We start from the raw sequence: 110,580 nt of genomic DNA, 5'->3' as shown, positions 1-110,580 counted from the left end.
TAGAGTTGTATAAATATCTGGGTGGGGTAGGGTGTGTGTGTGCCTGCTACCTCTTACTACTCCTTGGAGTCATCCCTGGTGTGGATATGTGTGTGAACATTTAAATTCATATTCATCAATGCAGAGGAGAACTCATCCTTCATTGGCCTAGCAAGGTGAAGTTCTAACTTCCTTGATAGGTTCTCAGAAATCATAGGCAGGTTCCCAGACTGGTTACAGAGTTTCTTTTTCCATTGGTCAGCTATTTTTTTTTACTGGGTTTGTACCTTTCTCCCAAGGCACACAAGGTGATTTACCATTTTAAAATGCTAAAACAGATACATTAGATAAAATGTAAAGGGTCAGAGTCCTTTCAGGCCAGCTGGGAGCTGATGGGAAGAACTCCCTTGCCTGGGCTCCCTCACTCTTCCCTTCCCTTCCCTCAGGGAAGACAGAGCTCCAGGGAAGATAGGAAAAGAGATGCTTCACTGTCTCTCTCAGGATTTTTTATGGTTCCTTCATGAGCTGATGGTATATGTATAGATCTTTGTTTTTTTCTGGCATTGGGTTCCTGTTTGTTTTCCTTGCTCATTTGTTAAAGAAGTCAAAGCTGAATTTGATGGCAAGATCTTCCTATCTGTTTCTACTTTGACACCAACCCATCCAACAACTCAGAACACTCTGCTTCTTCAGCAACATTTTACAACACAAATCAGACAGCTCTCTGGGTATATCAAAATAAATGCTGGAACAAATGAATTCACTTAACAGAGATAATGATAACTCTTCCAGAAAAACAATACAGACCATCAGTTGCTGTTTCAAGGTGAAGCATAACCTTAGCAGGATTTCCATTTCAAAGGTTACACCTGGACTGGCTGCTGATTTATTAGCGAGCCATATTCACTGTGTTAGTATTCATATATGAAGCCCTTAACAGCTTGTGACCAGCTTACTTGAAGGCTCACTCACCCGCTTCAATAGTTGTCTTTGTTATGCCTAAAATTGCTAGGCACTGTAACAAAAATTAAAAATCATACATGCCCTTCCCACAGGCTTATGGTCTAAAGATTCCATGTGTGCGCTGTCTGCTTGGTAAGTGACTGTAGGACTCCAGAGGTCGAGGGTCGAGTCTGTTTTCAGCACAGAAGTTCACTGAGAAGACTTGAACTGGCAATTGTCTCTCAGCCTTATGGGGAGGATAAATTGGGCAGGTGAGAGCCATGTCCTTAAGAGTTCCTTGGGTCAAAAAATGAATGAATAAAACAAAACCCCCCTGTGATTGCTGCTCACAAGAGCCAACTCCTAGGGGCTGAGGGGGCTTTGTCCCTGCCCCAATAACATATGGGGGGGGGCTAAATTGATGGGCATTGCCCTTCAAATGGTATGTGTGCACCGCATCATGAGATCGATTATGCGGAACGGGGCTTTCCTGCCCTGCCAAATATTTTATATAAGTGTTGGTACCCTGCTGCTGCTGCTTATAGACATATCATGCAAAAATCCGCTTTCACTGTCAGGACAGCACCTGCTGCAGATCGGCTGGATGACAGGAAGGTGGTGTGGCTCTTTTGAATAGGAAACTGGATGCCGAGGAGGAAAGGCTGCTGGTAGCTGCGCATTCCAGACGCCCGCATGAGGAAATTGCAGCCTTCAGCGGAGAATTCCAAATAAACAGTCCAACACTCTCCCTTTCCGACAAGCAGCCAATCACATTTTGAATCGCTGCCGTTCCAACCAATCAGGAGTTGTCGTGGAGCTGTAACTAAGCCTGGCGCGTGACTGGAAGGGTAGAGAAAACCCTCGGCTGTGTCAGTGCGGGCCACGCAAGGGGCGGGCCGGAGAAAGCTGCACGCTGCCACCTTGCGGCGGTTTTACAACATTCGAGCAGCAGGCCTGGACCAAATTGTGCGCATGCGCAGTGCCTTTCCAGGGCTGTCGGTAAGTAGCAAAAGCGTCTGTAAAGGGGTGACGTTGCTTCCAATACTCGGAATCAGTGTGGTGTAGTGGTTAGAGTGTCGGACCGGGAAAACCACTGGGGGAGACCAGGGTTCAAAGCCCCCATTGGCCATGAAGCTCACACTGGGTGACCTTGGGCCAATCACAGCCTCGCAGCCTAACCTACCTCGCAGGGTTGTTGCGGGGATTAAATGAGCAAGGGGAGAACCATGTGCGCCCCTCGAGAAAGTGGTCGGGTATAAATGCAATAAATACCTAACAGCGGGGACTTCCCGTCCCTTTACTTTCCAGTATACATTTCTTAACCCCCGCTTCTTTTAAAGAAATATACTTGTTCATACACACTATACACACTAGCCACCCTTGCTGCGTGTCTCTTGCTGATCTTGCCCCACTCCAACATGTGTAGGAAGGAAGATCGAGGGCATACATCCCTTAGAAAACCAAGCAAGCTTACACGCCAAATCCTAGGCGTTTCCTTGCGATTTGGCAATGCGGAAGCGCGCGGAGCCCAAACTCTGGCGGTTGCGCGGATACCAGCAGGCGGAGAGCAGGAAGTATCCGGCTGACGTTTCCCAGCAGCTTCCTTGCCAAGGCAGATCCGCGCAGTAAGTATGGCAGGCCGGGCAAGCTGGGGTTGCTTAAAGGAGCTTTGGGCGGCTGGCTTGGAGAGGGGTGCGCGCAGAGAGTCGATCTGAGGGCCAAGGCGGTCATAAAAGGGCGCGATGGCGCTTCTTTGTGCAAAAAAGAAAGTTCGGTTGTTGACTTAAAGCACAGGCCGCCGCTAGAGGAACGCGGATGCTTTCGCGCAGTTTGCTGCTACGCCGTGGCTTAGGGCGCTGCGTCTTTGGGATTTCTCCAACGAGGGATGCAAGCGTTTAGGAGTTTCGGTAGCGAATGCAAGTGGGGCGCGGTTAGCAATCCACTTGCAGCAGCCGGGGATGGCGCACTATTTTCCAGTGCCAGCTCATGATGAGTCTGGAGAAATGGATTGGGATGGATGAGTCATTAGAAAGTTTCCTGCTTCGTGGATTAGCGCTCGGAATAAGTCAGAGAAGGAGAAGCCCCGCCCCCCGCAAGTTCTGTGGGGTGGGGAGCATCTGCTCTGCTTGTAGAACAGTGGTTCTCAACCTTTTTTTTGGCCATGCCCCACCTAAAATCCTGATTCCCCCCCCCCCCGGGACATATAATTTTTATTATTCAAAAAGTGAACTCCGATTCACGTGGAGGAAGCCTAAAAGGCCATTAACTTGGTCTTACAAATCAAATTGCCCCCCCTGTGGGGCGTGTGCCCCGTGTTGGGAACCATGGTTGTAAAAGCTCAATTCCCAGCATCTCTAAGTAGGGCTGGGAGAGAACCGTGTCCAAAGCCGGGGAGAGTGGCTTCCAGTCAGTGTGGGCAGTATTGAACAAGATGGACCAATGGTCTGAGCAGGTTAAAGGTAGCTTCCTAATGTTTCTTAAGGCCACCACCTCATACCCAAATAGTGTCTGTCATGATGCAGGACACAGGGAACATTTGCCTGCTTTGTTTATTTAAAAGAGTTGTACCCCACTACTCAACAGATTTGCCAGGACAGTTTTCAAAAGCAATTGCCCCAGTCTAGAAAAAAAAGTAAGAGCCAAAGCCCCATTTATTCCAAAGGGACTGGATTTATTTGAGTAGAGCCCTGCTGAGCCAACATCCTGTTCCCCACAGTGGCCAATCAGGTGCCTATGGCAAGGATGGAAACTTGGGGCCTGAATGTGGCCCCTAGGCTTCTTCAGATGGCCCTTGGAATTGTTCCCAGGCCGCTGCCACTCTTTGACATCTGACAGAAGGGCATTCCATAGAATGGGTGCAGCTACTGAGAAGGTCTTCTGTCTGATTCCCTGTAACTTCACGTCTCACAATGAGGGACCTGCCAGAAGGCCCTCGGAGCTGGACCTCAGTATCTGGGCAGAATGATGAGGGTGGCTCCTACAGCCCAAGACAAAGGAGGAGCAAGATGCAAGCAGAATAACACCCACCCACTCCCTCGCACCAGCCACTCACTGCCACAAAGAGCTTCAGGTTGCTCAATAACAGACTTCTTGATGCAAGTTAATTCCATGGGACTTATTCTCAGTGTGCATAGGCACAGCCACGCTAAAATCAATATAGCACTGACACACCGAAGCAAGAAGCTTAGTATGTAAAATCAAGTCCTCCAGTTCAGATGGTTTGAATAATCATGCTGTTAAAATCATAAGACTTTTGAATGGGTTGGGATGACCTTATCAGTCAGAGCCTTGTGAGTCTACATACACTGCAGCAAGAAGTTTACCATCAGTGCTATGATGCAATGTCTTTTGTCAAGAAACTGGCCAAAGTTCATATGTCTCGGTGTTAAGTACATAAATATGTTGGTGTTTAAGAGCTGAGATGCACAGCCTGCATTACTGGAGCCTAACAGGTATCCCACAAACGTGGCAGTTTCTCCTCCACTGGTGAAACATAATCTCCAAATCCCCAGTTATCATTTAAAATGAGCAGGTTTCTAGAATTTGTAGAACCTGAGCTAGGAGGCAAAATGTACAGGCACAATTCTGCTCAGGTGTTTGTTTTTTGTTGAGAGACTAGGCCACAGGGGCCAGCAAACTTTTTCAGCAGGGGGCCGGACCACTGTCCCTCAGACCTTTTGGGGGGGCCGGACTATATTTTTTTTGGGGGGGGAAAGAACGAATTCCTATGCCCCACAAATAACCCAGAGATACATTTTAAATAAAAACACTTTCTACTCATGTAAAAACACGCTGATTCCTGGACCATCCGCAGACCAGATTTAGAAGGCGATTTCCCCGAATCTGGCCCATGGGCCTTAGTTTGCTTACCCATGGACTAGGGTGTTCCCCCTTTCAGTGCTTTATTTTGGTTTCCCCACCCCACCCCTAAAAAATCCCATGGACATGCATACTCACAGAACCTTTCTCTCTGTATATTCCTCCCTAACAGACTCTCCCTGTAGCCCCTGAAATTTCTTCCTTTTGCACTAAGAGCTCATCCACACTTATTCTGCTTATTCTGTGCCTAGAAAACACAGGTCTGAGAGGTTTTCCATTTGCCCCATTGCTTCCTCCAGGAAAATCCACTGCTGTCAATCTATAGAAAAACCGACTGATGTTTGTTCCAATTCAGCAGTAAACAGTGGGGTTTCCCGGAGGAAAGTGGCAGGTCAAGTGGAAGTGTGGAAGAGTCCCAAGTCTAACAACCCCCTATTCCTCCATCCCTATGTTCTAGCAGACTCCCGTTTCACACTCCCCAAGGAGGTTGCGCAGACAGATTGTTCAACATAATGCAACACTGCATTCCACCCGGTACCTGTTTCAAACTGCAAAGCTGAAGAACAGCCCTTTGCTTCTCCTTAGGTCAGGCGGTTGTAGGAGGAACTAGAACTTGTGAAATCAGAGAATAAAGTAATCTTTGCTGGAGGCATTTACGAAAAGAGGAAACTGGACTTTCCTTCATAGGCAGTTGTCTTTTAAAAGGATGTCAGGAATTACTTAAGACTAATGAAGGTCACCACACTGTTGAACAGGTATGGACAGGGGAGCAGTCCAAGGCTGTGGGAGGATACACCAGGACAGAATATGGGATTCGTGAATGGCCAGAAACAAATTCAACTGGAAGAACCTTTTGGTAAAAAGCTAGGTGCTTCCAGAGGGGACAAAGTGTAGGGCACTTAATTAACTGAGGATTTCTGAAAGAGGCTTGTATGAAAAGACCTGGCAGCCTTGGGCTAGGTCTGAAATTGATTACATAGGCAGAAGGAGAAGAGAATGGAGAAGACGGATAATTATCAGTGTTCCATGGCCCACATCAGCTCTGTCTCCATCTTTTTGTAGGTTTGTGGACAAACAAGAACAGCTGATTTTTACCTACATGTATGGATGCCCATGGAGACAAGGGGTGGCAGTTGCCAGGGCCGTCTCTCCCATTTATCAGTGTGAGGCAGCCACCTCAGGTTCTAGATTTTGAATGTCATAAATGGGTAGCAAATTGTTAGTTATTTAGGTTGTTGTTGTTATATTTTTGTTGCTATGGAAGAGGAGAGATGCTTCTAGGACTTAATGCTTCAGGTATGAACATAACATTATTTGCCTCATAACATGAATTGTGCTTATCTGAGGCACTCCTGGAAATTGTCTTTGGCATTATGCCATATATTGGGTGGGAATCTTTTTTTTCTTTTTTAAAATCACCTATACACACCCTGCTATACCTCTTCTGGGCAAGAGTACACTTCTAGCTATTTTTCAGAAATGGTGAACAGCAGCAGTGCTCTCAGCATAGCAGCGCATTCCCATTTTGAAAGCCTTATTTAGTTGTATGTGTTCATTAAAATGTTTTGGCTGCCATGCTCCTCTACTTGCTATTCCTTTGTGGGAGCATCTCCAGGGCACACTTGCAGCCTGATCCTATACATGTTTACTTAGGAGTAAGGCCTGCTTAGTTCAAAGAGGCATCCTTCCAGTGTGTATACCAGGATAAGCTATCAATCACCCCTAGCCAGTTAAAGGAGATGAACAGCATGGCCCCTTCCTCCTCAATGCAGAAGGTTATCACTGGACCTATTTTGTACAGATGGGATATATTGCAGTGTTGTGGGTGAAAATTCATGCTTGGAAGTATAAGACAGTGGGCAAAAGTTTGCCTATTGCACACATTCATCTGTTTGCAGAAAAGCATAAAGACGCGCTTTCAAAAGTAACCTGTGGAGAAAATTGTGAAAAGGTCAGCCTTCCAGAATCAGGTTCTTAAAGCCTTGTTTGTTTGGACTTCTTAAAAAATAAATAAAATCTCAGGGTGTGTGTGACAAATCTATAAGTTTTGAATTTTGGCAATTTGGCAACCTGGGATAGGATTCCTGCTTTTTGCTCTGGGAGTTCTCCAGGCAGCCAACAGGCACAGCATCTTCTCCTAGAGTGGCAATGCAGACGTGGGGGAATCTGCACCTCTTGAATGTCACACTACTGGTCGAAAGCAAGGATGTGATAACCTAATCGAGAGGTAGATTTACAGACTCTGGGCAAGTCAGAGCAAAAGTGCTACCCCAGATCTTCTTAGCAAAGGCGTTCGCACCTCTGGTATTGTAAAAACAAGGAGACTCGTAGAAAACCAGCAGGACTCCCTTCCGCCTGTGGCTGCTGCGATGACTCTTCCAAAGGGGAGACTGATGCGTCACCGCACATTTGGGAAAGCCTCACGTGGCGCCCTGGGAGTCGAGCTTGCCCAAACAGAATCGGCTCCGTCTTGGTTGCGGGGAAAGCAGAGCCCATCTAATTACTACAGCCGGCTCCGTAGGCGAGCGATCCCCGTGGCCCAACCTCTCCCTTCGCCGCCCAGAAGGAGGCGCGGCTAGGCAGATTAGTTCCGGCGCTTCCCGTTAGGGGCGGGTTGGCCGAGAAGCTATTTATTGCGATTCGGGCGGCGGCGCTGGCGCTTGGCTTCGGCAGAGCTGTATTTGGGTTGGTTCTCCGCGCGGGCCGAAGATCGGGTAAGTAGGCGCAAACCTCGCTCTCTTTTCAAGATATTGGAGTTGGCCAACAAGTACTGCGTGGTCGGGTGGTTGTTTTTCGTTTTAAACCAGGTGCCGTAGGTGCCTGAGATGCGCGCAAATAATAGATTTCTAGTTTAGGCAGCGGGGTTGGAAAGCAAGGCTGGTTTTGAGTTCCTGTTTTTAATTAACCCGCTTCTGACGCGTTTGTGTCGCAAGGAAAGAGGGAGGCACTCCAGCCTCTTCCTTGTTGAGCCTGACACTGCAGAAAGTGGCCGATCGGGGCTGGGAAAATGGTTCCTAGCTAGGAATGAGTACTTGCTCTCGGGCTTCAGTGAAATAAACTCAATTCATTGTCATTTGTATGCTGTAATAGCCGCCCTCCCCGATTTAAAATAGAGTGACTTTAATTTCCCCGGAAGTTCTGCCCCTTTACTATGGCAAAAAGTGTGCTGCGGTGGCTCAGTTTCTTAATAACAACAATAATATATATATTGAAAGCTTTGTGGTGGAAGAACTCGCACTGGGTAGGTATATGGAGGATTCCCCCCTCCCATTTGGAAAGGACAGTGGTGGCATTTCAAAGTAGCAACACAGTAAGAAATGGATGGGTTTTGTTGCTTCCCCACTCTCATCCCTTGAGAGGATAAATGGCACCAGTGATCTGTGTGTTTTGTGTGTTTGGAAGTTGTCATGGAAACCTTCCGCTGCCAACTTGTGGAGCTGAAGTTGGAGGGTGTCAGATCTTGGTTAGGTGAGCTGGCTGGGGCTGAAGGGAGCTGTATTCCAGCAAGACCCAGAGGCCACCAGGTTAGCAAAGGCTGATCTGAGGGAAGGCAGAGTCTGTCTCTTTCACACAGAGGCCAGACTCCCAGGTCTGTTTAGGGATGCTCCCGCTCTGGGTTTTCTGCATAGAGCAGAGGGCTGGGCTAGGTGGCTTTGCAAGGCCCTTGCCCAAGCTCTATGAATCTGGTACTTATATGGTTCCAAAAGAATGTCGGTTTTCTCTGTGAACAGCATTTTATGTTTCATTAGCTAGCTTTGCTCAACTGCTGGCATCAGGCTGTTTTGTGACCGGAGGTTTTGTGCGTTTTGCAGTGCGCTTCAGTTTTGAAAAGCATGTGGTTGGCATTCCCCCGCGTTGCCTATTGTCAGCTGTTGCTCGTGCTCTAATACAGGAATCAAACTCGCTGAATTTCCTTTTAATTGTTCGTGGCATCTAGATAAAAAACAACTCACAACTACTAGGCAATTTACAACCAGCCTCCCAATGCTTGCTTTGGTTTCTCTCCCCACCCCACAAACTGGAGCTCTTGACTGTTCAGTTGAGAGGCATAAAGTATGAGCCGATTGCTTTCACAAGTAGGTCTGTGGCAACTCTTAATCTCAGGGTCATGGGTTCGAACCCCACACTGGGCAAAAAGATGCCTGCATTGCAGGAGATTGGACTAGATAACCCTCATGGTCCCTTCCAACTCTACAATTCTATGATAAACCTCTATGATCGTATCATATTAGATAGGACCATATAGGCCAGCTCTTTGTTGCTGTAAGTTAGAGATGAGGAACCCGTGGCTCCCTGGATGCCAATTCCCATCAGTCCCAGTCAGCATTGTCAGTGGTTAAGGGTGGTGGGAGGTAGCCAACAGCCAGAGGGAAGGACACCCACACATTTCCCATCCCTGGACCATCGTTTGTGCCATTGTAAAATAATGGCTGTCAAAAACCAGCAGCTTCCTTTGAGTGAAGCCTATCAACCTGGTACGTTTTTCCTCTTAACGACTGGGAGTTGCCAGGCATCGCATATGTTGTATTTGCATACATGATGCAAACGGGAAAGGGAATAGAGTTGCAAGGATGGAAAACCCCTAGATGCCCAATTATCCAAAAGGGTGTGTTCAGGTATAAATAGCTGATGTCTAGAAACTAGTGGTTTCTTCCAGCCATCGCAGTAGGGGGTAGAAAAGAGAACAGGCTTCAGGTGTCCTTTCTATTGTGTATTCATTACGATTTGGGCTCATGATGGTATAGGGCTGATGATACATGACCCCACTTTCAATATGGTTTGTGCCTGCTGAGATTTCGGGGTAGGCATACTGCTTCATTTCCAATTGGTGCTTCTTCCTGAAATCCTGCTACTTTCCACACTTCAAATGCTCCATGTGTGAGTGCATGCTTTCACCGTGCTATAGTGCAAGAGTGTCCCTCCAGAAGGCAATAAAACGGTAACATTGGAGAAGCATTGAATCTGTGCCCCGAGTTCTGGGAATCTGCAGATCTGGTCCCTTTCCTTTTTCTAGCTGAAGCCAGCAGAGCTTTGTACACATTGCCATGTTTTGACAGATGAAACAACAAAGTGCACAAATTGAGGTACAAAGTTACCTGGAGAGAGGCAAACGTTCAGCTGTGCAAAGTGGGAGGATATGATGTGGCTTGAAAGCTCAGTCAATAGAGCCCAAGGCTCTTAATCTCAGAGCTGTGGGTTCGAGCCCCATGTTGGGTGGAAGATTCCTGCATTGCAGGGGGTTGGACTAGATGACCCCCTTGGTCCCTTGCAACTCTATGAATGGAAGGAACTGTCAATTTCTAGTGACATTGGAATTTGCAAGGTTCTTGCAGGCAGATGGTTTAAGCCGGAAGCATTGTGTGGGCACAGTCGGTGATCTCTAGGGAACACTTCCTTCTTTGAAATGCCCAGCAACATGCTGACAATGTGGTCTGTTACTTTAAAGGTGATCAGTAGTAAACTGGTTACTCAAACTTTTCTAGTGGAACTACTTGGAAGTGAATATCATATGGCCAAATACCTCCCCAAGACTTGAGAGTCTTGAGAGTCTCTCCGTGCAATTTATCAGCCTACAAAAAGAATATGTGGCACAGGTCGATTATATATATATATATATATATATATATATATATATATGGGATGATGTCCTTTGATGGCCAAACCAGGCAGATAATTTGTGAACTATTACTTAGGAGGTTGTGTTGTTGTTTTTTTGCCCCCAGACAGTTTCAGAATCTGTGATCAGGCACAGAAAAAGTGTTGTAGGGAGGTAACCCTGTCTCCTTCTGCTATTTCCACTCAAAATCATCCCACACCCATTTGGGAGAAAGATATAGGCTCCCCACCACATATCTTTCCTAGCGCTTTTTCTATCCAAAGCTGGTGAAAGTAATTTGAGTGGACAAATGACAGGGTATGGAAAGGGTTAAGCACCATTTGGTCACCTGTCCTACTTCCCTTCCTGGCTGCAGTATCCAGTGTCTGCTTTGTACTATGAAAAGGGAGGTGAGAGGGAGTTGCACATAGGTGAGTGCTTCGTTAAAACTGTTTAATGCTTCTGAGGCACAGCAATATTAATACCAGGTGCCTGCTTGACAAGTATTCACAGAGTCTGTTTCTGTGTTGTTTCCAGGAAAAGATATTGTGAAGATCCAGTCGTTAGGTTGGGCATTTGGGTTGGGTTTTCTGGAGCTGTTGAAATGTGCTTTCTCTGCCAGCTCACTGGTGAATCAGCTTTCAGAAATGTCTCGTAACAGCACTTCAACCCAGAATAATTAAGCTCAGTGCTTTTTTTCCAGGAGGTACTGAAAGGTACATAGTACCAGCACCATTTCCCCCAAAAAGGCTAAAAGTGTGGTACTTATTGTAACAACTTCATTGCGAGTACCGGCACCTTTTTTCTATAGAAAAAAAGCACTGATTAACCTTATATAAAATTTCACTTGAAAATTTCAAAATGGGAAAAAAAAACCAAGGGTACCAAATACCTGGAGTTCAGGGGAGTGGTTTGTGATGGTACTGAGCTGATTATAACAGGCACCCCTTGGAGAGAATGATAGAATAGTTCTATCACTTTGCAAAGTGATATCAGAAATCCTGAGAGCCAGTGTGGTGTAGTGGTTAAGAGCGGTAGTCATGTAATCTGGGGAACCGGGTTCGCATCTCCGCTCCTCCACAAGCAGCTGCTGGGTGACCTTGGGCCAGTCACACTTCTTTGAAGTCTCTCAGCCCCACTCACCTCACAGAGTGTTTGTTGTGGGCGAGGAAGGGAAAGGAGATTGTTAGCCGCTTTGAGACTCCTGAAGGGGAGTGAAATCCAAAACTCTTCTCTCTCTTCTTCTCTTCTGGCCTAACCTTGGCACCAAACCAAGTGTGATGTGGGAGGTTTATGAGAAGATCTCATGAAGCTTTTTCTTTTTTAAAGCCACCCCTCCCAAGGAATATAGGGAGTCATACTTACAGCAGGCCAAGATCTTGTGGCCACCAGGTGAGAGAAAGAACATGAAGCAGAGCAAGTATCAGGAAAGAAAAGAAGAAAAAACACACTCACCCTGAAAAAAACACTTTCAGAATGAAGCAACTGACATCACAGTATGGTTCTCAATACACCTTTTATATCTATTGAGAACTGGAACAGAAGGTGGAATTTTCCATCTTTTGTATTAATTTTATTGCTCATACGGGCAGAGCTACATAAGATATAGGTCATGAATTACCAAATAAATAGCGTATCCGATTTGATCCATCGTGGCTGTTGTGCAGTGTGTGTTAAACCCAGTGCAGTTGCTGGTGCCGCAGGGTCCAGATGAACAGTACAGTGGTACCTTGGTTTAAGAACAGCTTATTTTATGAACAACATGGATTAAGAACGCTGCAAACCCGGAAGTAGGTGTTTTGGTTTTGTGAACTTTGCCTTGGAAGTAGAACATGTTCTGCTTCCTGTTGAGTGCGTTCCATTTGTAAATTGAGTCCCCCACTGCTGTGGGAAAGCATGCCTTGGTTTAAGAACGCTTTGATTTAAGAACGGACTTCCGGAACGGATTAAATTCGTAAACCAAGGTACCACTGTACCAAATACCGGAGTTGCAGAGTACACGTAGTGCCAGCTCCATTTAATAAAAGGCCCTCTCTAAACTTGCATATTCACTACAAATGTAGGCTGTGCAGATCAGGAATGTAGTCCCCTTCAGAATGGGGCTAAAGTTTACAAATGTTGAAATATTGCCCTTCAGAGGTTCACTTCTAGTAAATGTGGTTAAGACCAGCTATCGGCAGAGAGACAGAAGTTGCATGATTCATGTGTGTGCTTTTGGGCTGTTGCATCAGCTCTTGTTAAGAAGGGGGCCTCTTTGGGTTAAGTTGCAAGCGGCCACAAACAGGACCTTTCAGTAGGGAGCTAGTTCTTGAGCAAGTGCAGGAGTCTTTTGAGAAATTCTTGCTTGCAACTGAGATAGCTACAAATGCTGTAGACCAGGGATAGCCAGGAGTGAGGCCGCCAGCTGCTGTTGGGCTGCCAGCACTCATCATTTCTGGTAGCAGAGGCTGGTGGGAGTAGGAGTTCATCAACATGTGGAGGGCATCATAGTGGCTTCTGCTATACAAGCAAACAAAAACGCTGTAGTTTGAATGGGAACAATAGCCTTCCCCTTGACCCTTGTTGTAGGGAAATAACACCTCTCTCTCTCCCCCTTCTCTCCAGCTGTTGCATCAAAAATGGACCTTGACATCCAGTCCAAAGAGCTCAGTGGGTCCAGCTGGAAGGAACTTCTTCCCACCCTGAGCCAGTACAAAACCATCAGGTAAGTAAAATGTCAGCGAAACCCATGTATATTAAGGTCTCACAACTGCAAGGGCTCCATTCTGATGGAACTTGAGCTGGTGTAATTCTTGCTTGAAAACATTGTCCTGGCCCCAAAATACCTAGAGATGCTACTCACAACCATATTTCAACCAAATTTCACATTGTCATTTATCAGTTACCAAGTTTTGTTCTTGGTTAACTGGTCATGGTTTGTCTGGGAGAGACAAGCCCAAGTTCACCGTGGCGGCGGCAGCAGCAGCAGCAGCAGCAGCACACAGAGGGGAAGGAGCAAGTCAGATATGATTTTGGCTTGTTCCTGTAAGCCAGTGATGGCCAAACTTGGCCCTCCAGCTTTTTTGGGACTACAATTCCCATCATCCCTAGCTAACAGGATCAGGGATGATGGGAATTGTAGTTCCCAAACAGCTGGAGGGCCAAGTGGCCATCACTGCTGTAAGCCATTGTTTGGCATAGTGCTGCATGCGAATGAAAGGAAAGAATTAAAGAATTCGGAGAAGTGGCAGGCTTTAAGCTGAATATAACAAAAACAAAAATGCTTGTTAAAAATGTAACCACAGAAGAAAAGGACGATTTAGAAAAAACATTGGGCCTGAAAATCTCCTCAAAAGCGAAATACCTGGGTATTTGGATCACCCCCAAGAACATAAATTTATTCCAGGATAATTACACCAAAACTTGGTTAGAGATTAGAAAAAACTTTGTAACCTGGAGTAAACTAAAATTAACATTTCTGGGTAGGATTTCCATTATAAAGATGAATGTGCTTCCAAAATTAATCTTTTTATTTCAAATGATTCCAATACTGGGCGAAGCAGGCTGTCTCAAGATATGGCAAAGAGAAATTTCCAAATTCCTGTGGGAAGGGAAGAAACCTAGGATTAAACACCTGATCTTAATAGACACAAAAGAGAGAGGAGGCTTTTCCCTACCCGACCTAAAACTTTATTACGAGGCAGCCTGTTTCACCTGGATAAAAGATTGGTGCACGTTGCAGGATTCGGACCTCTTGGACCTGGAAGGTTTTGACAACCGTTGGGGATGGCACGCCTACCTAATATATGGAAAAGCGAAAATTCATAAAAACTTTACCAACCATATAATAAGAAAATCACTCTTTGCTGTTTGGGAAAAATATAAAGACCTGATGGAGCCTAAAATCCCGTGGTGGACTTCTCCAGTAGAAGCCATAGCAGTAAAACGGAAAAATACTCAGGAAAGCTGGCCAACATATAAAATACTTCTAAAAAATGAAGATAACCAAATAAAATTAAAAAACTTTGAGGAAATAAGAGACCACATTTCAGACTGGTTCCAATACCATCAGTTATTTGAAAAATTTAAATCTGACAAACAAAAGGGGTTCTCAACAGAAATTTCCCGATTTGAATCTGATCTTGTAAATTCTAAAAGAAAAACCCTTTCCAAAACTTACCGACTCCTCCTTGACTGGACGGTCAAGGAGGAGGAGGAAACAGTGGCAATGGTGAGGTGGTCCCAGGATTTTGGCCACTCAATAACCATGGCCCAATGGGAAAATTTATGGAAGATCAATTGGAAATTCACAAATTGTTACACGATTAGAGAGAACTTTCAAAAAATGCAACATCGATGGTATCTAACACCATGGAAGCTTTCAAAAATGTACAAGAATGTATCAAGTAATTGTTGGAGATGCGGAGACTCAGGAACATTCTTCCATATGTGGTGGATATGTAGGAAAATACAGGCATTCTGGGAGAGTATACATGCAGAGCTGCAAAAAATGCTAAAGATCTCTTTCAATAAAAAACCAGAGGCCTACCTCCTAGGAATAACAGATTTGGATATTCCACAAAAGAGGAAGGGTATCTTTTTATATGCCACGGCGGCAGCAAGAGTTTTGATCGCAGCAAAATGGAAGAGTAATGAAATCCCCTCTATTCAAGATTGGATCCAAAAGCTGACAGAATATGCTGAATTAGATGGTTTATCAGAAAAAATAAAGAATAAATCAAAACAGGAATTTGTTTCTAAATGGGAGGTTTTCAAAGAATATTTGAAAAATAAATATAGTAGTTTAGATTCTGTTGCAGCATTCGAGGAACTTCAGTAATGGTAGTAAGGTAGATATAAGAAATTAGATTTAATGAGAATAAGTTTAATTATAAGAAAAAATGTGTATGGGCAATAAGTAATATGAATTTGAAGTATGGAATGGACGGGAGGTCGGGTCTTTAGTGTTAAGACCAATAGATGTTTTATTGTCTGCTATGAGTATTGTGTGTCTATGGTTGTTCTTTGTGACTAGTGTATGGTTTGGTATTCGTGTTTGGTGTTTGTTTGTTTGTCTTTCTTGTTGTATAAATAAAAAACTTAAAAAAAAAAAAAAGAAAGGAATTTTCGTTTCATTTGAAAATCATATTGCTTGTTGAATTATTTTATTGTTGCAGATTTATTTTGTGAGTGCATGGGAGGCTTGAGGGCAGTGCTTTTTTTTCGGGGGGGACGGGACTCAGAGGTACACATACCTCTAAACATTTTGTGAATCTTTGTACTTTTGTTCATTTACTATATTTATTTTCCCCGATTTGAACTATAAAATGGTGACTTTCTTGAGTCAATATGAGTACCTCGAAACATTTTTTTAGAAAAAAAAGCACTGCTTATGGATATATGGGGAATCTAAGGGTTCCAATTTGCTGATAGACAATGTTGGATTTCACCTTTTGTTGTTCAAATATTCTGGAAGTCTTCCAAATCAGGTTGGAAGTGAAAAAAGAATTCTGTAGAGGAGAAATGTTTCTCTCAACTGGTTTGTTAGAGCTAATACCCGGCTCCTCTTCCCTTTCATTCTCAGGTTGGATGACTGTAGTCTATCAGCTAGTCATTGTAAAGATCTCTGCGCCTTTCTGAGCACAAAGCAAACATTGACTGAACTGAAATTGAACAACAATGAACTGGGAGATGCTGCTGTAGAGTTGCTGTGCAAAGGATTGCTGAGTCCAAGCTGTAACCTTCAGAAACTATGGTAAATCCCCTACAATCTGTCATGGCTTAAGTTTTGTTAGCCGAAGGTCTCCACAGATGGAAATGTCCACAGTAGGAAGGTTGTCAGTGATAAATTCCCTTCTGGCTAAGAAAGTGGCTCAGAATTCCTTTTGGGCTTAAACTATTTTTGCTATTGTTGAACTGTGGTCTTTGCTTCTTATATTCTTCCCATCAAGTTACCACTGTATGAGTTTTTCCTGGAGCAGCTGGACTGTGGGACCTCTGCTAACCTATAATCAAACCATTTGCTTAGGCTGGCATACAAGTGGGCGGGAAAATCAATAATAATAATAGGGATGTGAGGACAATCTGGCTGTGACACCTGTCACCCCATTGATCGCCTGGGTTTAATAATAATAATAATAATAATAATAATAATAATAATAATAATAATTTATTAATTTATTTATTACTTATACCCCGCCCATCTGGCTGGGCCTTCCCAGCCACTCTAGGCGGCTTCCAACAGGAGATTAAAAATACCTTAAAATGTATTTCCCCCCAACATTGCCCAGAAGTAGTGGTGCTGTTTTGCATGCTCTAAAAAGACTGCCGCACCTTGATTCACCTTCACAGTGATCCAATAAGTTAGATTGCAGAACTTGGGCTCCTGTCTGTCTACCTATCTGGGTTTAGATGCTGAGTTCTTCTAGCTCTTACACCTTCCAAAGCTCACATGTACTTATTGGCTTCATATGGGACAAGGAACGGATCTCTGTGACTACTCCTGAATTGGGTGAAGTGGAACTGGGCACCTGGAAATATGAAACTAGTAGCAGATCAAAGAACATCTCAAATGTCAAGAGGGCTTTGTGTTCATTAGCTCATCCTGACAACTGAAACAATGTGTTTTGGTTTTAGCGCTAGCACCCCAGAGAGCAGTCTGGAAAGTGGCTTCCAGTAAAATGTGACTGTTCTTCAAATGGCAATTACGGCCTTCCTGATCATATGGCTTTATGGCTTCATGACTTAAATGGCCCCCGTCAGTCTGGGCTGCACTAGTGCAGTGCAGTCTCTGATATTGTAGGCTGTTTTCTCGTACCACAGTTTGCAGTTGTAACACATGGCTTGAATATATAGAAAATATCGCTGTGGAGGGGATGGTGTCTCTAGTTACATGACTGAGAAGAGGAGTGCAGAGGGTTGGCTCCTCTGTTTTTCCTCTTGAAAACTCTGTTTAGTGTTATGACTTGTTAGGCAGCATTTTTTCTACATACCTGCTGGGCTGGTACTGCTTGAAACACTGTATAGGGATTCTTTTTCTGCTGTGGGATTCCTTGTGTTGCATCTAACAAAAGCCAACAAACATTTCTAAGCCAGTCCGTAAACCTATAAGGCAGGCAAAAATCAAAGGAGCTGTGGTGGGAGAAGCTTTGTGCCCTTGAGATAACTCTAAAGGGACATAAATGCCCTAGCCTACTCAGAAGACAGCAGCGTTAATATTTGGTTCCCCATGGGCATCAGTATCATCTGCAGAGAATTTATAGATGTAAGCTTAGGATATAGCCTTATTTCAAATAATATTTCAGTTACCTAGGTGTCAAGGTAAAACAATAAATGAGGAGTTTTAGGGAGGCTGACCTAACTCTGCCTTGTTCTTCCAGGCTGCAGAACTGCAACCTCACCAAAGGCTGCTGCGAGAGTCTCCGTTCTGTGCTCAGCAGCAAGCCATCCCTGACTGAGCTTCACCTGGGAGACAACAGTTTGGGCACAGCAGGAGTTAAGATATTGTGCCAGGGACTTTTGGATCCCAACTGCCAGCTGGAGAAGCTTCAGTAAGTGACTACTAGATTTGTTAGCAAAGATCTCTTGGCTGAGAAGATTTCTCAAGTTAGAAAGCATCTCTTTTCGAACGCAGATGCATCTTGCTATGGTCGTGGGTTACTCTCAAGGAGTTGGATGAAAACAGCTGAGGCTGATGGTGAACAATTCCTCCCCACCCCCCAACTGCTTATAAAAAGTCATACAAAGTGTGTATTGTACAGTGTCCTTTATCAGATTTACACACACTTTCTGATAACAATATCAGAGAGAGAGAGAGAGAGATCAGAGCTGGTACAGGTGAAAATATTTACTATTAATAATAATTAATATACTGCTTAATGCCAAAATAAGCTTCTTAAGCAACAGGTATACAAACTAACAACACAAACATTAAAGTATAAACTATGCATTAAAACAATTCCATGAACAATCATTGTGTCTAGATCAGCTTTCCCCAACCTGGGAGTCTCCAGTTGTTTTTTGGACTACAGGTCCCATCATCCCTGGTTATTGACCATGCTGGGTGGGAATGATGGACAACGGAGCTCCCCAAAACTTCTGGAGGCACCAGGTTGTGGAGGGCTGGTCCAGATGTGTGTTCAGAAGGAGGAAGCTTTGTGCTTGAAAATGCCAGACTGTTTGAGGTTTCTTCTTATCTATTGGGGGGTGTGGTCTTTCTGTTCTTCTCTTATAGGCTGGAGTACTGTGAGCTCTCAGCAGAGAACGTGGAGGCTCTCAGCTCTGCCCTGCGCACCAAGCCATCCCTGAAGGAACTCAACCTGAGCAACAACAAACTGGGAGACGCCGCAGTGAAGCAGCTTTGCCAGGGCGTGCTGGACGACAACTGTAACCTGCAATCACTGCAGTAAGGCCTCTCTTTCCAACCCCTGGCTCTCTCCCTGGGCTCAGCCCCTCTTGCTTAGGCTGCACCCGCTTCACTACACCTGCCACACATCCTTCACCAGCAGCCATGGTCTCTTCTGCAACTTCCATGGCTGCTCTGGAAGTGCTCACCTCTTTGGTTCTGTTAGTGCTTCCTGCATTTTTGCCGGCGATCAGAACCACTTGGGCAGTTACGCAAGCTCCTCGTGGCTCTCATGAGCCTTCAGAGTGAGGGGCACCGTTAAGAAGAAAAGTCTGGTTTTCTGCCGAGTGAAGGAAGCTTCAATGGGAGCTCCCCCCTCAATGCATGTGGAGGGCTTTGATGCCACAAATCGCAGAAGGAGCAGCAGCCCCCTCTCTGTAACTGCTCAGCTGGTTCCTGGGTAACTTGGGGGGAGAAATTGGTTTGGGTGGGGTGTAACAGTGCCTACTTGCTGCAACCTCTGTAATTGTGGCCCTTAAAGCAGAAGTCTTGGCAGTGTGTGTGACATGTTACAGTTGTACCTTGGTTTTCAACAGCTTAGTTCACGAACAACTTGGAACTCGAACGCCGCAAACCCGGAAGTAGGTCATCCAGTTTGCGAACTTTGCCCTGGAAGCCGAATGTCCAGCACGGCTTCCACGGCTTCTGATTGGCTGCAGGACACTCCTGCAGCTAGTTGGATGCCATGCCTTGGTTTCTGAATGTTTCGGAAGTCGAACAGACTTCTGGAATGCATTCTGTTTGAAATCCAAGATACAACTGTATATGCAATTTTACAACGCATTGGAATCTTCCTTTAAGATTAATGTGATGCCACTTCTGAATAAAACCAATTGAAGGTTTTCTTTTCTCCTAAAACCATCTCATGGCAAAGAAACACACACACTGCATATTCCACTGCATTTCTTGATGCACAATCATTTCGATAAGGGGTGTTTGGGGGGGGGGGTTGCAGTGCTCAATAAGCCTCTAAGGCCTTTCACTACTGGCCAACAAAACTGCAGTTTGGGCAAAATTGAAATAATGTGTGCGTCTGCTAGTGTGTGGCAGCAGCTGTGGGCAGGGTTGCTGAACGGAACGTAATTTGTGCTTTGGCTTCTTGCTTTCCTGCAGACTGGAGAGCTGTGACATCACACCTGCCAGCTGTCGGGACCTCAGCGCTGTGCTAAGTTCAAAGCCGTCCTTGACTGAGCTCTGCATAGGCGAGAACAAGATTGGTAACGCAGGTGTATCCCTCTTGTGCCAGGGGGCCTTGAATCCCAACTGCAAAATACGCAAGCTGTGGTAAGTGGCTTTATCTAGAGCAGGTGTAGCTTGGCAACTAGGCTGTCACAAGAGCAGACTATTTTCTAAATATATATATATATATAAAATCTTTCTTGGTTTTCAAATAATGTCAATGTGGTTGCAGTATTTTGGTGTCCCTATGTGAGTGTTAATGTGTCTTTTTACTATGCACCTTTTAAATAATTCCTATGCCATTTAAATAATTTCTGTGTAATTCAAATATCTTCCATGTACCTTTTTGATAATATCTTTATAAGCCCCTTGTAATTTTTTTACCTCCTTTTCTACTTTTTTCTAAATGTGTACCTTTTTGTAATGCAATATATAGTGGGTTGTGTTGTGCTGGTGGGTACTGAATTGTGTGTTGTAGGAGCCAGATCTGTTTAACTACATGTCTGATCCTGAAAGCTGCTCATGTTACAAAACGTGCAGAATTCAGTCTCATAAACTTCATTCCTACAAGCCTGTACATTTCTCAGCCCTGGAAAACATGCTTTATAAAACTCTTGCAGTGCCAATGGGAATCAATGGTAAAGGTTCTATCCTCCGTAAATCGTTTTTTTCACTAATGTGAATTCCCAGGACTCCAAGTAAATGTTTGCCAAACAGGTTTTGCAGATGGAACTCTAAATGTTTCATAGCCAGTGTTGCTGTTCTTGCTAGTGCAATAGACTTCTGCTTGTGCAACAGAATTTACCTCCTCTGCATCCTTCTGCAAATGCTCAAAATCTGTTCTAGAGGGTTGGAGGACAGGGATGACCTGTTGCGTCAGTGGAATTCTGATTCATTCACTGGCGAATTTTCCAGGGGAGAAAATGTGGAGGTTTATGTGAATAAGGGTCATATATCCAAATTGCACACACACTTATTGACGTAACCAAGGGCAGGGAGCCTGTGGCTTTCTAATATTGTTGGACCACATCCCTGACCAGTGCTGGCTGGGACTGATGGCCATTGAATTCCAACAGTAGCTGGACTATGGGTTAGCCATCCCTGCCCTAAGGAGTTATTGGACCTTTCAGGCTTAGACACATTGGTAAATGCACTTCGCTTCTGGTAGGTGTCTGTTTGACTGACATGGGGTTTCCATTGTAGGCCGCACACACATTTGGTTGGAGATGTCTGTTGCTCCTGCTTAATGCAGGAGGGAAACTTTGTGTATGAGGATTTGTCTTAATACAGCAAACGGTCTCGCTCATGTGGACTCCAGGGGTTACAAACAGCACACACAGCTTGAAGTTTCTATAACACACTCTTCAGATCTTGCCAGTGACTAAAGACAGTGACTTGATTATTATTTCAGGTTATGGGAATGCAATATCTCAGCTCCTGGCTGCAAGGACCTCTCCAATGTCATTGGTACCAAAGAGACTCTCAAGGAGATGAGCCTGATTGGAAATAATCTAAAAGATGCAGGGATGGAGTTCTTATGCCAAGGACTGAAGGACCCAAAATCTAAACTTGAGTCATTGTGGTAAGGAGCTGGAGGCTTATTTTTCTGTTGTGGCTTTTTTTGCAGGTGTAACAAGGAAGTCATGAGTAAATAGGATGGGTCTGTGACTATTAAGGATATTTATCAAGAGGCTCAGTCCGGCTCCAAGGACTTTCAGTATGACACAGTATTCCAGCTTCTGATCATAAGGATCCCTTTATACAGCTTTTGTCCACCAAGTCAAATTGCAGTGAACAATAACAGCTGTCTTCCATGAGAAAATCAGCAGACAAAAACCAAATAGAGAAGGGGGAGGGGGAACCTGTAAAATATTAAACCACTCCTACTAAGGGGGTGAGTGCAGCAACAACACTCTTCAAATAATTCTATGAGTCAGGTGTTTCAAGTTGGCCAAAGCTTGTTTGAGTTCTCCTGCGAGGTCAGCCAAGGCAAGCAAAGTGCCCAGGTTATCAGGGCTGCTAGGAAATGGCTGAGCAGATGGATTGGCTAGCCTTTTGCCTGCTCCTAGACTCCTCACCACTGGTCAGCAGTCTGGCAGTACAGCATCTCCCACACCACACAGTTTATGACCTCGGCCAGCCTACTCTCACTTCTGGCCCTCCCCTTCTTGGATTTGCAACTCCCCCCAGCCCCAGCCAGCAGGACCAAAGGTCAGGATGATGGGAGTTGCAGTCTGAAACAGCTGGAGGATGTCAGGTGCAAGAAGGCTTAACTTGGGCCATACGGGTATAACAAGTGAATGATACATATGAAAAGTTGGGCTATTCCTAAGAGGAGAAGAAAGTGATTTGTCATCTAGGCCCATGTGGGAGCAATTGAGTGGGGCAAAGGTTGCTGACCCTTCAGCCTTCTGTTCAGTTCAAAATATAGCCCCTGCTGAAAAACCACCATGGGGAACTGATGCATGAGTTTTTAAATATATATAAACAAATATTTTTATTAAAAGTTGGTAACCTCAAGACTTGATTATTGCAATGCTGTCTATATGGGGCTGCCCTTGTGCCTTGTCTTTTAGATCCAGGCCTGCTTGATATAATTCCCAGCTGATTTAGCTTAGTGTCCCTTCAGAGGGAGCCATAAGTCAAGGGTAGCTCTGTTGAAGAATCTGCTCCATTACCAGAGGAGAAGGAACTAAATAATTCCATTCCAAAATTGTCAGCCCATCCTCCTGCCTTCTTCAATCAGTCTATTAATTTCTCTGCTGGAGTGATTTGCCTGATGTTGATCTACCATCTGTTTATGGTTACAAGTTGTCTAACAGACACCATTTAAAGAAGTTATAATGGATGTGTATTGAGTCCGTTTCTCATATTGTTTTGGTCAGATATGATTGACTCCACAGAAAGGAAAAGTAACCCTAGATGGCCTATTGCACTGCAGAGTTGTCAGAGATATTCTTATTTGTCTACCATAGGCTAAGAGAATGTGGTTTGACTTCAGCCTGTTGCAAGAGCCTTGGCTCTGCTCTCAGCGTGAACGGGACTTTGAAAGAGCTGCATATCGGTGGAAATAATCTGTGTGATGCAGGGGTGACTGATCTCTGTGAAGGAGTTCTGAGCCCGAGCTGTAACCTGCAATCCCTCTGGTAAGTCACCTTAGACATTTGTTGCTCTCTTGAAAACAATGTGTTAAGGTTTTTCTAAAACATTATTGAGCTTAGAACTCTTGTGTTATTGCTGTAAATACGGAGGGGAGAGGGCTGCCTTGTTTGGCATTCTGGTGCCTCTTTGTTTTGCCTTAAGGCAGGCTTCCTCAACCTCGGCCCTCCAGATGTTTTTGGCCTACAACTCCCATGATCCCTAGCTAGGAGGGAGGACCAATGGTCAGGGACATCTGGAGGGCTGAGGTTGAGGAAGCCTGCCTTAAGGCTTGGCAGCAGATCTCTTCCATGGCTATGTTTCATCTATGGTGACAGCCTGCCATACTTGAAAAGAAGGGCATGTGATGTGAAATACCCAATTACAAGTTTTACAATTAATAAAAATAAATTTGCCAGTTTAGAACATGTTTTAATGCTGGAACACTTGGGTAAACTAAAGGGCGAACTACGTTTTTCCTAGGCCGAGACTTGTTCTTCTTCACATTAGCTGAATGCCTGCTTGAAAGGCAGCAGTGTGAAATTTGTTTGTGGGTTCGGCAGAGGAGACATCTTCAGGGATATTCCTCCCTTGTGGATATGTCTGGTGCTTATTCTGCCCTTCTTCTTAGGCTGGGACAATCGGAACTCACAGAGGTTTGCTGCGATAAGCTTGCCGAAGTCATCGTTGGAAAACCCTGCCTACAAGAACTGGATGTAAGCTACAGCCATATAGGAGATGAGGGTGTGCGTAAGCTCTGCGAAGCAGTGAGAAGTCCCAACTGTAACCTGAAGTACCTGATGTAAGTGACTCTTTCGTGCTGTAATAGGCTTAGGGAATGAGGTTGGGGAAGGCGTCTCAAAGATGTGGGTCTGATGACGAAGTCCATAAGTGCACCCCAATTAAAATTGCATCTGAACCCCTAAGAGCAGATAGAATGAAACCTGCATGATGACCCATTTTCAGTTGATTCCTCTGACATCCATAACTACAACCCCTTACACTGGCTGCGCTGTCTGGGACTAATGGGAGATGGAGCAGTTCAGCAACACCTGGAAGCACACAGGTTCTGTACCCCTGAACGAAAATATGAATCCTAGACTTCCTTCTTTGGAAACATGGGTCTGTTCATCAGGAACAGCCGCTGTCTAGTTTTAATATTGAAGGAAGTTTTACTTCCATTCGTGGCAGGCGTAGTAGCCAGACTACTTGTCTCTGTACAAATGGAAGTTAACAATCAGAAGCCCTTTCACCTTGGGGAAATAGAGTGTTGTGTGCGCTGCTTCTTTCTTACAGATAAGGGAGGTTACCTGCTTTGCATGACGTCTCAGTACCATTAATGTCTGAACTCTCATCTCTTGCAGTTTGTATGACACTTACTGGACTGATGCCGTGGATAATGAGCTGAAGGCCCTGGAAGAATCAAAGCCTGGATTTAAAGTTGTTACATGAGTGGTGCAACATTGCTGTGACCACTTCGACTGCCTTTTCTTCTGTCGGGATTCTTTTTGTAAACCAAGTCACCAGACCATATGATGATGGACTTTTATGATTCCAGATTTCATGGAGCAGTGATATGCCTAGAAACCACATTCAAAGCTAGGAATGTGTTGGTACCTCAGTGGTGAGGCAGCATGGGGAAAGTTCTAGAATTATCTGCTGAGTCCAAAATGCATATGCTGGTGGGTTTTCTGCCTCTTGGGAAATACTAAGATCAGCACAAAGTAGAATACGTCTCCTGCCAGCTGCCATAAAGCAATAATGGTTACTTGCAGATGACTTGAAACTCTTCCCTTGGGAAGAACTATATTGGAGACTTTTAGACAAATTGGGGAATAATGCCCATTTTTTAATTGCCAAAAATTAGGACGCAACATTGCCCCTCCCCTTAAGTATCTCTGATATTAATATTTTCTGCTGAGAATGCAAGGAGTGAACTTTTTGTATCTTGATCAACAAATCTCACCCTGTAGGAATATAAAATAAAGTTTGATTGCAAAGAGACTATCTTTCTGATTTTATGGTTTTGGTTTATGGCTTTATGGTTTTGATGTGAAGAACACCAAAAGCTCACATCTAGGTCCCTTTGGATATTCAGAAGCTCAGACCTGAGGTACCATTTCATTAGTGCCTTAAAGCCCATATACACAGCCAAGTTAAAAAGAAAATATTACCTATACAGTATGGCTCTGTGCAACACCAGTGGTATACTATTTTTCTTCTTGACTGATTGTAGTTAATCATGCTATATCATTAGTGTAGCTGGACTTGTAGTAGGGTAATACTAGGTTTACGTGAAGGTTGTTGCTCTGGGTGTTGCTCATTCTCATTGTTCAGTAACTGTCTTGAGACACTAAAGATGGCAGTTCACCTGAATAAATTGTTAATGTGCCTTAATTCCTAGGCAGCCTACAGGATTCTTCCTCATCCCAATTTTATCCTTACCATAACCTTGTGAGTGGAATAGGCTGAGGCATGGTGACAAGTCCAAGGTCACCCAGTGGACTTCATAACTGATAGGGGGATTCAAACCCTGGTCTCAGCTCAGCACTCTAACCACTTCACCTCATGCTCTTGAAAGCCTTGGGCTGGAAAAGAAGGGGGGGGGGGAGGAGTCAAGCCTGAGGCTATGGAGGAGAAGAGGGAAAATTGATCACTCACAGTGAGATTTTGCTCTCCTTTGCAGAGAGTCTATGAGTGGGGAAGGGCCTGGGAAGGCAAAGCTCCATCTAGCAAGGCGGACAAGGAGGAGAAGCATCCCAAGGCGGGGGGGGGGGGGGGAGTACAATGATGAGGAAGGAAAAGGCTGGCTCTGCTACCCCAGAGGGACTGGACCAGCTCCGTTGCTGGCAAGGAGGAACATAACACCAAGGTCCTAGATCAAAGGAATATAGGAAGCTGCCTTAAATAGTGTCAGGCCATTAGTCCATCTAGCTCAGCATTGCCTGTTCTGACTGGCAGCCCAGCTCTACAGGGTCTCAGGTGGGACATTCCCAGCCCTACTAGAGGCGGCGGAAGTTGAATCTGGGACCTTCTTGCACGCAACACAAATGCTCTAACACTGAGGTATGCATCACCGCCCAAAAAAAGTTTATTCCTGGTCTGTTGGTAGGATGTTGGAGTAGAATTGCGCTGTTCTAATAATATTAAAATATTTACTCGGGAAGTGCATCTCCCCTACATAATCTTCAGAAACGTGCATCATTTCCTTTTTGCATTATGGGTGAGCATTGTAGGTTTTCAGGAGAAGATTGTGCTCTGGAGTCAGGCAAAATGATCCTGTTTTTTCTGGATTAGGGGTTAATTTGAAAAAAAGAGGCATTGCCAGCAACTCCCCCCCCCCCCAATCAGATTTTCCCTGGAAAAGGGTAAATCTGCATTAAATGGGGAGGTGGGTGGGGTGATTTGGGCTGGCATGTGCACATTACATGCATTCATCTTCCAATGGATAATAGAATGTGAAGAGGTGCTAATGTTTGGTTTTCTGTTTGACTGAGCTGCCTTTTGTGGAACCAACCACTAGGTGTCGTATGACACCTTAAAACTTCATGCCCAGAATCAAGATGGAAACCAATGATTACATTTCCCCATGCCATTAGCTGCTTTGTTTAAAACTTCTGTATAACCTTGGGCTCCTGAAATTCTGTTTAATATTTGCTTCCAGCTGTTTTGTTTGTTTCTGCTGAATTGTTTCATATTCTGCCTGATGATTTGCTTTTCTAGTGTAAATGGGATGGCCACTTTTGGAGGGCAATCCATAAGAGTACACAGACTTCCATATGTGTGTGTGTGTGTGTGTGTGTGTGTGTGTGTGTGTGAATGTATGGCAATGAATCTCACCATAGTGGGGAACACTGGGCCTAGACAAGCAGCAACACTCTTTTCTTAGGGTCCTTTATCTTTCATGCTGATCTGGACCATACAGCTCTTCAAAGAGAGGACCCTGCTCTGTAAAGTAGAAACACAGCCACCCTAGCTGTATACTGCCCTGTTAATTTATTTTTAATGGAAGGGTGGTATATAACTAAGGCATCTGTAAACTTTTACCTGAAGCCTGTGTTACACCCAGAACATAACACAGGCTACCATACTAAAACACATAAATCCAAACAAAAACAGGTTGCTAAAAACTTACTTGGATGTCCACAAAGAATAAACAAGCAAACACAGTTCAAATATTCTTGCAACACTTCCAAACAGGCTCTTGAGCTCTGGCAAGTCTTGGGTGGTTTTAACATGGGTAGGAAGTTAGGTTGCTAAATCTGCAGACTGTCTGGGTCATTTTCCCCCCTGGTGAAAGCAAACGGGCCTGGATACACACAACCATGTTATGTCTAAGATGGGCTCCACAATATGTTTGAGACTTAGGGTTCCTCCCTGCAACCTCTTTGTTGAGCATTCATTCTGATTGGTTTGCTGGGAAGTTAGATGACGTGGTATCAAAGCTTTCAATGCTCTCATGCTGCCGTAGTCTCAACAAGGGGACAAGTGCCAGCACTCCCTCTCTCAATACAGGCTAGGCTTCCATGACAAAGGAATGTACTGGCCCCACACACCTTGTTCTCTGACCCTTGAAATGTCTTTTGGCATTCCTGGCAGGAATCTTCTTGTGCTCAGTATTTGCTCTGGGATATGGCCAGCCTGAAGGCATATGAGCTTTGTGTTCAGTGGTGCAGAATAACCTGATGGGAAGGCTGCTCCTTACTCATTTGCCTTTGTGGTTACAATTGATAATGAGGGAATAATTTCACTAAGTCCACTCCAGAATAATAGGTAGTGCTGGTTGACTTGGCTGCCTATATAGGTAAAAAACGTAAAGGTAAAGGATCCCTGGATGGTTAAGACCAGTCAAAGAAGTCTATGCGGTTGTGGCGCTCATCTTGCTTTCAAACCAAGGGAGCCAGTGTTTGTCCACAGCTTTCCGGGTCATGTGGCCAGCATGACTAAGCCATTTCTGTGCAATGGGACACCGTGAAGGAAGCCAGAGCATTTACCTTCCTGCCACAGTAGTACCTATTTATTTACTTGCACTGGCGTGCTTTCGAACTGCTAGTTTAGCAGGAGCTGGGAACAGAGCAAAGGGAGCTCACTCCATCATGGGGATTCAAACTGCCGACCTTTCAATCGGCAAGCCCAGGAGGCTCAGTGGTTTAGACCACAGCGCCACCTGCTGCCTATATAGTGACTGTCTCAAGGCAAATCTAAAAAAAAAAGTAGTATAAACACCGACAACTGGGAAACACTGGCCTGCAAGCGCTCCAGTTGGAGAACAGCCTTTACCAAAGGTGTCATGGACTTTGAAGACACTCGAACTCAGAACGCAAGGGAGAAACGTGCTAGGAGGAAGGCATGCTTGGCAAACCCTCACCGGGATCGACTCCCACTTGGGAACCAATGTCCCCACTGTGGAAGGACGTGTGGGTCCAGAACTGGCCTCCACAGTCAGGGTCTCATTGTTAAAACCGTGTTTATGGAAGACAATCTTACTCGGGTATGATTGATCACCAAAGATATAGTGCAATGCAATGTAGCACAACAAGGATTACTCTGCATCATGCTTATTCTCCAATAGGAGTCTTGTACCCGGCGTAGCTCAAAATTCCCAAATCAGTTAAGTTTTGCAATTGGGGGTTCAAATCAGTGCGGTTTTGAAAGGTTCGATGCACCATCTTGATTCAAAATGGCATCCAGTTGTATATTCAAACATAGATGAAAACCTGTTCCTTGATGTGAGGAAACATTGCGCAAAATTTGGTAATGATATCTTAAGAGGTGTCCCCAAACTCATAGCAAATGGACAAGCAAATTTCCCAAACATATAGCAGATTAAATACAGATGTGTTTGTCCCCTATTTACGTGGGGGTTGTGTTCAGGGCCCCTGTGTGCATAAGTGAAATTGTGTAAAGTGGGGAGCACCCTTTAAATGCCCTTTGTACTGCTTTCTCTTTGATCCTTACCAAAAACACTGCATCCAAAAATATTCACAACAAGAACTGAAGCTCTGCTTCTTGCTGGAGGACGCTTGGAAAATGGCTGCTACTGCTGCACTGCCAGACACAACAGCTGTTAGGCGGGGAGGCTGAGCAGCCTAAACAAAGCCCTGCCATGCCTCCAGTCTCTTCTCTGCCCTCAATGATGTCCTCTTTGGGCTCTGGGGAAGGTCTTCTCGTGAGCCACAAGGGACTCTCAAGCTCTTTCCTGCCATTTCCAGGTATGAATTGAATTATTTAGTTATTTCTCAGTGCCACGCATATATGCGGTCACGCATGAGATGATCACATGTAAGTGAGGGGAACACCTCTAATGATGTGTATTTTTCCTCTAGCAAATGCCTTAGATGGGTAAGAGTCAGTGTGGTGCAGTGGTTAAAAGTGTGGGACTACAATCAGGTTCAAATCCCTGCTCTGCCATGAAGCTTACTGGGTGACATTGGGCCAGTCAAGCTAACTTACTTCACAGGGTGGTTGTGAGGATAAACCGAGCTAAGTGGGGAACCACATATGCTTCATTGAGCATCTCAGAAGATGTGTAATTGTGATAACTAGAGGGCTGACGAAAGGCATTTTGCCTTCTGAGGCAAAGGTCAGAATGACACCCCCATTTCACATTCTGAAGATGATTGGACTAGCAATTGAAACTTATTCAAAACTGGTGACAGGGTAGCATCCTCCACTACACCTGAGGTTAGTAAGCTAGACAATGTGACATGTTTCAGAATTCAAGGGCTGCCCTCCCACATGAGCCCAGCTGTTGCACTGTTCTTGGTATGGCCAGGAAGCCCATGCACCCCTGATCCCTCTGTTGCATGAGAAATCTGGGGGTGCCCTCTTGGTTTATATGGGAATACCTTTCCCCCTGCTTAGGGCTACGAAATACTACTGTACTTTGTCAGCCCTCTTTACATGCTATTTCTATTGTTCCATTCTATTTGAATTTGTTTCCTTTGCTCTTGTGCCAAACCCTCTGCAAAATATCAGTTGGCTTTTTAACAGGTGAGTAACTGGAACTGGCAGTCTACTTTATATGGGATCAGCTATGCTGCAGAAGATGCTGCGCAACAGGGAGCTCTATGTGGGTAGACACAATACTGGAATATAATAAGCAAACTAGCGCAACTGCTTTTTTAAAATGTCTGCTGAATTTTTCTTTGTTTTCCTTGCTAGTCTAAAAAGAGGTGCAATTGGCACACCATGGCATCATTAATAGCTTCCGAATTCTGGCATCTGTGATAATTTCAAAGTATTTCTGAATTCAGAAGGCCTGAAACAGGCACGTGCCCATCAGTGCAGCTGCAGATTTTGCATGTGTGAAACATTCCTTCTGATACACTTTGGTCCTGTGTGTAGAGAGCTGAGTTAGATCTGGGAGAATGGAATTTTAAAATATTCTGTCGCGTTCTGGAAAGTGGGACTATGGCAATTCAATCTAGCTATGCTGAAAAACTCTCTTACCTATAGGAATGATGATGTGTGCATGTCTCTTTGAGCACACGTTGCCCAGTTGGCCCCTGTTAGGACACTTGCATCCAAATTTCCATGGAATCCTATATTTCTAATCAGAATTCTGGAGCAATCTGTTACTTTTAGGAAAACACAAAGCCACCCCAGGTTAGTTACTCTTGTCCTAAACATGTACTGGTTTCATGGTGACTGAACACACCTATTAAAATGTACGGTGCAATAGCTCTAGGAAGTTGGTTCCGTGTTGGCCAAGTACAAAATGCTTTGGGGCAACATAAATCAGGGGAGTGCAGATGCTCCATGTTTAGCAAGAAGGTAGCTAATAGATTTGGTGTCATCTGAAAGCAGTCCCAGATGCTGATCCTGAGCCTTAAAAGAGATCTGGGCACCTGGGCACATGCACTTTGTTCTAGGAAAAGGAGATAAAGATCTTATTTATCAGCTCTGCAGAATGAATCCAGATCAGTTGTATCCCAGTTTTCTTGCTGTATGAGGCAGAACTTGTTTTTCTGGTGAAGCATGCCAGCCCTTTCTGCACTGGAAGTCCTACACCACTTTTTTGCAGCAAGCACCAGGATCTCCCTTCTCAAGCAGGCGTCTGAAAAGGTATGATTCGAAGTTGTGGCTTGTGGGTGAGTGGGTGGGTGAGTGGGTGTGTTGTGGCAGGTGGAGGTGGTAGGTTCACAGTATGCCAGGAGCTTGAGACACCTGTTGTAGGATAATCATAAGCAAACTGGCTCTCCTGTGGATTCCCACTGAGACATGATAACATGGAATATGCCTTTCTACTCTGGAGGACAATCAGAATTGTGGAAAGAGGTGCTTGCAAAGAGGAGGCACGGTGTGGCATGTGGCTGCACTTTGCCAGCATTGGCATCTCCTCCTGAGTTCCAATGACTGAACATCCTGTGCACCGTCTGAGATTGTCTGCATCCAGCAAATCTGCAGATTGCCCATCCATTCACATGAACTAAGCAGCATAGCTTCTGGGAATTGGGTGCACTGAATCAGCATACCCAAGATCCCTCTCCCCTGTTGTGGCAGCAGCCACAACAGGGAGAGTCTAGTAAGCATGAATAACAAGGCATGACTGACTCATCACTGTTTTGGTTTTTAAAGTTGGGGCACAAGATATCTGGAAAGGAATGGATAAATATATGTGCGTAAAATATTTGGAAGAGAACACCTGTTAATATTTTGCACAGTACGATTGCTAAGCTGCAGATCCCATAATTCAGGACTGTAACTCAGGCAACCGCTTTCCCCCCGTTAGTTTTCACCTTCGTTGGCACAGTTAAGGTTTTCACGTTGGCTTCTTTGGATCTTGTCTAAACTCTGCTTTCGCAGCGGTGACATGTCTGCATGTTGGCTTGAAGAACTGTATTTATCTGCACTGCTTATTTTTATTAATAAGCAAGCTACTCAAAACAGAGTTAAAGAGATGGCCCCATAATATATAGGTTCCAGTGGACAATGTAAGGCTCATACAGGTCACTGGCCTGGCCTTCGCAAGCTGGATAGCTTGGGAATGCAGCTTGAAGGAAAAGGCAAAAAGCCTAATTGAAAACTAAATTCTGGCCATGTAGATATGGTGTTATTTCACCTGCAGTTACATATTCAGGCATTTTTCAACACTTGCCCATTTGCTTTTGCTTTTTACATATTTAAAAGTTGAAACCTCTTATCTGAGTGATGGGTCTAGGGACAGGGGATTTTCCTCCCCAGTACAAAGCTGTGGTTCTCCATTCATGGTAGAGACCAGCCTTCAGTGGGGGGAAAGAAGGGGGTTAGCAGCCACATCAAATCCATTGCCTAGCTAGATCCTGGACTGCAGGCTTGCCAACCTTGTTTTAGGCCAGGGATTACCAATGTGGTACCCTCCAGATGTTTATTGGCCATACTTGCTAGGAATGATGAGGATTGGGAGCCCAACATCTGGAGGACATGGTTCCATGTGGTTCCATTTCCATGGTACAGATTGAACATGATGTGACTGCTAGTAGTCTTGAAGGGCATCTATTGTGTTTCCAGCAGGGAGCTATGACCCAACCAAAGCTCAGCCTACTTCAGCTGCCCTTCCCTGAAATCTGGAAATATGGCATGTTGGCACTGTCTGTTCTCCTGCTGGTGGTGGCATTAATCATTCTGACTTGCCAACTGAGCAGATGCCGGAAGTCCAGCAGATTATGGGAAGGTACGTTACAGAGAACATTGTGGATAAGAAGCATGTGTTCCTTTGGGTTGAACAATTATATCAAGGACTAAGCCAAATTAGGCGGAAAATCACGATGACTTATCACAAAGAGACAAGGCTTGTTGGAGTGTGACTTGAATAAGCCTCGCTCTCCTGGGCTTGCTTCTTACTCTTGTCAGGAACACTTGCAGCCTAACTAGGAAAGAACTGAAGGCAATGCAAGAGCTGCAACTGCTCTCTAGAAGAGCTTCCCCATTCATGTCAATGGAGGCATAGCTCTGCGAGCGGATCCCCTTTCCACATCCCCTCTCCTTCCATTAATCTGAATGGGGGCAATTGCAAGCATGGAAGCTGCCCAGGTGCATGAAAACACAAAGAGGGCATTATATCTAGGTGCATGCGGCCCAGGTGCTGCATGATACCTATGTGAGCAGCTTTTCATTTTATTGTACAATACTCTAATGCAAAACTTGGTAGGAGGTATCATTTCCTTATGACCTCATTACTTTGTAATAAAAAGTTTCAATGGGTTCCTCCAACCAAGCAGAGGCTGGTCCATCCAGGAGAATGGGGCACTGCCCACCAGCCTTGGTCTGCTCTCAGCCAGCCCCCACCTACCTGCTTTCTTACCTCCAGTTCAGCCTCCTCCTTAGTCTCAGTGCTACATAACTCAAAAGGGAGGAGGGTGGGGATGAAACTGATATTAGTTGGCTCTGCCTATCATTCACCCTAGCTCTGCCTATTGCCCTTTCTGTCTTCTGCCCAACCAGGGCAAGTGGATACCACCCTTTGCTGCTCCAACCCATCAAGGATCCTTTTTGAAAAATATTTGTTCCTTCCCTCCTTATATTCCTGTATGGACCTACTTGTCTCTGATGTTATGCACTTAGCTATGTTTGTTATTGCAGAAAGAAAATTTGCCAATGAACCCCAGAGAAGGATAGCAGAAGAGAATGCCTTCGAGGGGGAAAGATCGCAGACACCTCTTCTTGGCATCGCTCGAGAGTATGTTCAAGAGGTCAAGGCAAGTATAATAGTTGCAACCATACGTGGAATTAGCTGCCTGGGATTGAGTTTGGGGTAAATTGGTTGTGCCAGTGTGCAGCTGTGCATAGCAGTGATTGGCTGGTGTTGGTAACATCAGAACCCCACCCTCCAATGCTTGAAGAGTTTTCCAACTCTTTTAAACGGTTTTTTTTGTGTTTTTTGTTATTTTAATCAACTGAACCTATATAATTAATTTAACATCTATATGAAGCTATTGGGAGCACTCGTTATGAGTCTTGGAGCAAGGTGTCACAGGTATGCTGATGACATGCAGCTCTACTACTCCATAACATTTGAATCAGGAGTGGTTATGCAAGCTCTGGACTGGTGTCCGAATGCAGTGCTGGATTAGATGAGGGCCAATAAACTGTTTAAATCCTGGAAAAATAGAAGCTCTTTGAGAGGGCGATTCCCATGTCTGGGAGGTAGGCAAGCTACCCATTCTGGACAGGGTCGCACTTCCTCTGGAAGTGCAGATGTGTAAGCTTGGGTACTCTTGGGTACATTCCTGTCACTAGAAGCCAAAGTGTGGTTGGTCAGCTACAACCTTTCCTGGACAGGAATAGCCTAACCACTGGGGCTGGTTTACTGCAATGTGCTCTATGGATGTCTGTTCTTTGGGAGCTCCAGCTGCTGCAGAAAGTGGCGGCCAGACTGCTGATGGGGATACATGGCTGTCGACATGTGGCATCACCATTATAACATCTGCAGTGGCTGCCCATCCACTACTGAGCCAGGTTCCAGGCCCTTGTATTAATTTATCTTAGTTTCAAGATACCTCAGGGGCTGCCTGAACACTTCTTTTCCTGCTTGATCACTGAGATCATCCATAGGAGCGTCGCTGGTTGTCCCACAAGCTGGTGGAACTCCTTGGACATCTGCATGAAACTGAGCCTTTCATTGGCCCAGCCCTGTAGAATACAGATTCAGTAGGCATCTTCTGCATTAACCTTTAAACATTTGCCGAAGACTTTTCTTCTGCCAGGCCTATACAATTAAGAAAAACATTTTCTGCAATAGCTAGTTATCTGTGTTTTTTAATTGTGTATATATAATTGTTGTAAAGCACCATTTGATCATTTTAGAATGGTGGTATACAAGTATTTTTTATGAATAAATAAATACGCCTATAACAGTTCAACCCAATGTTTGTTTACTCAGAAGTCAGTCACTTTTAAGAGCACGCCTTTCTCATTTTGTCCAGATCCAAAGAATCCAAAAGGAGCTCAAGAAGCTTGGGATCTGCTTTTCACCACCAGCTTCAGAAAATAGCCACGAAATGGGCAACTTGAGTAGTGATGCAGTTGTTTCTGATGAGTATCCCGGCAAACTGAAGTTCTCGCTTCTCTACAACAAAGAGCAGCTGGAGCTCCTCTTGACCGTCACAGGAGCCCTGGGCCTACCCACCCAACAGTGCACCAACACCTTTGTCAAGGTTAGGCTGCTGAGCTGGGCTTCCTCCCAGTCTCCTGATCTCCAGTATATTGTCCACGAATGGCAGACCCACGTGGCAAAGAACTCCAGCAGCCCAGACTTTGGAGATCAGTTTACTTGTACCCTGCAGGAGGCCGAACTGACAAGGAGCAGCATCAAGTTACAGGTGAGAGCGATAGTGGGTAGTCTTCTATAGTTTTACAGAAGGGCGCATTTACAGAAGAGCTTCCCACGTTCCTGGTTCAGTGTTTTAGCACTAAAGTTCTGTTCCCAGAAAAAAGCAGGCCAGATCATATGGGTGAGTCCCATGCTAGTGTGTCTCCGTGGATGGTAATGGAGTCTTGGCGAGCCTGGCTGCTGCTGCAGTGCAAGCAGGCGGGGGCTCGGGTGAATTAGTGGCACGTGGCTTCAAGGGAGTGGATATGCCCCAGAATATTAAGGATGTCAGCATGGATAGCTCTGTTGGTTAGAGCATGGTGCTAATAATGCCAAGGCAAGGTTGCAGGTTCAATCCCAGTATGAGACAGCTGCATATTCCTGCATTGCAAGGGGTTGAACTAGATGATCCTCAGGATCCCTTCTATGCTTCTGTTATGCTGATTCGTCTCCTCGGTAGCCCAGAGACCTGCTTCACCCAAGGTTCCTCTCTTCCATTCCGCTTCCCCACATATTTTTTTAAATAGACTTTTAAAATATTTTCTAATAAGAATTTTTATTAATTTTTCAATTACAACCCAATAATAGCCTCATTATAACAATACCAAATTATAATACAATTTCTAATACCATTCATTCAAATACAGTGGTACCTCGGTTTAAGAACAGCCCTGTTTACAAACAATTTGGTTTACAAACTCCACAAAACCAGAAGTAATGTCCCGGTTTGTGAACTTTACCTTGGTCTAAGAACGGAATCTGAATGGTGGAAGGGCACCGGCGGCAGGAGGCTTCACTAGGGAAAGTGTGCCTTGGTTTAAGAACGGATGTCCAGAATGGATTAAGTTCGTAAACCAAGGTAAAGGTAAAGGTAAAGGTACCCCTGCCCGTACGGGCCAGTCTTGACAGACTCTATGGTTGTGCGCCCATCTCACTTAAGAGACCGAGGGCCAGCGCTGTCCAGAGACACTTCCGGGTCACGTGGTCAGCGTGACAAAACTGCATCTGGTGAGCCAGCGCAGCACACGGAAATGCCGTTTACCTTCCTGCCAGTAAGCGGTCCCTATTTATCTACTTGCACCCGGAGGTGCTTTCGAACTGCTAGGTTGGCAGGCGCTGGGACCGAGCAATGGGAGCGCACCCCGCCGCGGGGATTCGAACCGCCGACCTTTCGATCGGCAAGCCCTAGGCACTGAGGCTTTAACCCACAGCGCCACCCGCGTCCCCAAGGTATCACTGTACTAAATTATATAATTTAGGTGGCCCCCTGCATGCTAGATTTGATGGTTTGATTATTTTCTTTATTTCTGCATTCCAAAATCTTATTAATTTCAATTACATTCCAGTCAAAATAAGAATCCCTTATACAACAACTGCAATATGAATAACTTCCATTCGTGCTGATACATTAGATGATTTATAGAACTACAAGTGAGGCACTCGAGCTATATCTTGCTCTTCCTGGTTGGCAGTTATTCTGTCCGTGGTGTTTCTTCCTGTCCTTGTGAAATGTTATGTTGGTTTCCCCCCGGTTGTTGCTATTGCTGTTTTCCAGTGTACATATAACATGAAAAACAGTTATAAGAAAAAAAAATTTAAAGTGGAAAAAACAAAACAAATAAGAGGCATGTAACATAGGTTCGTCTGTATTTAAGGTGAGTAACCAAGTCCAGTCCCAAGAGAAAATGGAGGTTGTTCTCGTATAAATAAAGTATACTGAAGTCAAGTGTAATTCCAAATCTCCCAGGCTTGTAATGATGGTTGCCTTGCAAATGTTGGTCTTGCTGTATGTATGTGTAAGAAAGCAACGCCATATCATGTGGAAAGCACCTGGAAGTTACAGCCCTTGTTTAAATCTCAAGTCACATCTACACGCTGTAAGGTCCAGTGTGAGATTCTGAGCCTTTGAGCTGCAATAGACAGTTGAGCTGCCAAAATCATGTATAGGTCCTCCCCACACATTTGAGAGGTGCCATCACTCCTAGCTGAGGGAATGACACAGTTCCCAGCCTGGACTGCAAAGGGACTTGCAGGGGTGTAATGGTGAGGAGGAGGAGGTGGTACTGAACTCTTCTGCCACTGCAAATCCCCCCCCCCGCAAGGCTCCAAAAATGGAAGTGGGCTTATCTGAAGAGGAAGGGGAGGCCTGAGGGCAGTTGCAAGGGGAAAGCAGTGGCTGCAGGTGGGGCTGAGCACTCTTCCCTCCCCCTACGCCCTGCAATCTTTGTTATCTTGTGAAGTGTGGATTGGCTGGGGTATACAGTGGTTCCTTGGTTCTCAAACTTAATCCGTTAATGGAAGTCCGTTCCAAAACCAAAGTGTTCCAAAACCAAGGCGCACTTTCCCATAGAAAGTAATGCAAAATGGATTAATTCATTCCAGACTTCTAAAAACAACCCCTAAAACAGCAATTCAACATGATTTTTACTGTCTAACAAGACCATTGATCCATGAAATGAAAGCAATAATCAATTTACTGTACTATAAAATAAATAAGACAGTATTGTAGATGATAAAAATTAGCATTAATATTTTTTCTTACCTGCACTGCTGATAGTCATTGTTTGGGTGGGGGGGCTTTTATCCATTTCCACGGTCACACAATCAATCAATCAGTAGCTGAACTGGGTTCCACACAGTCACAAAAACAAATTAACCAAAAAAGCCACAAAAACGCAAAGTAAATAGCAAAAACAAAAGCACCAAACTTAATCCGTTCCAGAAGTCCGTTTGACTTCCAAAATGTTTGAAAACCAAGGCGCAGCTTCTGATTGGTGCAAGCGCCCCAGAAGCAATAGCCAACAGCTGCATCGGACGTTCGGTTTCCGAAAAATGTTCAAAAACTGGAACACTTACTTCCGGGTTTTTGGCATTTGGAAACCAATGCGTTTGAAAACCAACATACCACTGTAATTCATTGGGAATCTGATATAAGACACACACACAGTGAAAGTGTGGATCTTGCTTGCAGTACTAGCCACCACACAGAAGCAGAGAAAGGTCCAGATCTTTTGCTGTTGTATAAATAATAGGCTTAGAAAACAACTCTAGACGAAGTTATACACAGAAAAGAAAGCTCCAGGTTGGTAGGCTTTTCCGACACATACAGATGCTAAGCATCACCGTTGCCCTAACACCAACTAACTAAGACTGAGACTTGCAAGCTGAAGTTTTATGGCATTTCATACATGAAGTGGCTGTTCTCAAAATGAGGCAAGAAATCGCCTCAAATAAACACAGGGCTCTAGTCATGTGGTTTGTCATGTGGGGTGGGGCAGAAAACCCTTTCAAAGCATGTAACGATATAATTTCAAATTGTAAATAAAAAACTAGGTGCATCATAGATCTGAACTGCTGGTCTTTCAGCTGCCTATGGAGCAATGCCTCCATCTTGTGGAAATCTCCAATAAATGCATGTCTTTCCTGCAACCATGGGGTACATGCGGTTGCCCTCTGTTCCACTTTGTTCAATTTCCTTTTGCTTGGCTTGACACATGGTGCCCCATTACTGCTATTTGTGCATTTCCTGTCAGCGTATGTTTCCTTTTTTTCTCAATATATTGGGCTCTTTAGCCAACTTTTTTAAAAAAAAAATCCTCCCCCAAGCTTCTCAGGCTGCTTGGTGGAGGTTTATACCTACATTTTATCTTGCATGTAGGGGAAACTGTTTTTGTGAGCTACACAAAAAAGCAAATGGATAAAATTTTGATGTGTTCGTTGATGAGGTGAACGAAATAGTGCTTTTATCAACCCCAGTGTGAAAGGGAGGCAGCAACTGAACAAATCAGATAATGGGAAAAGCAACAGCATGGAACTTGTGTTATAATAAGGAATATGGTGGGATGTCTGTTCAAATAAGTGTAAGATAGTTATGAAGATTATTTCCCAGAAAACCAGTGTTGGGTAGTGGTTGTACTGCTGTATATGGCCTGGAAGGCCAGGGTTCAAATCCACACCGAGCCTTGAAGTACAATGGGTGACTTTGGGCCAGTCACTTTCTCTGACTAACTTTACCTCACAAAGTTGTTGTGAGGAAAAAACGGGGTGGGGGAGAACCATATATGCCACCTTGAGCCCCTTGGAGAAAAAGTGGGGTATAAATGTAATATTAATTAATTAATTAATTAATGGAGTGCAAACTTTTGCACTCGCCATTCCCTCCCAGTACTAACCAAGAAGGAATACAGAATGAAAAGCAAAATATTCATGTGGAAATCACATTAATAACACCTGAACTGAGAAACAGCATCTAGGGTCAACTTACATGACGCAGGAAAATGTTCTTTAAGCAATTTGCGTGAGCAGAGTAAGGCCTGGAATTTCAACACCGTGTTTCATATCTGAGTGGAAATTCTCCTGAGGTCTTATGACCTTTGCAGGAAATACTGGGCTGTATTCAACTACGGTAACTCAGGCTTCCTCAACCTTGGCCCTCCAGATGTTTTTGGCCTACAACTCCCATGATCCCTAGCTAGCAGGACCAGTGGTCAGGGATGATGGGAATTGTAGTCTCAAAACATCTGGAGGGCCGAGGTTGAGGAAGCCTGAACTGTTTCTCAGACTACACTCGGTTAGTCATGTCCACTAATTTTAGTGGGTCTACTCTGAGTAAAGATTAATTGACTACGAAGTTTCAAACTTCATATACTATGGTGGTCTATGTGTAGAAATCTTCAGTTTAAATATTGCCTCACTTTTGAGCTCTTTGTGTGGCTTTAAGCAAACCACTATCTCTCTTCAGTCCACCATCCATAGGCCTAATTTATAGGGCCATTAGTATATCATCATCATCATCATTTCTATGCATACATATATATGAATTGCAGGGATAAATGCATGTGAAGCATTTCAGGAATAAACACCATAAATCAATACAGATTATTACTGTTATTGTTATTGTTATTATTTTATGATGTCAATTATTCCATAGGTTAAACACTTTGACAGATATTCCCGGCATATACCTCTGGGGGAAGTGAGAATAGCTCTGAATGCACTTAACACTTCCAGAAAGATCGAATTCTGTGAAGAATTACAGAAGGCGACAAAGGTAGCTGTGGGTTTTCTTCATTACTTTGGGGGAATTCTCAAAATCCTACATTAAATTTTTTATTACAAAATAAAAATTCCAGGTTATTGACACAGAAGGTGAGATCAAAAGTAGTGCAAGCAGCCACTTGCTCATGGAACGGGGCATCTACTTCCCATTCTCACCCCTGCAGCCTTCAATTCACCCACAAAATCTGCTCCCAAGTGTTGAGGGAACACTCCAGAAATGATTTTGAGGGTGCCTGGTGGGGAGGGGTTAGAGGGGGGTGGAAACATAGAAATAGCAAGTCCCTTTGTGCAAGTGGATTTCTGTCACACAAGCAGACTGCCACAAAGAGAGATCACCCGGAAAATTCTCAAAATTACGAAGACATGATTCGTGCATTATCAGAGCTGCAGAGTTCCTATTTATAGATGGGATGCTTATAAATTTGCAGATGACACAAAGCTGGAAGGAATAGCTAACACCATAAAAAACAGAATTAAGATTTAATGTAATTTTGGCAAGCTGGAAAACCAGGATGAAACCAACAAGATGAAATGTAAAAGACAACAGGCCCGAGGGATTTCAATATCCACACTGAATCTTACCAAATCAAATAAACAAGAAATTAACTATTCTGTTGTAAGGAAAACAAGCAAAAGTACAACGACAAAAATTAAGCCCGTTTAACCAAATACCTGGGTAGAACACAAACATGCACACAATACATTTGAACAGATTAAACAACCAACAGCCTTAGTAATAGTTCCCACCCTGTTTTTCACTTAGAGCAGCCCACTCTGTGCCAAGTAGACTTTCACTCTGTGGCTTTTGAACAACTTAATACCTTTCACCGCCATGAATTGTTGCCCACAAGCATCCACAGGAAGAAACTGCCACCCCTTGTCCATAGAAGCAACAGAGTAAGAAACAGTCGGAAAATAAAAAGGGGGTGGCAATAAGCCATAGCTGATTTCTCTCTTCCCCATTCCAATCCTAAGGAAATTCCTGGGCCTCAAGGTTGGTAAGGCTGAAGGAGAATTGCAAGTGGATTTTCTGGCCTTCCCCTCCAGCGTTTCCCTTACATCTTTTCACAGGACACAGTCGGAGAAGTTCTCGTGTCACTGAAGTGCCTTCCGATCTCTCAGAAGATAGAGGTTGGGCTACTGAAAGTGAAAACTGCCTTCTTGTACAACAGTCCAGAGAAACGTAAATATATCTGTTTTCTTGTTCTTTGCCTGATGTTTGGGTGCTGCCTCCTTCTGACCTGCTGTCCCACCTGGAAAGAGGTGACTCACAAGAGAGGTGTATTCTTGAATATGTTGGTAAAAACTGACCCAGAGATGTAGAGTCTTGTTATCATTAGAGCCAGATTAAAGTTCTACAGACACTGTAGCAGTAATAGTTGAAGGTGGAGAGTGTCTTGGGAATTGATCATTTTCTCCTCACCCCATGCATTAGAAGCATAAAGTCAATCTTGAAATCCCAGCTCAATATCTCTGTCCCCTTGTTTCAGGCTGTAGTGCAGGAAGTGGTCCAAAGGTGTGACTGAAGAGAATGGATGTAGCATAGTGCTGAAAGGCAATAGAGCACAAAAACTGAGATAGGTGGGCTGGAGAAATGACCAAATAATAATAATTGAAGGGAGTGGGGGAACTATATAGGGACCCGGACCCTTATCTTCTGATAAATGGAAGTCCAGCTTTGATCTCTGACACCAGCAGATACAAAACTACAAGGCTTTTCCATACAAAGATGAGGACTACAGCCTTGCTTTTTTGGTTTACTGGAATATGAGTTTCATGTTTATCTAAATTTCCAAAAGATCTCTAGAACTAGGGCTACCATACATCCGGATTTTCCTGGACATTACTGGGATTTCAAAGGTGAGGTGAATTTCCAAAAAGCAACACTTTGCCCCTTCGGGTTTTCCTTTTAAAAAAAGCTCAAGAATTTTGGGGTCTTCCTAAAAAAAAAAAAAAAACCTTTCGATGTATCCTGGTTTTTGCTTTTTGAAATGTGGCAACCCTACTAGAACCCTTGTTTTATATTCTGTAGTTGCTTTCTTGCGATCCAGTTACAGATTTATATGCATATCCAGTTTGCTCCAGAGTATGTTGTTCTGAGTGCTTCTGAAGCCTTAGCACATTATATCTCATTTGCAGTGTTAGATTCTTCCTCCTTTTGCCTCTCCTGTATGGCTGTGTCACAGACATTTGTAGTCCTCCCTCTCACAGAGATAGAAGTTATTACTGCTTCCAATAATCGTCAAATTCTTCCCTCTCGGCCTCAATGCAAGGAAAAGATAAATTATTAAATCTCTGCCCAGTTCAGAGGAATAGTTGTGATCTTGGGACAATAACTGTTCATGTTGCCACTCCTTCTGATGCTCTTTCTGTTCCAGGTATATATGCAAGGATCGATGTCTTCTGCAATCTCCATAAGCAGAAGCATCAGAAATCCAAGCCCAAGACCCTCACATCAATTACTGTCTTCAATGAAACGTTCCTGTTCCACCTGCCTCAGCCTATAGTTTGGGATTGTGCTCTCCTCATTTCCATTTATGAGCTGCGTCCCAGAAGCAAGCAGCTTGTAGGACAGGCTGTGCTGGGGAAACGAGGACCCAACGATATGAATGACCACTGGCATCGCATGGCACAGTCCATCCAGCATCCTGTAGCTAAGTGGCACCCTTTGCTCATTTAAAAGTTGGATTTTGCAGTTATGTGGATGTGCCCAAACTTTCCTCCTTAACACTAGGAGCTACTGTAGCATCCAAGCAAGCCCTCTTAAGCAGAGGTGAATAATGACCGACAGAGTTTGGTCAGAGCAGCAGTAGTAGAGGCCACAAACTTCTTTCATGCAAAACTTATTTCTTTTCATTCTCACAGGTGTTTCCATTGAAGAAAAGGATTTCCCCCATTACGGCCACTGTGCCATTGTACTTTATAGCAAACAAGGATACTGGGCCAAGAAGCATAGATGGAAATAAAAAAAACTGTTGTGGGCACCAAAAAAATACCCATTTCACAGAAGAAAAACTGGCAATGTTCAGAACCCAGCCCCCACAAAAAAAAACAGAGCAAACACCACATGTGCCCCGTGACACTAAGAAAAAAGCAGGCAACTCTCCTGCCAAACAAACAAGCAAAAAGCCAAAATAACTGTATGTTTTTTATTGGTGCCAAAGGTGGGTGTTCTGAGGGCTCCATTTGTGCTCACGGGCACTGCATTGGGGAACCTAATGGCAGCATGGTGTGGCTGCAACTGGGGCTTAAACACACTAAGAAAACACAGACACCCCCTTGCCATTAAAATAGTCAAGGGATGAATTGGACACGGAGAGGAAGAGGAATGGGATGCCTAGGATTGCATAGGAAACCTGTGTTCACTCTCCATTTTGAACTCAAGTTCTTTTGCCACATTTTCTGCCAGATGGCCTACAGCTGGGAAGAGGCTATAGCTCAGTGTCAGAGCACACACTTTGTGTGCAGAAGATCCCATGTAGGATCCCTGACATTTCCAGTTAAAAAGATCACAGCTAACATATGTGGGGAAGACCTCTGCATGAGGGCCTGCATAGTTGCCAGCATAGTAGTGAAGGGAGAGCTGTGGCTCAGGGGCAGACAGCTCCAACTCCCTGGCAACTCCAAGTCAGGCTCCCATCTGAAAACTCTGAAGCTGCTGCCAGTTAGTGTAGACAATGCTGGGCTTGGTAGGAAGCAGCTGCCTGTGTTCCTGACAGTTCCTGTGTTCCTGAACAGCCCTGACACTTCCGGGTTTGGGCCGTATATAAATTCAAGAAATAATGGTAATATAAGGGAGCTTCTGATACAAATGAAAGCAAAGCTAAAGACACTTTTCTCATCACGAGTGATGAAAACCCACTGTGTGCCCACCCCACGCTGCCTCTACACTTCCAGTTCATCCTAGCAGATTGACCAGCTCCCAATGGGTTCCAGAGTCCGTTCAACTTGTGGGTACTGAGATTTAAAGCCCTATATAGTTTAGTGGACAGATGTTTGTTTGACTGTCTTCCTCCCTAGTGGTCTGCTCAGTCACTGTGATGTTAATATGAACTGGGGTGCCCTAGTCATTCAAAGTAAGTGATGACCGGAGAGAGTCTTTTTGCTTCTGGTACGCCACCTCTGCAGTGTTCTCAGGGATGCTTGCAAAGTGCCTGTGTTTATATCATTTCAGTGCCAGACAAAGAGCTTTTAAATGTTCCCACGCTTGATTTTCTCTCTCTCTCTCTCTCTCTCTCTCCCCCCCCCCCCCGCCCCAAAAAACACATCCATCTATATCTATCTGTGGTTGTCTGCTGAGTTTTCATTGTTCAAATGTGCCATTTTATTGTGCTTTTTCATGTTTGGATGGAAATGGTTTTTGTATTCTTTTTATTTTTATTATTATTAAAGATTTTCTTGATTTACAAAAGTGTGTGCAATGTCTCTCTCTAGTATTTACAAATCAGTTTCATTTACAAATCAGTTTCATTTGTTGAGACATTAGGAAGAAAAGGGGGAAAGAGGTGGAGGCGGGGAGATGGGTGGGGGTGGGGTCGGGTGGCCATGTATCTATTTTACTTACTATATGTAGGGTTTGGTGTCAGCATTGCTTGTGCAGGTTCTTTGCTGTTCACTTGTGTTCCTTTGGTGGTGAGAGAGGTTGGGGTTGGCCTAGGATGTGGTTGTTCATTTGTGGTTGGCTGTGGTGGTCTTTGTTTTCACGTGTGAGTGGGGTGGGTGGGTGTTTTGGATCAGGTTAGCCATACTGATTTGTATGCTGTTGGGTGGATTTTTGTCATTGACTTGTTAGGCTGTGTATGGGATAAAGGGGAGCCATACCATGGTGAAGGTGTCTTCTTCTATTTGTCCCTGTGTCGGTTTCAGTTTGTTTTTGTATTCTTGTTTTGCTTTTATTGTGTTATTACTGTTGCTGTGGCCTGCCCTCAGAGCCTTTGTTGCTGGATAGGGTGTTTTTAATAAATAAATAAATGATGATGATGATGAAGATATGTCATGTCAATCTTAATAAGCAGCACCCATTTGAGATAGAATGTCAGTGAACCTCATTTGGATTCTGAATGAGTGCAGAATATGTAACAGCCACTGACTTCTATTGCTAATACCTATCCCAGATATAATTGTTGACTTTTCAACTGGGCCCTAAAGCCTGTGTGCTTAACAACAACAACAACAACAACAACAACAACAACAGTATATTGCCCTTCATCCGAAGATCAGAAACTTAAAATGAGAACATAAAATATATCACAAAGCAAAAACAAGCACAAACTAATAGCCCTCCTCCCACAAACACATTTAAAAAGCCACAGAATGTTAATCAGCCAATACTGAATAAAATATTGTGTGTGGGGGGGGGAGATAAACCCTGCCCTGCATAACTGATCATGTGACACAGCACACACACCATTTGAATGGGAATTCCCCTCAACTGTGGGGGCCCCTCAAATATTTTAGGGGCCTTGGCCCCTAGGAGTTGGCCCCTAGGCCCCTAGTGGCTATTTGTGCACATTACAACAGTACAGTAATCTAAAAGATTACATTTTCCCATGCAGATTTGGGAGAAAGAGGAATTGGAGATTAGATTAAGTCTCCACTACCAAAGTGATGATCCACAGGATTTGAACCTCTAGTCCATTTGCCATTAGGTACCTTGTAGTCTGTTCCCTTCTCCCATTGCTTTTCAGTAACTGGAATTTGCCTTTTCTCTCTCTCTCTTTTAATTGTTTTGATTTTGTGTTAAAAAAACAACAAGCATGCAAATGAAAGTTAAAGGGCAAAATGCAAACTTGCTTGAGGTTCCTATGGCTGGTGCACTTTAGCGTTTACCCTGGGGGTGGTGAGCATTGCTAGATTGTAATGGAGGATATTAAAGGTAAAGGTAAAGGTACCCCTGCCCGTACGGGCCAGTCTTGACAGACTCTAGGGTTGTGCGCCCATCTCACTCAAAGAGGCCGGGGGCCAGCTCTGTCCGAAGACACTTCCGGGTCACGTGGCCAGCGTGACATCGCTGCTCTGGCGAGCCAGAGCCGCACACGGAAACGCCGTTTACCTTCCCGCTAGTAAGCGGTCCCTATTTATCTACTTGCACCCGAGAGTGCTTTCGAACTGCTAGGTTGGCAGGCGCTGGGACCGAACAGCGGGAGCGCACCCCGCCGCGGGGATTCGAACCGCCGACCTTTCGATCGGCAAGCCCTAGGCGCTGAGGCTTTTACCCACAGCGCCACCCGCGTCCCTTATTATGGAGGATATTACGCTACGTTAAATGCTGTGTGGAATCTCAGGAACAGATCTGCTTCCTGCTGAATGTGGAAGCTAAATGTCCTAGTGTGCCTATCAGGGATCTTTTGCTAAGCCATTCAAGAAGTTAAAAATAAACATGCAGTATTTGAATTCAGACTTTTGTGACCCTGGGGCAGGCTAAATGTGGAAGTGCAGCATAAGTGAATGAACGGTAAGGAGGTTGATCTCTGAGTTATGTGAACTCCTTGCCCTGCTGCTGCTTTGCCAGAAGCAGATAGAAAACTGAATGGCTAAGTAAAAAGAAATTGCTGTGTGACCGCTGACCCTCCATAGTAAATGTGTAAGCATTGTCAGCAAACCCCTGGTTCACTGATCTGATTGCTTTTAACATAAAGCCAACTGACACACATATATATCCCCCTTTCACAATAAAAACTGCTATAAATTTTCTGGCACTTTCCACCCGTGTGATTTTGTATCCTCTCAGACTCTTCTACTCAGGTTAGGGGTAGCCAATGTGGTGCTCATTAGATCATCTTGGAATATAACCCCCATCAGCCTCAGCTGGCAAGGCTGTTGATTGTAATGAGTTGTAGCCTAGCAATATCTCTACCCTTGCATTAGTTAATCCTTTTTATTTCTCCTATAGAATGTGGGGTGGCTCACTTTCTTGAGCTATCTGGGGCTGGCTAATTTGCAGGTCCTCTGGTGTGGTGTCTAACCTTGTTTGCTCTGATTCCTTGCATTATGCACTACACTGTGGACAGGATTATGGGGTATGTGTGTTGTGGTAAGCAATCTTCCCTGGGGCCTGGCAGAGCTGGACTTGGAAGGCTTTGGCGCCTTCCTGAACCTACAATTTAATAAAATCATTGTGGGGTGGAAATGAGAAACGGGATCTTCATACTGGATGTTAATCACTGCCGTGTGAGTGAAGTCAGTAGGTGAGGATTCTTACATCAATATACTCTTCCTGCATCATTTATTGCAGTAAATGGGTAGTTTTCTATTCATGTTTGCTTCCTAGGGGAAAGGAACTAGGAATAGAATATCAAAACCATTAACACTCCCATTATGAAACCTTTAATTCATGCCACAGCTCTGCTGGTGACTAAACTGTTAAGGTGGACTTGAGTATCCAGTGGTATATCTACAAAGAACTCTGAGGATATTAAATCCTTCTAGAGATAAATATGGTAATTCCATGATGCTGTGTAGGATGACTGCCTTCAAATAGTGGACCATTAGTAGTATGGTGTGCTGGTCTGATTGTCCCAGAACAGTGTGTTCTTGACTGAGAATCATGTATAAACCCTGGCAGTGCTTTCCATTTTGCTTCACTTTGTGCCTTCATTATAACTTGCACTGGAGTGCTGAAGGGGCAGAATTTTAACTCAATATTCAGTCCTGTTTGTTCATGTAATGGCTGTGAGATCCCTTATTATATTTGTTGTCCTCTAGTACAGCACCCTGAAGACCACTAGTGAAATCAACAGAAAGTCTTTTGGCACCTTAAAGATGGCTTGGTTGCTTCCAGACAGCCTGTTTCTTGAACATTCATCCTGATTTATTTGCAAGGAGGTTATATGACAGAGCAATTGTTGTCCCATACTTCCTAGTGCATTTTCCCTTCAGTTTCCTTTCAGCAAAAAATATCATTTTTGCTGGGAACCAGAGTTGCACCCGTGTTCCAAATCAACTTCAATTATGCAGTCTGAATTTGCTGATATGTGATTGGATCCCACCTCCAAATCACAATAGTTTGGAAACGCCCATGGGATTATATTGGCATAAGTGTTTGTGGGCTAGGGTCTACTTCATGATCAATGTGTCTTGATCATTGTCCACGAAAGCTTATGCCAATATAAATTTGGTAGAGTTTCATTTCATTTCGCTTTTAATTTGTAAACCGCCTTGCTGTATTATTATACTCAAGGTGGTTTACAAAGGTTTACAAGAAACAACAGAGATTATGCACCTTATAACAAGGATGGCCAGTGAACAGGGATTGTGGGAGTTCTAGTTCAGCAACATTTGGCAGGCCAAGAGTTCCCCACACACCTGATGCAGACCCAGTGCCCTGATGGAGATGAAAATTGCCCTCTTCTGAGCTATTGGTTCAACCATGACGTGATATATCATGCAGATTAGCTGAGGAAAAGGGCCTGTGTTTGTGTATACACAAGTGTGTGTGTGGCTGACACCATTGCTGACACTGGAAACAAACGTCAAATTCCTAAAGCACCCCCTAAGAAAAACTTCAGCCTATTTTCAAAGTGTTTGTTGTTGGGATTGTTCATTCTTTAAAGGATTCCCATGGGGAGGATACACATTGCATTTGGGCTTGCCTGGTTGGCATCATGGCAGTGGCATTTGGGTTAAACAGGTGCTGTTCTTGGAGAAATACAAATAGTGGGCTCTACAATGGGTGCCCCATGCATGTTTGCATTTCTCTTGCTGTTGCGTTCTTATCTCACAGTGAAACAAGTCTTAGGGTTGATTCACACATGCATATACAGAGCTGTGGTAAGCCATGAACAATGTGATGGCGTGAAGGCTGCACTTTTTGGGAAGCTGCATCTGAAAAAATGGTTCCATGCACTCTTTAGGTAAATTTAATTCAGTGAGAAACCAAGTTACAAATGGAAGCTGTTAATATCGCAGTGCAGGGTAGGCTGATTGTTCTCTGTTTGCTGCTAACCTCATGTCGTTTCTGAGAATTATTTCATAGAACTGGGTGTGGTTCTACACTCTTGGTGGGCTTCACTTTTGATTTACTTGTTTATGCTCGGGATGATGTCAAGAACATGGTGCGACATGTATTTCAGCTAAAAAAAACCCCAGCAGCCTGAAGAACATAAAATCCAAGCGCACTTTTCTATCGTAGCCGTTAAGGTTCCTGCCAAGTCTTGTTTCCTATGGTAACCGATTTCAAGGAATTTTCAGGCTCTTGTGTTGATGAACTTTAAACTATTTAGCTTCTCACTGACATTTGGGAGATTTCTCTCTGTGTTCGGCCTTGCGCAGAGACACTGTGCTAAAGTGCAACTAAGTGTGCTCCTTAAATCACTCTGTGAAGCCTGGCAAGGCAAATGAAGTTTATTCAGTGTGCTATTTATGGGCTATGTTGGCCAGAATTGTGACACTGGATATAATCTCTTCAGCTTCTGGGGGAATGTAAACTCTGCCAGGCCTACCCACCCACTGGCCACACGTCCTTCTCGACTCAGGCATTAATAGTATGGCCTGAAGCCTCTGTTTATTTCTTACCTTCTGTGGCACGTGCTGTTCTGGAGCTGGGACACTGGACAAAATAGATGGTTCACTGCACGTCCCGTTTTGCTTCTCACTGGAAACCAATGCAAACTTATTGCCTCTCCTTACATGGCTGACAAAGAGAGCAAAACTGTTAAGTTGTGGGTGAACATATCAAACAACACAGCAATTCTTCAAACAGCTCTGGTTTATTCACAGGCCAGAACAGAACTGAATTGAAGGGTTCAGTCAGCCTGCTTATATAGAGCTCGACTACAACGCAACTGTAACACTTTCTGTAACTATCCAATCACGGAATGTCACTTTCAATCCCTTATTTGCAAATGTGGACCTGAGTGAAAATTATCTACAGTATCCCCCTGCTGGCCCAGGGTGAGAACTTCAGTACATAACAAAAACCATTATGGGTGCAATGCTCAGGGACTCACAGTGTAGGTTGCAGGATGGCAACCTACACTATAGGAAACTGCCTGCTTTAGTTGTTTAGAGTAGGGGTTGCTAAGTCCCCGTTTGAGGGGGCTCCTCCGGCAAATTTCGCTCTTCCGGCAAATTTCTATGTCCTGCTCCCTGCTGATTTTGGCAGCAGACACAAAAATAAAATAACACAGAGCTGGGGTGGGTGCTGCCCATTGCCCTGATGGGAATGCCAAGTAGTCCCTTCCTAGTCGTTCAATTTGATAAGGAAAGATGGGGTGATAACCCACCTCTTCTGATCTGCATAGATAAGCTGTGGAGGGAGGGATCCATTCCTATGTGTATATTTTCCTGCAAGAGTGAGAGAGAGAGAGAGAGCAAATGTGAAGTGGTCACACTCGCTACTGGCACATTCTCTCTCCCCCCCCCCCCGCCATGGTTCTTTGGCCAAGAAACATTAGTCATCCCTGTATTACTGCCCTGCATGACAAGGCAGTGTGTTGAAGTACTCTTTGAACGTAGTCTTGATTCTATCTGAAAGGCAATCGTTGGTAATGGCTTTTGCTAGACTCTATCTATCCATGGCAAATCGGAACACATGGAGCATAGAGCCCCAGCTCCCTAGAGCTCTACAGAATAAAACACAAAAGAACTCATCCGGTCCTGTAATGTTGCTCTAGTCACACAGATCTGTAAAACTCATCCCTGGGCTGTAGCAACCCTGCCATGCACTGGTGGACATTCTTATACCCCACCAAGGTTTTATCTGCATTGCTTCCCAACTTGCTGTGCCCCAGGATGGGATGAAGCAGGGCAGAATTCCTTACAAGCCTTTGCTACTTGCACACAGAAATCTGCCATGGCTGTGCAAGTTCCAGCTCAGAGGAGGCAAAAGTAACAGCAAAAGACAAAAGATATAAAGAGCGAGTATGTGTTGTGCATCCCAATTTGACACCCCCCCCTTTCCACTCCTCCTTCCCACGCTCCTCGTGCTATTTATTCCCAACACTGACTTCACTTTGGCAGCAGGGCAAGTGAGAATGGATTGCATTTTGAATAGCAGGGCTAGTGTGCTGTAGCCTCAGAGCCAGGCCGTGCTGCCGCTGGGCCTTGTGACAAAGCAGTTGGCATTCTGTATAGAAAGGAAGAGCAGCGATCTGGCAAAACCTGCTGAATAAATCTTTCCTCCACCTCCTCCTCCTCCTCTCCCATCTCTGTGTCATGGGCTTCCTTGCAAACACACCTCAAAAGAACTTGCCCAAAGGGAAAGGAAAGGGTCAGGGTGGAGGGAATGATTCCCTCCACATCTTTAGTGCTGAAGTGATATTTAGAGAAGCCCAGACACATCAAACTCATTAAATATGGGGAGCTGGGTGGAGAAACTGCTGGCTATCGGCCATTTTCTGTGCTTTAAAATGGCTACCAGACTTGAGGGGAGCTACTAGGGTGGTCCATGAAACATCGCCAAACAAGAGGAAATGCACCACCCAAAAAGAGGAGAGTTATTTGCACATGCTAATTAAACATATAGATGCCAATTTAGAAACAATTTCTATAATTTCTATAGAAATGCAATACTTTTCAGTCTGCTGTCAAGTGTAACGTGAGCGGGAATTAAGACTTTTAGAAATGGTTGCATGGGGGAATTCTGGGTGAAGACAGGCAGGAAAAGCTGACTAGTTTCAGTTTTTTTGTATACTAATTTGGTAGCAGCTCATTGCTAAGTAAAGTTTGTTCCTCCTAACCCAGTCTCTGTGGTTCATTTGCAGGGCCAGCTCAAGACATTTTGGCACCCGAGGAGAATCACAAAATGGCACACGCACCCTGGCCAGGGAAGAAGGGGTGAGTGAAGAGCTAAATCGGGAACATGGGGCAGGGGATCAAATCAACCTCATCCGATGGCTGAAGTGGGAATCAAAGGCCATCATGGGGGAGGAAAGAGGGACCACTGTGGATCATGCTGGTCTTGGACTGGCTAGCTCTTCAAACAGATGGTGCCTTCATAGAAGAGGATTGTCATGCTCAATAAGATGCTCCACTCATTCATTTTCACGCTGGCTGGGTGCTGATTATAATGGCATTTGTATTTAATACTGAACAAGTCACAATTGTAGGCCACCTGGGAAGTTTTAAACTCCAGCTTCATTCTGAGCACTGGGAACCTTCAAACAGTGGTACCTCAAATTACAAACGCCTCAGGTTACAAACTCTGCTAACCTGGAAGAGCTACCTCAAGTTGAGAACTTTTGCCCCAGGATGAGACCGGAAATCGTGTGCTGGTGGCGCAGCAGTAGCAAGAGGCCCCATTAGTGAAAGCACGCCTCTAGTTAAGAACAGTTTCAGGTTAAGAATGAATCACTTTCATAACTAGAGGTACCACCGTACTTAGTAGGTACAGTGTGCTCCGAGACAGATTCGAGGAAAACTTTTAATCCATTTCATGTCCAGGAAGCTCCTGCCTGCTGACGCACTTCTTAAGTCAGGGAGTTCAGGGAGCTCAGTGTCAGCCAGCAACGTCTTGTGGTTTACAGTGGAAGGAAGGCTGTGAATTCCTGCCACAAGCAGTGAAGTCCATAGGCATTTGCTGCTTCAGAGGATGTAGGCAGAGGCAACACCAGGGAAGACAAGGACGATGGCAGGAAATAACAACTGAATAACCCTGGTCCCATAGGGACACTGCGTTTGTTTCTGGTACCAGATTTCAATGTGATTCTTTTATGATGAGACATCTTTTGTGAACAAATTTGAGAACCTCTTGGGCTTATTTAAGTGCGATAAAAGCATTATGAACATACATGCTCTGTGTGGTGGGAAGAAGTATTTCTGGCTACATGGATTAATGCAATTTTCTAGGGAACATTGAATTTAATGTGAGAACACGATTATTCTGGGGAAATATTTAGCTACAGAATTGGGTGTTAGGTAGGTGAAGAACTAAGGGTCTACCCAGCCTGCAGTATGCCTGCCAAAGCACCATGTAGGCTGGAAGACTTTAGATGCTCCTTACAGATTTGAGTGCAGGCAGAGAGGCAGTAGCAAGTGTGCTGCTAGGGGTGTATGTATAAGGATCTAAGGGTCAAAATAAAATCAAATGTGAAATGGAAAGCACTCATGTAGGGAGCACAGTACTGAGGCTTTTAAACCCTTAACATGTTTCTATATGCCTCTGCCCCAAAGTGGGGAGTGCCTGGATGTTTTCTCCTGCATGGAAAATAGCAGCTGGAGACAGGGTGGGAACTGGTTTAAATCAGGAAAATGGTGAGGAAGGTTAAACCTCACTTTCTCCAGTACTCATTCCCATTCTCCTCCTCCCCACCACACAAAATGTTTTTAAAAAATTAATAGGAAGATCCTGATGATGGCTCTCCCACGTTTGATCTACTTGCATCCCACGTTTGATCTACTTGCATCTTTGATCTAGATGGCTGCAGGAGGCAATTTACTCTCTACTAACTGCATGGGGAAGGGAATTGACCTGTCTTCAGCCAGACAAAGGTCTGTTGAGCAAGCGAAGACCTTGTGCAGGGCTTACGCCAGGGGTAGGCAACCTAAGGTCTGTGGGCCAGATGCGGCCCATCACCTTCTCAATCCGGCCCACAGACAGTCCGGGGATCAGCGTGTTTTTACATGAGTAGAATGTGTCCTTTTATTTAAAATGCATCCCTGGGTTATTTGTGGGGCATAGGAATTCATTCCCCCCCCCCAAATATAGTCTGGCCCACCACATGGTCTGAGGGACAGTGGACTGGCCCCCTGCTGAAAAAGTCTGCTGACCCCTGGCTTACACTGACACAACTTGTTAGGCGAACTCTACCCTGTTTCAACAACTACCATTATATTGATTCCTTATCTGTATTTTTGTTCAGCTAGCTGAGAAATTATTTCCCATGGTTCTTTCTTGTGATAAATCTACTGCCTCCCCAAAACAGCTCCTTGAAACATTTTGGCTTCAACAAACGTGGTATTACTTTCTCTGTTAACATGCAGAGTAATGGGAAGAGTACAACTGGGGATTTATTTTTAAGATGGTTTCAATATTCCTCATCAGTGATAGCGTAAAAAAACATTTTTATAGTTGCTGTTTCAAAGCAGCATAGCTGTAACTAGTACATTAAGGCTTCATTTTTACCAATTAAGAGATTTTTGTTGTTAGTGGTCATGAATGATTGAGATGATCACAGTATTCACATTTTGGGAAATAATCTTTAATTTAGATGACAGTTCAATTTACTTTCCCTGAGTTTCAAGGTAAATTTTCAGCAGCTGCTGTTGTGCTTCTTGTTGATTTGTAAAATTAAAGTATTGCCATACAGCAAAGAAATCCATACTTCCTGATTGCCCCTTGTCCAAATGTATTTGAAACGTTATCGTTTTTCTGCAGAAGCCACGAACCAGAATTTGGCATACTTTTGCTCTGACATCACATTTTTGGTTGCTCTCCAAAATCTTGCTACCACCAATCTGACTGCACCCAGCATGAATTCAGCCCATTCTTTCAGTAACAGATGTTCATTTTCCCCATCATAAACATTTTGTAGAGCCAATTTAGGAATAAATATTTTATTTGTTCACCTCATTTTTGCAATTTATCACACTTTTCCTCCAAGGAACTCAAAGTGGTGTGCATAGTTTTCCTCCTCCCAACCACCCTGTGAGGTCATTTAGACTGAGCAGCAGTGACTCGACTAAGGTCACCCAGACAGCTTCCTAACAGTGTAATATGTCATGTGTTGTTGCTCATCTGAGGTTGTATTTATCTAATTTTAAGGCCTGCTAAGGAACAAATGATTGCTATTATGTCCTGATATATAAAACCACAGAATTCATTTTTTTGTGTCATTTCCCCCAAACACTGAGGATAGTTTTAAAGAGATGATTTCTTGCTCAATTTATTTGTTTAAGGGCTTAAGGTAGAAAAGCCACAACTTCTATAAGGTGATGTTTTCCATTTGCTGCTTCATTTTGTGTCCAAGGCTTATCATTTATAAGGGGGGGGGGGGTTCAGATGACTTACCTTTGCTTTGCCTATTTTTTGTAGAATCCCTTTGCTTATTAACGTCTGTGTTGTTAATCTCACCAAACTAAGTAGTAGCGGTAGCAAAACTTATGCAAGTGTTGATGCAGCTAAATCCAGATGAGGCCTAGATGGCCAATCAACCTCAAGCGCCTTTTTATGTTTAAAACTCATCACCTTGTGAACTTTCTTGTTCATCAGACTTGAAAACAAATTGTGTTCCGTTCCTTTTGATTCAGGAAGAAGTCTATTATTAGAGTTTCCTCTCCCTTGCTGGGCTTGATAATTAGTACAACCACTTGCATTTGGAAACATATTCCATTCTCACTGCAGTGTTCTTATATCTACATGTGCCTGCTCTGAGTGACATATGACTCACTGTTGTTCAGGCCAAACTACTGGTGAGAGCAAACTGTATTCACTGGAACACCTGGGCCAGAGGAAGTTGCCTAGTGTGTGCAAGGAGCTGATGTAGAATGTGGCTAATATTAACCACTTTAGAGATAGTAGACTTGAGGTGGTAGCATTCTGGAGCGTATCCCTTGATTGCAGTTGCCAGGGGGTGGAAGAACAGGGGCCACATCACTAAATGCTCTCCCATCCACAAAAATGTCCAACATGTAGCAAAACTATTATAGTAAATCACAAAGGCTGCATTAAACCTTTCTATGACCTGCGAGCTTTCGACATGCAAAGCTTGTGGTTTTTTTAAAAAGAGAGCATTAAAAATATGACACCTACTTCAAGGCTTCCACTAAAGGGGCTGGTTAAGTGAATCCCACTCTGGGTTAACAAAGGAATATACAGCACAGTTCTCTCAAATACATGAATACAGTGGATGATGGAATTTTCTTACTGATCCATGCAGGTTTACTTGCATACTGTATATCGTTTTATCCTTGCAGAAAATAGAGCATGTTGCTAAAGTATATAAAACAATCCCTCCTGCAACCCAACAAGGCCAGCAATTAAGCATCTTTATTGCTGCATTTCTCCCTAACTACCAGAACCTTCTTACCATTGCATTTTATCACCTGGCTATTTCTTATTAAGAGGCATTATTATTTTAGTTCCCACCTTTTGGGTTGTATCTGGCTCGAATTCAACACAGGACTTGAGATCAACATAGCCCACCATGAGGAATCTTTCATTTCTGTGCTATTACAAGTTCACACTTAACACCATAAAAGCCTCAAGCTCACTTTCATTTGTGGCATGCTACAATATCCATATTTACCATACCTTTCATTTAGAGAATTTGGTAAAATTTAAATGACGTGTGCCGCATAGTAAGAATGAAAGAGAGCAAAAGGTTAAAGACTTTAAAAAAGTTTATTTGTACAATACATGTTAGCAGAAAGCACAAGTCAAATAAGGATGGTAAAAGATATGTTTCTAGAAGCTCTCAAAGTAACATACACTTATTGTAAAGTTCACGTATATATTTTAATGTCTTTTCTGCACAAGAAACATCCACTTATCTGATGGGGAAAGCAGCAGGGTTTTAAACAAGGAGCAGTGTGCCCCCACAAGGCACCAGCATGCCACAATTGGTCAAATGTCCCTCACTTGCTCCCCATCTCATTTGCCCCTCTCTTCCTCCCTCAAGCCAGAGAGGGGCAGGTAGAGGAATTCAAGGCACTCATCCCAGTGCTGCCTGCGCAGGGAACATCCTGTACAACAATGCAATACTGCAGGACTGTTGCTGGGCAGTGAATGCACATCCTTGGTCAGAGATGTGGAATGAGCTAATCGGACAGCAATTCGTGCGTTCCAGTTGGAGATGCAGCTGTTGTACCTTGTTCTACCGAGATATCAGAATGTGAAAGCTACCTTAGTCTGCATGGAAAGAGAAGCCAGAATGCATCCCTTTGTTGATTTTTAGCCATTATGTTTTAGTGTTAGTTCACCAGTAGTTTTCTGGAGATGAATGGCTTGACTTATCCCATAAGAACAGCCTCTGTTCAAATGGGTTTCCAGCCAAAATTCACAGTATATCAACTTCCCCTAAACAGAATTGTGGTTTTCCCATTGATGCTAGAAATGTAGAATGCATTAAGATAATCTGATAAAAATATCTTACTTAAAATAGGTACCCACAGTTAACACTGTTTACTCTTGAAGTATGGGATGGTTCACATTAAAACTCAAGGTTTCCCTCATAATACCTTCTAGATTAAAAAGCTTGATATTGCACTGTTATATTATACTTCAGCTGTCAATTCTCGTTCCAAGGACTTATGAAACTGTAAAAAAAAAGTAAACTTAGCCATTTTGTGCAGTCTTCAGCATTGCATCCGAGTAGTTGGAATTTGCAAAACCTTCATTACAACTACAGTAGCCTAAGCACAGTGGAATTTCTGCCCAGCTGCCTTCCTTATACAGTACAGAAACAGATTGTCCAGTCTTCAACCTTCACACTTTCAGCTTCCTCTTTTGGTCGAAGTAGGCATCAAATCTTGAGAGTGCATAGTCCTAAGTGACGTAAAAGTATTATCGTTGAAGGCAGAACCATTTTGTATTCTGTCCTAATGCCAGAGCAATTAAAGAATGCCAAACTATCACATTTCGCATGAAATGCCAGAAACCTGCTTTGAATGCAGCTGTCACATACGTTAAATCTTTACTGATACAATATGGATGCAAAGGATAACTACATTTACATTTCCACTCAAAGTCTTCTTACTGAATATTACAGGCATATTTTTGAAAATAAGTCAAAGAGCAATAATAAGATGGGAGAAATCAAACTGATGAGATAACTGAAGCAAGGCATCTGTAATGCCAATGGACAGCTCTTTGGGGTGTTAAGAGCAGCATCCATAAAGGCAGGGATAGTGAGCCTCTGGGTCCAGTGAATATTTTTATCTGGACAGTTAGACCTTCCCTCCCCTCCTCCTCCAGATTGTCTCTGGAGAGATGCCTGTCTCCCTTGCCAGCTCAGAAATGCAGCAAATTCAGGAGACGTTAACATTTTTCTCTCTCCACTCTGGGCTTTAAAGCTAGAGCAGGCGTTCCAAATTTGCAATTTACAGTGGGGGGAAAGCTACCACTAGAACAAATGGGAGCTCTCTCCACCAATGCAAATTACAGGGGGTAAGTATTATCTATCCAACCATCCTGAATCCATTCATGTTTATGTGCACGCATACCTGTGCCCTCCCCACTTTTGCCTCCGGCCCCCAACACATTATGCCTGAGGGAATGTGGCTCTTTTGTGGAGGAAGTTCTTGCCCCTTCGTTAAGGTCTTGTATACACTACCTACTCCAGTATTGCACCAACAAAGATCAGTCCTGGCTGGCTGGCAGTTAGACTGAATGATGTACAAACATAGGCTTGGTAGGGGATAATTATCAGGTAGAGTAATCTAGATTACATGAACATAGTAATCACACTGCTGAGCATTAAGAATTTAAAGTTTGAAGACCTACCATGTATCCAAACTCAATAGATGATATCTTTGCCTGTATAATGGACCACAGACCCCAGAAGAAATGAGATGCAAGGGCAAACCTGTCAAGAACACAATGTATTATTTTTTTAGACATTCCAGTATATAATGTAAAATTCACCCTTGCCTCTTTTAACCAAAGTGAAGTAGTCTAGGATTTGTTACATCAACCAGCATGCTCATTTCAACCATACAGAACACATAAGAAATGCAACTTCTCAAGGAGGACAACTCTGGATGTGTTCTCACTCTGCCTCCGGAGTGGTTTGTTTATTGTAGGAAACTTATGCTCTACCCTTCCAGTACATATGCACTACTCAAGGCAGCTTCTAACAGCTAAAACCACAGTCATAAAAATAAAGTAAAAGCATGAAAAACAGAAATCAGGTTCATAGAATCGTAGAATGGTAGAGTTGGAAGGGATCCTAAGGGTCATTTATTCCAACCCCCTGCAATGCAGGAATCTGCCATGCAGGTTCAGCAGAAAAGCGTTCTAAAAGTGAGGGTCCGTCCCCTCAAACTCTCATGCCCAGCAAGACAAATGCTTACCAGGACAGGGAACTTTTAACCAGTCACTGAAAAAGCAGGATGTCCAAATAGATCTCATGGGGAAAGGTACTCTAAAATCTGGGTGCACTCACTGAGAAAGCCCTCATGCCAACCAATGTTACCTCAGCCTCTCCACAGAAGGGCCTCTTAGGGCACAGGAAGGCTGGAATGAGAGAAAATGGCCCCTAAGGTATCCTAGAACCGTCATTTAGGGCTTTCAAGATCAACAACAATACTTTGAATTGCTGTTTAGAACTAAAAATGTCCCTGAGTGAATGCTTTTTGTGATTTTAACCATTGGATGCCCCCGCTGCTTCAGTTCTAGGAAATCGGAGCAGCTGTTCTCAAAGCAGGCAGTAAATGAGCTCAACCAGTCAAGACAAATGATTATGGATAATATTCCATATGGGTCCCCACTTGTCCTACTTTAAGGAGATATAGCTTCTAGATGTTCAATGCTGAAAATTAACCATTTCAGAGCACAGGCTAGATTAAACACTGCTAAGATTTCTTAAGACAGCATGTACAATTTACATTTTCACTGAAAGCAAGATTCAGCAACAGGATCACATACTGTAAATCCAGAATGAAGACAGAAGTTACCTGTTTACTTCAACCAACATTTCTTCTTCTATTTTGGACTTATCTTCGTTGCTCAGATTTTCAAACCCACTTTGAGATGCAACTAGGTAATTGGAGATGAAGTGGAGCTGAAAAGCACAGAAAGCAGTCAGAACAGTGGCTCAGTTATTTGGGCAAATAGGTATTTTCAGCTATTAAATCACTGGCACAGTTCCAAAGAAGTTTTTATACCTGCAGTCACATTTGTTTTTAGCTAAGCATTGGTCCTAGTAGAGTTTTGTATTCCAGTTTTGCTTTTAACAAATTTCCATGAGGCCAAACAAGTTGCTCAGTCTTTAAGATTGTGGGATGCTTGTCCCAGAGAGACTCACCTGGTGCCTTTGTTACATTATTTTTAGGCGCCAGGCAAAAACACACCTTTTCTCCCAGGCCTTTGGCTAAATAAACAATCTATGGCCTTTATGCTGGAGTGGCTATTGTTTTCATTTCTTACTACGTTGTGTATTTTTGGGTTATACTGTAAACCAAGCTGTGATCCTTGAGGGGTGGTGTGGAAATGTAATTACCATATTTTTTGTGTATAACACAACCCCTAATTTGGGGATCCCAAAAACATTGCCTCCAAGTCTAGATGCTCTTCAAGCAAACACTGAAATTCAGAAACTTTATTCCAGAGGACTTGAGATTTTGGGACTACTCTGGGGCAACATGAACGGCTGCTACTGAGGTCATGTTATAAAATTTTACAATGTCAAAAAATTGAGTATGACAAGTTGTAAAGTTAAAGCTGAAGATACAGCAAATTATGTTTGCCTGTCAGTGAAATGGACTTTGGCTACATAATAAGACTTCACCCTTGCATGCCCCTCAAAACCTGCTTGGGGTTGGGTGGGAGGGACCTGCAAGGAGGAGGATTGGAAGGGGAAGTCCAGTTGTATGATTAAGAAATCTGCTTGTGCAACATTGGCTTCAACACTGCCTACAATCACCCACAGACTAAGCTCTGAAATGAAATCCCTTTCACATCCAGAAATGGAATTGGAAGCCAGAAGACCTCAAAATTCAAGGTAATTGTTTTACTGCTCACCTGTTGCTTCCTTGAGGGATACTTCAGGAAGTTCGCTTTAAAGAATGGGTATTTTTCATACACATAGTCATACATCCATTCACAGAAATGATTTCCAATGTCAAACCCTCTAGAGTGAAGAATATTCAAAACATAAGGAATTTTTTAAGCTTTGCAAAAAAACCCTAAAACCCATTCTATTGCTTGTTCCCAAATTAACATTTCATGGCTACTTATTACTAGTCCACAAACAAAGAAATCCATGTCATATATATTAATAACAAGTTTCAATCAATTATCTGAGGTCAGGTTGCTCCTAGAAGCTTTTTTTTTCTTCCCCCAACTATTACACAGTAAATGTGGGTAGATGTTAAAGAATCCCACCTTCCAACCACAGGCAAAAGTGAAAACTTTGGAATGAGGCTTAGGCATGTCTCTGCTGTGCAGGAGGTAAAGACCAGACATTCACTAAGAATTCACTGTATAGGTAATCTACAGTACAATGGTATACTTTTTTTTTTTAGGGGCAGCATTCAAGTGGCATCATTATTACCACCAATTTGATTGTTCCCAATGTGTTTGGAGTGGACAGTGTTCTCAAAGCTACAAACATGAGTCTGACCAAACTGCGGGAGACAGTGGAAGACAGAAGTGCCTGGTGTGCTCTGGTCCATGGGGTCACGAAGAGTTGGACACGACTAAACGACTAAACAACAACAACAATGTGTTTGGGGAAGGGAGATCACAGTACAATGGCAGAAAAATTATCACTACCATCTCAAAGACACCTAATTCTGAGAAGCTTGCAGATGCCATTTAGCATCAAATATCACATTAGTCTAGGCCAGTATTGCTCAACTCTTACTCCAGGGACGTTCACCTGGCACCATCATTATATATCTTTAGGCCCCAGGCAAAAACTTTCCTCTATAAGGAGGTCTTTGGTCATTAACTATCTGTGACCTTTTAGAAGTGAGGAGGATGTTTTTAATGTATTACTTTTTCCTCTTAGTTTAGTGTATCTCTGTTGAGGCTTTAAGTGGCTTTGGGTTACCTTATGCAAGATAAAGCAACAAACAAATTTAACCAACAAACAACTGCTGTAACTGAAAATACAAACAAGTGAACTGGGGATGTTATAAATGTAAAGCATGTGCTTTACCATAAACATTATCAGTGGATATTATATCCATTTGTACCAACACCAGTAAGTTAGCCAGGTACCATCGAGACAGCACGTTAGAAGAAAACAAAACGCTGCAGCTACATTTTACTAACTGAAAGCGAGTACATACAGGCAATTTTTAATGCTACTGTCTAGCATAAACACAATCAAAATATATCTAGCAAAAACTTTAAAATCCTTCCAGTGTTTAGCAAAGTAGTTTGATTTTCAAGCATTAGATGCAAATACAAAGTTATTTTATTAAACTTAGGAAACACTGGAAATCTCAATAAATCAATAAAAGGCTAAGTACAGAAATATAGTTGAGGAAAACTAAGATGGAAATTTCATTTTTGAAAAAATACAAAGGTTCAACATTTACCTATAATTGTAGCTGCTGTACTCAAAGTCAATAAGCATCAATTTTTGCTTCTCAGAATCCTCTCTACCTTCAAGAAGCAAAATATTTCCTGGGAGAAGAGAGATATAAAGTAATAAGCACTGGGAAAGACTGAAATAACCTATCCCTACTTCTATTCAACTTAGGTTCCGTTTCTTGTGATGGGATATTGGCAACCTGCTGTAGAACAGCACTGTCCATACCGTATTATTTTATCACAGTATACAATATAAGCAGGGGCTAATGTACAAGGTTGATTTGCTTTAATACAGCCCAGATTATTCTTCACTGTAACCTGCAACAAATGAAGATACAACATAGTTTGCATCACTACTTAGCCTGTCTCACTTCAGCCTTAAGACCTTTCCCCAGTAAAAACCAGTTCTAGATTCTAAACAGAACATTCCTTCAATTATGATATGGTATTTATCTCAAACTAATGACTTTAATTTGTAACAGACCAACTTTCAAGCAAAGTTATTACATTTTTAAAATAATGCAACAGTGTTATGATACCTTCTTGGCAGTCATTATGGCAAAACACAACTGGAGATGAAGTAGCTTCAAGCAAGGACCTGGAAGAGAGAAAAAGAGCTAAACTGAATAGTAGTTCTAATGTCAACTGTTCTCTCACTTAAGCAGTAAAAGACAAGCAAGAAAAGTGTGTTGAAAGTGTACGGCAAATAAGAATATTTTCCAGCTCTCTGCTGCCTACCGCCACTGAAGAACCTCAGGAGCAGACATTACAACTCTTGTCAATCAAAACTCCTCAAGCTGTGTGTCCACTAAAGCTGCTTTTTCCTGTACCTACTCCTACTCCAAGGAAAAGGCAAAGCACTGCAAATAAGTGCATTTAGGCACTTGCTGGCTTTCCGTTCCCCCACTCTAGGAACAGCGATGGTCTGTCAGGAGGGCTTAAGAGATTCTAATGTTATCAAATTATTTTTCTCCCTTTAGAATGCTTATTGTGGATGGTGGGGCAGAGGAACCACGTAGTGCCTCCAGAATTATTATTTTTAACAAGTCTACATTCCGCCATGGAGACCTACTAGAGATTCCTTTACTGCCTGTGTGTGGACAGCGAAGCTGACATTATAATTCATGGTAAGAGTGTCTCTTGTTAAAATATTTCCAAGGAAGAAGCAGCTTTCATTTCTAAAGCATGTAATCATTTATTTCACTCACTGGAGAACTAGGTTAAAGACTTCTGCTATACCACAGTATGGAACCCAAATTACCTTGACTATTTCTATGGATCCAAGTTGCAATGGACAACACTCTGCAGAAGTGACTTAACTTGCTGTAACATTGTGCACAGACCCAATGAACGCTAGACCATTTGACTATATTGGAATTTCATTGTGTGGTGCACTAAAAAGGAAACTTCCAAGCTAAGCAATCAAAACACTGTTGTCTGAATCGGCTACAATGTAATTATATACTTAGATGTTTAGGAATATCCACTGACAATAATAAAATACAAGACAATAATAAAATGCAAGTCCACTGACAATAATAAAATGCAAGTTTCTTTAGTTAACATTATGTTTGACTGAAAATGTCTGCAGTCACTTGAGAGTTGTAAAGCAAATGAAAATTGTCAAGAGTTAGAACGCTACCGTAGATTTTTCATTTCTTGAGGCAGGTTGTAACTGAGGATCTTGTTCAGTTTTCTAACACGTGACTCTCTGGTAAACTTGATTCTCATCACTTGGTTTAAGTACCTGCACAAAGAATTTGTTGAACAGTTAGTATTTCTACAGTTCCTCCGCCTCTCCCCATAACCATCACAAAGTTATTGTGTATTAAAAATAAAACAGAAACTTTATAAAGGACTTTCTGGCAACCGCAAATTAGCCCAAGGAAAGATACCTTCCACACCATAAAAAAGGAGGCAACCTTCCAATAAACCCCTCCTTTGAGCTGAAATATGTGGCATTAAACTTCATTATACACCTTAGGCACCAGGCAAAAATGTTCCTTTTTAACCAGGTCTTTGGCTGATCAACATCTAATGCCCTTTTTAACATGTGTGGGGTTATATATATACATATACAGTGTTTTTATGTTGTGATTTTATGTTGTAGCCACCCTAAGATCTGTGGGTATACAGCGGTATACAAATTTAATAATGTAAGATAACAATTTTTATTTTATTATTAAGTAAATAATCTCTTAGTTATCTAACATTATAGACAATAAAATTACAATTGCTTACTTCTCCATGGTTCCAAAGAGCCACTTTGGTTCTTTATTAAATGGCATTTTCATACCATGAAACCTAGCCATTTTCTCAGCTATTTCTGCTGATATATCAGGCAAGCCCAGTTCATCCGTATCCAACTTCCTGCTCTGAAACATATAGCATGGAAATTAATTAGGAGGAATACAAGCATTGGAAATTTCAATATCAACTTTATTGTCGAAACAACCAACCAACCTATAATGATAAAAACAAATATAAGGAACCTAGGAAGTGAGTGGGGTGCACTTTGGTTTCCCACTGCTATAGTTTACCACAGGTTCCTCTACTACTGAGTAGGGTATAGCACACTCTGCTCCACCCTAATTAAGAGCTATAAGGAGTTAAATCCAAAAACTGAGACAGCAGCTTCCATTCTCCTTATGCCAAATCAAACCACAGAAAGCTACACACTAGCAGATATCCCACATTTATCTTTGCTGGCACCACAAGGAAGGACACAGTCCTATTCAGTTACAACTTCCACATACTAATAGTTGGCACTCACAGGAATGAATTCCTCCAGCCGGCCTTGTGGAAAGATTCCATAGAGCTTTGGTCCAAGAGCTCTCTCTGCAAGAATGGCAAACATAACACTCTCCAGAACCACAGCTTCTGCACCCTAAAGAAAACAAAGTAACTGAAACAGGTACTTATATAATATATATAATATGAAGGGAGATACAGTTGAGGAGATTAACAAAAAGAGATTTACAACTATCCGATATAGAATCGGATACAGAATATTGCAGTATTCAAACTACAGTATTGCAAAACATGCAATAAAAACTGTGTAAGACTTAGATTATGCTATCACAGTATTAGAATTTATTACTGGCTACCTGTTGACCAACTGGGTGGGTTGTAATACTAGCTTCCAGTCTAAGAATGAGAACAAGTGGCTTAAAAAATAATAAATGAGTACCATTTGAGTTTACAAACAAAAGTTCCCTATTATGAGAGTTAATACGCCTCTTTAAGTTCGTCTAAGCATTCACCAATCTAGTGTCTTCCAGATGTTTGGACTACTACTTTCACCAGCCATAAGACCATAGCACAAATCCAGCTGCAAAAGGAACAAACCAGGAGCACACTTTTAAGATACCCCATTATTCATTTGCAGCTGCATCTTTTACTGCCCTACACCTGATGTTGCATATGATGCCAGGTGGGCAAGAATGGGGAGGAAACAACCTTGCAAGCTAAATAAGGACCTTTGGCTGCTCACAACTGCTCAAGAGGAAGTCTCCCCCCCCCCCCAATTTTTAATAGGACCTGAATAGCACCAGCTGATTAAGAATCTTATTCTGTTCAGTCAGGCCATGTACACTGAATACTTTCCTGATTAACCAAAACTATCCAAATCTGTATCTGTATTAATTTCTTAAACTGTAATTTATCACTAACAGAAAACAGATGTTTTCATCCTTCACAATATATAGTCAATGAAGACTTGGAATTCTAAATATTTAACTGTTTGTGTTGCGTACTAAATTTTTGCACTGAATATAAAAATAAAATACAACAGTTTAAGTTATGAGGTTGGTTAAAAATTAACCTTGATTTTGCTATTACCTTTGCAGTTCTAAAACTAGTGATTACATTAGATTTGGCATACCATATTAATTCCAATCCAATGTATGGTAGCCAGTTTTATACAAAGTAGACCTACAGCACACATTCCACTACACTAAATACCAATATATACTGTTCTACTGACGGTCTTTTAAGCAGAATGCTGATGTGATTCATTGAGTGATTCTAGAAATGATGTTTGTAGTCTGCATAAGTTTGCTAGTTCAAAGAGGCATACTAGAAAGTACTGCCATATACTTTGGATCCAAGATCTAATTGTTTAGTTCAGATGTACTTCAGTAAAAATACACTAGTTTCAATTCGGTTTTGTCTTTATCTTATGAATGATTCATTGCACCTTTGGAAATAAAGGCTTTTATAATTACCAATGATTTACTCAAAGAACTCTTGAAAGCAATTTGAGAATAAGCTTTAGGCAATGAATGGTGTTAATTTTTAACTTCAAAGTTATTGGACTAATTCAAATGGAGACTTTCAAGGTTAATCCTTCAGTGTTTTAGTTAGGCATTTACAAAAATGTAGACTCAGGATTCAGAGATAGGATCCATGTTTAAGTAGTTATTTTAAGATGCATTCTTATTCCTCAAAGGTCTCCCCCCCATGAGTAATTTGCTTATGGGGGACATTCTGGTAGGCTGCAGTATGTTCTCTGCAGCAGGTCTGTGCTGGATCAGGCAGCAAGTTGCAACCTTTTTTCTTAAACGGATTTGCTTATGAAGAACTGCTGTACCTTGCAGTGTGAATTACGGTACTACATAATTATATACAAACACAGCTGCAGGGTTACACAATGTGACAGGACAGAAGAATAGCCTAGAAATAGACTAGGTCATCTCAGAAGTTTTGCATGCTTTACTGTTAACAACCCTTAAAGCGAATAAATTGTATGAACCCATAGGATGAAGTGTTACCCCTCAAATCTATTTACAAACTGTAATATCAGTCATGCGTGTCATGTATTTGCTACTGAAACCTATTTTATGCAGGGGAACCATGCAGACCCCCTAGACTAGAATTACAGAACGTAAGAACCCAAAGACAGGTGCGGAAAGCACTGTTTTTGAAACACTGGAGCAAACAAACAGGACCTAGACATGAGCAAATTGGTTTGTTTTTTTAAAAAACAGCTCTAAGAGTATAAAAAAGCAAATACATATTGCACTTTATAGCAGCAGCCTGATATGGTAACAAAAAAAAAAGATAAAACTTACTTGTAAATCATTTTCTTTCTGAGCCTGTCCAGATCCTCCTTTATTACAGGACCTCTATGAATGAGAAAAGTCAACATTTACAATGAGATGTTGAAAATCAACATAAGCAATAAGCTGCTGCCATCACAATTAGGAGGATTCGGAAAGTCTTACAGCTATTTACTTGATATTCATCTGACAGAGTATTAGGATGAGAAATGCAACTTCACACAAGACATCACTCTAGGTACTTAAAAAAAGGATGTGCCATTGAAACCTAATATATCAGCTTGCCTATAGAGACAAAACATACAAGACCACTAGCACGGGATGTGGTCTTCTGTATGACTACAGCAGCTGGGAGCCCAAAATTCCTAGTACCGTACACAGAAGCATCCAAATATGGAAGGACCAAGTGAAGCTTTACTCTAAACTCAGTTTTGCAACAAAGATGCAAGCTAGCAAGCCAGTAGAACAGTGGAAACAAGTTAAAGGAAATATAGCAATATTCACAAACTATTTAAACATAATACTTTATCTAGTTTTACACATAAAGGAGGCACTCACTTATCCCAGTTACAACTTGTTGACAGATCTCTTTTCTACTGTAAAGTAACAACAATATTTAAGGCATTTTAGATATAATCTTACGATATTTCTCAAAGACATATAAGCAAGCAAAGCAATTTTCAGTTCCAGACCTAGTGAACTGAAGCGTGCTTGTTCTGACCTATCGCAAAGCATTTTCTAAGGTCCCAAGTTGTGCTTTAGCTTCTGGACTCAATGGCACATGCTTTTACTATAATTGCAGAAATAAAATCTTTGTAGTTCATTAAGAACTTCAAAGCTATAAGGCCTATTCCACTTTGCAGTTACTTTAAGCAGTAGTTTACTATGGCTACTAATGATGCAAATCTGCAACGCTACTTTAGAGGCCCCTAAAGGAAGCCTTCAATTAAAATTATTAAAATTAAATGAGGACAATGGAACTGAGGATACTTTTTCTGCTCTAATATTCCTTAACCAAGAACCAAATGGACAAATAACCAATACCAATTGTTTAAAGGCTTATGAATTTCTCACGGCTGCCTTGCTCCAACTTGTAATAAATGGCTTTCCATAAATAATAATTCTTTCCATTAGAATGCTATAATTAAGAAGAATAAGTATATGCTACAGTAAAACTACATCCCTTTCAATGAACACACATATCTTGAATATTCACAAGGGCAAGTTTACAACTGCATATTAAAATAGCAATGTTATACAAATAATGTTTCAGTGCCCCCATTTTCTCCTTGGCTACTTCTTGAATAGCAGTCAAAGCTGCATATCACCCAGAAGTAGTTATTGCTTGATGCTCCCCTGTGATGGTATAATCTATCAGAAGCAAATTGGATTAGAGAGGTTTTCCCCAGGATCATAGAAAGTACCCACCTAATGTACTTGGATTACACACTGAAAAGACTGGTCAGTATTTTTTCATTAGTACTCTTCAAACACTTCGCTAAAAAACTCAGTTGTCCAAACTGGTTTGTTAGCTTGAAGTGAAAGAAAATGTTATGGATATGATATCCAAATAAAAGAATTCTATACTACACTTGACTGTATCAACCAAAAAAAGAGTGGGCCTGGAAAGCATTAAAGCTAAAAGTATATTCAGGTATTTGCTTCATGAACTTTGAAGCAAAAACCACCAGACTAATTTGCCCACATTCCAGATACCTGCTTAGATAGTGACCCAGTACATTCTTAAAACAGGACTCTTATTGTGTGGACAATGGCCAATTTCCAAGGAGATAACAGGAAACCTATTGTACAGCTTCTACCAAAAACTAAGCTAACGGGATTGTGTTGCAGGAAAAAGCTGTTGTAGCTGTTTGATATCCTGCAGAGGCTTGAGATGAGCAGGCATCTAATACATCATCTTTGTGTAATCATGCTGTCAGACTCCTTCCTGCTTGTTAGCTGCTAGAGTAAGCTAGTTGGTCTCTTAAACATGAAGAGATGCTACCACCTCTGCCTCTCAAGGCCGTAGTAGTCTGATGAAGTAAGAGACTAGAGAATAATGTAGTCATTTTCCAATTTAATACTATAAAATGCATAAACCGCTATTGTGCAGATCTTCCATATAAAATTGAAGTGATGGGGATACCATTTTCACTGTTGTGGCCCAAACTTTCTTTGGTAGTACAATTTGATTTTTAAAAAATGAAAATAGGGTGCAAGGCTAATTTAACAGCAAAATTTAACTAGTAATACTGATTATCATACATTACTGCACTTTAGGCTGAACATTATGTTTTGCTTTTCACAGTTTCTATTTATATATAACAGATGAGAGGTGAGAATGTAATTCCATGATAATATGAATCCAGTTGAGGAGACAGGACATCCAAAATATGAAGCTGGTCATATTTGTACTGGGTTGTCATGTAATAACAGTAAGTTCTGAACTTTAGCACTAGAAAAGCTACCAGTATAAACTGAAATGCAGCCTGGAAAACTAAGGTCTAGTCTTACTATGTCAATACCCAAATACAGACTTCAGTAATAAAATGACAGAGTGGCAATTCCTCTGCCATCAGAAATGCTAGCAAGAGTTTGGCATTATTTATCATCCTGGCCAGTTCTGCAGGCCATGCACCTAACCTTTACAAGATGAAATTACTTATCTCTGGTAGTTTTGTACCCAATTGTATTCCAGGCTTAAAATATAAGTACAAAAGTTGCAATGTTGAGACTACAGAGGGAGGTTTCTCAAGACTGAGAAACATCAAAACAGGTGGTGTCAACCATTTTTAATAAAATATGCTACAGCAGAAAGAATAAGAGATGTTATTACAACATTCCTACTAACACCAAGAACATCCCTAATCCTTTTTACTTCTGATCAAGTTACCATTCTTTAAAAGGAGCAAAAGGAAGGTGGGGTGTTTAATGCACTATTTTAGTAGTCAGTTCTCAACAGTTTGGACATTATAAAAATGTTAATAAGGCAAGCATTTTCATGATAACTTCACACTCTGAGTCATAAAGAAATGAAACCCGTAGAGAATGCTCCAACTTCAGAGATCTCATACTATACCGTGAATCGTGTCTGTCACCTGGAAACCAGAGTGCTCTAGGCACGATCGCATGGACAAGCCTGCAGCAGAGAACACATGCACATACAACTAAAATGGTACATCACCCCCAGAAGACCCTTAACGCCACCCAACAAAACAAGTGTCCCCTTAACAGGAGTGCAGCTATCAAATTATCTGCCACTAAGAGGCATTTGTGGTTATTCCTTGCTACAAGACATTAAGAGCAAGAATCACATCAGTAATGGAGTTTTACAATTGCAGAATTCTATATATTTGTTTAGTTACAAGCAGAAAAAGTAGGTATACAATACCACAGAATTGCAGTCAGTACTCACAACCTTCTTCTCAAAATGACTGTGAATGATACACTATAGGAAGATTAAGTAGTCTTAAATGCTTCCTTTATAATACAATATTGTGATTTTACAGTTAGTAATAGCAAAACCAAGTTTTATACCTGGCCATCAAAAATAGGGCATGGGCCCTTATCCCCAGCTCTTTCTTTAATTGGGATATATGGGTATTAAGTACTACTTTGAAACAATGAACAATACTGCAAAGTAGTTTGTGTCAGTGTACAGAAGCAAGAACTTGTATTTGAACTCCAAATTCAAATTGCTTTGTTGGACCAACATTAGTTTCTTTGTTACAAGGAAATCATTTCTAAAAATGAATCCTTTTAAAGCTAAGCACTGGTGCCAACAACTACTCTAGTTTTCATTCATGTGTGTGTGTGTGTGTGTGTGTGTGGATGTAACAGGATTGAACTGCTATTAAGACATCCTTTCAGATTTTTGGAGGGGAATCCTAGGTATAGCATGTGCATTTGCCTTTCAAACACACCAATGATTAATTAGAATAGCAATTCCACAAAAGCACAAATATTCAGCTTGTTTAAAAAGTAGCTCACCTATGTGATTGGAGACTATAGTAATCTCAACCAGGCTTTCAAGTTTTACACAGATCAACCCAACTAAGCTCACTTCCTGCCTTCATATCATGCATGCATAAAATGTGGCTTAAAATAACAGCTATAACTAAGGGAGGCCCCATGCCATTTTTGCATGGTAACTTTAGCCAACCTGAAACAATTTATACTGAACAGTATGTACTGACATTTGTGTCTTCCAGAATTTATGTGACAAGCAAACTGGAGTCACTGTTAGCCTGTAAATAATAGTGTTTGTTTTTAAAGAAGGCTTTAGTTGAAATTTACTGGACTGGTTTTCTATGGTAAATTTTGAATGAAGGGGGGGGCGCGCAAAACTTTGAACCTCAGATTACATGTGTATTTGATAATGATACTATTATTTTCTGCATGCAGGCATAAACAAAGAAGAATTAAGTTATAAACAAAATGTTATCTGTTTCAACTAGTGATGGGGAACATATGGCCCTCCAGATGTTGTTAGACTACAACTCTTATCACTCCGATGATTGCTAATGCTGGCTGGAATTGTTGGTAGCTATATTTCTGTCTTAAGCCATACAGATGGATATTGAGGGTAAGTAATAGTGCAAGAAAATCATACGTATGTGCATCAGTATTTAAAACCAGCATCCCCGGAACTTTTAAAAATATCAGCATCACTGAAATTATTTTTCTTCTTAATTACTCCTGTTTGGTACAAGGAAGTTCCTTAAGATCTCAGATGAAGATCTAAAACTATAGCACAATCAGTTTGCTTATGCATTGAATACTGATCTGGAAAAGACAAATGCTTACACTGAAACCCTCAATATAATCTGAAAGTTTTACCTTGGGACTGCCTCTGCTTACTTAACCCTTAGTGAACTGCACCAACAAGAGCAGTCATTTCACTGCCACTATGGAAATAAAGGAAGTTAGAAATCTCAAAAGATCTTAAATACCAAGACAAAAAAGGTTAGGATATTAACACTCAAATAATTGGCCAAACTAGATCTTGGAGAAAAATTCTGAGCTCCAGTGCTATTTTCTTCATATAAGGACACAGAAGGTTTTGTTTAAAAAGTGGGTATTGAGGGAAAGCAGTATGTGCCCATGTTCTGGTTTAGGATTCTCCAAACTTGGATATTCATAGGAAAATTTCTTCAGAGTACGATGATTACAACAGATATGATGGAAATTACTACTGAGATCCTGAAAACGCTGCCTTATTTTTTTCAGATGAAAACATTAGCAAATCACTGATGCCCTAATTTCTACAAACTACTTTGTACAGGCAGCCTGTACAAATAAAGGTTACTTATAATATGCAATCAGCTCATACACTGAAGATTTTATAAAGCCAGGGGTGTGGCTTAAATAATTTGTTAAAATAAAACATTCAGTGTAACTATCGCTGAACTGTTAGTTTCATTGATAGTTCTAGTGCCAATGGTTCAAGCCACTGTTTCCTTGTAATACATTGCTAAGATGGACCAGAGAAAGACATTGCAGCAGTAACTTGCTTACATATTTCCAATCCAAGTATTTTGTATACTGCAATACACAATCCGAGCTTCATAGTTACAAGCACCAACTGATGCCCCAGTAATCTCATTGTTCTCAGTTATATGAAGGCATGCAGAACACTTCATTTCAATATATGGAAATTGCCTGTATATCAGTTTTATAACATGGAGTACAAGCAAGTGGAGATACTTTGGGGGCTAAGCATATGTTTACAATGAGGAAGCTCCATAGGAGTGGGAACTCTACCCCACTGCTATAATCATTTGTATATGTGAATGCATTTTCTTTATCCCTTTATCCATAACACATCAGCTGTTTAGTGTTACAGCAGAACTCATTTAGCCACCCTTGGAGAGTGCAAGTGCAAGGAGAAAATCTTCCTTTTACTAGTCATAGATTACCTGTATTTTGCCAATGAGTTCAACACTCTCTATCAAGATTACTACATCATTAACTGCTTTAATGCACAGTTGTTGATTGTCATTCTGTTGATAAATCTAGATTCAAAATAGCTGGTCAGAAAGCAATTCAAGATACGTTAAATCTAAATTGCTTGGTCATTTTCTAAATGATAATGTGTTGTGTATAAAACACAGAAGTGACAACAATCTTGTACGTGGGTTCATTTCACAAATGGAAATTCAAGAGTATGTCAATGTCTACATGGACAAATTGTTTTAATACAGACCTACCAACATCTATATCTAGGACCTAAGGCCATTTCCTGCTCACTGGAACTTACTCAGAGGCACATTACAACTCTTGTCAGACATGCCACAGTGAATCCTATGTCTAAAAGAAATAAACAGACTTGCATTTTTGTGTGTAAATTCTGTGGCTAAACACAACCATTACATAAAAATATGTGGCATAATTCAGTCCACTGCTGGTGCAGTACCTGTGTGTGAAGGATTCCCATAGGATCAACAGAGAAGTCCAAGAGGTGCTCCTAGATCCACTTATGTCACATGGCTCAGATAGCTTCTGCGACACAAAGTGTTTTTCATCTACTTAAGACTGTTATGGCAGCTGCAGTCTCATTCTAGACAGGAATAGCATGACCATACCCTGGTAACCTCTAGGATTAGCCTGGAAAACTAATATGGCTTGGAAAACTCCAACCCACCAACATCCTGTGACGTCAGGTGTACAGCAGCCACAGCTGCGAAACAACAATCAGGAGTGTTATAGTGCACTCCTAACTGCTCCTCTTCAAGCAAGGCCTTCATTCAGCACCTTTTAAATTTGGCGCAAAATAAAAGCTCTGTGGGATTGATTCCACTTGGGAGCTCCTAACTGCACTCAACTCCTGCCCCAAGCTGGACTTGTTTTTGGTGCCTAACAGAAGACCTATTTTCATTAGGGAAAGCTGAGCAAGCCTCCCATTTTTGCAACTGAAGCATTAATGTTCCTTTGCAGTCCAGCCAGGGCTAGAAAGGAATAATCAGAGGCACACTTTGATTAGACTCCCAATTATTCCCACTGACAAGCGGGATAGATCTAATTTGCCATCCCTGAGCTATTGTAATGAACTGTATGTGTGCCTGCCTTTGAAGATTGCTTGGAATCTGCAACTGGCTCAAAATATTCCTATTAACTGGGCTCTATCCTCACAGTTAATTAAAGAATACTGGTTTCTAGTCCATTTCCAAGTACAATTCAAAGTGCTGATGCTTACCTTTAAAGGCTTACATAGCTTAAGACTTGGGTACCAGAAGTAAGGGCCACCTCCATGTCAGCGTGTCCATTATTGGAGGTCATCTCTGGAAGTACTCCTCCAGGCATCCTTATCATCAGAAACAAGTGGATGGCAACTAAAGAAACTGCCTACTTGATGTTGCATGTAAAATTCCCTTTCCAGGAAGGCTTGTCTGATGCACACATTGCTATTTTTTTCAGCACCAAGCACAGACATGTATTTTCCCATGTTTTAAGTTCAATTGCTTTTAGTTGCAGCTATACATATCACAATTCTGGGTTTTGTATTTTTATCCTGTCATTTATATATATTGTGAATCATGCTGGAAATGTGGCTGAAGCATAACGTAAAACCCTGACATAAATAAACAGGAGCACTATTGGATCTACAGGAATCCTTTGTCCATAGTTACGGCACCAGTGAATTGATTATGGCCTCAATTTCCAATTTCCATCTGCATGCATCCAGAGCAATTCACTTGGAAGCAACAAAATGGGAAAAGGGAAAATGAAGTGCTTCTACCAAATGCTGTTAGATTACTGACAGTAAAAGCTTGGTACATGTTTCCTGGAAGGAATTTTGGGGAAAGACTTGAAGCTTCTATATGCTTGTAGTTAATGATTCAACACAATTCTAGACAGTTATCAGATTTACCATGAATGTTGTTTCTCAGTTTAAGTCTGCAAAGCACAAAGAGGGTAATAAATGACAATTTTTCTGAATAGTAAAACTCCAGGAAACGTCCGCATGCATACTGACAAGACAGTGCATCACACTAACTAAAAAAAAAACTATACATCTGAGATCTGCGTAGAAAGCAATTTCTAGGCAATAAGAAATGAACAAATCTAAACTGAAGAGTTCTCAAATCAGACTATGCATGTGCAATAAAATCTATTTTCAAGCCTATTCTAATGCAAGATGTTTAAACATCAGCCCACTCCCCCACACCAAATACTCACCATTTGTAGAATGGCACCATATAAGCGAAGAAGAACTGTGCGTGGTTCATCTGCAACAGTTTCCATGGTATCAGGTAATGAGCACTGGAACAGCATGTTGCTGAGGCCTCCCCTAAGAAGGAAAGTATTATGAGTTACACATATGAACACTTGCACTTCTCACATGACTGAAGTTCAGATTCCAATACCCTGAATTAGACAACTGGACGTGAAAGAGCTATTCTACACAGCCTAACTTTCTATTTTTTCAGCACTGACTATATTATGTCTACATTTATATTCCACATTTCCTCCATGCTTCTCCCACTCCCCATTTTATCTACACAACAACCCTCTGAGGTAGAGTTACTTCATGGCAGAGTACGGATGTAAACCCTGGTCTTCCAGGTTCTACTCCTAACACTAACTTTATTAATACATAGCTTGAATTTCATTCCCAAATCTGTATTTAAATATAAGTTAGAAGAATTAGGAAGAAATTTATGTTTACTAGTATTTATGTCTCCAAAGCCACTGTTTAATATGTGACTAGAGGCAAAATGTTTGTTAGATTATTTATAACAATGACTTCTCTACAATGATAAAATGCTATCGTATATAAGAGTGCTGAGCTTATAAAGTGTATTTTCAAAAATCCTGCACTTCTAAGACATTCACTCAAGGCACTATACATCGAGTTATCTGATTTTATCACAACAACACCATGAGGTATACAATACTGAGGTATAGTGAATGGGCTGACCACAATTAGTCCTTCTCGGTAAAGTTAAGCAGTCCACATTTTTCCCTATAATGACGATTGATATTCACATCAGCCTTGAGGGAACATCTATTTTATCTGCTTCCTTAAAACAGTTATTGGGTTGGGCATGGCTCCTACCTTACTGACTGGTTTTGGAAAGATGTGAAGGGGTGCAATGCATTGCCTCTCTCCTCACCCACCCACTCCACCCCATTCCGAAATGACTTTTTGGACTGGTGAAGTCATCTGGGTGTTGGCCCCTGTTCAGTCCAGGATGTATTCTACTCTGAGAACAGGTGGAGGTGAAGAAAAGCTGGGATGACTTGGAACAAAGTGGCATAGCACATTCTTCCTCACAGTGCAAATGTGGTGCACAGCAGCATTTGAGGTCCTAGCAACAAGGTGCTGAAGGAGAAGTTGCAAGCAGCTTGACTGTAGTGCAGAGAATGCAAGAGAAACTACCTCCCACCTCATTAAAAGCCTCTAGTGTGCTCTTAAAATTTCACATATCATCATCTAGGAGAGCAATAAAACATATCCTTATTAAGAACTAATTCTATGTTTTAAGTTCAAAAAGCTAGCCTAATCCACCAGTTATTGTAAAACCAAAGACATTTACAGCAGGAGTATGAAAAGTGAAAACTGCTGTGCTATGGTGGAACTTCATGGACATTTCTGAAAGCTCAGAAGATAGAATATAGTTATAGACGACTGGGGTGCGTATAGGACCAATGAGTGCTGTAATGGAGTTAATTTGGTACTTTAAGATATTCTGCCATTGGTTCAGCTTAACCCCTTAGTCTTTATTCCTAACTGACAATCTACATAAGGGCAATACCAAGGGCAAAGTCACAAAATGGCTGCTACCAGAGGTGTGGCCTAATACAAAATGACTACCATCTCCAAAAGAGCAGAAAAAGGAGACACACAGGAACAAAACTTGTTCCAATTAGGAAAAATCCATTCAAATTTTTTTGGTAAACAAAAAATGTTTGAAAAACTTCCTTTTTCACACAATTTTAAGTCTTGGTTGTTGTGCTGCGTGTTGCTATACATTACAGCTAGAAAATAAAATATAACTGAACCCAGGAATAATTTTCAATTGCTAGTCAGCCATACAGAGGCATAGTTAGAAATACAAACGCGTATTATCTTTATTGAATTAAAAAAGGAAAAAAGGAAAAAAAACACAGAAAATGTATTAAATAAATCACCAGAGTTGTAGTTGAGCAATACTGGCCCAAACTAGTGTAACGTTTGAGGCTGAATATCACCTACAAGCTTCTCAAAAATTTTATATTTTGTACGATGAGAAGATAATGCTCTCCACTCCCCAAGCAATTTGAGAACAATCCCAGGCAGAGGAAAAGGTGATGAAGATAATGTTTCTTACATGGGTCCACTCCCCCCCCCCAACAGCAACAGCAACTTGGGAACAACCAGGGGAAATGTTATAATTATTGTGGGTTGTAATAAACTTTTACTCAGAGTAGACCAATTGAAATTAATGGCCATGACTAATTTAGGTCATTACCTCAACTCACATCTTTTTTTAAAGTCTCTGAAGGAGCTGCCTGCTCCATGTAGCTGATAGGCAGCAAAACAAAATAAGCAGAGCAGCAAATGAGTGGACTCAAGGACTAGAAAATAAGACAGAAGCAGGAAAGGTGCACCCAAGTGTAGGGGGAAACAGTAATTATTTAGGACCCCAGGGACTCCTACTGCCTTGTGTCCAGACAACTCACTGATTAGCTAAAAAATGACAGGGAGTAGGCGGACTCATTTCACAGAAATTGCTTAGAATGATCGCTGCACACTTTGCTTCATTACTTTCTTTCTAGGAGGGCTAGAGACTTACTTTTTTAAAAGAAAGCTTCGAATCTGAGGCCCTTGCCATGGACACTATTGTGCGTTCATTTCATGTACATATAAGCCCACCTTTCTCCCAAATTGGGTGGCACCATATAAATAAAATATTATTCTTAAGTGATGCCTCTTGAAGCTTATGCTTTACTACGTTAATTTCAACTGTCAAAGTGCAATTGTCATGACAAACTACAAAGGGTGAAGCAATTCAAGTCACAACTCCTTTGATACGCAGTTATAAAGGAATGTTCCACTAGGGTATCTGCTCTGTGTAAGAGGAAGGGTTGCAGCTCAGTGCCTACTTTACAAGATGAGATCTCAAGATTCAATCCCTGGCATTTCCAGGAAGGGAAAAGAACCTGCTTTAAACCCCCTAGACTAGAGCATCACTGCCAGACAGTGCTGACAATATGGAATTAGATGGGCCAATGGTCCAACTTGATATAAAAGCAGCTTCCTGTGATGCCCCCTGCTTAGCATTCATTCTTTCTAAATTTAAGAGAGATTACTAAACAGAAGAATGCAGATAGTTTTGCACATAGCTTTGACACCACCCGCTTCTTATTTAAGAGGCAGGCAGGACCATCCCTCATCTGAGGGGCACATTAGTGATGTGCTCCTCTACACAATGTATAGCTAACAAGGCTCCTCTCACACACAACTTCAGCAATGCTGCCTGTGTGTTGAACAGGGCAGCCGTGTGGGAACTGTGGCAGGCAGAACTTTCTCTTTCCTGAAGAAGAAAGAGAAAGAACTCTAGCTTGCAATCCCCAACAGACCAGCTGATAATGATGTAGCCTTGCTTCTAAGCAAGTCTAAAAGGGGGGAATTTCCTGGCTGAAGTTCTCAAGTACTAGAAGAAACTTAAACCAATTCATATTGATGCAATTTGCTACTCATTTATTTCATAAATGGACTGGGCTGCCAACACATCTATTTGTTGGGGGAGGGGGAACCTTCAGCAAGAATGTGCCTATGCAAAGCATCTGCTGCCTTATTCGTTTTAATAAAGCACAAGTTGAACACCAAGGAACCTTACAGTTGCTTGGGCTGCTGAAGCAGTAGCAGCTCTGAATCTGAAAGCAAGCCCTGTTATGCACTTCCATCCAGGAGGAAAAGCACACCATCATAACTGGTTTATGAAGCTAAATGAAGAAATATGTGTGAAGCTAAATGAACAAACATTTGAGATAGGCAGCATTTGCTAGTTTGGATTATTTTTCCTAGAGGCAGAATAGTCCAATTTAATAATTAAACCACAAAAAGCTACTCTCAATCTGTGTCCAGAGCATCAAATTGCACAAAGATACTACAACAGAAAGGAGTACAGTACCAGAAACTACTCTCTGCCAAGTTAGCCCATCTTTCTACTACCTATCTTTGGAGTTATTCCCCACTCCTAATCTTTTACAAGAAACCCAATACTGAAGTGCAGCTGGGGCACTTTTTTTTTCAATTGCAAAGAAAAGCTCTTGATTTGCTATCACTAAGAACCTTAAGACTACACAGAGAATACTCAAGTTATATACCAGAAAAAGATGACAAAGCAGCAGAAAGTAAAAACTTTCAACCAGCACTTTAAGGATGAACTGCATGCTATATTGAAAAACCTGACATCTCTTTCTGTAAGAGAAAAGCAGCTTGAGCAGGGGAAGGTTCGGACCAGAAAACAGGTGTGTGCACCCACTCTTTCCACAGTTTTCTGTGTTTACCCTAACAAACCTATAGTACCAGAAAAACAGGTAGGCAAAATTAAGCACCTCCCTCCACAACACACTTCTTTATTCTTCAGGTACAAGCGAACTTTTACAGTAGCAGAAAAGCAATGCTTTAGCACCTCTTAAAACAAAACCTCATAGAAAAAACCTAAATTTGTGTTTAGTCATGCCCACATTTTAAACATTTGGAGGATGTGAAGGGTCTTCAGTGCAGCACTTGCACCTGTGTATGCACCCACAGAAGCCTTCCCTGGCACACACAAGGTCCTCCCCCCGCAACTGCTAAAATTAGGGTTGAAAGAAGGATCTATTGTTAGACAGATCTAACAACTGCTTCTCTGGTTTTCAAATGTGCCTAAAGGCCCCATAAAGTTTACAACCCCCAAGACTTGGGTACTCCAGAACAGCCTTCAACAACCTGTTGCTCTCCCGATGTTTTCAACTACAACTCCCATCAGACCAAGCTAAAATTGGCAAAGGCTGCTCCAGAAGTGAAGGGTTCCCCCCCCACACACACACTCTGGTATGAGGCTCCACACAAAGGTAAGTAGCAAGGAACTATTCCCAGGTGTTTTGGGGGGTTGGTGGGTTTTTGTTTTTTGCAAGAGTAAAGTCTTTATTGCAGGGCATGTGAGATGAAAGAGATACTGAAGGGGGAAAACCGTGTGGGTCTATTCTCAGTTGAAGCTTAAGCAGACTTGCTCAGAAACAAAAGCACTGCTGATGTTGAGGATCATGACTCAACAGATAGGCAGCAGTCCCAGATTCTTTTAAATACAGCTATATCAGTATCTAAAAGAATTGTATTCTATGTATTTATACAGTATATAACCCATAGAAAAGTAAAGATATCCTAGAAGCTGGTTTCTGGTTTTGATACCACAAGGGGAGCAGTATGCACCCACCTTTTACATCAATGTTTTGATAGAACAAAACCACTTCTCAAAGTTAACTAAAAATGGGTTATTTGGATAGTTTTAGTATATTTGAAGCAAATTTAATCACAATTCCTGATTGTTCCTAAAACATATTCAGGCTGAAATCCTATACACATTTCCCTAGGAGGAAATCACATTAAATTCAATTGGACTTACTTCTGAGTAGGCATGTATTGGATTGTACACTAAAGTAATGTGTATACAAAATAGGGATTCAGATGAGTTTTATAAATGACAGCTCCAAGAATAGATACAATGCTGCAAAGATTATTAACGTTCAACAGCAGGAACTGCATGCTAAAAGTTGCAAACAGTTGTGTGTTTAAGAAAGTGTCTATTTTAAATAAACTGTAGAGATATTAAAGCTACATTCCTAAGCATACTTAAAAGGAAATTTAAGTTCCACTAAGTTCAGTAGTATTCCATATTTCTAAGTCAACATACAGTATTTAGAATTGGGCTGTAATAATGTTCAACACTATTATATTGTGACCTCTTGGGTTACATTATGACCTCTTTTACACACCAGTGTGATTCTGCCAAATGCCCTTAAAATATACAAGTAGTCCAGCTACTTGTGAACATTCTGGAACTATGGCTTTTAGAGTTCAGTTTAACTATTAAAATTCTAAACATGTTAAATGGGGAAATGCTATATGTATATGTATTCCCATGGATTTGTTCTAGTTTTTCAAAATTAATGTTACTTGTCCATGGATCTAGGATAAAGGACTGGACAAATATTTTAAACAAAGCATTTTAAATAAAAAAAATTACAAGGCAATAAATCCCTCTCTGACATATCTGGTATGAGTATTAACTGTTGGGCATTCTAGGAAAATTAAAGTGATTAGAAAAGGTTTTTGTTTTACTTATTTTCTTCAGAGGCAATTATACAAAATCTAAAAAAACTTTCCATTCCTGATTACTTACCCATACTATACCCAAGCCAGTTATCTACTCATTGCTGGCATTGAGAGTCAGAGCAAGGCACCTGATACTACAGTAACTTGTTGCCAAAAAATGACTCATACTGCTGAGCAGTCTCATTCAAAAAAAATCACAGGGTAGAATACACATTTCATTGTTCAGAAAACATCTTGCAAGTTAAGTTTGACTCACATTTTTAAAATATTGCCTTAAACTTTTCATCACCTCTGAAGCTTTTTTGAATGGTACATTCCCATTTAATGGCTACTAGACAATCAGTGAAGTCAACTTAGTAGTGTATTTAAAGAGTTTTTTAAAAATGGATTTTCCTTTCAGATTATGGGCTAATGTAAGCAAACAAAAACCTCCAGGAATATCATCAGCTCAAATCGTAGAACACAAGCAATTCCTGTATAGAAATCAATTCAAAATAGTAAACTGAATAAAATCAAACTTGTGAAGTGCAACATATTTTTGGCACAAACATACATATCTATTTAGCCACACATGTAGTGGAATTCATTTAATTTCCTAGATCAGGGTTTCACAAACTTGAGCTTCCAGATGTTTTTGGACTACAATTCCCATCATCCCTGACCACTGCTCCTGCTAGCTAGGTGTGATGGGAGTTGTAGTTCAACAGCAGCTGGAGACCAAAGATTGGGAAACTCTGTCCTAGATGAAAGTAACTTCTGAGTTCAACAAAACAGCTCAAGGCTTAACAGAGACAACATCTTTATCACTGTGGGATGGCTTGCTTGTGGTCAAAAATCTGTCTCATACTATACTATAGAGATATAAAAGATGTGCTCCCAAAAGTTAATGGACGTCCACACATTACTTTCTATTCTTATCCCATTTGTGTCAAAGGTTCTGAAGAGTGGATAATGGCACAATTCACTAACTATGGTTAAAGAAGATGAACTGTGGGGTTCAGTTCATAAATTATCCAGTAAACTGGGGGGAGAGGAACAAACTATGGTATGTCTTAAAATGGGCTTGTTAACCATAAGCTTTGCCAACTATATATGGTTGTGATGTCTGAATTCATAGTTGGGGCCACTTCTCTATCTCCATAGGAGTGCAAAAGAGAAACAAAAGCAGTCAAGCAACTCTAGACTACAATATTCCTATACATTTTTAAGCTTGAAGCATTGTTAGGATTCTAAACCATGGTTAGTGCGAACAATGGCCTAGGAAGGTATTAGGAATGAGTCAATCATTTAGCTAATTTATCTATTGAGATACCTTCAAATGTTCTCACACATAAGGCAACACTATGTTTGCAATATACAGAAACATCTCTATATACATACAGGTCCTTGGCAGCAGTGAAGCTGCCATCTCCCCAAAACATAGGTCTTCTTCAGCCCTTCCATTACTCTTGGGAGGTCAGTGGTGTGCCCTTGGTAGAAAACGGCAGTACCACCATATGGACAATGGTTTCCCTGTAACATTTCAGTGCTTATAGATCCGATATGAAGCCTTAAGGACTCCCCTCCATAATGTCGTTATCAGTAAGACTGTGGGAGACAAAAGGTGCCAGGTCCGACAAGAGCCAACAGCCCCACCCCTTCCCCTCATTTAAGGTTTGAAGGGGCCGCACCGTCATGGAACAACCCTCTCTTGGAAACCTGATGCCAGATGTGGTTGCTTCGTGGCGACGAGAAAGCACTCTGCACACGCTCAGAGACACACAGCTCTTAATCGCATTCACCCTTGAAGGCTGATCCCTTGATGTTCCCACTCCCCACCCCACCCCCGTATGTGGCTGACCTGATGGGCGTGATGCGCAGCTGATCTTCCCGCAACCCCCGCCACGCCCCCCGCAGGAACTCCCTGCACCAAAAATACGCCTTGCGGCGGGTGCGGGGGTCGGGCTGCTCCTCCGCCGGCGGGGAGGGAGGGGTCGGCGGCGTCGGCGGCAAGGCGAGGGGCTGCTGCTTGGCTTCGGCCTCGGCGTGAGAGGAAGGCGGCAGCGGCGGCGACGAGGGAGACTGGGTGAGGGCGGGCAAGACCGGGCCCTGGGCGCACCCCAGCAGGAGCCCCAGCGGGGAAGGGTCGGCCTCGCCGCCGTTACAGAACTTGGTCTTCATGGCCGACGAGCGAGAGGAGAGCGAGCTCGGGAGGCAGAAGGAACAACGGCAGCACCACACGCACACACAGGAAAAGCCTCGCTGCGCACCTCCTGCCTTCGAGCCCCGCAGACGGTATGCGGCGCGCGGCGCTCGCGAGGGTTCTTATAGCCGCTCGCACGCGGACCTCGTGCGCGCGTTCACCTCGCGCTCATCAGCCTTGCCCCCTCCCACCCGCTCGCATCCGCACCACCAACCCCCCCCCCGTCCCTCTCTCTTCGTCTCTATTGATTGGCTACGTGCCCGAGTCAACCGCAAGGTTGCGGCCGCGCCTCTCCCTGATTGGTCCAGAGGGAAGACGCGGCGCGGGAAGTCCATTGGCTGCCTTCCCCGTTGCTCTGGTTATCCGGCGCTGCCTAGGCTCTCGCGCGTATCCCTGCGATACGCATAGACTGAAATGCAGAGGAGAGAACCTTGGGGTTGTGGGGGAGGGGAAGGAGGGAGCAAGGTGGCGGCAAGCGGCGGCTGCCCTCCCCGCCTCCTCCCTCCTGCCCTCCTCGGCGCGCACAAAAGGAGTGGCGGCTGTGCCCAGACTCCCTCCCTCCCCCACCCCCCCAGTCCAGCCTGCAGCTCTTCCTCCGCTTTCCATCATCCAGCGGTTCTCTGCACGCTCCCTCTCTCGCCGCCAGTTGTGTATTCCCCCTCGCACACACCGCACTTCTTTATTTCCACTCCCTTGTTTGTATTGTAGACTCCATTTTCTTTTCTTGATCCATTCAGCCAGCCTCCTCCCATTCCCCGGGCACGTGGACCAGGGGTGATTTTATTCAGGATTCACATCTCAAACTAAACCTAAATAAAAGTAATCGGAAACGGAGGCAGGTGGGATGGGTATGAAAATGCACCGCATCATTGGAGGAAACGCAAGAAGACACTAGTTGGCTTCCCTCCCCCTCCCCCTCCTCGATGTGGTTCAGGGTATCAACATCTCCGCCGAGGCTGCAAAGACGACGCAATTCTGCCGCATTCCGTTCGGTATTTAATCTTTGCGGCATTGTTTGTCGCGAGGTTGGCGGCAACAAAGTCTCCTTTGAAGGCGACGGCTGTGCCACCGCTCCGAGTGCCAAGTAATCGGCAGCAGTGCAAAACTGAAGCATTTCATTTTGGACACTTGAGTGCTACGCACCAACAATTTAGGGAAAACGGGGAGGGGGAAGGTTGCCGCTCACTTTAGCATCTGGAAAGTTAACGGCTGAAAAAAAGTCCCAAGTGCTGACTCATAGTGTAATGAATTGAACGTAATGTGACATCAGTGGTTAGGGGAAATGGATGGTTTTGTTTATTATCCTTAAGTCCACTCCCTTCTGCAATAAAAGAATCCGCTCAGGTTGGGATTCATTTTGATTCTCCCTAGAACGGGCAATTTCTTGGCGTGGTGACATCATAATCATGTGATGCCACATACCAGTGTGTCAGCTTTGCAGGTTGTGAAAGAGCCTCTTTTGTCATAAAGGAATAAGCAAAAAAGCTACATTTCAAACCCACAAATCACAAAAAGCTCTTTAGATCTTGAGTCTGTGCTGCTTCTGTATTGAGCCTAAAACAATGCCCCCTCCCCCTTTTAATTCATCCACATAAGAGCTAAATGAAAACAAGAATAATCAAAATCACTATTCCTCACCCTCCTGTATCTATGTCATCTTGGATGCAATCCTCTTTCCTTGTCACATAACAAAAGGTTTGTTGTTGCTCAACTAACAGAAGAAGGATGGGCTTCCTGGAGTAATAACTATGATCTATGTTTGCTCAAGAGGTCTGACTAGTTTTGGGGTGGAGGTTCTTTCTTAAAATACTGTACAATATTTTAATCTAGCGTGTCTCAGTAATGTTCTGCTGGGACCAGAATCTGTGCTCTCCTTCTATTTCTTCTTTAAGGCCCAGAAGCTGCTTCACACATTATTTGTTTCCTGCAGAAGAGTACGAAGTATGATTTAAAATGTCAGGATCTGCTGTCATTGGAGGAAGCAGGCTGGGTCAAATGGATAATCTTTATGTTACATAGAATTTCTCCACTGTGTTTAGATCGATCGATATAGATATAAATATAGATATAGGTATAGATATAGATATATATTCAGAGGTTTGTAGAATGATGCCATTATTTTCCAAAAGTATAGCATGGCTCTTTAGTGTGGATTTCAGATAACAGTGCAGGGAGCAAAGGGCTACACCTGTCCCAGGTACAGCAAGTCATGAGATAAAAGGCTTAGATGGCACCAATCCCAGAAAACTAAACTCTGTTCCCTGGCAACACTGACTATGGCTATGGTTATGTAAGAAGTGACTCAATATATGTTACAGCATATTGGTTTCCATCTACTTCATGGACTTACTGACTTGGATTGAAGCAGTTTTCTTATTGCCTCAGATGTTCTTTGCCAGCTCACTGGAGTATGAAAAAATTAACTTCCTGTTACTATGGATGCTAAATTTGCTAGGGTTGTTTTTAAGGTGAAAGGTCAAAATGTACAAACCACAATGGAACTGCTGATACATGCTAGAAATGTTCCATAGATGAACACTGTTCATTTTCTTTTTTTCTCTCTTTCAGATTCAGCAGCGTTGCTGGATTCTGGTAGTGCTGGAAGAATTTTGGTTGGTTGAAAACACACCCAGCCTTCCAGCCAAAAAGGCTTCCAAGGTGGCTTACAATGACAGTTGAGATTACATCTTCAAACAATGACATAATAATATAAAAAAGAGCATAGCAAGCACAGAGCAGAGACATCAAACCAACAGACACAGCAGAAAGGACTGTGTCCCTATGTACTCACCAATTTCAATACTGTTCAAAGACCCCAAATATCACTTACATAAAGCATGACTCCATGTGGTCAACTTGCTTTTAATGCAAATACTGGGTTTTCTTTGAGCAGAATTCGAGTGCAAGGAAAAGGTGGGGGGTAGGGGAACCCATCTCCAGCATAATGGAACTTTGTTCAGTAGTGAAACACTCAGTGAATAGTGTGAATGCCTAGCACAAAAAGCTGTTTCATGATGACTCAGACCATTGGTCCATTAAGCTCAGTGATGTCTGCACGAACTGGCAGCAAGGGTTTCAAAAGGGGACATTCCCAGCCCTGTCTGAGGATGCTGGGAACTGAAACAGAGATCTTCTACACTCAAAGCGGATGCTCCAGTGTCCCTTGGGCCCTTTTTGCTTTTCCCTATTCCCAGGCTTCCCTCAGTTTCCTGCTGCACGTGCGCACACACACGCACACGCGCGCACACACACACCGCCTTTCATAGCCTGAAGCCAAACTGTGAGATAACATATGGCTGCCACTCACACCTCCCTCATAACACCTAAGGAAAGGTGATATGCAGTTTGATGTTGCACTGCTCAGTGTTTCCCCTGCTCTCAGAAGTAGTGGTCAGTGAAGTGTGCTGGTGATGTGCTGGGCATGAGGAAGTCATAATACGCATCTTCCTTCATTAGACATCCCTGGGAAGACCTCTCCCATGGTGGCTAGTTTGGGCCTACTCTTTCAAGGAGTAGTTTAGAAAATAAAAAAGTGTTATTCATTACTTTCTATGTTTGACACAAAAAAATAGAGATAATATATTCCATCACGGCAGGCATAAAATATTTTACTGGTAGGGGTGTAGTGATACCTGTGGCTTACTTTCTGATGGGTCTGTACTACACTGAAAAATGGCAGCAAGGGAACAAGGTGCTCTGGAAGGTTTCTAAAAGTGCAATTAATATAATTTATGGACAGTCCCATTAACGACTGAATATTACAGCTCTCCCAATTCCTAGCTGAAATTTAATGGATCATTATGTTTTGCTGGGTTGATTTGATACGACGTGTTCCCTCTGTTTTTCTTTATTCTTTGCCAAAGTGAAAGCTCCTGAACCTTGAAGAAAACACAAGAAAGAGAAATGTCAAACACAGTAGGCATTTTATTCCTTGGTAACAGCAAGCGGCAGACAGACTATTGCTTGTTCTCGTCAACAGGTAAGTCCTAAGACCCATTCAGAAAGAAAAACAATCTCTTGACCAAAAGCCACAGAAACCATTTGGGAAGCAGGAGGTATAAATACAGACCCCACCAGACCAAAGGCAAAGAAGACTCGAGTGAGAAAGTGTATGGATTTTAGTCTTTGCGTCAACCTCTTGTTTCTAGGTGGACATGCTACTGCCCGATCACAGCTAAGGGCTCAGTCCATATAAGAACTGGCTCTCATATATTAATCTACCTCACAAAGTTGTTGGATAATATGTTCCTCCAAATGCCCCTGAGGGTGGGATACAAGTGTAACCAACAAATACGTGCATTTTATTTCTAGCAAGTTCCACATGAAAACAAGAGGCTCTTCACACAGCCCACCTCCCTTTTCCTACCTAGCTTGCTGGACAGAGCTGTGCTGCATTTTCTAGTGGCACCAACAGACCAAACGATGGTCCTCGTGGCATCTGTGGAGCAGCGAGCAGCAGTAAAGGTATATGGGTGGGCTGGTGAGCATCCAATGTAGATGGAGGCTGGTTCTTGTAGGTAGATGGCCAGGACCAAAGCCCTGTTTGGGATGAAATGGCTACTGCTATCCCAAATGTCTACTGCTATCCCAAAGTTGGGGGGAATTGTCTTCTGTGTGCTCCACTCACCTTGATGCACTTACAAGGAGAATGCACCTTGTTCAGCACAGCTGTAATGCTTGTGTTGCCACCAAGAATTTGGAAAACTGATGGGTCTGTACTACACTGAAAAATGGCAGCAAGGGAACACGGTGCTCTGGAAGGTTTCTAAAGTGCAATTAATATAATTTATGGACAGTCCCATTAACGACTGAATATTACAGCTCTCCCAATTCCTAGCTGAAATTTATTGGATCATTATGTTTTGCTGGGTTGATTTGATACGACGTGTTCCCTCTTTTTCTTTATTCTTTGCCAAAGTGAAAGCTCCTGAACCTTGAAGAAAACACAAGAAAGAGAAATGTCAAACACAGCAGGCATTTTATTCCTTGGTAACAGCAAGCGGCAGACAGACTATTGCTTGTTCTCGTCAACAGGTAAGTCCTAGTGCAAAGAAACTTGAATTGTTCCAAGATTGAAACTTGCTGTTTATACTCAAATGTTGCTATTACAGCAAATTTTGCAATTTTGCTATTGCATCAGATATAAGGGGTTCTCCAATTTTGGTTGGTTGTTTCATAAAACTAATACATCGTGTGATTGTTAAAAACCTCAAAGCAGTCTACAATAAGATAAAACAAGAAAATCAAGAAAAAAATTACAACTACTGTGGAAAACGGGCTGCTAGAATAGATAACCCAATATGGTGCCATCCAGATGCTGTAGACTACAACTACCATCAGCTCCAGCTCACACTGATTATGCTCAGGGATAATAGGAGTTGTGGTTCACGTGTGAAGAGACCACATTGGCTAGTTCTTAGGTAGGCCTTTCGTTTGATCCAGAAGAGCTCTTAAGTTCTTATGTTGACCAAGAAGTACATCACTGCATAACTGAGGTGGATGTAGTCAGTCTCCAGTTCCAAATCCTGTGAACATACCAGCAAATTCAGATGGCACAATCAAAGTGGATTTTGCCCTCTTGCACAACAAACCCACTTCCAAAAATGAAAGGGTCAGGAGAATGCGCTGGAAACTGTGGCAATAACAGTTGTCTGACTTGACGGTGGATAACCGCCAAACAAATCAGAATGAATGCTCAGTAACTAGCAGGTACTGCATACCTCCCCCTGCAAACTTTGTGCAAGCAAGCCAGGATAAATTTTCAATAAACAGGTCATTCAGAAGTGATCTTGGTGACCTTCTTTAAAAAACAAGTTTGTATTGGTTTTTAAATAGATACAAAAACAAGACGCGTTAAACATTTACCCAGCAGTACATCTAATGGTGTCTGTTCTATTCTCTGACTTTAAACATAGTCTCACACATTCAGTAGTCAAACACATTAACTAATATAATCTTTCCACTGAGAAGACTGAGCACTTGGTACAACAAAGTCTTGATTTTGGTCATTAACATGGTTCAAGAAAAGGGTTCAGGTTTCCTGAAAGGTGTCTCTTTTGGTCATGCATTTGATGAGTCTCCTATGTAGAATGACTAGGGACGAACTTTAGTCTTTCACATTTCAGCAGCATCCTGTGCAAGGCCAAAATTCAGCCCCCACCCTTGCCTTCCATTCTGCTCAATTCACTATGTCATAGTTGCAATGCTCCACAGCGCCCCCTAGGCTTGGCAGCCAGTGTTGTGGAACTAGTCACACTGCCCTAAATCCATTCTATAGTGTAGTGAAACCCTCAGACATTGCTGTATCCAGATATTGTTTCCCCTATGTTCAGGGCTATTTCAGACTGGTTTTTCTACTGTTGTGCTGTTGCTAGTCGTGCTGCAATCAGTAAAAAGCCTACTGGTTCTCTGTACTGCAAGCTGGAGCCAAAGTCTATGTCTAGTGTTAGTAGGGCTAAGGCAGGATTTGGAGAGAGGTTGGTTTGTAATTATGGATATTATTTTTTAAAAAAAGCATTGGGGTATTCCCACCAAACATGAACAATTGAACCAAGTTTTCCACAACCCTTCCAACATAAAGGGGAGAGGGAGGGATTGATTTTAGCAAGTCTGACAAGTCTAGTGGCAGTGCAAGATTACCTTCAGCAAGGTCTTCTGTAAGTGAGTGTTCAATTTCTGATTCCCATACGATTTGGAGGCTTCCAGCATTCCCTACTGTACGATCTAATATATCGCTGTATATTAGGGAAGCATATAACCCTTCAGGTCATATGCTGGCCTGTTGCATAAGGATTCCAACAAGGTAAGTGTGCCTAGGCCCTCTCCCCTGCACCCCAGGGTGGAAGCAACCCATGGAGCCAGAGTCCCATTTAGAAAAGTCCTTGAGATGAAACCAATGTACAGTGCTGGATTTAAAGTACTACCTCAATCCACTGCTAGCTGGGTCTAGCTGTTCCTGTGGATATGGTAGATGGAAACATCCTCTCACACTTCCTGAACATATATGGAATGCTGCTCCCAGTGAGGCCTACCTGGAGCCTACATTAACATCTCTCTAGCACAAGGTTAATCACCTTTCTCTTTTCCCAGGCATTTGATGGGACAGGATGAGCTAGGATGAGCTCACCTGCTTTGAGTTGCTATGTTGTTTTTAGTACAGTATTACTTTATGAAGGATTTGGTGATACTTTATGATGCTGAATAACTGCAGGTTGTTTATATTTTAATTTTTTGTATTGCTTTTCAATTTGTTGTCAGTTGGCTAGGGACCGCAGTGTTTTCGGTGACTGACAAATTGAAATCATCATAATCACCATAATGAGGGATATCACTTCAACTGTTTATACTGGTCGGGGTAAATCAATTTTAATAGTTTGCTGGAATAACAGGTTTGCTCTTCAAAGACAAAATGGTTGGTATAGTCAATTGCTCCCTCTGCTTGACGTGTTTGATAAAAAGGTGCGTGCAGTAATTCTGACTCAGAAGTATTTGTATTTGTTCAGTTTTATGAGGACCAAGCTTATCTTGCACCTAGAGGCATAAGAACTTCTATGAGCAAATATTTGGACCAGCTTCTGTGTCAGCCAGTCTACTTGGTTCATTCCTAATCACAGGCTAGGGGGAAAACCAGTTTAAGACAGGGGTTGGGAAACACCTTCAATAGACAGTGAGATTATTGTAAGAACAGTTTGCTACGTGTAGAGGTCACTAAGTTGCAAAAGGCTTAAGGGGGTCATGGCAATCCAGGGTGGTATTGCTATGCTGTGCCTACACAATTAAAGGCATAGGAGAAGCTGCAATATAGAGTCACTAATTGCTAAACTTCTAACAAAGAATCAGGCATGTGTTTTTACATTGGGCTAATTAGAACGAATGTGTAGGATACAATTCAGGTATTATATCTGAAGTCTTCTCCCATTAACACAAATTCAAGAAACTATAACAATCCTTGAACAAATTTTGATTATCCTAACTTCTTTCTTTATATCTTATATCTTTCTTTATATCTTTATATCTCCCTGCATCACCTCCATAAACCTATGCCAATGGAACCTTACATTTTGGATTTCCCCAGGCCAATTCCATTAATGAGATTGCACTTTACCAGAGCAATTTGTAATTTAATAGTTCAGTTCTTATTTGCTTGCATTTTGCTGTGTAGTAAAATGTCATTGTTGGGACTTGGTACTGAAAGACATGACTAGGCAAAAAAAGACTGTCCTGATAATTTATTGCTTCAGCAACAACGAAAACACTCTGCATCCCCCTAATCTTTATCAGAACAGAACCCCAAGGTAAGCTTGCTCTCAGATCTTCTCTCTGATGAACGATTCACACGGGTCTCACACGACGTGACTTTCCTCAGCTCCTTCTCACTTGTTACCTTGTGACTTGTTTACAATATTTACAATTACAAGAACTAGTGCGTATGGGGCGACCACACTTGCTTTCTACCTCATTAATTAAGCCTAAAAATGAATAATATTTATCTACCTAAAAACAGATAATATCAGCTTATGGAGTAAGGAAATCAAGTATAAAAATTATGAAGACAATCCTACAAAATATAGATATAAACAAATTGTGGTATTCTAACCATTTCACTTCTCACCATTGCACTTTGATAATATTGTGAACCTGATGAACTTACAGATGCGGCCTGGCATTTATTAACCAGATATCTGAGAATCCAAATGAGTAATGTGGGAGTTGTTGCAACATAACTCCCGTATAAATCACCATTAGGCTTTAGGCAAATATTGGCTTAAGCTAGAGACGGAACCATTGCTCTTAGCATGCACTGCCTTACATATCGCCTCTCTTTATGCTTAAGCAAACTGAACAGCAACAGTCCCTTCAGGCTGTACTCATGGGCACCAGCAGAGTCAATTGCTGCTGAATACGGTAGGCGGAGTCCAGAGAGAAAATCCTGGTAAAGTTTACAAAACAAGCTGAACAGAACAGTGTATACTACCTGAGCAGGAAAAAACAAAAGGGTTTTGCCCTTCTGATTGTTGGTGCAAGGAAAAAAAATGGGTATAAAAAGGAGTACTTGTGGATGCCAAGATCCAAGTTTGGGGTAAGTTCTCTTTGATGAGAGAACCCCAGCAGAGATTTAAAATCACAAAATATGCAGCAAAGTAAAGTGTGGAAATACAGGCTTGTTAGACCTTTAAAAGATGACCTTGAGAGTTCCCAAACTTCCCTCTTTCCCCAGCATAGAAAAAGACCACATACAGTACAGTGTGGTACCTTGGTTCTCAAACGCCTTGGTTCCCAAATGCCGAAAACCAGCCCCAGTGGCAAAGCTCTAGTACTGCCAGTATTTATTTCATAAAATTTATAAAGTGCTTGATTGTAAAACAAAACAAAACCTTCAGACCTCCAGACTGGGTTTTGAACCCTGAAGGACCAGGTGCACAGCCTGGGAGTCATTTTGGACTCACAGCTGTCCATGGAGGCGCAGGTCAATTCTGTATCCAGGGCAGCTGTCTACCAACTCCACCTGGTACGCAGGCTGCCAGTGGACTGTCTCACCAGAGTGGTGCATGCTCTAGTTATCTCCCGCTTGGACTACTGCAATGCGCTCTACGTGGGGATACCTTTGAAGGTGACCCGGAAACTACAACTAATCCAGAATGCAGCAGCTAGACTGGTGACTGGGGGCGGCCGCCGAGACTGTTCAGATCAGCACTGGTTCTATCCTGGAGGCACTGGAATGATCTCCTCTTCCAGGCTTGGGATCTTCTAAACACCCCCTCCAGCTTTCTTCTCAAGCAGAGACCAAGAGGAAGATTAGGCTTGCAGTCATCCATTCATTTTATCACCTGAGGCCCAGGGCAGGTAGATCTTGTGACTGGGAGGAAAGTGTGACAGTTGTCAAGCTGGAGGGATTTAGGCAGAGCCATGGGGTTAAAGGCTAGAGGAGTGGAGGTCTTAGGATGGGAAGGTAATGAAGCTAGATGAGTGGTCATGTATGTACTATTTGGGTAGAAGAAAGACTGAAGGTGGGAAGGATGGGAAATAGGGGAAGATGAGGTAATGGATTTTGGGAGCTCATTATATAGAAGGATGGGGGGGGAAACAAATGATTCGGAAGTCGGTTTTGAAAATTATATTGGATTATTTGGACAAGCACTGAAACATGAAGGGTAGTAGTCAACTAAGTTTTCTCAAAGGAGCGTCTCCACCGCCATCGTCCAGCCCAGACACTGAGGTCTAGCACCGAGGGCCTTCTGGCAGTTCTCTCACTGAGAGAAGTGAGGTTACAGGGAACCAGGCAGAGGGCCTTCTCGGTAGTGGTACCTGCCCTGTGGAACGCCCTCCCATCACATGTCAAGGAAATAAACAACTATCTGACTTTTAGAAGACATCTGAAGGCAGCCCTGTTTTTAATGTTTGATGTTTTATCGTCTTTTTAATCTTCTGTTGGGAGCCGCCCAGAGTGGCTGGGGAAACCCAGCCAGATGGGTGGGGTATAAATTATTATTATTATTATTTTCCTCAGAATAAAAATAAATGGCTCTAATTGGTCATGTTCATTCATTTCAGTGTGTCTATTCTGCATAAAACTTGGCTGAATATCACCCAGTGTCCTAAAAAAAACCACAACTTGGTTAAACTTTAATCAGAATACAATATTCTGAATTATTTCTATGGAAGTTCTTGGTTTAGAAGCAGAGTCATGGGAAGTCTGGGGTCCTCTCTGACCCTTCCCAGACCAGATTCTGCCTTGTTACTGGTTCAGTTGACAACAGGGTTGCTGGCGTTCCGAACCTGCCAGAAGAGGTGTGTGTGAGGACTCTGTGTCCCTTGAAATGATTGGCGGTGCTTAAGAACACTGGGACAATCCATTATTTGTTGCAAGTACATTTACTCCCCTGCCTACTTGGCTTGTGATGAGCAGAAGTGCTACCAGCGAAACCATTTGCCTTAATTGCATTATGGAACTCACCCCTCCCACCCCACCTGCTGCCCATCAGGAAAAAAGAAAAGAAAAGAAAAATATATGGTAGCAGTAGCACTGCTGTAATTAAACTTCGGTCCAGTTATGACTCATCAAGTGAATATCAATTGTGCTTTACAACAATAAAAACCATAATGGGGCAATGTTTTTTTCTGCTGACAAAAATCAAAATCAAATGCTGTACCAAGAAAAGCAGAATCTTAGCAGAGTTCTCCATGGCAATGAGTAAGAAGATCTCCAGGGTCTAAACTAGATATTATTATTATTATTATTACTAACATGTGTTTATGAAGAGCTTTTGTGTGAGTGAAGGAAACAGAAGCTTCTTCCACCTCCACTTTTGTTATAAAAATTGGATACTCTCTCTTCTCCCTGTTTTATAAATTAATGAGGGAGACAAGTAAAGAACAAACATGGCTACCCCCAGGTATGTCTAGCTTGGCTCTGAGTGATGGAGCCTAAAATGCAGGTTGCCTCTTGTCAGAAAACAGCTGAGGTTTCTTATAAGCATAGTGTGGTGTAGTGGTTAAGAGCGGTAGTCTCATAATCTGGGGAACCGGGTTTGCGTCTCCGCTCCTCCACATGCAGCTGCTGGGTGACCTTGGGCTAGCCACACTTCTTTGAAGTCTCTCAGCCCCACTCACCTCACAGAGTGTTTGTTGTGGGGGAGGAAGGGAAAGGAGAATGTTAGCCGCTTTGAGACTCCTTAAAGGGAGTGAAAGGTGGGATATCAAATCCAAACTCCTCCTCTTCTTCATTTGCTAGTGCCAATGCAGGCTTGGGCAAACTGAGGAAAGGCCAGGTTTTTACAGCACCAGGCTGCTAGAAGCAATGTTCAGATGCCATCTGCTTTCTGAGGCTGGTGGTCATGGCTTCAGTTTCCATGCTGTAGTCACGAGGGATAGAAACTTATAACTACAGATAAAGAGATACTGAGACAAGATAAGAAAATGTTCTTCTATGCAACAACTGCAGCAAGAATTTTGTTAGCCCCAAAATGGAAACATGAAGTAGCAACAAAAGAAGCGTAGCAGATGAAACTGATGAACTTTGCAAAACTGGCGAAACTGACGGGAAGAATCCGGAACCAGCAAGATCAAGCATTCCAAAGAGATTGGAATAAATTTATATTATATTTGAAAGACAACTGTAAGCAACTAGCATTACTAGCAGGGTTGTATGAAGATTTGTAAGATGAAATTGCTACCTATTCAGGTTGCGTAATTTAATATATTAGGTAATGATATAACAAGAATAGGAAAGGAAGTGAAATGCAAAGATGCAAAATGTAATTTTGTAAACCATTAGGCGGGAGGGAGGGAAGTCGACAGAGTAGAGCCAAAGAGATTTAATAAGAGGATATGATGTTACGCAATGTGATTATATGTAAAACTAATACAAATTACTGTAAGAAACATAAAACTACAGTTGTACCTTGGAAGTCGAATGGAATCTGTTCTGGAAGTCCGTTCAATTCCCAAAATGTTTGAAAACCAAAGCATGGCTTCTGATTGGCTGCAGGAAGCTCCTGTAGCCAATCAGAAGACGTGGAAGACCCATTGGACGTTCAGCTTCCCAAAATAGTTCACAAACAAAAACACTCACTTTCAGGTTTACAGCGTTCAGGAGCCAAAACGTTCAAGAACTAAGCTGTTCGAAAACCAAGGTACAACTGTATCCTATAGTACACAATCGCAATTCCCAATATTCTGTCAAAGTAAGGGATGGCTGGTGAGGTGAATGCCATCCTTTTGGTTAGACTTTGAATGCTGTTTTGAAAATACTTAAAGCTACGGTAACTTTTACCAGAAGTGCCTGGGAGGAAACCCTGGGGAGGGGAGAAATAAGAGTCCAGATTTTTCGTATTGTACATTCAGTACATATAGCTGATTAACACATGCCTAGGGAAAGAAAATTGCCACCTTCTTTTTCAGTGACTGTCAAGCCAGTCCTGCAAACTAATTCAGATCATGTGCTGAAATGTTTCACAGAGGAAAGGAGAGATGTGCAGCACAAAGTATGCCGCGTTTTCAGGGAACTTTCCTTCCCACCCACTCACTCACTCACTCACTCACTACTCTAGCCTTGAGGAGGCCACTCCACCAGCATGCCACTTCACACACTGTTTGTTTTAGTAGCTCTTACTCAAGGCTTTTTATCTTGGGTTCCTGTTTGCACAGCTTGTTCAGAGCCAAGTCCCTCAATGTCAATTCCTCCAAATTAGCTTTGCTCATCAGAGCACAGTGGCCTGTTGTTGGAAGATTTACAGGCTTGCTGCTCCGGGGGCTAACTCTTTGTCAGAATTTTTATTTTTAGAGCGTGTACCATGAAAGTCATCAATAATTGGTGCAAGGGCTATCTGAAAGCTGCATTTCCGGCTAGAGTGACCAGATGCAAAAGACGAAGGGGCTCCTGCACCTTTTAATAGCTGCATAGAAGAGGGAGTTTCATCATGTGAACTATGGCTGCTGAAATTCCTCTGCCAGGTGAAGGAGCCCTGCTCTTCTTTTCATCTGGCACTGGATAGACCAGCAGTCTTCCATTGCTGTTTATCCAGATTTTGACTCCAGCCTTCAATAGGGGCTCTATTTTGTAACCTCCCATACCCTCACTTTCTTCTACTTTCCCATCTCTCCAACTTTCTGAATCTTCCCTTCTCCTGCATGCCGTACTTGCTCAACAGACTGAAGTGGAAGTGCCTACAAACAGCTGCCTCACCTTGAATCAGATTGCACCGCACTTGCCGTGGGTTATGATGACCCCCAGCTGATGACCAATAGTGTCTACAGCACTGAAAACCTTACAGGAAGCATGTCCATTCTGGGCTTAAAATAACTGTCCAGATTCTACACTGAGAAAAGCAAAGTTTTGAAACCCGAATTAATTACAAATGGTCTACATCAGGGGCAGCCAACATGGTGCAGTACAGATTTTGTTGGACTACCAGTGGCAGATTTATAGGAATGCACAGAATCAGGGCACTGAAGCTGCCTCCATCCCCCTTCATTGTTATAACAAATAGATTGCGAACTGAGAGGATACCTTTGAAACAGGACACAAGCAATGACGTGCCATAGCTGAATTCTAGCTTGCTGCATTGTTTTGCTCTTAATTTCTCTTGTTCTTCAGTTAAAGTCAGTGAAAGACAGCCCATTAGGGCTGATTTTGCCAGCCCAGCACTCATTAAGGTCTTCAATGGCTCCCCCAAACAGCAGCCCCTGACTTTGAGCTTTCTTTAAAAAAGAAAAAGTAGCCCTTCTGAAAAGAAGAATAGAATCATAGAATTGTAGAGTTGGAGGGGATTCCAAGATCATCTAGTCCAACCCCCTGCAATGCAGGAATCTCAACATCATCATACATGACAGATGTTTAGTTGGAATCTCCTTTCTTCTAACTTGAATCCATTTGTTCAGCCCCAGAAGCAGGAGAAGACAAGCTTGCTCCATCCTCCACATGATAGCCCTTTAGATATTTGAAGATATCATCTCATCTCAGTCTCCTCTTTACCAGGCTGAACATACCCAAATCCCTCAACTGTTCCTCATAAGGCTTGGTTTCCAGAACCCTTTGTCATATTGGTCACCTTCCTCTGCACACATTCCAGTTTGTCAATATATCCTTCTTAAATTGTGGTGCCCAGAACTGGACACGGTGTTCCAGGTGTGGCCTAACCATGACAGAATAGAGCAGGACTATTACTTTCCTTGATCTGGACACTTTACTTCTGTTGATGCAGCCTAGGAAAGCATTAGCCTTTTTTGCTGTTGCGTCATGTTAAGCTTGTGGTCTGCTAAGACCCCTAGATCCTTTTCACATGTACTACTGGCAAGCCAGATGTCCCTCACCTTATATTTGTGCAGCTGGTTCTTCCTGCCTAAGTGCGGAACCTTTCATTTGTCCCTACTGAAATTCATTTTGTTAGTTTTGGCCCAGTTTTGCAATCTGTTAAGGTCATCTTGAATCCCAATTCTGTCTTCTGCGGCATTGGCTACCCCTCCCAGTTTGGTGTCATCTTCAATGTTATGAAACACATTGTGTAGGTACCATTCTAACCAGTTTCTGTTACACGAGCCAGCTTGGCTGCTGCTGCCCATCAGTGTTTTTAACCAGTGAGCGAAGTCCGAATTCTGATTGATAACTAAGTTGTTTGGACTGGACACTAGGCAATAGCAGTTCCTGGAGTCCAGCAGGACTGGATTTATAATGGTACTAAAAGACTAACTGCACCAGGGCCTATGCCAGCTTAGGACTCAGCTTGCATTTATTTTTTTTAAAAAGGTATTTAAGCCCTTCTGGAAAGAAAGTTATGACGCTTAATATACAGGCAACCATCTAACCTGGGGGTTGCCAACCTGATGCAAGTTGGCATAATGCTTCTTTTGGCTCTGCAGCATGGAGCTGGAAAAGCTTGCCTACTTCCATCACCATTTGGCCATGATGTCAATGCCTCACCTCCTTTTTGCAGCACAGGATTTGCCTGAGCATCCAAAGATGGAGAGGAGTGGTAGGATAGTTGCCACCTCTTGGGTTTTTGGAGGGTGTTGTGGGTGGGGGATGTGCCAACGCTATTCCACTTCCTCTGCTTTGTCTGCCCTTGGAAGGGTTCTTTTCAAAGGGTGGGGGGACGGTGTGCATTGGTTCCACCTGCAGTTACATCCAAGCCCTGGCCCAAGGTGTTTGCATGTTGTTTGCAGATGGAGCAGTGCAGGTGCATTATGCCAATGCAGTGCACTAGCAAGTGCAGGGCCTTGCAAATCACAACTCCGCCACTGTGGACCACAGCTCCCACCATCTCCAATCACTGACCATGTTGGTTGAGGCTAATAGCCCACAGCATGTGGAGGGCGCCATGTTGGTCACCCCCCAGCTTCCCTTGACTTATTTTGCCAAAGGTATGCAAAATAAAAAAAGAATACTGCATCTCCCAACCATGGGGAGAGTTCAGGAGCTGTGCAGCATAATAAATCCTCCCTCCCCATAACTGCTGAAGGCTGCGCCTGACGTTAAACTTCTGATAGAAGAATTGTTCCCATTAATAAATTGGGTGCGAGCTAAGACTAGGCAAAATAAAACTGCATGTATAAAGACAAGGCAGTGGGAAGAATTTGACCTTGCATCTTCCACACCAGGTACTCAGATTAGGAAATGCTTTGACCAAGGCAGAAAACTAGACCTCCCTGAATTAATTAATCAATCTAGTTTTGAAGCATGGATATAGACACAACAAAGTCTTATAAATGTTGCAGAACAGATACCAGCTTCTTCCTAATAACAGTAGCCAAAGGCTAACATTATGGTTATAGTCGCATTATGATGTATCATCAAATACATAGGAGTAAATACATTTGCTTAAGATCATACCATACTTCTAGTCTTAACATGATGATGCAACTGAAAACCTATTCATTATTCCTAAAACAGCTTGAATAAGAGCAAACATGCCACCTGGTTGGGGATTTTATGTGCCAAAATCAGTTTTTGGCCCTTGTTTTTGCCCCTTGTTTTGTGGCAAAGCAGCTGCCTGCATCTCCAGAGTGTTGGGACCTTCCTTCATGTTTAGTCTTCCCTTTCCAAGGTCTTCCCATCCTGAGATCAGCCGCTTATCTGCCTCCTCCTGTTTTACCTCCTTCTGACTTCATCACACTCCTTCTGCTGCTGTTTGCCTTTGACACTTTCCCACTCCAGATGTCCTTGTTTTCCTCCTCCTCCATCTCCCTTCGGTGTCCTTCCATTGGCAATCGTTACCTGTCAATAAATGCATGCCAAGAAAACTTACAAAACAGGGTGATGCTAAATATATAAACCAATTTGTTCGAGACCAGGAAAACAGATAGATGGCGAAGCAGAGTTGCTTCGGCTGCTGCTGCTGCAGACAGACAAGACACTTGAAGGCCAGACCAGGCTAACATACACCTAGCACCGTAAAACACACCTGCTGGCAATTTAAATAAGAATATGGGTATGCATCTGCTTACACTCTTAGCCTTGGCATCTTCTGGCAGAGCTAGCCACCTCTTCTTAGGACTTAGGACCACCAATACACTTGCTACTGTGGCAGTCTGGATGTGGAACTTCTTCCCCATGGAGATTACAGTTGTTTTTTGCACATTTTTCTCTCCACGTCTATAGTTGATGCAAGACCTAAGCTGCTCCTGGATTTCCTGTTGACTTTCTTATTTTATTCTAAATTTCTGTTTCATTTATATTGGTTTCATTGTATTTGTATAGCTGAATTTTAATTTTAATCGCTGTCAGCTACCCTGGGAAGCTTTGGCTGAAGGTCAGGATGTGAATTACATCAAGGAAGAAAAGTTGAACAAATCCAAATTCTGACACATTTAGACTAGGGTGGGAAACCTCTTCTGGGGTCCTTCAGTTGAAGGGGAAGGCATACCTTGGCCCAAAGTGGTTTGCATTGAATCTGCTGCTAAAATGAGGTGAGGGCCTTCAATTTTAGCAGTTTCAATGCACACTGCTTCATGCTGCTGGAGGGGTGCTTGCTTCAGCAAAAGCACTCACTTTAGCTCCTGGTGGTACCTTTGTAGCCATGTTGGTATCTGCCCCATACCTTACATCACATACAATGTCGAGTATGAGGCAAGTGGGTGTACGATAACTTGTGAGGAATGGCCTCATGGGCTAAACTGGGATCCCTCCCAGGCCAAATTTGGCCCACAGGTGGAGATTCTCCACCCCTGATTTGGACAAAAGTGCTTTTTTATATAGAATTTATTCCATTCCTTTAGCCACAGGGTGGGGCAAGGTGTAATTCTGAGCCCTGCCTCTCTCTTACAGCAGCTTCTGGAAATCTTACTTGGCTTCAGTCCAGTGTGTGAGATTTCACAGGGCATTGCTTATACATTTTCAAGTCATATGTTTTTATACATTTCAGAGCCATATGTGTTGGAAACCTGCTGGCTTTAAAATAAATGAATACGTTTAGATTATCATGACTCTGCACCCAGGCCCTAATATCAATTTATTTCATGCTTGCATGACAAAATCATGGAATACTCACACAGTCCTGGATTTTGCTTTCCCTCATTCTCCCTTTTGAGCAGGCAAAACCGCCCAGACTGTTTTCACACATGAGCCTCAGAGTGATTTGTGCTTCAGATTGTAATACGAACTCAGGAAGAGTTACTTCTGAGCAAATATGTTTAGGACCGAGAAATCCTATACGTTAGTAAAGTAAAACCTACACTGGCCAAAATTCTCCTCTGCACTTCAAATGCCTCTCTCCCGTATTGACAATGTTCAAAACCTTGTGTATTAAAATGCCCTGCACGAAGTTACTTCCAAGTCATTTCTTCCAGGGCTGGCCCCAATATACAAAATGCTTCCCTTTACCCCTGGAGCATATCTGCTTGGCAGCTGCTAGCAACTTTTGTGGACACTCCGATGAAAGCACATGAATAATCCTCGGAAAAAGCAAACACTTTCCCTCCAGGAGACTCTTGCCTGTTTGCCAAGAGTAGAAACCTGTCTGGCTAGATAGTTCTACGCCAGCAATTATCCATGGGCATAGCTGGGGGGGGGGGCAGGTCCCCCCTCCCATCAAGTAAAACAATTTGTTGTCGTTTAGTCATTTCGTTGTGTCCGACTCTTCGTGACCCCATGGACCAGAGCACGCTAGGCACTCCTGTCTTCAGCAAAACAATAGAAATACTTAACTGACCCATCACGTGGGAGAGCCAGTGTGGTGTAGTGGTTAAGAGCGGTAGTCTCGTAATCTGGGGAACCGGGTTCGCGTCTCCGCTCCTCCACATGCAGCTGCTGGGTGACCTTGGGCCAGTCACATTTCTTTGAAGTCTCTCAGCCCCACTCACCTCGCAGAGTGTTTGTTGTGGGGGAGGAAGGGAAAGGAGATTGTTAGCCGCTTTGAGACTCCTGAAGGGGAGTGAAAAGCGGGATATCAAATCCAAACTCTTCTTCTTCTTCTTCACGTCAGTTCTCTCCCCCCCCCCCCCCACAAAAATCCTGTCTACGCCCATGGAAGCCAGCATGGGCTAATATCCCTGGTATGTGTGGAACAGGTTGTACTCCAGCAGCACAGCTGATCCCTTAAGAAGCACTGTCAAGATCAGCCTTCGGCAAGAACCTGGAAAGGGGGGCAAAGACAGCCTTAGCAAATGAGTGAGTGGCACTGTAGCTAGAAATTGGCTGAACCTATTTCAAGCACCTGTGCTGTCTCATCTGTGGGGAGAGGCAGGAGGAGGAAGAGTTCCTATTCTCTGGGTAACTTGGTAGGTTGACTCCCTTTTCTATCTTTTCCATGGGCCAAACAGAGGTGTAGCTAGGGGTGGGCTCCTGTTTCCTGTACACTAACCTCATTTCCAGTGCTGTTTTTCAATCCGTGTTCACTCAACGTTATCCAAAATTCATATGTATCCTGTACTTTGTTATAGCACGCTATTGTCTGATGCGTTGTTCAGTCCTTAAGACATTCCTAATTCATCTCTAGCCAAGGTGTGTGAGCCTGTGCCTAGGGTAAAGACATCCCACCCCATCAGTGCTCCTTGGTGTGTATAGAGTCAGAATATAATTGAAGCCCTGCTGATGTGAACAGCTAAGGGGTAAATATCTGTGAAGCAGGTAATGCGAACACACCCTGTCTCCAGAATGTTGCTTGTTTTGCCCCAACACCACTTCTGATTGGCTGCTACAACAATCTCACAAGACCCAGAGTGCAGGGCCACTGAGGTCACATTCCCACAAATATTCTCAAGGATGACCTTCAGCATTCTTCTCCTCGGTTGCAGCTGGATCTCTCCCAACAGCAACAGCCTGTGCACTCCTACGAGACAGAAGAACCATTATCTCATATCAGGCATCCTGCACCTGAAGATCCGTCTAGCTTTTTGCTTGTAACTCATCCCACCCACAATCTCTCTTTCCCCCTGTTTATCAAACTGCTTCTGCTTCCACCAGCTTCTTCCCTGCCCCAACAGAATATTAAAAACACAATAAAACATCAAACATTAGAAACTTCCCGAAACAGGGCTGCCTTCAGATGTCTTTTAGAAAGTTAGATAAAGGAAACATTCCCCTACTCCTCCTGGGCCATTAAAGGATAAAGTCAGGTTGGTGAGTCACAGTAACAATGCCATTATTTGGGGCGAATTGGGGACCTAATTCAGTTTAGCAGCGTCAACTGGCAATTACACCTCTTCTGCTGTTGGTGAGTTTGGTACTGAATATCTTTATCCCACTGGATGACGCCAGCAGTAAATGTAAGTGACAGGCAATCATACAACACCAGCTTTAAAAATGAATCAGAAATCCCAATGGTTGTTTAATGCTTTATACAACTAATCCAGAATGCGGCAGCTGGACTGGTGACTGGGAGCAGCCGCCGAGACCACATAACACCAGTCCTGAAAGACCTTCATTGGCTCCCGGTACGTTTCTCAGCCCAATTCCAAGTGTTGGTGCTGACCTGTATACCTGAAGGAGCATCTCTACCCCATCGTTCAGCCCGGACACTGAGGTCCATCTCCGAGGGCCTTCTGGCGGTTCCCTCACTGCAAGAAGCCAAGTTACAGGGAACCAGGCAGAGAGCCTTCTCAGTAGTGGCACCCACCCTGTGGAACGCCCTTCCTTCAGATGTCAATGAATTAAACAACTATCTAACTTTCTAAAAGACATCTGAAGGCAGCCCTGTTTAGGGAAGTTTCTAATGTTTGATGTTTTATTGTGTTTTTAATATTCTGTTGGGAGCTGTCCAGAGTGGCTGGGGAAACCCAACCAGATGGGTGGGGTATAAATAATAAATTACTATATTATTATTATTTATATTGAAAAGCCATATGTATTTATGTGGACATGTGTATTGTTGTTTTTTAAGGATGTATTAGGATGAGGCTAAATTGGATCAGCAAAAGAGAGACAATGTCAGCCCCTGCCCTTATCCAGTCTTCCGACCGTGCCCACCAGCCATGACCAGCCTTTTCGCATTGTCCTACGCTGGTGTCACCAGCTACACCTGCTTTGAGCATCTTCAGGGAATGTGGCTTCAAGCCCTATCATTTCCATCATTTCATTAAAACAGGATGAGCTCTTGACAACATTATATAAATAAATGAACACCAGTACCATCATTAAAGAGTTTGATCATTTTTGTTTAGGGCTGAAAAAGGACCAAGCATTCTTCTCCCACTGCAGGTGTAGGTCAACAAAGCAAACTGGGCATGACTGCTCTTGTGGTCACTTTCCTTACCCTACATTTTCTATAGAGCTGTCACAGGCTGTCCTTGCTTGCACTGCCATTCAGCCCCATAGAGGGAGAGGGAGAGAGGGACAGCTGTCCTGATAAATTTTAAAGGAGCACGCCACCCCAGCCCCCCCCCTCATGGAGGGCCCATAACCGTGTCAGCTGTGTTAACCCAAAGAGCAGCAGAGCACAACATTAACATCCAGTTGACAGTCATGGATCAGTTGACAGTTGTGCAATACTGAGCTGGACTTTGACTGGCGAGACTTCGATTCACATCTTTGATCATGCATGAGCCATTAGGTGACCTTGGGCCAGACATCGTCTGGCGTGACCCAAGCAAAGACTGCTCTGCCATGTGGCATCATTGATTCTGCTATTGGGGGGGGGGGCAGGGAGGGAGAAGACCAGAGCTGTGCTCCTCCACATTCTTGCAGATGGATACAGATTCCTGCCAACAGAGTACAACCTTCCATGCATCTGAAAAAGTGTACTCTAATCCATGAAAGCTTGTGCTACAAGTAATCAGTAAGGGTTAGATCAATTAAGTAGTTCCACTATCAGGAGCCAGCACAAAGCAGCTCTGGGGGATCAGAGAGCCCCGCCCTGGGAAGGAGAGGAAAGGTCATTCCGTCAGGCAAGTAGAAATGAACATTTATTTCTGTGCAACATGCCATTTCTCCCTTGATCTTTTAGAGTGCTACAAGACTCTGATGTTTCTTCCAAGCGGGATTATTATTCAGTGTTACGGTATTTCAAAGCTCCATATCAAGCTGTAGATACAAGCCAAATTATTTGATTGCTGTGACAGCAGATATCTACCCCAAAGTTCAAGTCAACGTTTTGTTTAATGGATGTGTCACTCAGACATTGCAAGGTGGTTTCTGTACTGTTCTTCCAGAGCTGTGGAGGATCAGAGTCTTAAGATCAGCTTGCCATAAAAGAGAACATGCTGTTATGAATGTGGGTTTGTGGAGGGCCAGATTCCCCTAAATTCCAGGGGGCCAGATTTCCCCCATAATTCCTGGATTAAGTAAAAGCTTGAATTCATCAAGGTTTGATTAAACACAGAACTGGAGTGCCAGTATGACCCCACGACTGTGGGAGCCCAGGGCCATGGGTGCCATGCAATGTGCATGGCCCTGGTGCTGAAATTTGTGGGTGCCCGGTCTCTTCATGGGGAATTATGTGGGTGCTTGGGCACCCAGGACCCCAATGCCCCGGATTTAGTAATGCTAATGAGCCAAGCCAAGCACAGCAGGGTTAGCTGGATGGGCCATTAGCAGGGGACAAAGTTCCAGTGATGGCCCATCATGGAAACCATCAGAGGGCAAGGCTACCAGGCAAGGGAGAGTGGGGCCCCTTCTCTTTTGAGTGCAAGTGGACAGAGGCAAAGGTGAGGTTTAGCCAGGGCTTCAGCTTTGAATGGCATATGCGGGGGGGGGGGGAGGTCCTGGGAGTCAGCAGCAAGAAGGCAAAGAAGGGCCAGAACTTAAAGTGAGCCAGCGATGACAGGCTGGAACCAAGAGACAGAGAGGATGGCTTTTGGTTGCCTTTTGAATCCAGTGCTTTCCTTAAGGGGGAGGACAGACTCGCATAGGATGTGAATGCCCTGCAGTCCATCTAGGCACAGGTTGTATATATGTGTGTGTGTGTGTGTAAATAAAATCAAATATTGTAAAGACACCACAGTATCTGTTGTGCCTCATTGTCCCAAAAGGAAACACAGACCCTGATAAGTATGTCTGCAACCCCTGGAATTTCGCAACATTCATGGAGATTGGCGCGGTGTGTAACAATACAGCCATCTGGCTCCATGCTGCCCTTTGAATGGACACATCAACAATATGGCAGGACTCCAGCTCTATATTCCACCCCCACCCCCCTCCTTTTTATCAATGAGAACTGGAACATGACAACTCAGCTTGGCTACAGTGAACTTTGGCTGCAGTGTGAACTGTTTACTCTGGTCAGTCAGTGGGAAGCTCTAGCAATCAATCTCCAAAATCAACACTGTGCGTCATCAGAACTCAATGACCTGGTAGGTTAAGAAAATGCTCACTGACACCGACAGGCACACACATATATGTCCCTGCACAGAGTTTCCTGCTCTAGAGCCAATAGGGTGAATGTGGGCTTTTCACAGTTCTTTCCCTGACCTGAATAAGACATGTACACCACTGCCACTCTGCTTTTGGGCTCACACACAGAGGAGCTCTAGAGTTCTGCACTATAAGATCCAAAGAGCGTAGCAAATCCGGATTCTCTAGGTTCAAATTGTGCCCCAAGCACCCAATTAGTAATGTCTCCCAGCATGATATTAGTAAAAAAGAAAAGAAGAATGGATCAGCTCCTTACCCATTCTTTTATCATTCTTTTTATGTTTCAAAAGGTACGAATAACGCTATCAGAATGTTAGTCAGTGGTAGGATGATTTCTTCCATCAATGCTGAAGGAAAGGAGAAAGTGTGTTTGTGTGTGTGATTGCCATATTGATGACATCGTGCCCCACATAGCAATTATTTTTATTGTTAGGATTCATTCTGTCACTCTACAACTGAGATCACCTCTTTTTCCCTTTTAGCATCGTACCTCATTCTACAGATACTCTGTTAAAATAGGAAGAATACCAACTGGATCAGCTGTTCTTTCAGAGGACTTCTGGATTCAAAGTTTAATTAGTTGCAGGGTTATAAAGGCTCAGCTTTGGAATGCATTTTCAAATATGAGATTATCTCCAGCAATAATAAAGGAACCCGCCCTTCCAATTGGCAGAGTGCCTTCGCCACTGAGCAACGGCAGGCTCTTCCATAGATGTAAGAATGAAGAGCAGGGATTTCAATGTGGACTGACCAGGCAGTTTTGAATGCTGCCAGGCTCTGTTTGGAAGTTAAGCACAGCTACTTTTTTTCCTTTCTTTTAAGGTGATTATGGGCAATGTTAGGAGAAAGAGCCAGGATTTGGAGTGTTAGCACCACCTGCTGGAGAACCAGGTGACAGAATAATGGATATCATTACTGTATTTACTCTTTACTGTCTCTTAGGCAGCTTTTACAAGAGAAGATTCACATTAAGATAACCCTGAGTGTGGGGTTGTGAATCTACATTGCCACGTCTGAATTGTGATATGTATACATTTGTCACCATGGATCAGAGCTGGCCTGGGGAGCTAGATCCACTGTAACACTTCCAAGGGTGGGTAGATCCCCACCCACCTGTCAATCACCTTATGTCACAATGAATTCAGGCCAGTCATTTTTCTGCACTGCAAAGGGGTGGGGGGTGAAGCCCAGTCAACACATCTGATAAAAGTGTTGGGCTAAGACTAGGGAGACCTAGGGTCAAATCCTTACTCAGCTATGAAGTTCACTGAGTTATAGTGGGCCTTCCTTACTTTGTTTCTATTGTACTTCACAGGGCTGCTGGGAGGATAAAATGGAAATGGAGGTGTGTGGAGAGAAACACATATGCTGCCTTGAGCTCCTTGGAGGAAAGGCAGGATATAAATCTAGATTGATAGATCATTCATTTATTTATGATAAAATTATTTAAGACTCATAACTAAAAGTTTTCCAGAAGTGGAGACAGCGAAGGAATCAGACAGGCCAATCCACACAGCCATTTTGCCAAAGGCACCAAGTCATGAGTTCTGTTTGGCGCGGTGAAGTTTTGTGAGTGCTTTGATGCATATCGCAGCCCATCAACTTTTGATTCAACCCAGAGTTTCCTTGTGGTGGGAGCGCAGTGTATATCTGTTATCAAAGCATCCACAAGCTCGCTTGAAAAGCTATTTGCATGAGAGGAGGAGAGTTATATAAAATGCTGGAAGTAAGGCATCTAGATAAAGAACACGAAGTGTTTCCTTATGAGCTCCATTCTTCTTTATCCCAGCATTTGCTATCACATTATAACCTTGGCATGTGCAGCCCAGCGCCATCTGTTCTCTAGTGGCACCTCTCAAAGCTCTTTGGGGAGGTCTTTGCCAATCTTGCTGTCTGGGATTTCCAGGCAGAGATCCCAGGAGCTGAACCCGCCTCCTGCTAAGACACAGTTTTGCCCCCTACACCACAGCCAGTGTGGTGTAGTGGTTAAGAGCAGTAGTCTCGTAATCTGGTGAACTGGGTTCGCTTCCCTGCTGCTCCACATGCAGCTTCTGGGTTACCTTGGGCCAGTCACACTTCTCTGAAGTCTCTCAGCCCCACCCACCTCACGGAGTGTTTGTTGTGGGAGAGGAAGGGAAAGGAGAATGTTAGCCGCTTTGAGACTCCTTCGGATAGTGATAAAGCGGGATATCAAATCCAAACTCTTCCAAACTCTTCTTCCGTCTCCTAAATAGGCTTATTCTGAGTAGGGTGGCTGTGGTGCTTATATCAGTCTCATGTTGACATTTAGCGCAACTTACTATTCAATGCGTGCAGTTGATTTCCTAAGGAAAAAGGACTTTATGTAAATGTCTGTTTTAAAGTATAGGTAGAAACCTGTCATTCCACACCCTACCCAAAGAAAATAATCCAAACATATTTTTAAAAACACACACACACACAAAGGAAAAAGCAAACATCTGATTCTATGAACTGAGGTGATGCAGGCACATAGGAGCTGGTGTTTAGGTTAAAGTGACAGTGTAATTGCCATATGCTGGTGGGCAGCGGCATACCCAGGTACATACGCCCCCGAGGGGGTGGGGCACGGAGGGCGCCCTCCCATGCACCACAGTTCAGAGGCGAGGAAGCTGCTGCCTACTTTCCTCCTGTTCTCCGCTACTGGTTCACGCCTGACCTGGCAGTGCAGTGGGTGCATCTCACTGCCGACTCACCTGCTCTCCACTGCCGGATCAGACCTGGATCAGGCTTGACCTGGGGGGCAGAGCTGTACCAGGCACAACTGCCACAGCCAAGGTGCTGCTCCTTCTGGCACTGAGCCAGGCTCCGATGAAGGAGCCTGCTGTGGAGGTGCCTGTTTGCACCCCCTCTCAAAATTGCACCCGGGGCCACAGCACCCCTGGCTCACCCCACGCTACACTTCTGCTGGTGGGAGCACATGCAGTGTAGTTAGAGTGCACACAATGACCAGGGGTAGCTAAGCTGTGGTCCTCCCATGTTGCTAGACTCCAGCTCCCCTCCAGGATTGGCCAATATTCATCTGGAGGGCCAAAGGTGACCCATCTCTGCTTTGTGCATAGCAAGGGCGGGCACAATGAAAATAGGCCTTATTCACTGATATCGAGATGGGGGTGGGCATTTCTAGGAAAGTAGGGCAGAGCCACCCTTTGCCTTTGGCTCGGACAGAACAAAGTATCTTGCACAGTTGTAGCTTTAAGTACCCCA

The 110,580-nt window shown here is 42.9% G+C and overlaps 3 protein-coding genes and 2 long non-coding RNA genes across 7 annotated transcripts; 4 read left to right on the top strand and 1 right to left on the bottom strand.

The window, feature by feature from the left end:
- The first annotated feature begins 2,419 nt into the window (after nt 1–2,419).
- RNH1 (ribonuclease/angiogenin inhibitor 1) lies at nt 2,420–25,040 on the top strand. Of its 2 annotated transcripts, none has more exons than XM_083445955.1 (10): nt 2,420–2,546; nt 12,941–13,040; nt 15,900–16,070; nt 17,695–17,865; nt 18,549–18,719; nt 19,833–20,003; nt 21,310–21,480; nt 22,874–23,044; nt 23,668–23,838; nt 24,401–25,040. In XM_083445955.1, the coding sequence occupies exons 2-10, from the start codon at nt 12,955–12,957 to the stop codon at nt 24,486–24,488; spliced, it is 1,371 nt and encodes a 456-aa protein (XP_083302081.1). In that variant the 5' UTR covers nt 2,420–2,546; nt 12,941–12,954; the 3' UTR covers nt 24,489–25,040. The 2 variants fall into 2 exon arrangements, with proteins under 2 accessions (XP_083302081.1, XP_083302080.1); XM_083445954.1 differs by lacking the exon at nt 2,420–2,546 and adding an exon at nt 7,325–7,454.
- A 4,066-nt stretch (nt 25,041–29,106) lies between these two features.
- Nucleotides 29,107–44,797, top strand: LOC310671674 (synaptotagmin-5-like). Its single transcript, XM_083428072.1, has 8 exons — nt 29,107–29,248; nt 30,940–31,103; nt 32,475–32,691; nt 33,600–33,715; nt 34,943–35,338; nt 40,259–40,378; nt 41,458–41,569; nt 42,765–44,797. The coding sequence occupies exons 2-8, from the start codon at nt 31,017–31,019 to the stop codon at nt 43,064–43,066; spliced, it is 1,350 nt and encodes a 449-aa protein (XP_083284198.1). The 5' UTR covers nt 29,107–29,248; nt 30,940–31,016; the 3' UTR covers nt 43,067–44,797.
- Nucleotides 44,798–48,700: 3,903 nt separating this feature from the next.
- Nucleotides 48,701–63,593, top strand: LOC310671479. The gene is made up of 3 exons (XR_014508030.1): nt 48,701–48,759; nt 52,089–52,161; nt 63,505–63,593. It is a non-coding gene; the product is annotated as an uncharacterized lncRNA (long non-coding RNA).
- Nucleotides 56,647–84,608, bottom strand: CHKA (choline kinase alpha). The gene is made up of 12 exons (XM_083427589.1): nt 83,733–84,608; nt 75,763–75,874; nt 67,597–67,650; nt 65,298–65,411; nt 64,766–64,899; nt 64,167–64,271; nt 63,064–63,122; nt 62,530–62,617; nt 61,004–61,112; nt 59,938–60,044; nt 58,766–58,847; nt 56,647–57,808 (listed from the first exon to the last, which is right to left on the bottom strand). The coding sequence occupies exons 1-12, from the start codon at nt 84,050–84,052 to the stop codon at nt 57,749–57,751; spliced, it is 1,344 nt and encodes a 447-aa protein (XP_083283715.1). The 5' UTR covers nt 84,053–84,608; the 3' UTR covers nt 56,647–57,748.
- A 40-nt stretch (nt 84,609–84,648) lies between these two features.
- Nucleotides 84,649–86,946, top strand: LOC310671448. 2 transcript variants are annotated; one of them, XR_014508012.1, is made up of 2 exons: nt 84,649–85,769; nt 86,643–86,946. It is a non-coding gene; the product is annotated as an uncharacterized lncRNA (long non-coding RNA). The 2 variants fall into 2 exon arrangements; XR_014508013.1 differs by having other exon boundaries at nt 84,649–85,831.
- The last annotated feature ends 23,634 nt before the right edge of the window (nt 86,947–110,580 follow it).

This window comes from Podarcis tiliguerta (genome assembly GCF_965153285.1).
Source record: "Podarcis tiliguerta genome assembly, chromosome: 1".
NCBI classification, from domain to species: domain Eukaryota; kingdom Metazoa; phylum Chordata; class Lepidosauria; order Squamata; family Lacertidae; genus Podarcis; species Podarcis tiliguerta.
The sequence above is the reverse complement of the archived record's forward strand: the minus strand, read 5'-3'. Positions and strand labels throughout refer to the sequence as shown.

Excerpts from the sequence above, each read along its gene's own strand:
- CHKA (XM_083427589.1), bottom strand. The coding sequence starts at position 84,052 with ATGAAGACCAAGTTCTGTAACGGCGGCGAGGCCGACCCTTCCCCGCTG. Across the intron at positions 65,412-67,596 it reads AGAAAGAAAATGATTTACAA|GGTGCAGAAGCTGTGGTTCT; the intron begins GTAAGTTTTATC and ends TGTTTTCTTTAG. Across the intron at positions 64,272-64,765 it reads CTCTTTGGAACCATGGAGAA|GTACTTAAACCAAGTGATGA; the intron begins GTAAGCAATTGT and ends TTCTTTGTGCAG.
- LOC310671674 (XM_083428072.1), top strand. The coding sequence starts at position 31,017 with ATGCCAGCCCTTTCTGCACTGGAAGTCCTACACCACTTTTTTGCAGCA. Across the intron at positions 31,104-32,474 it reads TCAAGCAGGCGTCTGAAAAG|ATTGAACATGATGTGACTGC; the intron begins GTATGATTCGAA and ends TCCATGGTACAG. Across the intron at positions 41,570-42,764 it reads GTACAACAGTCCAGAGAAAC|GTATATATGCAAGGATCGAT; the intron begins GTAAATATATCT and ends TTTCTGTTCCAG.
- RNH1 (XM_083445955.1), top strand. The coding sequence starts at position 12,955 with ATGGACCTTGACATCCAGTCCAAAGAGCTCAGTGGGTCCAGCTGGAAG. Across the intron at positions 18,720-19,832 it reads TGTAACCTGCAATCACTGCA|ACTGGAGAGCTGTGACATCA; the intron begins GTAAGGCCTCTC and ends GCTTTCCTGCAG. Across the intron at positions 23,839-24,400 it reads TGTAACCTGAAGTACCTGAT|TTTGTATGACACTTACTGGA; the intron begins GTAAGTGACTCT and ends CATCTCTTGCAG.